The sequence below is a fragment of the Canis lupus genome, chromosome 35, assembly GCF_011100685.1.
Source record: "Canis lupus familiaris isolate Mischka breed German Shepherd chromosome 35, alternate assembly UU_Cfam_GSD_1.0, whole genome shotgun sequence".
NCBI classification, from domain to species: Eukaryota; Metazoa; Chordata; class Mammalia; order Carnivora; family Canidae; genus Canis; species Canis lupus.
Window position 1 is genome coordinate 26,391,873 of NC_049256.1, and position 132,315 is coordinate 26,524,187.

At 43.8% G+C, this 132,315-nt stretch overlaps 10 protein-coding genes, 3 long non-coding RNA genes and 10 other non-coding genes across 39 annotated transcripts; 10 read left to right on the plus strand and 13 right to left on the minus strand.

Moving 5' to 3' along the window:
* The first annotated feature begins 11,600 nt into the window (after window positions 1-11,600).
* TRNAI-UAU lies at window positions 11,601-11,694 on the plus strand. The gene is made up of 2 exons: window positions 11,601-11,638; window positions 11,659-11,694. It is a non-coding gene; the product is annotated as a tRNA-Ile (tRNA).
* An 11,554-nt stretch (window positions 11,695-23,248) lies between these two features.
* Window positions 23,249-23,322, plus strand: TRNAI-AAU. The gene has a single exon. It is a non-coding gene; the product is annotated as a tRNA-Ile (tRNA).
* A 1,373-nt stretch (window positions 23,323-24,695) lies between these two features.
* TRNAR-ACG lies at window positions 24,696-24,768 on the minus strand. Its single transcript has one exon. It is a non-coding gene; the product is annotated as a tRNA-Arg (tRNA).
* Window positions 24,769-25,941: 1,173 nt separating this feature from the next.
* Window positions 25,942-26,023, minus strand: TRNAS-CGA. Its single transcript has one exon. It is a non-coding gene; the product is annotated as a tRNA-Ser (tRNA).
* Window positions 26,024-26,511: 488 nt separating this feature from the next.
* LOC111094061 lies at window positions 26,512-32,725 on the minus strand. 2 transcript variants are annotated; one of them, XR_005384436.1, is made up of 3 exons: window positions 32,627-32,725; window positions 31,869-31,970; window positions 26,512-30,077 (listed from the first exon to the last, which is right to left on the minus strand). It is a non-coding gene; the product is annotated as an uncharacterized LOC111094061 (long non-coding RNA). The 2 variants fall into 2 exon arrangements; XR_005384437.1 differs by lacking the exon at window positions 32,627-32,725 and adding an exon at window positions 32,103-32,608.
* On the minus strand, window positions 27,569-27,641 carry TRNAV-AAC. Its single transcript has one exon. It is a non-coding gene; the product is annotated as a tRNA-Val (tRNA).
* Window positions 30,961-31,034, minus strand: TRNAT-AGU. Its single transcript has one exon. It is a non-coding gene; the product is annotated as a tRNA-Thr (tRNA).
* Window positions 32,726-50,715: 17,990 nt separating the features above from the next.
* On the minus strand, window positions 50,716-74,727 carry LOC119867711. 4 transcript variants are annotated; one of them, XR_005384430.1, is made up of 4 exons: window positions 74,613-74,727; window positions 73,567-73,762; window positions 60,256-60,406; window positions 50,716-51,116 (listed from the first exon to the last, which is right to left on the minus strand). It is a non-coding gene; the product is annotated as an uncharacterized LOC119867711 (long non-coding RNA). The 4 variants fall into 4 exon arrangements; XR_005384429.1 differs by lacking the exons at window positions 73,567-73,762; window positions 74,613-74,727 and adding an exon at window positions 73,229-73,352 and having other exon boundaries at window positions 50,718-51,116; XR_005384431.1 differs by lacking the exons at window positions 73,567-73,762; window positions 74,613-74,727 and adding an exon at window positions 72,765-72,956 and having other exon boundaries at window positions 50,718-51,116.
* On the minus strand, window positions 56,303-56,385 carry TRNAL-UAA. Its single transcript has one exon. It is a non-coding gene; the product is annotated as a tRNA-Leu (tRNA).
* On the plus strand, window positions 56,739-61,072 carry LOC111094057. The gene is made up of 2 exons (XR_005384428.1): window positions 56,739-59,807; window positions 60,871-61,072. It is a non-coding gene; the product is annotated as an uncharacterized LOC111094057 (long non-coding RNA).
* Window positions 60,467-60,540, plus strand: TRNAI-AAU. The gene has a single exon. It is a non-coding gene; the product is annotated as a tRNA-Ile (tRNA).
* Window positions 66,881-66,952, plus strand: TRNAM-CAU. The gene has a single exon. It is a non-coding gene; the product is annotated as a tRNA-Met (tRNA).
* Window positions 74,728-75,966: 1,239 nt separating the features above from the next.
* Window positions 75,967-76,038, minus strand: TRNAQ-UUG. The gene has a single exon. It is a non-coding gene; the product is annotated as a tRNA-Gln (tRNA).
* A 3,333-nt stretch (window positions 76,039-79,371) lies between these two features.
* LOC111094054 lies at window positions 79,372-88,501 on the minus strand. 10 transcript variants are annotated; one of them, XR_005384423.1, is made up of 4 exons: window positions 88,208-88,501; window positions 86,688-87,015; window positions 85,608-86,369; window positions 79,389-85,224 (listed from the first exon to the last, which is right to left on the minus strand). XR_005384423.1 is itself a non-coding variant. In XM_038584404.1 (4 exons), exons 1-4 carry the CDS (start codon window positions 88,312-88,314, stop codon window positions 84,843-84,845), a joined length of 588 nt encoding a protein of 195 aa, XP_038440332.1. In that variant the 5' UTR covers window positions 88,315-88,501; the 3' UTR covers window positions 79,390-84,842. The 10 variants fall into 10 exon arrangements, 2 of the variants coding, with proteins under 2 accessions (XP_038440332.1, XP_038440331.1); XR_005384422.1 differs by having other exon boundaries at window positions 79,389-85,269; XR_005384419.1 differs by having other exon boundaries at window positions 79,389-85,364.
* Window positions 88,502-89,095: 594 nt separating this feature from the next.
* Window positions 89,096-89,525, minus strand: H2BC13 (H2B clustered histone 13). Its single transcript, XM_038584405.1, has one exon. It carries the CDS (start codon window positions 89,496-89,498, stop codon window positions 89,118-89,120), a length of 381 nt encoding a protein of 126 aa, XP_038440333.1. The 5' UTR covers window positions 89,499-89,525; the 3' UTR covers window positions 89,096-89,117.
* A 280-nt stretch (window positions 89,526-89,805) lies between these two features.
* H2AC13 (H2A clustered histone 13) lies at window positions 89,806-91,173 on the plus strand. The gene has a single exon (XM_038584412.1). It carries the CDS (start codon window positions 89,827-89,829, stop codon window positions 90,217-90,219), a length of 393 nt encoding a protein of 130 aa, XP_038440340.1. The 5' UTR covers window positions 89,806-89,826; the 3' UTR covers window positions 90,220-91,173.
* A 671-nt stretch (window positions 91,174-91,844) lies between these two features.
* Window positions 91,845-95,874, plus strand: LOC119877879 (histone H3.1). Its single transcript, XM_038584410.1, has 2 exons — window positions 91,845-92,400; window positions 95,770-95,874. The coding sequence occupies exon 1, from the start codon at window positions 91,875-91,877 to the stop codon at window positions 92,283-92,285; it is 411 nt and encodes a 136-aa protein (XP_038440338.1). The 5' UTR covers window positions 91,845-91,874; the 3' UTR covers window positions 92,286-92,400; window positions 95,770-95,874.
* H2AC14 (H2A clustered histone 14) lies at window positions 94,602-95,719 on the minus strand. The gene has a single exon (XM_038584408.1). It carries the CDS (start codon window positions 95,702-95,704, stop codon window positions 95,255-95,257), a length of 450 nt encoding a protein of 149 aa, XP_038440336.1. The 5' UTR covers window positions 95,705-95,719; the 3' UTR covers window positions 94,602-95,254.
* Window positions 95,875-95,916: 42 nt separating the features above from the next.
* H2BC14 (H2B clustered histone 14) lies at window positions 95,917-96,396 on the plus strand. Its single transcript, XM_038584426.1, has one exon. It carries the CDS (start codon window positions 95,942-95,944, stop codon window positions 96,320-96,322), a length of 381 nt encoding a protein of 126 aa, XP_038440354.1. The 5' UTR covers window positions 95,917-95,941; the 3' UTR covers window positions 96,323-96,396.
* H4C11 (H4 clustered histone 11) lies at window positions 96,366-101,441 on the plus strand. Its single transcript, XM_038583979.1, has 3 exons — window positions 96,366-96,438; window positions 99,381-99,430; window positions 101,098-101,441. Exons 1-3 carry the CDS (start codon window positions 96,366-96,368, stop codon window positions 101,416-101,418), a joined length of 444 nt encoding a protein of 147 aa, XP_038439907.1. The 3' UTR covers window positions 101,419-101,441.
* Window positions 101,442-104,534: 3,093 nt separating this feature from the next.
* Window positions 104,535-105,008, minus strand: H4C12 (H4 clustered histone 12). The gene is given in 1 exon segment (NM_001374591.1): window positions 104,535-105,008. A coding segment is annotated over 1 exon segment (312 nt). The 5' UTR covers window positions 104,985-105,008; the 3' UTR covers window positions 104,535-104,672.
* A 14,954-nt stretch (window positions 105,009-119,962) lies between these two features.
* H2AC15 (H2A clustered histone 15) lies at window positions 119,963-120,622 on the minus strand. The gene has a single exon (XM_038584433.1). The coding sequence runs from the start codon at window positions 120,589-120,591 to the stop codon at window positions 120,199-120,201; it is 393 nt and encodes a 130-aa protein (XP_038440361.1). The 5' UTR covers window positions 120,592-120,622; the 3' UTR covers window positions 119,963-120,198.
* A 200-nt stretch (window positions 120,623-120,822) lies between these two features.
* On the plus strand, window positions 120,823-129,425 carry H2BC15 (H2B clustered histone 15). 4 transcript variants are annotated; one of them, XR_005384441.1, is made up of 3 exons: window positions 120,823-121,319; window positions 122,696-122,787; window positions 124,684-124,986. XR_005384441.1 is itself a non-coding variant. In XM_038584436.1 (2 exons), the coding sequence occupies exon 1, from the start codon at window positions 120,916-120,918 to the stop codon at window positions 121,294-121,296; it is 381 nt and encodes a 126-aa protein (XP_038440364.1). In that variant the 5' UTR covers window positions 120,823-120,915; the 3' UTR covers window positions 121,297-121,319; window positions 122,325-122,629. The 4 variants fall into 4 exon arrangements, 2 of the variants coding, with proteins under 2 accessions (XP_038440364.1, XP_038440363.1); XR_005384442.1 differs by lacking the exons at window positions 120,823-121,319; window positions 122,696-122,787 and adding exons at window positions 122,820-123,408; window positions 128,960-129,425 and having other exon boundaries at window positions 124,684-127,103; XM_038584436.1 differs by lacking the exons at window positions 122,696-122,787; window positions 124,684-124,986 and adding an exon at window positions 122,325-122,629.
* Window positions 129,426-132,315: the final 2,890 nt, after the last annotated feature.

Sequence of the window (132,315 nt, forward strand, 5' to 3'; positions counted from 1 at the left end):
AAATAGAAGATCAAGTAAATTCAAATCCCTTACCCTCACAAACAAACAAACAAAAACAAACAAACAAACCATACCAGTGAAGTTGAACGTTAAAATGTAGAGAAAGGTTTTGGATATCTTCTTTGATTTTGGTGTTTCAGTCTGTAAGACATCAGGATGGAGAGAGATGCTACCCTAAATAGGAAAGCTTGTGGGCATCAGAGTAGCTGAGCTAAACCATTCATGATGTCTTTAGACATGCACAAAACCATGGCATCCAAGGACTGTCCCACATGAGTCAGCCAGGACTGTCCCACATAAGTCAGCCAGAAAAGTCAATACTTATTGTGCAAGAGGGCATGATGGTGGTCCACCAAGTACTGAGTGAAGGGGCCCAGGGGTCCTAGGCTGTCCAATAAGGGATACAGAGGCCAGAAGATAACCCACCATCCCCATCCCTGCAGCGCATCCCCCAGAACACAAAACAGGGCACTCCACTGTGCACCTACATGACATTTTAATCATATATCTGTTGGGAAATAAGAATTTCCTGGAATTTCAAGGTCCTTCCAACTGGAGTAAGAATCAAATTGACATGAAACAGATTAACAGGAGAAAATCAAATGTAATAACATATGTACAGGGAATTCACACAAACATGGAAATTCTAAAAACAGGCGAAGTGAGGCTTATCTGTCATCCTCAACCAGGGAGTAGGGGTCAGGGACTCAAAGGGAAGAAATGCAAGTCATAGGAAGATGAAAAAGAGTCAATGTTTATTTATGTAAACAAATAAATGTTTGCTAGGCCACTTAGAAACAATAGACATAGAGGACCTTGCTAGGTGGCTCCCTGTCCACTATACCTAGTTCATACCATAACGTAGTTATCCCTGGTGACAGATCTCTTCCCAGAGCAGGACCTCTACCTATATTCTTTTTAGCCAGTTGAGAGGATGGTAAAGAGCTTTTCCTAAATCTGTAGGGTATTGATGTCTTTTAACTCAAAATAATCTTTATGCCAAAGTGGCCCACTTGGAGCAGCCTGCCCTAGGCCCTACATATCCATCCAGAGTTATTTTTTTTTCTTTTTTTTTTTCTCTTTTTTTTTCCAGAGTTATTTTTAAGAGCTTGTTTTTATTCAAAAAAGTATGCTGAATTTACCTACTCCATATTTGGCGTACACCCTCAAGACCATGTAACTTTTTTCATTTGACCTATAGTTGGCAAATTGCATTAATGAATAATGTAGTATTAAATCAATTTTACTTTCTTTTAAAAATATTTTATTTCATTATTTGAGAGAGAGATTGAGAGAGAGAGAGAGATCAAGAGTGAGAAAGCATGAGCAGGGGTAGCGGCAGAGGGAGAAGCGAAGTCTCTGCTGAGAGACTCCATCCCAAGACCCTGAGATATTGACCTGAGCCAAAGGCAGACACTCAACCGACTGAGCCACCCAGGTGCCCTAGTACTGGACTAATTTTAATATTGAAATGATCACCTTGGTTTTTTTGCAAGTACACTTAGAAAGTGTACTGTTAGATTTGTTTGTGAATACCTATTGCAATGGTATTTAGTAAACTGAAGGGTAGCAGAATGTTCCACACCAGAATATGCCTCTTTGGCATTAGGATTATTTTGAGCTGGTTATTTTTGATAAAAAGCGGACACAGAAGAAGCTCTAAAAACAGAGTAGAAGTTACCCTTTTTTAAGGGTAATTTATAAAGGAAATCTCCATTTGTGTCTCTTTTTTTGTACTGGACAGAGAAGGATGACTTTAAATCATGAGAAAATCTATTTCTGACAGCCCTACAACTGATCTTAAGGGTTTGCTAGCTTCAAGTCAACTCACTTTTTTTTTTTTTAAGATTTTATTTATTTATTCATGAGAGACACAGAGGAGAGAGAGAGAGAGAGAGGGCAGGCAGAAGGAGAAGCAGGCTTCACACAGCCCAACGATTCCCCATCTCCAGGATCACACCTGGGCTGAAGGTGGCACTAAACCGCTGAGCCATCCAGGCTGCCCTAACACTCTTTACTCGCTGACCAGGGGCCTTGGATCTATAACAAAACTAATTTTCTCTCTTTGAGATCTGTAGACTGCTGGCCTTGAGGAGAGAAGGACCAGAACTTTCCCAGGCCGCAGAGGCCAGCCAGGCTGTCTGAAGTAGTCCCAGCTATTGGAATAGCCTAGCAAGTTTTTAGCAGAACATTTTTCTTTTTCAGGTCACACAGATGATTTTACTAATCTCCTTTTGTGTTTCTGTAGATCTTGTCCACCAAACGGGAACCCAGGAACCGAACTCCTTCCCTGAAATGATGTCTGTGGCATCATGGAGTGTGCACAGAAATGAGAAATGTTGTGGGCCTCTGCACTCCATCGTTGATGTACTATCCTAAATCCTTTAAAAACCCCTAGGCCAGGCAGAAACGCAGGAGTGGGCTTTTGGACAAGCGTTTGCCTCCTCCCCAGTTGGCTGGCTTCCTGAATAAAGCTCCAAGTCCTTTCCAAGCAAAATTCCTCTCTTGCTTAATGATCTTCCAGGGATAGGCAGCCAACCTTGGGCTCCATATAACATTATCAAACGAGAAGGCACGACTTTACTTGACATGACAACCATGATCCATGTTTATCTAGCTTTTCCTGATAACTTCTTCAAAACTAGCCTCCCGGCACCTTTCTCTTTTTCATCTTTAACTACAGATGGTGTTTAGGCTGGAGTTGGAAGTGACCAGGTGATACAGCTGTATCTGTTGTACATATAGGAGCTTCTATTGTCTTTCTTTTGCTAATTGTTTACAATTAGGGATCTCTGGTCGAGCACTCAGAGTCAGAGGGGAAATCATTTTCCTTACTTTACAAAGCAAACTTAATTTGTGTTTTTTTTTTAATTAACAAACTTTATTTTTTAGACTAGCTTTAGATTTTTCAGAAAAATGAGCAGAAAGTGATGTGGTAAACAAAGGCAGAAGAAAAATTATTAAATTTCCAAACTACCTACAGCCCATTGACAAGTCCTTGAAACAGGCAGAAGGACATTCCTCTAGGAGCTCAGCTGCCTCCATGTTAATGCTTCGCTAAAAGCAAAAGGCTATCTTAGCCCAACCCCCAGGATCCTGTAAGTCTACTTTAACTTATAAAAAATTTTCTGGAAACTTCCATTATCTCTAAACCCCCAAGATATGTGTTGGAAATCATCCCCCAAGCACATGACACACCGACACCAATATATGTCTGAAGGGTCTCATGACTCAGGTTTTATTAGATAATAATAAATGACTTCTTCCCAACAATAGGCAGCCCCCTCAAGGTCATGGAAAGCTTGTTTCCAAAATTCTTGAGATTTACACTCTCCCTGACCCCCTCCCAATTTGAAAGTATATCTTGGGCCACTGTTCATCACCCCGGTGCAGTTCTTCCTGCCCACTGAGTCCTGTCCTGCTTTAATAAAACCACCTTTTTGCACCAAAGACGTCTCAAGGATTTTTTCTTGGCCACCGGCTTCAAACCCTAAGTCTTTCATACATCAGAAAGTACAGAGGATTCCTGTACTGATGCTCTTTTATTATGTTACTTTTATCTGTTGCTGATATCAGAGTACTACTGGTGTTAATAAAATAAAAAAACAAAGGGACTTCTTCCTGTAGGATGCTATGATTTACATATTTGAATATTAAAAGGATTCAAAACATTACACCCCCAAATATGCCACTTTGCATATGCATTATTTTTAATGAACAGGAGAACCAGTAGAGGCAGGAAAAGCTCTTCACTGACCACCCCCCACCATGCCCCTAACTGCCTAAAATACAGAATAAACATCCCCCTTTGTAAAGGAAACTTACACCTCCAGGGGAAACCTGCTGTTAGGAAAAGTATCTGTACCAAGAAGAGAGCTATCCCCAGGGACAAATTTATCCTGGGAGACACTCTTCCTCGGCACAAGGTGACATTAACTCACATGCATTTCTTCCTGTATCTTCCCAGAATTTGTCTCCCAGACTCAGAAACTCCAAATCCCTATTTCTCTGTTACCCCAGGATGGTATGGAAGTCTCAAATATCTGTGAACTCCCATGCATACATACATAACTAAGACTCCATTTTTCTCCCCTCCATGTTTTATGTCAATTTCCTCCTCATGCTGTCGCAGGACCTAGACAGGTTTTCCTCTCCTGCAGTATCATTACACACGTGTGATCTGTGAGGATGTGAAAGGCTTTCTCCTGTGAAACCATCCGGGCCTGGGGCAGCTGAGGCCTGACTCTGACAAGTCTAACTGCCCCCGGGGGCATGAACCTCCGTGGCTTCTGGCTTCCGCTGAATCAGCCTTAGTAATGATGAAGTTTTGGAATATCGGTGAGGTTTGGTGGGGTGAAGTCCAGAGCCCACGACCAAGAAAAAATTCTTGAGACATCTTTGGAGCAAAATGGTGGTTTTATTAAAGCACGGGGACGAGACCAGGGGACAGGACCCGTGGGCAGGAAGAGCTGAGGGGAGGCTGATTATATACGTGGGAGTTGGGAGGGGTTTGAGGAGAGCTTGTTCTCTAAGGAATTTTGGAAGCAAGGTTCCCAGGACCTTGAGGGGGGCAGCCTGTTGTTGGGAAAGGTCACTTATTACCTTCTGATAAAACCTGAGTCATGAGACCCTTCAGATGGATACTGGTTGGCCATGTGCTTGGGGGATGATCGCCAGAACGTATCTTGGAGGTTTAGAGATAAAGGACATTTCTAAAGGAATTTTTATATGTTCAAGTAGACTTACAGGCTCCTGAGGTCGGGCTAGGATTGCCTTCTGCCCTTAGCAAAGTATGAACATTGAGGCAGATGAGTCTGTAGAGGAATGTCCCTCTGCCTGTTTCAAGGGCTTGTCACTTTGCTGCCACTGGCTCGTGCCTTGTCCTCAGCTAGCCCTCATCGATAATGCCTGTTGTCCTCGAAAACTACCAGTTTTGTCCAAGTTCTCAATTTTGGTGTTAAATTAGATAAAGAACTCTTTGATGATTTTTAAAAATTTCTTCTACGAAATTTTGCATGTTGTAATTCCCAGTTTTACGTTCTTATTTTTAATAACTGAATTATCTATTTTTTAAATACATATTTTATCTTTTTATATGTTATCTATGTATTTTTCTCTTCTTTTCTTTTTCCTAAAAATAATCTTTGGGATCACATTTTATCCTTTTTAAATTTTGTTTTCAACTATTTTAATTCCATTCTGATGCCTGCCTCAGTTCTTTCATTGTTCTTTTCCCAAAATTGTGTCTCAAACACTTAATTATTTTATTTCTTCTTGTTTCATGATGTGAAATTTCTAGGTTCTGAGCCTACATTTACCTGTAACTAAAAGTGACCAAAACACACCTGCAGGATGTCTAGAATAATGTCTCTCTTATCTCAAAATCAATTTTATTTCATCTATATAGTACCATCCATGAAAACATGCTGAACAACGAGACAGATCTCACCTAGTTATAATTTATTTATTCTGGGATGGTCATCTCCCTACGTGGTCCAACCATCCCCCCCACCCCCCCCCCCGCTCCTGGTTTGACCCTTTAGCCAGTTATTTGGCCCAAAGGGGATACTCAGTAGATTTACTGAGAAGGTACTAACTTTTCAAATGGTTGGATCTCTCACTTGCATTTCCAGATGCTGGGGACACTCACACAAGGTGTTCATAAGATTATATTTTAACTGCACTTAATGTCACTGGAGACACATGATCTGGTTTCTGCCCCCTTCCCCCACCTCAACCCCACCCTGTTGGTCATGTGCTTTCTTTCTGTATTTTGAAGTTTGGTAACTATGAGAATGTATCTCTGTTTTGGTGGATTTGATATCTGTTTTTCCCGGAAGATGGTTTTCTTTATGCACATTCACAAATATTTTTATTGAGATTTTATTTCTTGTTTCACTTAATTTTTTTTCTACTTCAGACACTGGTTGCTGACTTTCTTTAGATCTCCATTGCCTTTTATGTGTTTGTCTTTTTCCTTTGGAGTCTATGAAACTTTCACTCAGCTTGTTTTGTCATGGATTCGGTTTGGGGGAACAGGGGGTCAGACTCCTCTGCTTGTTGCTTCTCCTCTGTTAATGCTGTAAGATGATCTTTACAGCTCACTTTTTTGTCTTTGCACTACAATCATCACTGTCATTCAGTTCTGTTAAATTCATTTTGTTTCTGCAGCCAGAGCATAATAAGCATGTGACCCAGCTGCCACCCACCGGATTCACCCACTTCAGGCTTCCATCCAGGAGCTGTGGACAAAGAAAAGCACATTGTGCAAGACATCCGTGCTGCTGAGAGTGTCAGAAAATGGGTTTCTTTCTCAGAAAAACTTCATCCTGAAGTCCCACAGTAACGACTGGGGAGCTGTTCTCTAGGGTGATTTGGGGTGTTCGTGGTTATATAGCCTCTGTGCCGGGTCCTCTGACCTTCTCAGGCATTCTTGGATTCTTTGGTGAATTTCTTACCTACTTACTGCAGAGCTGGGTTTGGCCATATATGGCTAAGAACTCTGATAGATACAATGAGTCTTTGAAGTGTTGTTTAAAGTGCCCTAACAGGGGCAAACTAACTTGTCAGTTTTAGGCTGTTTTTCTGATAGGGGTGAAATTGGTTAGTTTGAGGTTGTCAGAGAGAATTAGTTTTAGGACCATATTTCTCCACCAGTCCTGCCTCTCCCTACTTCCACCCTCATCATCCTTATGAGGAAGGAGAGAGAGGAGGAAGGAGAAGGAGGTGAGCAGAGAGAGACTGAGAGAGGGAGGAGAGAACAGAGTGACCGAGAAAGAAAGAGACACACACACACACACACACACACACACAGAGACAATCTTAGGGTTCTCTTGGTCTTGTACATGCCGCTGCTCTCTCCCCAGTGCTGGAGGGGGCTATAGACATTCTGGGCATCTTTTTTGGTAACTGACCCACATTTCTGTGTTATTTTCCATCGTTCTTTGTGACCTGCCAAGGTATTCTAGGGGGTTATTCATTCTGGATAATTCTACCTCAAAGATTCTCTTAACTTTATCCTGCAGAGAGGATGGGAAAAGAGTGAGGTTTGGCAGTTCTTTCATCTTGTGGAAGTACACCTTATTGGTGATGGGGGAGATGGGTTTGCAGTCTAGAAGGATATTGTATAAGTTTTTCCTGGGCTGCAGCCCCCATGTGCCCCTGCCAATCTACCTGTTTCCAAAGGAGAATACTAATGACTGTTTTCAGGTTTTGCCTAATAAACCCATTCTATGAAGTACCCTGGGGGTGTGTACAGAGAGAACCTGGCCATTGGCTTTAATTCTTGAACTTGTCTTTTGCATTGGTGCTCTAAAATTATTCATTCTTTGGGTGACCCTTTTAAAATGGATGTATAACTTTAGCCTTTTTTCCAGTTGAGCACGAGAAATCCATATTTTTTTCCTTATTTTTATTTGTTTCCTTAGATTAAGAGACAGGAAGCATCTATGATTATTATAACCAACTAGGAATTTTTTGTTGTTGTTGTTGCTGTTGTTTTTTAATATGGGTTTCTGGGATCTATCCCAAACCAATAAACTCAATCTCTGGGGGTGGGAACTATTCATGGGTATGGTTTTAGGCAATTTTCCAGTTCTTCCGAGGTTGAGAAGTTAGGCTGGTTCTAAAAAATACGGAGGTTCTAAAAAATACGGAGTGAAAGGTGTTGGAGAGTTTTATGCTCCAGAAGCACATAGCAGCCAGTTCCTGAGATGTTTAAAATGCTATTTCAGGGGCACCTGGGTTGCTCAGTCAGTTGAGCCACTGACTTTTTTTTTTTTTTTTAATAATTTATTTGACAGAGGGAGAGAGAGAGAGAGAAAGAATACAAGCAGGGGACCACAGAGGGAGAAGAAGCAGACTCTACTGAGCAGAAAGTGTGACATGGGGCTCAATCCTAGGGCCTCGGGATCATAACCCAAGCCAAAGGCAGATGCCTAACCAACTGAGCCACCTAGGCACTCCAAGCCACTACCTCTTGATTTAAGCTCACATCATGATCTCGGGGTCCTGAGATTGAGCCCCAACTTTGGGCTCCATGCTCAACAAGGAGTTTGCTTTGAGGATTTCTCTCCTTTTCCCTCTACCCCTACCCCCCTCATGCTTGTTCTCTCTCTAAAACGAATAAATAGATCTTTAAAATGCTATTTCAGCATTTTCATGTTATTAGTATGGTTTTAGAGATCTGTGGAGAGAAAATACACTAAGGTAAATGGCATTTTCCTCAGGTTATAAAGAGACATCATTTTTCTCAAGTGGCACATGGAGCCCAGCCATATCAGATTCTTTCCAGAGCAGAATGATGAGAGCCTGGAATCATAGATTCTTCAGAATCATCTTTTTGAGACAGAATTTGAGCATTCTCTATAGTTCTGTCTGAGATGACTTTAATAGGACATTTCAGTCATTACCAAAACTCCACCGTTTTCTTGAAAATTAGGTTAAAGATCCAGTGGTTTCCCTGTATTTGGATCACTATCACATAGGAAAGGGAAAAAGTTTTCCCTGACTGTCTTAGGGTCCCTGACTGGGTCTGAAAATTAAAGTCACAAAGACAGATTATCAAGAGGAAAGCATAAATGTTTACTCGATAAAAGGTTTAAGTGAGATGGGAGCCTTCATAAGGAAATGAAACCCTGAGGGAGTGGTTAAAGCTGAGTATTTTCATGCTCAGTTTGACGAAGATTGGATGGTTGTGGAGAAATATGATACAAAGGGTACAAGGTAAGTTCTAGTAAACCAGGAGGAACTGTTTGTTTGGATTCTTCTTGGAGTCCCTTTGTCTTTGGACATAAGGATACTCCTTTTCTCAGGGTACCTCTCACACAAGTTTTATGACCTGCTTGGGCGGAGAAGGGCAGGGGGTGAGTCACAGTGATCTTCCTGCTTCTCACATTTTCTCAAACTCTTTCAGCTTAAAATATTTAATTTGCCCAGGTGCCATATTTTGGAGTAGCATGTTCTGAATCCCATCAATTACAAAAATATGTTTATTTCTATATTATTGCCCCTCCCATTCAAAACATAATATTATATACTATCTCCCAAACTCCTGCCAGTCATTCATAATTGTCAATTCCATCATAGTTTCTAGCAATCAGGAAATCAAGAGGGTACAGAAGATGCCTTCACAATGGGATATTTTTTGGAGGATTTCAGAAAGGGGCTATTTAATAAAGGTGTGGGCAGGCTGGGGAAGGATGGAGTAGAAGGCTACTGGTATCAGCTGCTTAGCACCCCGAGGGCCTGAAGGAGGGAGGAAAGGAGCTGCTATTGGACTATGGAAAGGTCCACTCTGATGAACTAGACAGAGTTGACCCCCAGAAAAGAACGCAGAAAAAATGAACCCTCCAACCTCTGTGTGCTCTCTCATTCTGGTCTCCTTCTAGTGCTCGCATAATTAAATTCCAGCTGAAGTCAGAGGGCAGGGAGCCCATGATGTAGTCCAAACAGACCAGGCTTCCATGGAAGTGCAGACAGAGGTCAGAAGATGGTTATTATTTTTTAACATGAATTATTCCAAGTTTTTAGCTTTCTCCTTTTTCCTCCATGAACATGATTTCATGCTTTAATGCCTATAGTATGTCACAGACTTGTCTTCTCTGATGAAAGGCAGTTTAATAGCCAGTTATACTGGGAGTGACGTCAAGTTTTCATCCCTTAAGAACAAGCATTCCCTAGATATTGATTCTTCTCTAGCTCCAGACTTCAAACACCCACCATGAGTGTTGTTATGAGATTTGCATAAATCACTTAGAACAGTGCCTGGCCACTGGTAAGCTCTAGACCAGGGGCCATTGCTATGGCTGTTAATTAGATGGGATGACCTCTAGAAGTTCAGGCCAACTTGGTCTCTCTCCCTAGGACTGCATGCTGAGGATGTTGGAGGGAATTCTCTCTCTTTTTTTTTTATAATAAATTTATTTTTATTGGTGTTCAGTTTACCAACATACAGAATAACACCCAGTGCTCATCCCGTCAAGTGCCCCCCTCAGTGCCTGTCACCCATTCACCCCCACCCCCCCACCCTCCTCCCCTTCCACTACCCCTAGTTTGTTTCCCAGAGTTAGGAGTCTTTATGTTCTGTCTCCCTTTCTGATATTTTCCCACACACTTCTTCTCCCTTCCTTATATTCCCTTTCACTATTATTTATATTCCCCAAATGAATGAGAACATACACTGTCCTCGGATTGACTTACTTCACTCAGCATAATACCCTCCAGTTCCATCCAGATCGAAGCAAATGGTGGGTATTTGTCGTTTCTAATGGCTGAGGAATATTCCATTGTATACATAAACCACATCTTCTTTATCCATTCATCTTCCGATGGACACCGAGGCTCCTTCCACAGTTTGGCTATTGTGGACATTGCTGCTATGAACATCGGGGTGCAGGTGTCCCGGCGTTTTCACTGCATCTGTATCTTTGGGGTAAATCCCCAACAGTGCAATTGCTGGGTCTGGAGGGAATTCTCTGCTGAGGTGGTCATCTGCCAAGAAGCTTATGGTGCTTCTCCCTGCTCCTCATGTTCAGGTGTTAATACACAGGGAATGATAGGCGTACAGCAGTGCAACAGACACCGAGGCACCTTCTCTCTCCTCGCTGACTTTTTCGTATGTCTGGAAGGAGAAGCCTGGACGCTGCTCTATTACCTGCAGTCCTGTGTGTGAGGCATTATGTGGTCAAGAATAGGCAGGCTATTCCCCTCTTTAGACAATTTTCCTTCTACTTCATGAGAATTATTCCATAAAAGCCCAGATGTGCGTGTATGTGCGCGTGTGGGTATGTGTACTCTGAAAGCTGCAATTTCCCCAGGCAAAATCAAATACTCAAGCAAACAAAAAAGCGCACACAACTGGCCTTTCTAATGAGAGGCCCCAGGAGGGGAAGAGGGTCACGGGTGGGCACGGCGTCGCAGAGGTACACTATCTGCATGGAACCTGCAGGATCGAAACAGGTGGAGGAGCGGAGGTGGGGGTAGGGCTCACGGCCTTGGCCGCCGTAGCAGGCCGCACAATTGATGGGTCATTACGACTCTAGCAGGTTTCCTGCAAGAGACGCCGGGGCAGAGGGCTCCGACCTGGGACGCGGTTTTCGGGCGGCCTCGGGAGGCCCTGGGGAAGGGGGTGCGCAGCCTGCGGGTTGCGCGGCCTGGGGACGCGCGGGGCCAGGGCTGGCGGATTGGGCTGCTCGGGGTCCCGGGTGCAGTGGGAGCATCCGCGAGCAGCCGGCTGGGCGCCGGGAGGCCGCGCCTCGGCCAAATGGCTCGGGTCTTCCACGGGCATCGTTCCCTTCTCGCAGGGAAGGCGGGAAGGAGCGGGAGTCCGCGCGCCCTCCCTCCTCGGCGGCAGCTCGGGGCTCCCCAAGGGGGCGCGGGCCTGGGTCCCCGGAGGCGTAGAGGACGAGGCGCCTCCCTCTTCCAGGAGGGAGCGAGGCGCCCGGACCGCGCGGGCTAGCTGGGAGCGCTCGCGGCCGCGCGGGCGAGCGGCAGGGGCGGGGGGCGGCCTCGGGGCTCGGCGCGCTCCCGGAGGCGGCGCGCGGACGGCGCGGCCAGCCTGAGGCTCTGTAGAGCGCGCGCCGGCCCTCCGGAGAAAGCATGCTCCAGTGGCGCAATCGGTTAGCGCGCGGTACTTATACAGCAGTATATGTGCGGGTGATGCCGAGGTTGTGAGTTCGAGCCTCACCTGGAGCATGTTTTCTTCCCTTCGCGATTTCAGATTCCTTTTCTACGAATGCATTTTGCCCTCCCCTCCAGAGAAAAAGGATTTTTTTTATTTTCCACGCTGAGCCCGCGGATGTTCCCACGATGAAGGAGGACATTTGAGAGTTTTCGAACGGGAAGAAACCACAGACCAGAAGGAAGCAAATGGAATTACCCAAGCAGGTTCTCCTTCTCCTCCTCCGACCTTACAGCCGTGCACAGCTTCCAAGGAAGCCCCCCTCATCCTTTCCCCTCTCCTTTCTTCAAGAAATCCTGAGCTCTCTGGGAACTGAGCCGGCGAGCGGAGAGCCTGGGTCCTGCGCTCTGCGGCTTCGTGCGCTCCCGGGGCGCAGCTTTGTAGGGGAGCCCCCCTCCCCGCGCTCACCCCCCACCTCCCTCCCCCCACCCCCACCCCTACCCCCGCAGCACCACCACCTCGGCCGGGAAGGAGAAGCTTTGCTCTGATGCCACAAGCCGCGTTGAGGTTGCTGAATTCCACCTGTGAAGTCTTATGTGATTTGAGCCACATAATCCAGCCTCCAGCAGTGAACATCGGCCCAGGAGGGGGGTGGGTGCTGGGTTTGTATCTTTCTTCGTCAGAAAATAAACAACATTCATTCTGACGCTACCTCCGAAATAAATGACTCAAGGTTATTCTGCTTCCTTCCATTCTCTCACTGGATTTATTTTATTTTTTATTTTTTATTTTTATTTTTTTTCTCACTGGATTTATTCTGTCTCTGGGGCCCTCCTCTGTTCCTTAAATATGATATTCCCGACAGTTCCGTGTCCAGCTTTCCTCTTGGCTAATGATCTACGTATTCTTTGTATTCCATGCGTGCCCCTAATTACAGCCCCTCTGCAAATACTGATGACTGAATTATTTCTCTCCCACCCCGTTCTCCCATTTGAACCCAGAGCCAGGCATCCTGCTGACCAGCTGCGCTTTTCTGACCGAAATCCCCGCGGGGCTGTCCCATCAACATGTGAGAAAATCATCTAGCCTAAATCCACTCCCTCTCCTGTGCTCTTTCTCACAAATGCAGTTACCTAGCAAATATGCAGCGCCTACTTTTCTTGCCAGGTCCATCCTAGATGTCGAGACTGCATAAAAAGATGAAGCCTCTGTGCTCTGGATGCTAAGTTCTAGTAGGGAGAAATCCACAGTGACCAATAAAAAGTGAATATACAAGTAGATGAAGTTTTATAGAGAAAAATAAAACGGGATGGGAGGCAGAGGAGATACCAGGATATGTGATGGGAGTGCAGTTACATGCAGGGTTGTTTGGATGGCCTCTCCGGGCAAGTGGCATTAGGCAAAGGCGGGGAGGTCAGAAGAAAGTCTTGGATACACACAGTGATGGGGTTCCTCAGGGTCAGGCAGAGGGAGGAACAAACACAAAGGCTTAGCTGGGGGTGTGGCCCCAGAAGCAGAGTCAGAGAAGAATGAAGAAAAGAGCTCACGCCAGCATATTTTTCAACAGAAGAGACTCTTCCATAATTTTTAAAAAGCTAATACCTGATGCAATGACCACACAATGTTTGAGGAAACAGTGTGAAAGTAGAACAGCCAGGGGATGGAAGTGTCCCCGGGGGTTACAGCTGTTTGCTCTCCCGGTCTCCAGCCTATCAAAGGCTGGGCTGTCTCTTGATTTTACGACTCTGATCACACCAACTTCTGTGGAGTTGTTCAAAACAGAAAACAATGAGGGAGTTTTCTTTCTAATGTCTCCTTTTTAGTAAGATTTTCACCAAGTTAGTGGCTTAAAATAGCACAAAATTGTTGTCTTGCAGTTCTACAGGCCAGAAGTCTAAAGGGGCTTTCACTGCACTGAAATCAGGCTGCTGGCTGGGCTGTGGTCTTCTGGAAGCTCTGGGGGAGAGCTTTCCTTGCCTGTTCCACCTGCTACAGCCTGCCCACATTCCTTGGCTCTTAGCCACCTTCCATCTCCAAAGCCAGCAAGTGAATGACTTTGATCTTTGCTTCTGTTGTCACATCTTTTCTGACTCTAATACCTCTTTTCCACCTTTTAAGGACTCTATGGTTATATCGGACCCTCTGGATAACCAAGAATGATCTCCATATTTTAAGATCCTGAACTTTTTATTTATTTATTTTAATTTAAATATTTTATTTACTTATTTGAGAGAGAGTGAGATACAGCATGAGCAGAGTGAGGGAGCAGATTCCTTGTTGAGCAGGGATTCCCCCCTGCCCCCCCGCAATGACTCAGATGCTCGATCCCAGGACTCCAGGATCATGATCTGGACAGAAGGCAGACACTTAACCCATGGAGCCACCCAGATGCCTAAACTTAAGCACATCTGCAGAATCCCTTTTGTCATGTGAAGCAGCACATTCCCAGGTTTGGGGCTTGTCATGTGGACATCCTTGAGGATCCCCTACTTTGCCAGAGTATTCACAAAGCATGTGTTTACTCCACCAGGTTCAAGATGAGAACAAGACAGTCCTCCTAGAGTTTCCTCCTTCCCTCTGTAGTCCATCCTTTCTTGCACACCTGTTCCTGGCCACCATTGATCTGCTGTCCATTGCTATCATGTTGCCTTTTCTAGAATTTTGTGTACATGGGACTATACAGTTTGTGGGCCTTTTTGTGTGTTAGACTTCTTTTACTTAGTATAATGCTGTGCCAATCTGTGGCAGAGATTCATTTTGGATTCTTGGCTTCTTCTCTCTGCTCCCCATATTTACCTGTTACTGAGTTTTCTTGATCCTCTCTTACCTCCTAATGTCTCGCAAGATTTCCTTGCTCACAGTCCATATCCCTAAAGGCCTCTATGCCTTGAGAAATACCCTCATTTGCCCTGGCTCATTTCTCTCTCTTTGCATACACTTCTCCACTGGTGACCATGCAGCTGCACCTCCCGGCTTCTCCTGTGAGCTTTGCCTGCTCTGCCAGGTCCATGATGTGTTAGCTTGGGCCTCTCTTAGCTTCACTCCCTCCCTTATGGGATCTTCTGCTCCTGGGGGGGACAGGGGGAACAAGGACTGTATTTTAAGTGCTTTTGTTTCTTTTTTACCCCACTCAATTCCTGATTCTGAGTAGATTGTACCTCTCAGTGAACTGTCCACTGTCATGGAGCTCTCTGCTCCTTTGCTCCCTCTGTCTCCCCCACAACCCCTTAGGATGAGAGTTTCTTTTGATTTATTGGCTTAATTCATTTATTTTAGCAAAATGAAGGTTAAACGTAGATACTAAGAGATAAACAATATTAACAAGAGTGTTTTGTTTTGTCTTGCAGTTTCTTTCACTAAAGAATATGAAGATGAAGTCACAGGTTAGAGAAGGGATTTGGCAGGGTGGAAAAAAAAGAGCATGAGTAGCTGTGGCCAATTTGATTCCTTTCTCTACCTACAAGGCTCTTATCATCTGGTCTACACAACAGATTCCTGCTCATTCATCACAGCTCAGAAAAAAAATCTGATGGTTTTTTCTTTCTTACTAATAGAGAATTTGCAACACTAAATTCACATTTATCTCATTGTAAAAAAGATGTATTTATATACACAACCATCTTTCCTACTAGTTCACTTATCAAGGACAAGTTTTTAAACTTTTAATTATGTGGTCCATTATGAAAATTCTCAGAAATATTCATAGAGTCTCAAAACAGTATAGTAGCGTCAACTCAGAATTTTGGGGAGAGAAGAGGAAGATAACAAAGGAAGGAGGAAAAATTGAAGTGGTTTGGATGGGAATGATGAGGAGGAAAAAAGGTGTTTCTTTTGGTTGTTCCAGGTGAAAATACTGAATATTTCAAACACTACAACTCAGGGCTTTTCTAGAGTTGACATATACTTCTGCCAAATGAAGATTCATATACATGATCAGCTGATAAGTAGAATTGGTAATGAGTCTGTCTTAGAGTCCGCGTAGAGTCCTCTCCCCAAGAACTCACACTGCCATCAGAAGGGGCCAGAGATTCTACTTTTTTTTTTCCAGAAATTCTACTTTAAAGATTTCCCTCTTCATATGTGTCCAATAAATTTTTTAAAAATATTTTATTTACTTTAAAGATTTTATTTATTTATTCATGAGAGACACACAGACAGAGGCAGAGACACAGGCAGAGGGAGAAGCAGGCTCCACGCAGGGATCACCATATGGGACTTGATCCCAGGACCAGGATCATGCCCTGAGCTGAAGGCAGACACTCAACTACTGAGCCACCCTAGGTGTCCCAAAAATATTTTATTTATTAGAGAGAGAGACAGAGAACAGGGAGGCAGAAGGAGAAAGAGAGAGAGAATTCCAAGCAGACTCCACGCTGAGCAGAGCTAGACATGGGGCTCGATCCTAGGACCCTGAGATCAGGACCTAAGGAAAACCAAGAGTCCAGCACTTAACCAATGCTTAACCAACACATCAGCCTGTGTCTAATCATTTTTTAAAACTATTTATGGAATGGCAGAATTTTAAATTGTTGAATAAGAAACTTTTCTAACAATTTTGACCTTTTGGGTCTAACAATTTTGACTATTTGTTTATTTGTCCCCAGTTTCCATTTCTATTTCTGGTGCAAACTGAAAAGATCCATGTCCTTATAAAGCTCTGAAGTGATTTTATCCATTACATAAATATGGCCTTACTTTTGTGTCTTTCATCACATCCAAATTATATTTCATATAATAATTTTGCTAATTTTAACTTTTTGTTTTTTGCCTAGATAATCTATTCCTCTGGTTCCAAATATTTGTAGATATAAAGGTCCTCCCTAGTCCTATCTCCGTGCCACTCAATTCCCCCCTGAATGGGTCATTGCTTTGTATTGTCCTCTCAAATTTAACAAGCTTTTTAAAACATTTTAAAGAGAAAGAAAAGAGTTTAATTTAAGCCCAAGTTAGGTGAGCCACACAGGATACACAATCTTCACAAAGAAGAGAGTGTTCCAGGGAGGGAACATTTGGTACAGGGTTATATATGTTTTCTACATTTTAAAAAATTACAGAATCATCATGGTGAAGAGCATTCCAGAAAGTTACAGACTTCATCTCATGTTTTTAGTATGTGTGAGGCTGTATGGCTTTAATGGGAACCAGGGAGGTTTTTAAATTTTTCTTATCTTTATGCTTGGAAAGCTCTTCTTTGGTTATTATTTTTAATGAAGCAGGTATACAATATGTGGTCAGGGCAGAAATAGAGGTTTTGCTGAGTCATTTTAACCTTGGTAAATGTTAGAGTATAGCTTCCCCGGGAGCCCAGGAGAATGGTCCACAAATATGAAAAGTTGAAAATTTCCTTTGTTTTATCAATGTTGTTAGTTTCTTCCAAAAATAGAATTATTGGGATGCCTGGGTGGCTCAGTGGGTGAGCGTCCGCCTTCTGCTCAGAGTGTAGCCCTGGGGCCCTGGGATCAAGTCCCACATTAGGCTCCCTGCATGGAGCCTGCTTCTCCCTCTGCCTATGTCTCTGCCTCTTTCTCTGTGTCTCTCGTGAATAAATAAATAAAATTTTAAAAAATAGAATTATCTATATTCTCTTCTTTGCCAGACACCATTCTGGGTGAGTGTATGGAGAGGAACCCATCCCAATTCATGTGGTGAAAAATTGGACTGTGCCCAAAGTGAGGTTTGGCCTTTGCTTCAGCTCCTGGGAAATGATTTATGTCATACCTAATAGTAGGATATATTTTTGGTGTGGGTCTGGCCACATATTGTAGTCGTGTTGGAGATACCAACCATGTGATTACAGGTGAGGGCTTTGTGACTCTACCAGTCAGCCTGGCACATGGGTGATCGATTGCTTATGATAATGAAGCCCCCAATAAAAACTCTGGACATGGAAGCTTAGGTGAAGTTCCTGAGCTGACAATACCCTGTATTGTCATACATCGATGCCAGGAGGGTAGCTTAACTAGAGGACAACAGAAGGTTTCATTTTGAATCTGCCCTATGTGTATTTTCTTTTGGCTGATTTAAGTCTGTGTCTTTTCCCTGTAGTAAGCTGTACCCAGTGAGTAGAATAGCTTTGATGAGCTCTGTGACTACTTCTAGCAAATTATCAAACCCAAAGGCATTTTGGGGAATCCTCAAAACTTGCAAATAGTGCCAGAAGGGAGGGAAGTCTAGGGGACTGTGCCCTCATACTTTGCTGTTTGACTAACTCCAGGTAGAGGGCTAAACATCTTTTCTTTTCCTTTTTTTTAAAAATATTTTATTTATTTATTCATGGGAGACACAAAGAAAGAGGCACAGACATAGAGGGAAAAGCAGGTTCCCCACAGAGAGCCTGATGCCAGACTCTATGCAGGACTCCATGCAGGACTCGATCCCCGAACCTGCCCCCTCTCCCCCAGGATCACGACCTGAGTGGAAGGCAGACACTCAACTGCTGAGCCACCCAGGTGTCCCCTAAACATTCTGATTTGACAATGTTTCTCATGAAACTGATCAATATAGCAAATAAATTTAATTATTTCTAACACCTCTCCTTTTATAATATTAAAGAGCAAGTCTTTGCTGATTTCCTAGAAGCTCCCTGGGAAATCCCAGCTGCTTTTAGGTATGAATGACATTAGGATTTGATTTGAGGAGGAAATCCTTACCAAGCTACCACAGATGAATGTCAGGAGCATCTGGATCAGGCACTGGGCTCACTGTAGGATCCCACCAGAAAAGGAGCACAGGAGGCTTGGGAGGACTCAGTGTCTGGGTGGATGAGACAGTGTTCCAGCTGGACTTTTACTTCTGTATGACTCAGGACACCAAATTGTCAAAGACAAAACCAGATAGATGAGAACATAAACTTTATTTAGGCTCTTGCAAAGGGGAGAGCACTCCAGATCGAAGGATCAGTGTCCTCTGCTGGGTAGTTTGCCTTAGACTTTTACAGGAAATAGAACACAACTTCCAGATGAAGTATTTGGAATTGTTTTGCACTGGAGAAACTTTGATCAGATGAATGGGAAGTGTCCATTTGTATATCTAGCCACTTTCAAGGGGGTTGCTACAGAAAGAGTTAACATCGCAGCCCTGAGACTGTTCTCCTTAGAAAGGCCTACTTGCAAGGTTGGCCCTTCGTTGGCACCTGGGAACTAAGAACTTTTTTTTTTTTTAAGATTTTATTTATTTATTAGAGAGAGCACAAAGAGGGGGAAGAGGGCGAAAGAAGCAGGCTCCCCATGAACAGGGAGTCCAATGCCTGGCTCAGTCCCAGGATTCCTGGGATCATGATTGAGCTGAAAGCAGATGCTTAGCCCACTGAGCCACCCAGGCACCCCTGGGAATTAAGATTTTAAGAAGAGAGTTCCAAGATGACAGGAATGGCTTGCTGTGCCTAAGCTGTTCACGGAAACCATATAGTTCGTGCTGAACATCTGTTTTCTTTCTGCATCTGGAGTTTTGATATATGCTAGGCAGCCTCCCCTAAATATCTTGGGAAGCAAGTCTTTAGTCAACTTCCCTGGTGGACATTGTTCATGTGTTGTCACAATTCTTGGTTGAAGGAATTAAGCCCCTCCTGTGTGACCTGTACCTACTTTCCGCCAGACTTTCCCCTATGACCCTTTTCCCTTTGCTGACTCTGTTCTGTATTCTTTTGCTATAATAAAGAATAGCTGTGAAGACAACTATATGCTAAGTCCACTGAGTCCTTCTGGAATCATTGAACCAGGGGAAACAGAGACAAACAGGTTTCATCTTAGCTAATCACTAATGTGACAAAGACCAAGAACTCAGCTGGGAGTGACAGTGTTTGGCCTTATCTGCAGGTTTGAGCAAAGAAGGAATGATTTGTGTTTGACCTTGTCCATACCTAAATACTATAACATTTTGCATTATACAGGAGGAATATACTGCGAATAGCTCATATAATTTTTGATATAGGATATGCTAAATTATTAATTTTTTCGATTATCCAAATAATAGCCCCATAATGTAAAATATCTTTAAAAATACAGAGAAACACAAAAAATATCTTTTCTCCTCCCTTTGATAATAAAATAATATCATTGTCATAAAAAAATACAAGTTAAAAATCACAAAGAACCTCCACTACATCATGGCCTGAATAACCAAAATTAAAATGGCTGATGATATCCTGTGTTGGCTAGTCTGTGAAGTGACCAGAAGCCTCATACATCGATGTTAATAGTGTACATTAATATGTTCATTTTGGAAAATGGTTTAGCAACCTCTAATAAAGTCAAACATACATATATCCTATGCCCCAGCAATTTCATTCATTTATCTCTGTATCTCTGTATCTACCTATGTATGTATCTATTTATCTGATAGTTGAGCACTTATGTTCACCTAAAACTATGCACAAGAAGGTTCCACAATTTTTGTAACCTAGAACTGGAAATCAAATTCCCATCAGCATTAGAATGAACAAGTACATTGTGGTATTACCAAATGGAAGTTGATGAAAGGAAGAAACTGTTTTCACAGATTAAAAACACAGATGAATCTCAAAGACAATATTGAGCTACAGAAGTCAGATAGAAGAATGCAGATTCAAGTTGATTTAATGTATATGAAGCTACAAAATAAATGACAGCACATATAATGAGAATTCAGATCAGTGGCTAACTTTGGGAGTATAGCAAAGGAGAGGGATCCTAAGGAAACTGACATGGTCACACAGCGATGTAAACTTGTAGAAATCATCAAGCTGTGCACTTAAGACTTGCGTACTTTACTGTATGTAATTTATACCTCAATAGAACGACAGGGAAAAGGAATAAAAATAACTTTTAAAAGAATAAAAATTTGAGGTCCAAACTAGAATTTATTCCAAATGACGTTGTCTTGAATTCTTCTAGCAGGAAGCTCTGAATCACCACAGCCCTATGGCAGTCTAATTCATATCCTAAGAAACCATATATAAAATTTTCTTTAACCTGTTTGTTACTGTTGTTGTTGTTCTTCCTATAATACTCAGGAAACTTCGAATATGTTTCCCGTTGTCTAATTTTTATGTTGGTACAATTATTTTTGAAATGGGCAAAATGTTACATTTGCAGAAAACAAGACTTTATTTATTTTTCCTGAAATGTAGCATACAAAAAAGAAAATAGGCTGTTCAGAGGAAGTTATTTCAAGAGTAATTGACAAGAAATGTTCCCCAGGGTTAGCTGAGATAGCTCAGTTGAGAGAGCGTTAGCCTGAAGATCTAAAGGTCCCCCCCTCCCCCGCCTCAGCGGGTGCCCACAATCCTTTTGCAAACGTAGTTTACCTTCCGGTTTACTGACTGGCTGCGTAAACCGTGAAGACCCACCCATACCAAATGTCAATCCCCTTCAAAAAAGTTGAGGCCACAGTGCTATTTATGTAGAAAGGAGCTACAGACTTTTAACCGCATCATGGAAAGAAAGGGCTTTTGTAAATTCTTTGGCAAAATGCAATTCTACTGCTTCCAGCAATTCCTTGAGATAAAGAAAGTAAACTTCTCCAGTGCCTTTTTCAGAGCACTTAGGTGTTATTAAATGCATTTATAAGTATCACACATGGGCATTTTCAATTCTTCACTTAATTACCTCTCTTTCTTCACTTAGTGTTCAGCCTTACAGATCCTTACATTATTGTCAGCACTTTGAATCCTGTAAAGTCTTGCTTATATACAGCATTTTGGTGATTTTCAGCTGTGGGGAAAGGCCTAGTGTGTCATTCTACTGTGATGAAAGGCAAGAATGATAGCATAAACATAAACTGAATTTTAGTAGCATTTATTAAGATATGTGATGATGTATATATACATATGTATATGCTATAAAATGTAATAAGAATTGTTAATATTGAATTATTATTTTTCCTGAAACAGTGTTGGATAATTAATAGACTCTAATCTGGATTATACCATACATAATTTGAAATTCTCTTACAAGACATTTGCGGCGGATGTTCCCTTGTGTATTGCCAATGATGGCAGGTGGAGATATTAAAGGTATGCTTGACTATGTATAGAATATTTGGGGGAGGATAAACAAGAAACCAGGTGCTCCGGTGGCCTCCGAGGAGGATTTGGGGGTAGCTGGAGTCTAAAATCAATGAAGATTCACTCTGTACTATTGTATAATGTTAAAGGTCAAATCTTTTAATGAGCCCCTCTTTTGATCAAGAATCACTACAAGTAATGTTCATGCACAATATTTCTTTCGAAAGCAGCCTACAGAAAAATACAGTTATTGGATCTCGGTCCCTCAGTCTGAAGGCGGGGGTGGAGTGAGGACAACAGAGCTACATCGTAGGTTCTGGCAACCGGCAAGTTGCTGGTTTTTCAGGACAGCGAGGCCCGGGAGCTCATGGTCCTACCTGAAACCGTAGGGCGAAGTCGTTAAAGTCAGGGAGGTCGGCCACGCGGGAACTCCGCTGGTCCGGAGGAGGAGGGAGTCCGAGCAATCCTTTTGGGGTTGAGAGGTACAGAAAGCAAGCGAAGTGCGCCGCAGTGGCTTTGCCTGCGGACCTCGGGGTCGGTGACACGGTTGGGGATGAGCTGAGCGCGACCGGCTCCGAGAGCGCCCTTTCCTGGGGTGGCCCTGCACCTGGGACCGGAACCTCGGAGGACCGGGGGAATGTTAAGGGGGAAACCTCGCTGGCCTCGCGCCTTGGATCTTGAACATTCCGGAGTGGACACTGGAGGCTCAAGCTTCTCTCCTGCGCCGTCGTCGGCTTCTAAACCAACAAAAGTCATTACTTGCTGATTCCCTTAGCTCCAAAGATTCGCTGAAAATTTTACTAGGCTTGAGTCAGCAAGAAAGTTGGAAAGATGAACCACGCCAGGAACGCGTGGAGGGGCGCGTCCTGAAGCGCCGCAGGTGCCGCCCCCCCTGCCGTCGGTGGTGCAGCTGGTAAGCTTCCTGCGCAGCGCAGAGCGCACCTGCCCGACTCGGGCCTCCCCGCCCAGGGCCGGGGTCCCTCCGCTCGCACCCCGCAACCTGAGTGACGCATAGAACTTGCAGTTGGGTGAGAACTTTACCACTCGGCCGGCGCCGCCGCCACCTGGTCCTCTGCAAACCTCCGCGACCCTTTTCTGCCACCCCCAAACAGAACTACGAGTTACCCCAACTTAGAGTGTGGCTGGTGCTGCGGAGGTGTGTGTGGGGGGGTGTGGGGGGGGCGGTACAGCGCGGGACCGCAATGCTGATGACGTCATGCAGGTGTCTGCGAGTCTTCCGCCACGCGAGTCACCCCGTCCTTTCCTGCACCGCTCCTCTTCGTTTCCTCGCCTTGAACGTACCGACTTTAATGGGTCATCACGTTAGGAGTCCAGGAAGAGACGTGTGCCATATGTGATCCAGTGCTGCAGACATGCTTCTAAAAAGGGAGACCCCCTTCACCAACAACTGGAAATCCGACCGCAGGGCACTCTTCGCCAATAGACTAGACTCAGCCCCTGCACAAAAGTTCCTTCGTGGGTTTTTTGCTCCATATCCGAAGAACTGAATGAATGTAGACTCATTACAGTCTGTGAATATGGTTTGAAGTTCTCCTTAGAAGGAAGAAGAGAAGAAATTCTCCCTTAGTTTTAGACAAACAAAAATGTAGAGGAACATTAGTTTTTTAAAGGGCTGGTTTGCAGGTGGCCGGTTAGCTCAGTTGGTGAGAGCGTGGTGCTAATAACGCCAAGGTCGCGGGTTCGATCCCCGTACGGGCCACATGAAGTGCTGTTTTGGCCTCCTGCCTGCCCAACCCAGACTACCTATGACCCCAAATCACACCGCTCAGAATGGAGAATTCAGACATTCTCCTTCTCAATGAAAAGGGGATGTATTTTCTTCTCGCTTTGCTTGTTTTTAATACAAAGTAACACACCTGCGAGGAAGTCTTTACCGAAGAAACGAGGGAGTAACGTGGAAGCCAGGCGGTCGTATTTTAGCAAAGAGGGCATTGAGAAGAGTTTTCGAAATATGCCTGCTTAGTTTATAGTGAAAGTCAGGAGACAGTATTATTGGGGCGCGTCAAAGAAGTTCCAGTAGAGAAAGAAAAGGAGGCATACGCTGCCAGTGAGGGGTAGGCCGGAGCAGCGGGGCACGGGCTGTGTTCCCGTCTGGTCTGTGCTCGGTTCCTCCCTCCCATCGCGAACCCTCCCTCCCCGTTACCTGTGCTGACACCGCACCGAGTGCGCCGCGCAAGGCTGCGCACCTTTTTCTGGTTTGGTCTCCGTACCCGAAGGGCGCACGCGATGACTGCAGTTCACCTGCGATGCACGCCGACTAGACAAGCTACACATTCGGAGGCCGGGCCACATAGGAACACGATCTTTTGGGTTGGTTTGAGGAATATTCCCCACTTGGCAGTCTCTACGCACGCCCTCGACGCACTAGAGGAGGCAGGTCTGTTCCGAGAGGCATCCCTAAAACTGCCACCTCCCAGATCTTCCTTACACTCCCGTCTTTTCCCTGGCTGTTTACCTTTGCAAAACAAGGGATCCCTGTGGGTTCTCTGTCCCCCGAGGGCCTCTGCCCCGATGGAAGCTCGGCCGGGCACGTGGGGGACACGTAGGGGAGGAGTGGCCACCGCGGCCTTCAGGATCAAGCTGGCCGCTCGCTCCAATGTTTCCCGCAGCTGGACTTTCCTTGGCTGCACATTTCCCCGGGGGATGTCTGTCATCTTTCTCTTTGCTGGTGGCGAGGGAGGAGCTACGCAGGAGAGACCTCTGCAGTGAGGACTCTCTGCAACAGGAAAAAAATATCTACGGAGAAGATACTGGAAGAAAAGTTTTTGGTAATTTTTCTTAAGAGCTTCTTTGATTTTCAAACCTTCCTTCAAATGGTCATTGTCAGCCAATCTCCTATCCCTACTTCAAGAAGAGATAAAAGAAGAAAATCTTAGAGGATCGTTGCTTTGACGCTTCTGACGTCTCTTTTGGACTCGACTGACAGCTGATGTAGGAGAGCATCCCTGAAAGTGAAAGATCAGGCCCAGGAAACTGTGTTCGAAGGACTTTAATGATTGCTTCAATGGTTTGTTAAAAAAAAAAAAAAAAAAAAAAAGTACCTAGAAAGTGGGAAAAGAAAAACAAGGTCAGCGAGCCAGCCAGGAGTCGAACCTAGAATCTTCTGATCCGTAGTCAGATGCGTTATCCATTGCGCCACTGGCCCACACCCGCTGTGATGCTATCAATACTAGTATTTTCCATTAGTATACACAATTCATAACAAATTAGTGGTTGTGTGTTTTGTTTTTGTTTTTTTTTTTTTAATTTAGACAGGGATTAGGAACAAAAACTGTGCCAATTCTGGGAAATAATAATTTATTCTGAGACTTGCTTGCATGATGTATATTTACATAAAATGTTCTCATTGAAAACAGGTCAATCTTCACTTATTTTCTGACTGTATGCATTGGAAATTTGTTTGGGGCTTAGTAGCTGTTTTGCTGTTTTGCTTGAACAAATCTCCATGGACTCAGTTTTCACTTCTCTCTTCACTCCTTATATATCTGTGCCTAGTTTTTAGCTCTTTATTACCGCCCTCCCCCACCCATAATATTCATCTGCCCACAACATTGCAATAAACATGTAATGCAACGAGGAGGGAAGAATTCAATAGAAGTATGCATTTTAAGAATCGCATTTGACAAAGAAACTTGGAGACCAGGAACTCATTTAAAAACAAATACAAAATTGGCTTAAATTCTACTTAGCTCTTCAAAGGAGACAAAATAGCTGAAAATGAAGAAGTGCTTATAAAAAGAGGTTTAGTCCGCTGAGGAGAGGAGGTTTCACATGGGCTTGAAAAGGCAAAGTCAAAAGTCAAAATATATCCTCTCTGTGCCTCAACTTCCTCCTTTGTAAAAAGTGCTTTCAAGAGTGTGTGGCAAATATGATGGAGTATTGTCCTAAATTTTTTATGGCTTTCCACCAGCCTTTGATGTCAGTACAAACACTAAAGATTGCTTCCTGAGAATGTCTTTCAGGAGCTGCTGGCTCTCTATAATCGGAAAGGGCATCTATTCCCCCAAATTTCCTGTGCTCTTTGCTGCTGGGATCAGGCACTTTCCAGACTTAACAACTTCACCTCTTCGCAGCCAGTGTTTTCAAGTTGCTCCAGTCCGCAGCTCGTGGACAGTGAGAGATGGAGTTTTGGCAGTTCACAGATGCCCAGACAGTGGAAGAAATTGATGGAGCTCATAACCAGTTTGCGCCCGCCCTCCTAAAAGATTTGAGTTATAAACTAGAATTTCCGCCTAAGAGCTTTTTCTGCAATGTTGGGCGGGGAGCCATCCAATTTTGCAGAAGCCTCAAGATGTGGTCACCACACTAAAAAGAGCAACGCTGTGAGCAGGATTTGAACCTGCGCGGGGAGACCCCATTGGATTTCGAGTCCAACGCCTTAACCACTCGGCCATCACAGCCCCTCTCTTACAGCCTTTACTTGTGACATAGAAGGCAAGTATGTGTCATTATTCACACTGTTAGGATAACTGATGCCTCAGTGTCCCCTCAAAACCTTCTCCAACCCCAGCTTTACATATTTCATTTAATGGCATTTTCCACTTTTCAGATATTTGGGCAAAAATCTTGGCAATACCTTTTGACTTCTATTATTATTTCATTCCACCTATGTGAAGGAATTCATGAATTCTCTCCACTCAAAATGCATCTAGATCCAAAAAAACTTCTCACCACCCAACTACTATCACCCTGGACCATGACACCTTCATCTCTAACATGGGCTGTTGCAAAAATCTCCTAATAGGTTCTCCTTCTTCCACCCTTTCCAGGCTTATTCAGTGATGAGCAACCAGAGAGATCTTTTTGAACCCAACACACTTGGAGCACAACTTTGCTTAAAACTCAACAACGTCTCTTCATTTCATCAGAGTAAATGCCAAAGGCCCCACTTAGGCTGCTGAGCTGCCCAAGATCTCTTTTCTCCCACTGTGCCCCTTGCTTACTCTGCTGCACTTGCTGTTGGCCTTCTTGTTCTTCATGGCATATATCAGGCACATTACTGTTTCAGGGACTTTGCACTGACTGTTCCCTCTGCTGGGATATTCTTGCTTAGATATATGTATGACCCAGCCCCTTACCTACTTCAGGTGTTTTCTCAAATATCAACATATCAGGAAACCCAGTCTGAACATTATATCTAAGTCATACACTTCCCTCATTCCAGTGCTTCTCCTCATTCTTTGCTTTATTTTTCTCCGTACTGCTCATGATCCTTTAACACACCATGTAACTTATTTATTTTGTGTGAAACCATGTGAATTATGGTTCAAATGCAAGTACTCCTGGCTCCACATTACATGCTATTCCTTAACATCTTTTTGGATATGTGTGTATTTTATTCAAATTACCCAAAGCCCTGATCCTTCTCACAATTTCCATATGTAAGGAGGAAGAATTCTTCCTCTATTCTGGGGAATATGAGTTCAACTAACAAAGGACAGTGTAGCAGGAGAAAAAGTTTACAAATATTGTCAATGTGTATATTTTTTATTTTAATTTTACATGCATGAAGGCTTCACAGAAAAGAGAAGAGAACCCAAAGAAGTTAGAATTGAAAGCTTTTAAATCATTTTAGTAAAGGGTGATACAAAGGGAAGTGGGTAGACAAAGAAAAGGAGAGTTTGGACTTGTAGGGGGAACATTTTATGGGAAGGTAAATATATGGGGAAACTAGTGGAAGCTGGGTTATTTTAGCAGGATTTGTTTCTCTGGTAGGAGAGCTGGGAGGCAACACCTTCACAACCAGACAGGGATGCCCTGCTTTTCCTCAGAGAGCCCTTCCTGCTTGCTCTTCCTCAAATGCTCTCAGCTCAACATCATTCTTAAGCTAACGTGGCATATTTCAGGGCGGCAAATATTTGTGTTTGTTTTTATGTGTGAGACCCCAAAAGAAAGGACCAGTTCATGTCCTAAAGGAAACAAATACAGAAGCAAGAAGGACAATGTGTTTCTGCCTGGTTTCAAACCAGGAACCTTTTGCATGTTAGGCAAATGGGATAGCCACTACACTACAGAAACCAGATGTAAGATGAGCATTTAGATAAAAGTAAATATGTCTTGATGCCCCATGTCTTTTTCCTGGAAGGATTTCTTTTGATGAAGTTAACACTATCTTACCAGTAGAAATGCATTCGCCAAATATATCTACCATAATGTTCAGAGAAGCCTGTTTAGGACAACCGGAAAATTGGAGGCTACCCCAGTGCCCTTGAAGGCCCTCTAGAGAAAATGACACCAGATCTAAGACTTCGAAGATTAATAGAGAACAATGGAAGTATGATGCAGAGAGTTAGAAAGGGGGCTTTGTCATTGGGAACTGAATGGAGTGGGCATGATGTTGGTAACAGCAGGATATCCAAGGATTTGAAGCAGGGCATGGAAATAAATGAGATTAAATGAGAATATGTGGGCCAGGTCAGAGAAAACATGGGATGTACCTTCCAAAGAAGGGAAGGTATATTTTAACCTGAATATGAGGAGAGGAGTTGGAGCCTAACCATTAATTTTGGAGTGTAGATGTCATCAGTGAAGGATTTCTTTTTTTTTAAAATCAAAGTGTAATTTACATAATTAAAATGTACTAATCTTAAGGACACAGATCAATGAAAAAAAAGTCACATCAACTCATTGATTCAATAAACTCAGCAAATGGCAGCCAGGATAACCTATGAAGAAAATCATAACTACCCAAATTATATTGAAATGATTGAAAACCAAAGATTAAAAAAATCTTAACAGCAGCTGGAGGGAAAAGATAATGCATTTTAGGCCAAACAAAGGTTAAATGGAATAATAAATATTAATTCAAAGAAAAGCAGAAAAAAAGGAACAAAAAAGTGGGATAAATGGAAAACAAGTAACTTGATGATGAACTTAAATCCAAATATCAATAATTGCATTAATGTAAATGAGATATATACATAATTAAAAGGCAGAGATTGGCAGGCTAAATAGTAAAATAAAACAAAGAAAAACAGGAGTCAATGGTACCCTGCTTACAGGAGACACATAACAGGATTAAAGATGACAGGTTGTAAGTAGTATGGTGAGGGAAGATATACCTTGAAAACACCAACCATTAGAAAGCTGGTGTGGATATATCAATATCAGACAGAATAGACCCCAAGGTAAAAAGACCAAAGATAAAGAAAAACATTCAATAACTATAAAATGATTAATTCACCAAGAATTATTAATTTTTATGAAACAAAACTGAGAAAATCAAACAAGAAATAGAACAACCACAACTATGGTTGGTGATTTTAAAGGCCCGTTTGAGTAGGTGATGAGAAGCTGAAAGAAAAGGGGAAATAAGTTGGATACAGAAGATTTGAACCATAGCTAGTAATTAATCAACTTAACCTAGTTAGCACTTATACGACACTACGTAACTAATGCAGAATACACATTATTTTCAAGTTCACATGAAAAATTCACCAAAACAGAACCATCAAGCAAGTCTCAAAACTTTTTAAAGGATTAAAATAATTAAAAAAATATTTTCTGATAACAGAATTAAACTAGAAGTCAATAACAAAAAGATAAATAGAAAATTCTCAGATATAGGGAAACTTCAGCATCATACTTCTAACTAACCCACAAATCAAAGTAAAAGTATAATCAAAACTAGAAAATATTCTAACTAAAAGAATGAAAGGACAACATGCAACTAGAACAGTGCTTAGAGGGAAATATGTATGGTTAGACATATATGTTAGGAAAAGAAAGAGAAGGTTAAAAACTGGGAAATTTTAAGGAGGAAAAGATGTTTTATATTTTAAGCCATAAACTTCGCTGTATTGAGAATGCTTTGATGGCCAATTTTGAAGACAAGGGAACTAGAGGAGGCTCTTATAGGTTACGGACAAGAAGAGATATTGAAGATCCAACTAGGGACCAATAGAAGGATAGAAGGGAAAGACATCTTACACATGTTGAAGGCAAAGTCAACAAGGCTTCCCAAGGTGGGAAGAATCAAGGTTAACCACAGGTTTCCAACGGGACTGATGTCAGTTGAATTTTTGGTGCATTGTGTTGGTGGTGTCTCTATGAAATCCAAGTGGAAATGGAAATATGAGTTTGAAGCTATGGAGAGATCTGTCTTACATGTGGATATTTGGGGAGATCAGCTCCAGCCAGGCAGCCAAGATGTTTAGGGTTGAAGAAATTCTGAAGGATGAAGGATTAATTCCAGAGACTCTACAATGACTCAAGATGTGAACATCAGCCCTAGAAAGCCAAGACACTTGAGATTCTTTCAGTTGCAATCATGGTGTAGGTATAAGACTCAAGAACTTAAAACTGAACCATCTGAGAGTGTTCGATACTCCTGAGTTTGGTGCACTCTTCATGTGGAATTGTAGACACAGACTCAGCACTAAGCAATCCCAATACAGAGGAGAAGTGTGGCAACAGGTAACAGGGACAGATGAATCCAGATGATCTCAGCTGCGTCTGCAAAGTAATGATTTCTGGAAGTAGTTATCCACAGTGTGGTCATCACCAAATTCATTTCATACCTAAAGTTTCCTGGTTAGACACTAAGTGGATATATTTCCTAACCACTTTTCTTTCCCTGACATTTCTCATCCTCACCATACTTTACCTTTCACTTTTTAATGCACATTTCATTCAAATGAATTCACCAAACTACCCAGGGCCCAACTTAACCAATGAATAGCTGGATGTGAAGAAGAAAGAACCACATAGCTGGCCTAAAGGGGAGGCAATTTGAATAAAAAATAACTTATGTCTAGAAAGAAATAGTATTTCAATTAGAGAACTCCCTTCAGCAAAGGCAAAACTGAATGTCCAGGACATGGTTAAAATTGTCTTACAGAGTAGTCACTTTTTGTCATTTAGTACTGTTAACTACGCAACTCTTCCTAAGTTACATGATGTCATCCATTAGATTCAAAGCCACTTTAAGGAGTTTTTAAAAATATTAGTCTTCTAACACTTCTGCATTCTCAGATGCTCAACAATTGACAAAGTTATTAATCCCTTCTTAGTAATCAGTAATTTCTTGGTAATGCAAAAAATATCTGAAAGGGCATGTTATCAAAGTGGTTGAATCTCTATGTTACCTGATCTCAAAAGCTAGGGCTAAGGGGCAAACCTCAGCTGGGTTGGCTATAGCCTCACCCACTGCAAATATCATGTTTAGGACAAATACCCTGAGTCCTTAAATCACTCTTGGTATAGGTATTGGGAATGCTTCTCCAAAGGCCCTGAATATCACAAGATTCATCCTATCTAAGTTCAAGTTGGTTCCTATTCACCCAGAGAAAGTACAGGGGTTAAAAAAAAATCACAAAAGCTAGGAAGAAAGCAGAACAGGCCCCACTGGGATTCGAACCCAGGATCTCCTGTTTACTAGACAGGCGCTTTAACCAGCTAAGCCACGGAGCCAGACACAATAACTCTCTTACTTGTATCTTCTTTGAGTATGATTTCATACCCATCAAGTATAATGACTTTAGTAACTAATTCACTAGATGCTTCAAAACAAAAAAGAATAGACATGCTTTGATCAAAACCAAAGAAGAATGTTCTTTTGGGAGGATGAAAATAGGGACTGGATTGAGATGACTGTCCCTTCTTGGGTCAGTGTTTCAATGTGAAACCACTAAACTCAAGGCTATAAACTCTGGTGGCAGGGACAGAGACCTTTTTCGAACCCAAAAGGACAAATGAATTGACTTTCTTCTAACCATCATTTTGTTTTAATGACAACCTGTTCTCTCTGCTATTAGTGTGGAAAAGGATACGTTACTGGTCAAAGATGAGCACATGTCTGATACATGATTGCCAAAAGAACTGTGAGGGACATGTTTGCAACTGTCATATGGTGCTCCTGATGCTGTCGCTCATTTTTCAACCTCAGAAATGTTGACTGCCAATGGCTCACAACTGGGTTGGTGTCTGGAAACTGTCCTCAACAGAAGAGGCACCTTGTTCAAATTTAAACCCACTACTGGGGGTGCTCAATTTCAAGACTGGTTGATGGAAGAAAATAAAGGCCTCCCTCTCCTATTTGTTTCAACGCAGGACATTTCTGAAGGGCCATTCCAGGCTCAAATATCCCTGAGATCAGCTTGAGGCTTCTGTTAAACCCCATCAACCTCAACTTCTGCCTCCTTCTAAGGTGGCTTCCCTTACTTACCCTTTCCTATTTGTTGATTCTAAGAGCATTCCCAATAAAACTGCACACAAGATCATCTCCCTGTTTCCCAGGGAACTGACCTGTGACAAAAGGCAAGTGACTGATGCTCACTTCCATCTCCAAGGGTCAAGGTAAGTCTGAATGTGGCCCAGACTCCCAAATCACTTACCATAGCTGGTGCCCTGGTAAAACAAGAGCGATAGTAACTTTAATATTCTACCTTATGAACTTACAGAATTTTCACCACAGAACCATCAAAACAAAAACAAAAACAACAGAAAACCCGCAAGCCCCAAAAGCATGAAGATACTTACTGGTTGGTTCAATCCATGTGTAAAGTTAGTTAAAACGTGCTAACGGACCAGAAGAATAATTCATGGTATTAAAAGCAAATGCCTGAAATGGGAGGTCAGAAACTAAATGGCAGTTTTAGCTAGTCAAAGAACATGTTTTTCTAGGGAATAAACAATGTGCATATCAAGTACTAAACATCTTAGGGACTCTAGTGCGCATCCCAAGAAGACAGGATAATACGCAGATGCATGTGCACGCCTGTACTTGCACAGGGAGGGAAAAGGCTTTTAGAGTGTGCACAGACCGATCATTTCCTGAGCATACTAGCAGCCCTACCTGAGGAAGAGGCGTGGTGGGACGCGAGGAGAGGCAGAAGCTGGCAAGGAGAGGCGAGCCGAGCCCACTTGGCCGCGGGCCCGTCACCTGCTGCAGAGCGCGCGCGTCCCGCCGGGTATCCTGCCCGCCCCGGGCCTCGCCTCCTCCTCTCTCAGTCCCCGCGATTCTCCGAGGCCAGACCACGTCATACTCCCTGCCTCCCACATACCTCGTCACGGTTCTGGGTGGCAGGGGGCTCCCGACCCGGTCAGCGGCTCCTCCGACGCGGCCCGGCGGTCCTGGTGTCCCCGCCGGCGCCGGCTCCGCGCTCGGGCGCCACCACGCGTCCGGTGAGCTGCACTGCAGCTCCAGGCCTGCGGCTCTCCGCGGCGGCCTCCTGGGGTGGGGGGCGTGGGGGACGTGGGGGACATGGGGGCTGGCTGCAGGGTCCCGGGTTCCCAGCGTCCGGGCAGAGCTGACTGCCGCAAGCCGTCCCCAGGAGCAGGACTGGATCTTCTTAGGTTTTCCCGGAAAAAGCATGACACCTTGAGGCAGAGTGTGGAATGCTTCCGTCCTCTTCTTCCCCACCTAACCCCCAGAGGGGAAGGACGCGGAGAGTACACTCTTCCCTTTTTCTCAAGAGAAACGTCAAGAAAGCAATGCTCTTTCAGTGCCATTAACAAAATTCCTCCCGTGTCCTAGCCGGTTCGCTCAGTTGGTTAGAGCATGTTGCCACTAGCTCCAGGATTGTGGGTTCAATTCCCCGAGCCAAGCTACTCTTGATTTTGCCCTATTCCAGGACGGGAATGGTAAGTGTGGGGTTGGGGGTGTACAAGGACCCACACACCTGTCTGTTGTGGGTCCTGCCCCTCAGGTGGACTCCCGGTGTGTACATACGTATATATGTATATTGATTATTATTCTTTTTCACACAAAAGATGCATAAGTATTTACTCATTGTTTTGCACTTGCACTTTCTCTTAGTATATCTTGAGTATTTCTGATTGCAATTTCTACTTTGTATACCGTTAAAATTAAAGCTTATTTTCAAATGAGTTGGTCCTGCCAGCCAGGAGTTGAACCTGGAAATTTCTCAACATCGTACAAAGTGCAGGCTTTTCCAACTCAGGAAAGAAGGTAGTGGAAATAATATCCTTAATTTTCTCTAATGTGAACAAAGCACTTTTTTTCTTGAGCCATATCACATTTAGAGGCCTGAATATGGACTCCCAAACTGCTCATGATTAAAGGAAATTATGTACAATTTTAACAAAGATTTCTTTCTTTGTGGAAAAAGCTTTTAATTCTGTTCATTACTGGGTCCCTATGTGTACCTAGTTAAATGTTGGGGTTTTTCCTCCTGTGGATCTGTCTCGTGTAAATTTGATTCTTAGACCAGCTAGAAGAAACTTGAAGGGTAAAGGAAATTCTTCCTCTCCACCATTAGAGCAACTGCAAAGGCCTAAAACCAAGTGAACTTGCAATACTGTGAAGATAAATGACCAGTGTGGCTGGAGGAAGCTGTCAAGGAAAAGTTGTTGTGCTCTGGCCTCCCCTGGCCATTCCAGTCTATGAACAATCTCTAGCTTCTAGTGGTCCAGCTGAAAATTCTGCTTCTGTTAGGTAGGTTGGCTGATCTGTGGGCTTTGCCATTAAGAAATAAGGAAGAAGATGGTGAAGAGTTGCAGAATGTGCCAGCCCCAAATATGCCACTTTGGCACAATGATCATTTTGAGCTCAAGGCTTTGGAAAAGCAGTAGAGAGAAGAAAAACACTCCTGCCTTTCTTCTTATTTTTAAAAGTAGGAGATAGAATTCCCATGTGAAAGAAGTCTTCCTTATACTAGGAGAAAAGTCACCTTCTTATTCTCAAGGATAGGAAGTTGAGGATCAGAAAAATCTGTACAAACAAACCTAATTAACGCTTATCTTCCTAGTAACTTCACCAGATTAACTACCCTACCCCCAGCCCCATCGCTTCATCCCATTTTCCTGATTTTACTGCTCTTTGTCCAGTTTAGTTGCATGTGCAACTCTGCTTCTTTGGGTCATTTACTTATGTGGGCTCCTGTGTTACATCAAACATGGTAAATAAAATTGCATGTTTTGCTTTTAATTCGTCTTATGTTACAGGGGCCCACCTCGAGAACTCAGAAAGGTAGAAGGAAAAATTATTTTTGCTCCTCTTCGCTGGTGTGAGAGACTGGGGTTTTCTGATGTGTGCATTCTTGAAATTCCCTGGGAAGCACAATTCAGACTGTGGAAAACCTCAAGTTTCTTCTACAAATAAAAGGACAGAGAAACTATAGATTCAAAGAACTTAAGAGACATATATGTCCAAAGACTTGTTTTTTAAAAAGTGTATGTGTAATTTATATATATGTGTTTATAATATATTCTATCGTATACAGATTATAATATTTATATATAATTATAGAACACATTTATAAAATATATAAAACAAGGGGCAAAATTTGAACAGTAATTGAATACCTGACCTTATTTTTCAGATGTGATCATTGTATTGTGATTATGTTTTTTTAAGAGTCCTTATCTTTTATTTTTATTTATTTTATTTTAATTTTTTCCTTATCTTTTAAAGATACATACTTAAGCATTAGCCTTGCGCCAGTTCTATGGAGCCTGAGGCAAAAGGAAAAATCAGTAATACTGATTCCCTGTGAAAGACTTTGATACTGTATTCATCACGGATCTTTTGCATTGATTTTTATGTTTAAAAAATATCGTTTTAAAAAAATATATATATATATATTTTTTCGTTTTAAAATATTATCTCGTTTGCTAAGCTTTTTGGTAACGCTTCTAAGTTTTGTGCCTGAGCAAGTGCTCACTTGCCTTACCCCAGCACTGGCCGTGCTAAAGTCATGGATGATTCACGACTGAGACTTCAATGAATGAGGGGAAGGAGGGCTAGGGCTATAGATGAATAAAGCTGCTGAGAGTTGGTAATTATTCAAACTGTTGGATGTGGTTATCGGATTCCTCCTGCTATGGTGTATTTGTACTGCAAGCATCTCCGTCCAATCCGAACCCCTCCCAGCTCGTCTCCAGGGCAGGTGGAGGGCGCCGGTGGAGGGCGCCGTGGAGCGGTCACCTCGAGAACCAATCCGAGGCTCAGAAACCTCCCGAGTTTCCGGGGCGGACCGGAAGTGACGCCCCCGAGGGGGACTCCGCCCCCTCCGCCCCCTCCCCCCGCGCGGGCCCGGGCCGGCTTCCTGCGGCCGGAGCTCCCGTGGGGTGGGACGTCGTGTCCCGCTGTCCGGAGGCCCAGCCCCCGGCTGCAGGCGAGGAGGCGGCTCGGCGCGGCCAGACTTCGGAGCCTGCAGCCCGACGGAGGCGGGACGTGGGAGACGTGTCCGGAAACGTACGTCTGCTTCGGGAGGGAACCGGGTGGACGCGAGGGCGGGAAGACGCCCCGGGCCCGGGCGCGTTAGGCACGGCCTGGCCTTGCGGGCGGTGGGCGGTCCCTGGCGGTGCCTCTGCTGGCTGAGGGGAGGGGGACGACGGGCGGAGGGGTTCGCGTGCCAGAGTCCACCGCTCAGGAGAGCCGCAGCTTCTGGAGCCCCTTCCCGGGGAGGCACACCCGTCGGGGCCCTGTGCGGTGCGCCGGCAATGCTGGGCAGCAGGTAGGTAGGAGAGGGGTCATGTCGCGGGCCGGGGTAGGGAGGGGGCAGGCGGTCTTCAGACGGGCTTCACACCGGAGCAGCGCGTGTCCCTCAGCAGGCTGCCTCTCCCTCAGAACCACGTGGACACTGCAGAGGTTCGGCGGAGTTGGTGTGCAGGTGACGCCAGATCCCAGACGTGCGGTTCCTTCTCCCCCCCTCCCCGTTCTCCTCCTCGCCCTCCTCTCTTCCCCCTCCTCTCCCTCTTTGTTCTGTCTGTTGCAATAGAACAACACACGGGGAGGAATCCTGTGCCAGCTACTACTACGCAGCTTTACAGATGTTTTGTTGCATTGTGTAAACCTGGGGCTCAGAGAGTTTAACTTGGTAAATAGTCCAGGGTCACATAGCCAGTAAGTAGCAGCACCAAGGGCTTGAATTCGCATTTGATTGACATCAGAGGTAAATAGTCCAGGGTCATATAGCCAGTAAGTAGCAGCACCAAGGGCTTGAATTCGCATTTGATTGACATCAGAGCCTGTATCTTTTTTTTTTTTTTTTTTTTTTTTTTGAGCCAGTAGGGGTGCTTCTTCTGTAGTCTCTCATTTTTTGAAATGCCTTTATTTACTTATATATTTACCTTTTAAAAAACATATTCATGTGGTTCAAAATCAAAATACTAAGGAAGGTACCCAGTAATGTCTCACTCCTACCTGACCTCCTACTCTCGCTGTTCCCTTCCCACCACAGCACACAGGTAACCATTTTTGATAGTGTGTTTAGCAGGGTTTCCAGAATTTCTTGGTGAAAATACAAGCAAATACAAATCTATGTTCTGATTTTCACTCTTTTTTTTTTTTTTTTAACTATTTATGATAGTCAGAGAGAGAGAGAGAGAGGGGCAGAGACATAGGCAGAGGGAGAAGCAGGCTCCATGCACCGGGAGCCTGATGTGGGATTTGATCCTGGGTCTCCAGGATCGCGCCCTGGGCCAAAGGCAGGCGCCAAACCGCTGCGCCACCCAGGGATCCCTGATTTTCACTCTTTCTTATATGTTACCTTTTTACACTTTATTCTGTATCATAAGAAATTTCCATCTTGGTATAATAGCTTGTGTATTTATGAATAAACTTTATTATGATAATAAAATAAGTATGTATTTTGATCTTTATGCATGGTTCTTGGCTCATAGCTCCCAAAATCTTTATAATTTCCTAAGAGACTAGAGTAAGAGGGGCATCTTTTGTTGTAATATTTGCCGTTTACGTTTTGGTTCCTGGAGTAACTTTAGAGTGATAAATGTGAAAAGAGTATCTCTTGTTATTCATTACAAACCCCTTTCAACCACATCTGAGTTTATGTTAATAAAGTGATTTTGGGGGGGAAAGCTCTAAAAAATATAGTTAGGAACCAATTTTGAGATTAGAGGATTGGAACTTACAGCTTTACCCCTGACCTCCAACAAGGGGAGAGGGGCTGGACGTTGAATTAATCACCAGTGCAATGTCTACAGGCTGATGCTGTATATTTTCTATCCAAATCCCTTTCTTCTTTGGTGTCTTTCACCATAATAGCTAGAGAGCCAAAAATTCTTCCTTTCCCTGACTCCCTTATAGTTGGAGTGGCTGGCATGTGACCTGGGTCTGACGAGATTCAAGTGAAAATCACTTGTGAGGGGCTTCTAGAAACCTGTTTCTAAAGGAAGTGACTTCTCTAAAAATAATAAATTATTAAATAAAGCCTTTATAAAAAGTCCAGGGTGTCTTGGCTAGCATGCTCCGTCAGCTCCTTACCCTGAACTTTCTTCTCTCCTAGCTGGAACGCAGACAAGATTCCTGTTATGCGCCTGTTATGCGTCTGTGGTGATGAAAGCTGCAGGACAAAGACAGTTAAGCAGGAAGACAGGAGGTGCCTGGGAGCTTCATGACATTCTTGAACAGCGGGGCAGCCCTGGATGCTTTACCTCAGGACCTCTTCTTAAGTGACATGCTCACTCCTTTCTGTGTAACCCACTGGAGTAGACTTTTCTGTTGCAATAAGTCCAATCCTGACTGATGATATCTGCTGGTAAACATCAGCGTCTGTTCTGTGCCAGTGCAGTTCTAACCACTTGATGTATTAACTCTTAACACCTCATAATGACCTTATGAGATAGACCAAAAGTTCTTAAAATTGTGGTCCCTGAGCCAACAGCATGAGCATTACCTGGAATCTTCTTGGAAGTGCAAATTTGGGTTCCTGGCCTCAGACCTGAATCAGAAACTCTGGCAGTAGGGACCCAGCAGTCTGTTTTAAGAACCCTTCCAGGTGATTTTGATGTATACTGAAGTTTGATAGGTTGATCTCTGTAGACTGGGTACTGTCCCCATTTTACAGGTAAGTAGACTGAATTTAAGTCATCCAAAGTCCTACAATCAGTAAGATGAACTACTGATTCTGTGTCTATAACGACTGCATTGCATCAATGCATCAATAGTTGAGAACTACGCTAGAGAAGTGGTCTCCAGAATTTGAAGGCATTATTTTTGAAAAATAATGTATCCCTCTGCATGTTTCTAGATTAGCATATAAAATCTTACATCATAAGTTTAAACAATGGTACAGAATGTGATTTCCTATATGTTGCAAATTGTGACAGTTAAAAATATGTTCTATCCCTTCTCTATCCAGTGGAATCTTAAGTACCATACTGATTAGTATTTTAAAAAACATAATTTTCCTCCAACATTTGAAATTTTACATCCTCTTTTCTACCTGAACTTGCATTTTCATTCCCCTACCCCACAAAAATAAATTCTCTTTAACATGGCTGTTTTTGGTCTATTCTGTCATATTTTTCTGCAACAAAAAAGTCTAAACATTGAATTTCATTTTTTTTTAAGTTTCAGGGACTGAAACCGGTTTCAGAGTGAATTTGTTTTCTGTATTAAGTTATTATAATTTGTATTAGTTAAAATCAAATCATTGTGAATGTATTATGTATTTTGATAAGTTAGCAGATAAACTAATATCGAATTACAAATGTATCTCTTAATGGGATGGATGTGACTAAGATTTTCTAATTCACGTATCGGTGGATAAATATTCCTTATTGCAAGAAAGAGACAAGTTCAACATCAATATTATGTGTATTTTCATTATAGATATGAGAGATTATATTAGTTTACAGAGGTAGATAGGAGTTCAAGGATTTTTGAAATAAGAATGCAATTCTAATTTTTCAGACTCCTGTATTACATGCCAAAATCACAAGTATGTATTACAAAATTTGTTAATCTCTTGTTGACAACTGAGTTAGGCATTCTTTTTGTTGAAAGTAAATGTAATAGAAAGCCCCTGAGGTGCAGAAGGCCATTCACTTGCTCACTGACATTATTTTAGATCCCTTTTATCAGATGCTTTGAGGAGGCTTTTTGTCTTGGGGCAATACAAAGGGTGTGACTTGGGATAGTTGAGAGTTAACTCCTCTTTCCTTAGTCGGGGAGAGGGATTATGACAAAAGGGTAAGTGGGAAAGCAGACAGTTTGAGGCAGATCAGTCATAACTAATGAGTCTACGTGGAAGCTCAAGATCAGCAAGTGGATTCCTTTAAAAGTGTATCCATGTATTTCCAGGAATGCACATACCTCATTTTGAAAACTAAATGATATTAGGAGATATCCCTTAGAATCATCATCATGTTCTACAAAATTCAAATGAATAGATTACTTCAGTTTAAGTTTCTTACTTGAAAAGTGGGTATATCTGCAAAGAATGTGGAGCTAAGCTGCAGGTTGCCAGTTGTACTCACAGTGTCAATATATACTTCTGAGAAGGGATTATTTGAGTATCTTGGGTCAACTTCAACTTTTCTTCATGTATTTTTAGGTAAATATTCAAGTACTCTGAATATGTCCTAAATTCAGTAGATACCTTGTCCTGGTAGCAATAGTCACAGCCAAGTTCTTGAGTTCCAAGAGATTAGCCTTCGTGCTACTTTAAGACTCTCTCTCTCTCTTTTTTTTTTTTTTTTAAGATTCTATTTATTTATTCGTGAGAGACACACAGAGAGAAGCAGAGAAACAAGCAGAGGGAGAAGCAGACTCCATGCAGGGAGCCCAATGTGGGTCCCAGGATCACGCCCTGAGCCAAAGGCAGACGCCCAACCGCTGAGCCACCCAGGCATCCCTACTTTAGAACTCTGGGGCTCATTCTCAGAAGGGAGCTTCTGTGTACTCCATACCAGGGAAGAATGAGTTTAGAATCACAGGTATTCAGCCTGTTTTTTCATTCTTTGCTGGCTCCATATCCTGTAATTTCTCCTGTGTCTGCATTAAATTGCTTTTCTTCTCTTACCTATAACTTCACTGATTAGTTTTTCTCTTTTTTTTTTTTTTTTTTGTTGTTGTGAGATCTACCCTTTTAACAAATTTTTAAATGTACAGTAGATTATCAGTGACTTAGGTAGAGTGTTGTTCAGCAGATCTCCAGAGCTTATTCATCCTCCTTGACTGAAACTGTGCCTGTTGATTAGTAACTCCATATGTTGTCCCCAGCCCCTGGCAACCCCCATTCCATTCTTTGCTTCTGTGAATTTGACTGTGTTAGATATCTCAAAGAAGTGGAATCATACAGTATTTGTCCTTCTGTAGTGACCTGACTCAGTGTTATATCATCAAGGTTCATCCATGTTGTTGAATATTGCTGAATTCCATTCTTTGTTTAAGGCTGAATAATATTGCGTTGTATGTATAAAACCATGTTTTCTTTATCCAGTTGAACATCTAGGTTGTGTTCACATCATGGCTATTCTGAACATTGTTGCAGTGAACGTGGAAATGCTAAGATCTCTTCCAGATCCTGACTTCATTTCTTTTGGATAAATACCCAAAGGGGGAAGGCTGGAGCATAATAGTTCTGTTTCTGATGTTTTGAAGAAACTCTATACTGTTTTCATAAGTGCTGCACCACTTCATTCCTGCCAACAGGATGGATGCAAAGCTGTTTTCTCTACATCTTTACCAACACTGTTGTCTTTTTTTTGTCTTTTTTTTTTTTTTTAATAATAACCATCATCACAGGTATGAGGTGGCATCTCATTGTGGTTTTGATGTGTATTCCCCTGATGATTAATGACACTTTTTATGTACCTGTGGGCCATTTACATACATATCTTCTTTGGAGAAATGTCTGTTCAAGTCTTACTCCAATTTTTTATTGAACTGTTAGTTTTTTGGTTTTGTTTATTGCTATTGAGTTATACAGTTCCCTGTATAGAAGATTATCCCTTATCAGACACCTGGTTTGCAAATATCTTCTCCCATTCTGTAGGTTTCCTCTTCACTCTGTTGATGGTTTCCTTTGCTGTGCAGAAGGTTTTTAATATGATGTCATCCCACTTGACAGTTTCAGCTTTTGCTGCCTGTGTTCTTGGTGTGTTATCCATGAAATCATTGCCAGGACCAGTATCATGAAGCATGATTTATCTTTCCTGCTATGTTTTCTTGTAGCAGTTCTGCAATTTCAGACCTTACATACAAGTCTTTAATATATTTTGTTTGTTTACATATGGTATAGAATAAGGGTCCAGTTTCATTCTTTTGTGTGTCAGTATTCAGTTTTCCATCACCATGTGTGGAATACACTATCCTTTCTCCATCTTGTGTTCTTTTTGAAGATCAGTTGACCATAAATGCATGGATTTATTTCTGGGTTCTCCACTCTGTTCTTTGGTCACGTGTATTTTTTATGCCATTACTATACTCTTAATTACTGTATCTGTAATATTTTTGAAATCAGGAAGTGTGATGCCTCTGGCTTTGTTCTTAAGATCGATCTGACCATTCAGGGTCCTTTGTGCTTCTGTATGAATTATAGAATTGTTTTTTCTATTTCTGTAAAAAATGCCTTTGAGATTTTGATAGGAACTGTATTGGCTCTGTAGATCTCTTTGGGTGGTGTGGATAGATTAAGGTTTCCACCCAATGGGAAGTCTGTTTGTGACTTCTTTGCTTCATCAGTGTTTTGTAGTTTTCAGTGTACAAGTGTTTTATTTCCTTAGTTAAGTTCATTCCTAAGTATTTTATTCTTTTTTGTAGTATTATATAAGTGGGATTGTTTTCCTAATTTCCTTTTTGAATAGTTTGTTGTTAGTGTATAGAAGTGCAAATGATTTTGGGGGGCTGATTTCATATCCTGTAATTTTACTGGATTCCTTTATTCTAAGTTTTTAAAATGGAGTCTTTAAGATTTTTCTCTCTATAAGGTCATGTCAGCTGTAAACAGGGATGATTTTACTTCTTCATTTCTGATTTGCCCACTCTTTCTTGCCTAATTGCTCTGACTGGGGCTTCTAGTACTACGATGAATGAAAGTGGCAAGAGTGGGCATCTTTGCCTTGTTTCTGATCTTAAAGGAAAAGCTTTCACTTATTCACCTTTGAGAGTGATGTTAGCTGTGGGCTCATATTTGGCCTTAAATTATGTTTAGGTACATCCTTCTATACTTAGTTTGTTGACAGTTTTTTATTGTGAGAGGTTGCCAAATCTTGTCAAATGCTTTTTCTGCACCTAGTGAGATGATCTTGTGATTTTTATCCTTTATTCAGCTAATGTGGTATATCCCATTAATCGAGGTGTGTTGATGATGATGAATATCCATGCAGAATCAGCAAGAGTGTGACCCAAATCTACCAGTTTGGGCAAGTCAAATTTTGTGTTTACCTGGGATGCAGAGGCCTTTTAGTTTTTGATTTCTCAGAAAGGGAGTTTGTCCATGAATTGTTGCTAAATTGGTGTCTTTGTGGAAATAAGGAGATCCAGGGCTTCCTACATCACATCTTGCTCCAGAGATATCACTGATCTATTTTTCTCAGTGTACCTTGACCAATCAACCAGCTCTTAGAGTACGGCCCAAGTGTTCTTGGTGAACTTTTATCCCTGCCAGCACCATAATTCCAGTGACTACTTCCTGAAAGTGCTGTGACAGTCCTGCAAGTTTAGCTAGTTCTGTGATAAAGGAGCTCTAGCACTTGACCATTCCAAATTTGAATATTCCACTCATGACTTATCATTTACTGAGCACTGGTGCCATTTTTCTGTGATGGGCTCATCATTCAACAAATATTACAGGTGACTACATGCCAGACTGTTGTAGGCAATGGGACAACAGATAAGGTCTCTGCAAGGGACCTTATGGGCTAGTGGGAGGAAACAAAGAATAGTATCTCTGATAGATAAGAGCTATGAAGAAAAATAAAGCCAAATACACAGAGAAAGGATTGCTCTCTCATATGGGGTGGAGAGTAGAGGTGGCCCTTGAGCAAAGAACTGAATATTAGTTGTAAGTTACTCTTGCACAGAACTGCTAACATGGTAGGATGGACACTTAAGAGATACTGTTGTTTCCTCAGCCTTGTATTTTTTGGAGGCCTGAATCTCATTTGCCTAGTGGGGAGAGAGAGAAGCTGGCAAAGTGAATGGCCTGTCATGCTATCCACCCGCCCACAGTTCAGGGGCTCTAGAAGTCTTCCCCACACCCTAATGTTATTACACCACTCCCCTCCCCCAGCCCAGAATTGTTCAGCTGCTTGCCACTCACTCAGCGACACTGACCTCTCTCTTAGGCGCCTCTGGACTTTGTTCCTGAGCATAGGGGTTCTTCCTTCTACAGCAAAAATAAAAGGTGGGTGGGGGAAAGACACAAAGGATGGCTTTGTGTTGAGCACTAAAAGGAAGCAAGCTGAAAACATTTGCTGTGTGAGCAAAGGCAGATTGAATCATACCTTTGGTGCATAAGAATTTTCCCACTTTTATGATGTCACTAAGTGGTCCCACCAATGAGCAGGCAGGATAAATTGCCTGTATTCTCAGTCTCTGACTGTTATTTCATATTCTTAGTCTAACTGAAATCTGGTTCTCCTGTTGACCCTGCTGGCCTTGTCATCCTCCTGACTAGTGGCTGCTTTTTCTTCCCTACCCTTTGTTACCACTGGGCCTGGAGATGGGTAGGTTTCCCTCGTATTTCTCATTGCCTCTTCTGGACTCCTTTGTCCTCCCTCCTCCATGAAACTGCCTAGCCTTGAAGCTTTTCTCCTAGACTTGACCACTCTCCCTTATTTTTGTTGCCATCTACAGACTGCTGGAATGATTCCCCTCATTCCTTGGAAATTTAAGCCCTCAGAGCACTCTCACTCTCTGGGACTACTCCTATCATAATTCTTGGTAATGTTAGTATCCAGGAAGGTGATTTTTCCAGTACCCTTGACCTCCCAATTCCCTAATCCCTCATGCAGGTATCTTGTTTCCAGTCTCCTTTCAACCCCTTCATGTGGCCCAAACTTAGACCAGTGCTTTCCAAGTTCTTTTACGTCAGCTCGCAGTAATAAATACATCTTATATTTAGATTGTACATGTTTGTGAATATTTTTAACTGGAAGTTTTTCAATCCATTACTTTCTTTTTCTAATACTACAAGCAAAAAGTATAAAATTAGTACCAAATATGTGTCCAATGTCCCTACAGTCTTGGCCATCCCCCTTCACACCCTCATTTCCCTCCTGACCAAACAAGATTCCATGGCTCACCATTGCAGCCACTCTCTTGCCCATGCCCTCAACCTGTTTCCTTCCTCAGTACTTGTATAAAATGCTAACCCTTCTAAAAGTCTGCATACTTATTTATTCATTGCCTACACCCATACAGGTGAATAAAACTGTTAAAAAAAAAGGCAGACTAACTCATCCAGCTGTAAATTCATGACATAAAGTTTGAGTGAGCTTTTCGTGCTGCCATGTGATCCCAGCATTCCCCAGCCCATTCTAGGTAACTTTTCACCTCTCCACAGATCTCCAGTACCTCCTATCCCATGCTCACCTCAGCTATGACTTTGCCTTTTATTCCTTTGAGAAAATAGAAGCAATCAGAAGACATCTCCCACACATTCTCATTACCTCATCTATCAGCTTACTGGTATATATTCTACCACTCTTCCTAATTACTCTGCAGAATTTGCTTATTCTTTCCTCTGTGGCCAGCTGTAGGAATGTTGACCTCTCAATTATCAGTATCTCTCCTGCATGTTAAAAACAAAAGAGCTTCTGATCTCATATTTTCCTCTAGCTACAGCCTCTTTGCTTTTTCTGCAAACTCTTCAAAGAGAACATCCCCATCATTGTTACTACACCCACCTCTCCTCTGTCTGTTCTTCCTTGGGACATCCTCTTCTTTTTGATAGGCTCTACCTATGTTCCACTAAAAGAGCTTTTGTCAAGGTTGCAGTGGCCTTCTCATTGATGAACTGGTGATCAGTTTTCATTCCTCACCTGATGGCTTTTGGATGGATGACATTTGACACAGACATTTCCTCCTTGAAACATTTTCTTCTCTTGGATTCTGGGACTTCTTCCCAGTCCTCTTTGTGGGATGCTTATCATCTCTGGGTCTCTAAATCCTGGAAAGCCTTAGAGATCAGTCCTAGAACCACTTCTTTCTTTGGGCCACACTGAAACTCATTTACTCTCAGTAGTAATTCTCATGTATTGTGAATCTTTCTCAAATTGAAATCCTGTATCTTTAGCCTGGACCTCTTTCCTAATCCCCATGCTAGTATATACAATTACCTAACATCTTCTTTGGATATCTGAAAGGCATATCAAATGTAACATGTCTAAAATCAAACTGCTGCTCACTCCTCACTGCCTCCAGCTTGGTTTTAGCCATATCAGTAAAGATCAACTCAAACTTTACAGATCTGACTCCAAAAACCTTGAGGCTGTTCCTGACTCCTGTTTATCTCCTACCACATGTAGAATCCATCATTCAATGGTTCTATCTGCAAAGTAAGCCCAGTGTGAGACTTCTAATGTCCTCTTCAACTAAGAACATGCTCCAAACCACCATCATCTCATATAGCATCACTACTATGGTCACTACTGAGTTCCTTGCCTAAACCTGTGCCCTATAGTCTAATCGTAATATAGCAACTGAGTGAATCCATAGAAATATGAGTCTGATCTTATTTCTCTGCTCCAATGGCTTCTCAGAATAAACAACAAATTCTTTGCTGTTACCTGAGGGATCTTAATCTGATTTCCATCTCCTTTCTGACCTCTGTACTCTCCCCTCACACTCCACTCCAGCCATTGTGCCAGCCTCCTTGCTTGAAGTGATACATGACTGAATATGAAATGGGGCAGTTAGTCATTGTCCCCTCTATCCACACAGGGTGAACACAGTTTTGACATTGTGGTTGGGTAAGCTTCCAACCCAAGCTTGGGCCTTGAAAGATAGATTTATACTGGCTGATGAGAAGAGGGAAGCAGGAGAACTTAGTAGATGGTGATGAGCAGGGCAAAGGTTTGTACCACTCTAGGAACAACTCCATATGGTAACCCTATTTGTTTGCAAACCAGCATCAGGCACCTAGAACAGTATAGGCATCACAGTAGGTGGTTGAGACATTTATCTATTGAATGAATAAGAGATATTTGGATAGTACTTAGTGGACAATGAGATAGAGTTTTAAATGGAGCCCATTCAAGGAACTCTTGTTTATACAGAATTCGGGAAACAGTGTAGCGAACTTTTTTGGCAGAGAGGTTGAGTCTTTGGAGGGAAATAAAGCTGGAAAGATAGGTTGAAGCTAGATTAAGGAAGGGCTTGGATGTCACTCAAAGGATTACGTTAGATGTGCTCAGGGAGATGTTAGGGAGCTTCCAAGCAGGGGGAGAACCTGACAGAGTTATTGGGGGTAGAGGCTATTAGTATGGAGTCTGGAATGGAGTGGGGGATAATCGCTGGAGCCTGGGAGAGACATTAGAAGGCAATATTACAGAACTTCAGGTGTGACACACTGTGGGCATCCAGTACTTGTTAAGGAGTTAAACTGTAGAGAGGATATTGACACTAGAATGGGAGATTTAAGAAAGTTAGGAATGAAGCATCATTAGGATTTGTCTTGAAGGATGAGGAGTAAATTTGGAGGGTCTGGGGACACTCCTCCCTACCTCTTCCTTTTCTTAGGTTGATGCCTTTCCTTGGTGCTTTAGGATGAAGAAACAGAACAGACATGATCCTCACTTGTCATTTCCTGGCTACCACCCTGGTGAGCTGGTATTTCTTTGTCTCCTCCTGGGTGGAAATAGAACTGCCTGGGGGTCTCAAAGTCCTCGTCAATGCGCTCCTCGCAGACTGCGGTAGGAAAATGTGCAAGGAGCCCAAACACAAGTGCAGTGAGTCCTGGTTTACGCAGCCTCACGCTTTTACCTCTCCTCAACCCACTTCTTCCTAGTGATACCCACCAGCATGTGCTGTGCTCCCTGCATACCTGGGGACTTCGAAAACTGGGGAGTGGACCCTAAAAAAGGAAGAACTTCTCAGACTCTCTCCTATTATTTTTCCCTGGTTCTAGCCTACTCCATACAAGGTGATATTTCCATGATTGGGGCCCTTCTCTAATTCTGCTTTGACTTTTTGTTGCTGACCTTCCCTCAGTTATTTGCAGAGACCTGGAAACAGTAGGTTCCCTGTGCTTTTATCTTCATTATCACAGGTAAGAAGAGGCAGGAATGACCTCGGAATGTCTTGGCTTTGGGTGGGGTGGAATTTTCACTTGACTGGCTTTTAAAAAACTGTCCAGGAGAGTGCAAAGGAAAAGAACAATCTAGGAGAAACACATAGTCTCAAAGGAGGCAGAACAACAATGAGGGGCAGTCACAATGACATGATTTTGGTTCATCGATCATGGCCCTATACTCAAACCTTAGAGTACTGGCATAGGCTAATCAGGAGGCCTGTCTCTCCCCTTTCTTGGGTCAACAGGTACTTTGTGTTCCTCTCATTATTTATTCACTACATGCAAGTTTTGGAAGTGTCTTAGGGACCTGATTCACAAAAACTCATCTGTAAGTTTCCTTGACTTCATAAACGTGTCCAGCTCTGCCATGTTTCTACTGTCTGGTGCGTGATCACTAGATTCTGACTGACGAATATGAAGTGGATCAAGCTCATTTCTTTAATCTCCCCTTTCTTTTGTCTTATAGTCTCAAACATGTGGAAGTATATCAACAACCAATTATCTTTCTCCTTTTCCTCTTTGGTTTCTGGGCATGGGTGTCTCTTATGATGCTTGTCCGTGACTTCTTCCTACTGTCCAGTAACCTATATTAAAAATTTTGTTCTTGGGGCAGCTGGTGGCTCAGGTTGAGCGTCTGCCTTTGGCTCAGGTCGTGATCCTGGGGTCTTGGGATTGAGTCCCACATCGGGCTCCCCACAGGGATCCTGCTTCTCCTTCTGCCTATGTCTCTGCCTCTCTCTCTATTTCTCATGAATAGATAAATAAAATCTTTAAAAAAATTGTTTTTGTTCTTTCTTGATTTCTTTCTGTAATTCAGTTTTGCAATATAAACCCCAAAATTGAGATTGAGAAGCCATCTCTCTGCACCAAACATACCTTGAACAAGGGGCAGAATACAGTATATCAGAAAGAATCATTTCCTTTTCTTGACAATGGAAAATAGAAGACAACATGTAGGACCAGTTACATAATTGTGAGGCCCAGTGCAAAATGAAGATGTAGAGTGTCTTGTTTAAAAATTAGCAATTTCAGGACAATGACGCCAGAGCATTAAAACAAGTCTGAGGCTCTTTTGAGTACAGGGCCCCGTGTCTCTGCCCAGGTCACATGTCCAGGAAGTCAGCTGGGACCATGTGTTATGAGGTGATAACAAAAATGTGTATGGGTAACCCACACTTTAGCCTCTGGGCCTGTTATGCTCTCTGAAAATGAGAGATTGTCCTCACCAGAATCATCAGTATAGTTCTTTTCTTAGGAGCTCTCTGCCTTCACAATTCCCAGTGTTTGGGAGCTGTTGGAGTTTTAAAATCTCGACCACACTACATGGAAACCATCTTACCAGAGGACACAAAACTGAGCCTAAAACCAAGCAGAAGGTGTAAAAATAAGAAGACTCTCCACCCTCCACACAGGGATTTTTCAGCCACTCACCCTAAAGGCAGTGTCAATGATTCTGGAAAGGATAGACTTCTTCCCCTTGTTTTATTCATTTATCTTTCTGGATCCCAGGACCACAGGTATGTTTCATGGCAGAGGAAGTGAAGGGGGTAGAATTGTGTGTGCAGAGGAAGCAGAAGGGTGGTCTTGTGTTTCAGCCCTAGATTACATAGGTGCCTGTTTTATGGGCGTATTTCATTGTCCTTAACAAAGCCCTTTCCCCATCTGTGAAGTTTAAGTTTTGACAAAACCCTCTTCCCTCTGGAAGTGTTGCAGCCAGTCATTTTCTCCCACGGTGTTATTTCAGTAAATGTTGCTGGTCTGCAGAGTTTCTATATTTGGGGGTGAGGTTTTCTTCCTCACTCTGGTAGCTAGTCATCTGATGTCACTAGAAGGGCAGTAACCATTTAGCCCCACCACATACAGAGCCATTGCTGAGGAAAAGTACAGCAGAGGGGTCCTAGGGACCAAGGTCAGACTGCCAAGCTGGAGGCAGTCTACGGTGACATGTTGCCTGTTCCACAGAGAATATCTAACACAGGTGTTTGACTGATAGAGGTTGACGATACAGGTTTAGAGAAGTGAGAAATTCTAGACAATTTTAAAAGCTACAGAAATTAACCAGGAACATTTTCATTAAGGACAGTTTATAAAGGAAGATAATGCTTTTCTTTTAAGGGGCAAAGGAACGGATATATACTGAGCACTTACTACTTACGAGGCACTGCACTATATACAGTGTGTGTGTGTGTGTGTGTGTGAGAGAGAGAGAGAGAGAGAGAGAGAGTCTCCTCACAATTCAGTGGAATAGGGGCTATTATCTCTAAATAATGAAGACACTGTGTCTCAGGGGAGAATATGTGGCAAAGCCAGAACTGTGAGACAAGATTTTTGGGCTGCCATGTCCATGTGTCCATGAACTTTTCCCGTATGAAGGTCTCAGATAAAGGGCAGACTTAACTAGATTTAGGAAATCTGTTCCAAAGACCTTGTTCTGAACTATTATACTCCATAGCCCCTGAAGAACAAACTTATCTTTTCACCAGGGAGTGACCACTTTTGTAGGTATCCTCCTGTCTAGGCTATTGAATTCATAGAATTCTTAGATGATAAACCAGAATATTAATTGTACGTTTCTATCATTTTGACACTCCTCATCACTAATACCATATATGGACTGTAGGCCAGCCTATTCCTATCCTATGTAAGGAACCCTGAGCGTCAACCCTACGAAGTCAAGGCAAGAGATTCTTTATCAAGGTTTAAAGTATTTCATCTTTTCTCCATTGTGCTGGGTATATCTTTGGTATAAAGAGCCAAAGGATTGAAAGCTAAACATTTGCAACAGCGTGGATAGAACTAGAGGGTATAATGCTAGAAAGACAATTATCATCTGATCTCAGTCATATGTGGAATTTAAGAAACAAAACAGGATTCTAGGGGAAGGGAAGGAAAAATAAGATGAAATCAGAGAGGGAGACAAACTGCAAGAGACTCTTAATGTAGGAAATAAACTGAAGGTCGCTGGAGGGGATGAGGTGGAGGGATGGGGTACTTGGTGATGGGCATGAAGGAGGACATGTGATGTGATGAGCACTGGGTGTTATATGAGTAATGAGCCACTGAATTCTGCCCCTGAAACTAATTTTTAAAAAAAGATCCAAAGGATTGATTTTTTTCATTACTTCTTTATTTTTCTCCTCTTTTTAATTATATAAGTGTTATATAAGTGTTAAAACACACAAAAATATGGCTAAGAAAAATAAATACATATTCCCACATTCCAAAGTCAACACTGTTAAGCACATTTTATTATATATATATATTTATATACATATGTGTATACATTTTTAAAAAGGATTATCATCCTGGGAAAACATTTTTGTGCCCCATTTTTCTTTACTGAATTCTATACCTCTTTTTTACTGAATTCTATGTCTTGAATATCTTTACTAAAAATAACTAATTATTACATTCTGAAGAATGTATTTGTTCATTTCAAGTATTTGTTGGGTGAATATATAGTTTTTCTTGATCACCAGCTCCTTCCAAACTACTTCAAGTATCTTTGGGCACTGTATCGCTTCAGGCAGAAAATATTTTGTCCCTAAGAGAAAAGAAAAAAAAAAAGAAAGGATGTCATATCCTCCTTTTCCCTCTATCCCAATAAACCTGCACTTTGTTCTCATCCCCTTCTCTAGAGGGCAGTGGGAAAGTTTCAGATCCAACTCCTTCCTGGTTGGATATACTCATTTGAAAATAAGCCACACTTGTGCAGTATGCAAAGCTATTTGCAGGCTAAGTACTGATAAAATAGAGATCTCCAAAATCTATTTTTAAAATTATTTATTTATTTATTCATGAAAGACAGAGAGAGAGGCAGAGACATAGGCAGAGGGAGAAGCAGGCTCCCCGCAGGAGCCTGATGTGGGACTCAATCCCGAAATCCTGGGATCACGCCCTGAGCCAAAGGCAGACCCTCAACCACTGAACCACCCAGGCGTCCCTCCAAAATCTATTAAATGAAAAACAGAGCTCAGAACAATGGGTAAATATTTTACCTTTTATGTAAAAAGGTAGGTAAACTAAGACTATGTTCATATTTGCAAATATTTTAAAAAGTCAGGAAGGCTGCATAAGAAACTAAGGGAAAGGTGCTGGTGAAAACTGGAGAGATGCGGGGAGGGAGACCCCAGTCTTCTCAGTTTACCTTCTAATACTTTCTCATTTTGGAGCCATGTGAATATACTACTCCTGCAAAAATATACATATTGCATTGTTTTTTCATTCTTCCTGTGCTAAGAGTGGTGAAGACTATTATTCCTTATGTTTAGAGCATATTTTCTCTTACACATATGATGGTTAATTTTATGTGTCAACTTGACTGAGCCATGGGGTTCCTGGATATTTGGTTAAATACGATTCTGGGTGTTTCTGTCAAGGTGTTTTGGGGTGTTTAACATTTAAATCAGTAGACTGAGTAAACCATCTTCCTCTCTAATGTGGGTAGGCCTCATCCAATCAGTTGAAGATCTGAATAGAAAAACTGGCTGGCCATCCCCTGAAGAGGGAACTTGTCCTACCTGACTGCCTTTGAGCTGTGACATCACTTTATTCCTGCCTTCAGCCTCAGTCTGAAACACTGGCTCTTCCTGAGTCTCAAGCCAGCTGGTCTTCCGACTGGAAGTACACCATCGGTCTCCTGGCTCTCCTGGTTGTTGCCTGCAGATCTGAAAACTATCAGCCTCTCTAATCACAGGAGCCAAGATATATATTCCATCCTATTGGTTCTTCTTCTCTGGGAAGGCTGACTAATACAAACCAGTAAAAACAGGACGGCCCAGAGTGAAGGTGGTAGGAGTGTGGCGGGCTTTACAATTTCGGTATGAAGACAAAACCATCCAAGTAGTCTCATTTTTCCCCCTTGAGTTGAAAATAACAGATACCTGTGAGTCTCTTCCTCTACCCAGAAAGCCTGGGAGGGAAGAGAAAAACTTCGTTTTTTACCCCCTCAGTGTTGCATTCCCAATATCAAAATGGATGTTGAGAAAAATTAGTTTAAGGGATGAATTGGTAGCTATTGCTAATTATGTATTAGATGAAAATTACTACCTATACAGGATTTTACAGGGCTTATACAGCAAGGGAGGGCACCTTGGGAGCCGTCATAAAATTCTGCCTGTCTCAAGAAACAACAGAGGTTAGAGTTGAGTAGAAATTGCCAGTATCACTGACGATTGGAGGAATTTAATAAAATCAGACACTTGATACAACAGGTACAGAACTTCCCAGTGGCAGAGATAGGTGTGGAATGGTAGTTTCAGATTAGTTGACTCTGGTGAGGAAATATGACTTGGGATAACTTCTATATGGATAGAATCTGGACATTAGTGCCATTGGCATGGCAGTCTGAACATCTCCTACTGACCACTCAGAGACTTCTGCATTTTTTCTCTTTAGCAAGTTTCAATTTGGGTAAAATCTTTACCATCTGAAGTCTCATTCCAGAAAAAAATAAACCCTCTACTTCCACTCATCCTCTCTCTCTTCCCCTGATCCACAGGAAAGAAAAAGATGATAAAACCCACCTTGGTAGGGATGAGTCTTGCCTCGCCATGGGAATTGAGTCTTGTCAAACCAACTTCTTTCTTTTTTTCTTTTAAGATTTTATTTCTTTATTAACGAGAGACACACAGAGAGAGGCAGAGACTTAGGCAAAGGGAGAGGCAGGCTTCCTGCAGGGAACTGGATGTGGGACTCAATCCCAGGACCCCGGGATCACACTCTGAGCCAAAAGCAGACGCTCAACCACTGAGCAACCCAGCTGTCCCTCAAACCAACTTATTTCTGATTGTGAAGAGACAGATGAACTCTTGGAGGAACTTCCTTCCTTCTGCCCAGAAAGGCCAGGAGCAAACATGAAGCTCAAGGCTCAGACTTGAAATCCAAGGCCGCTCATGTAAATGATCCATTGAGCTGTCCCCAGGATCAGAGATTCAATGTGGAATCACTGAGATTCAAATGTGGAATCTCAGTGTTTGACCTCAAAACATAGAAGCAATTTAACTATCAGGACAAATTTTTATCTGATTTTTAATCTGATTTCAAGGTTTCTGTTAAGGACTGCTATAAAAGAAGAGTGTGAGTTTCTTCTAAGGGGCAAAGGGACTAACCTACATAGTGGCAAAGAGACTTCTAAATTTACCAGGTACTTAATCCTTACAACTGTGTTTCATGAAGTAAGGATTATTACCTCCATCTGACAAAGAAAAAAATCAAGATTCAGAGTCAGTGGGAAAGTCAGAATTAGAACACTGGTTGTCGAGTTCCAAAGTTCAGTCTTTCAAATTATCTGGTCCTATACATGTTAGAGAGAACCAGAATTTAGTGGTCTGGCATTTCAATCAATGGGGGTCTCCCCATGCTAACACAGCATTAGTATGCAAAACGATGAAACTGGACCACTCTCTAGAACCATACACAAAAATGAACTCAAAATGGATGAAAGACCTAAATGTGAGACAGGAATTCATCAAAATCCTAGAGGAGAACCTCTTTGACCTCGGCCACAGCAACTTCTTGCTAGACATGTTTTTGAAAGCAAGGGAAACAAAAGCATAATGAACTATTCAGACTTCAAGATAAAAAGCTTCTGCACAGCAAAGGAAAAGACAACCTACAGAATGGGAGATGTGTGCAAATGACATACCAGATAAAGGGCTAGTATCCAAACTATAAACAACTTATCAAACTCAACATGCAAAAATCAAAAAGTCCAATCAAGAATTGAGCAGAAGACATGAACAGACATTTCTCCAAAGGAGACACACAAACGGCCAACAGACACAAAAAAATGTTCAACATCACTCATCATCAGGGAAATGCAAATCAAAACCCGAATGAGATACAGCTTCACACCACTCAGAATAGCTATTATTAACAAGTCAGGAAACAACAGATGTTGGAGAGGATTTGGAAAAAGGGGAATCTTGTTGCACTGTTGGTGGGAATGCAAGCTAGTACAGCCACTGTGGAAAACAGTATGGAGGTTTCAGAAAGTTAAAATAGATCTACCCTATTACCCAGCAATTAATTGCACTACTCACTATTTATTCAAAGAATACAAACATAGTGATCCAAAGGGGCACATGCATCCTAATGTTCATAGCAGTAATGTCTGTAATAGTCGAACTATGAAAAGAGCCCAGATGCCCATCAACAGATGCATGGATCAAGATATATATATATATATATATATATATATATATATATATATATATATATAACTCAGCCATCAAAAGAATGAAATCTTACCATTTGCAATGACCTGAATGGAAGTAGATGATATAAGCGAAATAAGTCAGTTAGAGATAGACAAATACCATATGATTTCACTCATATGTTGAATTTAAGAAACAAAACAGATGAACATAGGAGAAGGGAAGGAAAAATAAAATAAGATGAAATCAGAGAGGGAGGCAAATCATAAGAGACACTGAACTCTAGGAAACAAACAGGGTTGGTGGAGAGGAGACAGGTGGGGGATTGGGTAACTGGGTGATGAGCATGAAGGAGGGCATGTGATATGATGAACACACACATGTTCTATGCAACTGATGAACCACTGACCTCTGCCTCTGAAACTAATAATACACTCTAAGCTAATTAGGTTGAATTTAAATTAAAAATATGGTGTTGGGGGGGATCCCTGTGTGGCTCGGCGATGTAGCGCCTGCCTTTGGCCCAGGGCGCGATCCTGGAGTCCCGGGATCGAGTCCCGCGTCGGGCTCCCGGCATGGAGCCTGCTTGTCCCTCCTCCTGTGTTTCTGACCCTCTCTCTCTATGTCTATCATAAATAAATAAATCTTTAAAAAAATATGGTGTTGGGATTACTGGCAGTCTTCTGGAAATAAGGTAGAGTTAGATATATATCTCACATATTAAAACACAGGAAAAATCAGATAAATCAAAGATCTAAATACAAAAAAGAAATCATGGACATTCTAGAAGAAAGCATGGCATTCCTCTGTCAACACTTGTTGACCTTGTAGTGGGGAAGGTATGTGTAAGTCAGAATAGAACCAAGAGAATGACCACTCAAGCTGCATAGTCCCAAATTGTTGCCAAGATCTAAGGCAAATAACAAAGTGGACATATCATATATGTCATATATCTGTGACATATCAGAATAAGGCTTCATTGATTCATATTTCAAGAGCTCCTACAAATCATAAGAGAAAGACCTAACAGCTAATAGAAAAAAATGAGTACACAGAATAGGAAATACTGGTAGCTCATAAACAGAAAGATGCTCAACAACATTCACTGGAGAAAGGCAAAAGGAAACTGCACCGAGGGAGCATTTTTATATTTCAAAACACTCATGTTGTGCTGGTGCAGGTTCAATTCTGCTTTCCGGAGCCAGCTGGAGGGGCAGCCCCAGCATCGTTCTGAGAACCACCTTTGGAAGCAGTAAGAATCCCCTGGCAGGTAGTTCTCGCTTCACAGGGGCCACGGAGGAGGGCTCCTTTCCTGTGGCCTCAAGGCCAAAGCCTCCAAGGTTCCATTCCCCTGGAACCCAAGGGCTGGAGTATCAATCTCATTAGGAAGACTGTCGACTTGTCTTCCTTATGTTGGCAATTTGATGGGGTTGGGGCAAAAAAGAGCTCACGCAGGTACTACTGCCTGAAGGCAAGAAAGGATAATGTTTTTGCGGAGGGCCAGAAAAGCGGGACGCGCGTCCCAGGAGGCCAGCCTCCCCCCAGGAAGGGCTGCCGAGACGAAAACTTGCTCTACCGGGAGTGGGGTTCGAACCCACGCGGGCACATGCCCATTGGATCTTAAGTCCAACGCCTTAACCACTCGGCCATCCCGGTGGCTGGGCACAGACTCTTTGCAATTATTTTTTTATCGGAACTAGTGTATTTGTGCCGTGCACGAAATACCGAAGGACTTGTTTCTGTGGAATTGCACGAGGAGGGTTTTGAAAGAGGAAACACAGCACATTTTTTGTGCTTTCAGAAAACGCCCAGGCTTCCCGAGCTCCCCGGGCTAGGTCACCGCCCGTGCTTCAGAGAAATCGCTGTTTTTATTTGATACAGAAAGAAAAATGCGTGGAGGAGGGACAAAGAGTAGCAGAAAGCCCCGCAGGGGTGCACCTGCTTCCTCTGCTCCCTGCAGGCGCCGCCCCAATCCTCCCGGAAGAGGCCCTGCTTTTCCCCGCTCTCGTCCAGCCGGGTCTCCCGACCGCCCAGCGCTGGAGGCAGCAGGGCCGGGCCCCAAGGGACACGCGGGAAACCAGCCTGCCCTGCGGGGACATTTGGAAGTCCGCAGTGGACACAAAAGCAGTTCAAATTCGTGACTTGGATTGTAATGACCGGACGCTGACCCTGGCAGCCCAGGAGTTCCCAGAGGAGCACAGCGAGCTGGGTGTGGGCCGCAGACAGTAAGAGCCCCCGCCCCCCCCAACTCCGACGTGGGGGGTCCCTAGAACCTGAATTCTGCCAGGCACTCTCAGGGGACTCACCTCAACTGTGCTGACTACATTCAGTCAAGTGTGCTAAAAGTTGTCATGGGGGAATTTACGAATCCATGAAAGAAGCTCCCTATGGGACATTCAGGGTCTCTGGAGGACACGGAGCTGAAATAAAATCCTGGAGCACAGGCTGGAACGTAATGAATTTATACAACGACATTGAACACCGAGTGTGTGACATGTCCCCCAGGTAGTGGAGGGAAAGCAGGGCAACATGAGACATGTCTGCTGGAACAGGACAAGCAAACAGGGTCTGATGATGACTCTTCCCAGAATCAGTCGATGAAGGAGCCCAGCCCTTATTTTGAATGTTCCGACTGGCTGGGTTCACATCCAGATCTTTCTCTTTGCTTGATAAATTCATGTACAAGCAATGGCCTCCTCCAGTCCTTGTTGTGGGCAGCTCTGGGTTCTGTCTCTTGCCAGAGCTAGGGTCAACTCCTTGAAAGCAGCTACAGCCTAGGAGAGTCCTGCACCTTCCAAGCTCTGAAAGAAACCCAGATCTCTCAGAGCTGGGGTGAGAACTGGGCAGGCACTGGGGTTGGACATGACTCCAGGCTTCTACAACAAAACAGATCCGAGACAGAAGCCATCAAGTATAAACAGACACAGATGATTCCAAAAATATTCCATTACCGTTGTTCTTCATGTGGGCTACATAGTAGAATCAGCTAATAAGTTTCTTAAATGTGAAAGCAAAAAATAAAGCTACTAGAAGTATATGAAGGAGAATATCCTCATGTGCCAGTGAGCGGAGAACTTTTAAAAACTTCAAAAGCACGACTGACAAAGAAATACAATTCTAGTATTTGCTTCCACTAAAATGAAGAATATGTTAAACAAATGACATAACAGAAATATAATAGATAAATGTGATCATGGGAGAGTATATTTAAATTGTCCCCAAATAGCAGGGGCCAAATAGATAGATGGTATAATAGGAGGCCACCAAAAGCAGCAAGATCAAAATGAAATGGACAAAGGATAGGACAAGCAATTTAGGAGAGAGATGAATGGAGGCTGACAAATATTGTGCAAAAATTTCCAAAATCATTAAGCACAGAAATAAAAAGTAAAAAGAGACAGTACTCTACCGCCATTAGTAAAAAGTAAAAAACTGAGAAAAATCAATTATTGGAGGACTGGGAATTAAAGAACCCTCCTATCCTGCTGGTGGGATGTGGCATTGAGGATGTCCTTCTGGAGCACTTTGTATCCAAGTGCAGAATGTTCCCATTCTACACAAGCTCAGAGTTCACACGAAGGGAAATTAGTCACAATAGTTGTATGAGGACTTTTGAAATTGGAAAAAACTTTGCTTTTTCACTCTTAGGCAGTGTAAATGCAAACTTCAGCTTGGTGCCTGGAGGCAGTTTCTGAGGCATACCTAGGGGGAATTCCGAGCCAGGCAGTGTCACTGAATTGGGGGACACAAAGATAGCATTTCAGGGAAGCCAATGCAGTAAGCAAAAATGAAAGCAATACCAGAGAGGAGACAGCTGCAGAGAGAGCCTCTGGTGTTGGCAGAGGGGCTTTCTTGTACCTTCAGGAATACTGATTCATGATCAAGTGGGGTTACAATTCCATGATTCTGGAAAAAGAGCCCTTGGTAAAAAGGTGAGCTGCTTGTAAAGTGCTGGAAATAGCGCTCAGCAGCTGTCCCAAGAGACATCATAATTTATGGGGTAGTGGGGGAGTCCGTAAAAAGGTCTAAGCTTAGGTGTGAACACATCCCAACAAGGTTTATGGGTCAGTCACTGATGGGACATGTGGACCCCAGGGAAAATGTTATCTGAACTTGGAAGAAAAGGGGTTCTTAATGAATCAGTAGAGAATTTACAAACACTATGCCTGCAATATTCTGGAATGCAGAAAACAAACCTATGAGCTGGCTGATTTAACTAAAGAGACTTCTGGACCAAACTGTGACAGCTTGCTTAGCCTTTCTTGCTGTTTGTGGGAAAATGTGAGATGGAAGATTTAAGGTAAGGGAATATCTGTTACATACAAATGAGCCAAAACAGGGTTTGAAAGAAAAGCTGTTTATTATTTCCAGCCGTTCCAGATGAAAATAAAGGCTAAAATTAAGAAATGACTTTCAGGCAAGGATTAAGTCCAGAGCAGTGTCAGAAAATGTGGCCTAAAGATGAAGCCAAAGGTGTGATGGTAAGACCTTTGTTGGCATTCCCCAGTGAGTTAAGGTGATCTCTAAACGGAAAAACAAACCTCTAAGGCTCTTCAGGACATGCCCTACATATCCTCTGCCACAAAACCACAAGTCCTAAGTCTGTGGTCTGCCAGCAGCCTCATAGGAAGCCAAGGTAGACATGGGCTTCTGTTCATCAGGTTTGCGAGTGCAGCTTTGATTTCATACAGACGTTGGAAAGCTTTTTCTTGAAGGGGCCTAACAGTAAATATTTTAGGCTTTGTGCACCACACGGTCGCTGTCAGAACTAGTCAGATCTGTGGTTGTAGCAAGAAAGCAGCCACAGATAATATGAAAAAAGTAAGTGTGGCTGCAGTCCAGTAAAGCTTTATAAAGACAGGTAGATGGCCAGATTTGGCCTGTAGGTCATAGTTTGCTGACTCCAAATCTAAAGGAATAAGCTCCAATGGCCTTTATGAAGTCACGGGGGTGTAAAGAGCACAGTTGTCAGATACTGAAAGCTTGAACTGAAAGGGATAGAGGACAGCGTGAAATGGAAAGAGGACCTTGAACCTCCCAGACTCTATGGGAAGGAAGTAGGCCAGGAGGATGACTCAGTGAGTAAGAGAAATTTCGTATCCACAGGATGGTTGATCCTCAGGGTGAAGCCAAGAGTCCAGGAAAACATGTCTGAGAACTACTGAGCCCTAATCAAGGAGCATCATGCACCCACTGGATTCTAGAATTGCTATGCATCAGCGTGTCCCCTGTTTTTGTTCTTTATGAATGGGAGCATGTACAGTTTACCCTATGCCTCCTGTGCTTGTCTGTTGGAAGACATATGACTTATACCTTAATACACAGGTACTCAAGTTATGAAGAATCCTACTTGAGCATTCTCATGCAAGGAACTTCATCTGAGCCTTTACCTGGTTTAGATGATGCCATCCTAGCATTGATATTATAAATAAATCAGATTTGGAGAGAGGGAGTACATTTTGGCATGTGGGAGAGACAAAATCATTGGAGGTCAAAAGCCTGGGTCTGGTTTCCAATAGCACTCACCCACAGAGTTGGAAAGGCAGGCTTCCTGTGGGTCTGAGGGGATGCGATGGGTCTCAGAACCAAGCAAGATGGGCTTCTCCGCAGAGTTCTCATTCCACACAGAGTGTTCTTTGGTTCTGACTGTGGTCCAGGTTCACCTTCTTGTTAAATCCTCAAGAAATGACAGAAATAAAACACAGATTAAGGCATGATAAAATAGGATGGATTATAAGGCTCTGTGGCTTAGTTGGTTAAAGCACCTGCCTAATAAATAGGAGATTCTGGGTTCAAACCCCAGTGGGGCCTTTCTCTTAGAGGTTTTATGGAAATGTGGATTTAAATCTGATAGAAACACAGACAACCAGTCTACCTGCCTGGGGCACTTTGTAGAAGAGTTAGAGACATATTCAGCACGAATTAGCAGTCTATGCTGTGAGCTAGACTTGAGCTACACTTTTCTAATTTTAAACTTTTGTAGCTACTCTCCAGATTTCCTAAGAAACTTGCATTTTTTCACTTAACATTTGACTTTTAATATAATTCAGAAGAATTAGGCAAGAAAGAAAGATAAAATGTGCATATTGTAAAAACTGAGTGCTATGCTATTCCTCCTCCTTCCATGATTCTGCATTCTAGGCCATCACTGAATATCTTGAAAAGTAGAGCTACACGATGGAATCTTGAAAGAGTAAAAAGCATGATTAGTGATGAAACGTACCAAAACAAAACACAACAGAAAACAAGAAGCCTGACAAGAAACTGGAGGCCAACAAGGCCTGAAGTACTCAGATTAAATAAAAGGCTGGAAAACATTCATTAAACCCTAGAATAAAGTTTTCATGGTTTAGTGGGTCTTTTTCTTTTGATATCCTAGGGCGTGTCTTAAAGTATTCCATTCTAGCGGTGCATCCCCTCACTCTCAGTAACGGGCACACTTGTTGTCAAGTAGAGGGTGGCCTTGTGCTCACCTTCTTGCTCCTCCCTGTAAGGAGCAGGGGAATCGGATGATTGCTCCTTTTGTGAGCTTTTGTGAGAAGAATTTGCTACATAACCTGTGGGCCTAGTGCAAAATGAAAACACAGGGCTTTTTGTTTAAAGATTACTAAGATTTTCCAACCAGCAACGGCAGAGCATTAAGTCAAGTGTCTGGCCTGGTGCAAATGCACAGCTTGCCCGCCACGAAGCCAACCCTCTCTGGGAGTGCAACTTTTCTTGCCCAAAGACTGGATTTTAAAGGACACCTAAAAGTGGAATGGAATCCAAAGTGATGGTCGATGATACCAGGTACTCTTAGAAGAGAACTTGAAGACACCAATGAGGGAATGTTACACTATACAAACAAGATCTGTGGGAACCAATTTGGTTCAAAAGTCCTCTCCAACTGAAAAAATTTTCTGGCTCATGTTCTTTTCTTAAACAACTCCTCCTTCCAGGTGCCATTAAATATGTCACCTGGCCTTGGTGGCAGGGCACACAGACAACTTGTCCTGGCGCCTCACCAGAACTTTGTCACTTGGGTGAGGGAGGGACAGGACTGTGTGCTGGATACCACTGATGTGAACAGGATGCTGGGTCAGAAAGGGTGAGAGGTGTTGCTGTGAAACTGTACCACCTCCACATGGGAGAGAAAGAAAAGCTAACTGGCTGCAGGGCACGTGTGTTTCCACCAACCTAGTCGCCGGGCAGCTCCCCCTTAGGCTCCTGTACTCATGGGTGTTGGTTCCTGAAGCCCTGGGGTCTTCTCTCTACTTGGAGTTGTTATGGGGTCATTGTCTGCAACTACATTTTAAAAATGGATCTGAAACAACCGCCACACCAAGGTTAGGTGGTATCCACCTCCTAGATAATTTTAAGCATTTTAGTTCTATGAGCCTTATGCTAATAGCATGACCAGCATCACAATAATCTCAGACATACTGGCACTGACCAAACCTGCACCTTACTTCGTGAAGGCCCTATGGAGGTGCTGGAACTTGTCCTTGGGCCTCCCTCAGAATTCCTTTCCCCCCTCTCCCCCAGCATGGAAATGATTGCCAGACTCTGCTGAATTTACCTCCAAAGTCTATGAATGGCTGCCCTCTCTATGCTTTATGAGTTCCCAATTGGGGCTCCTGCTAGCTCTTCCCTGCTTTCCACACCACTCCAAGACATGGCCCTCAGTCTATCCTCTGCAAAGCTTGAAATTCAAGACTTCACTTTCTTTCATAAAATTCCACAAACAGAAATCATTCTCTTTTCTAATATATGTATTATTTTTTATTAGAGTTGTGGGTTTTTTGTTTGTTTTTTTAAAGAGATGTTTGAGGTTCACAGCAAAATGGAGTAGAAGGCACAGACATTTACTGAGAGTTCTTATCATGAAAGGGAGCTGGATTTTGTTCAATGCTTTTTCTACATCTTTTGATCTGATCATGTTCTTTTTCTCAATCAGCCTGTTGGTGTGATGGATTACATTAAGTGATTGTGAATGTTGAACCAGCCTGGCACACCTGGAATATTTCTATATGCCATTGGATTAAATTTGCTATTATTTTGCTGAGGAGTTTTGCATCTGTCAATGATGGTGGTCTGTAGCCCTCTTTTCCTGTAAAGTCTTTGTTTGATGTTGGTATTAGGGTAATGCTGACCTTATAGAATACATTTTTTTTAAGATTATTTATTTATTTATTAGAGACACACAGAAAGGAGAGAGAGACAGGCAGAGGAAGAAGTAGGCTCCATGCTGGGAGCCTGACTTGGGACTTGATCCTCGGCCTCCAGGATCACACCCTGGGCTGAAAGGGGGCGCTAAACCGCTAAGCCACCAGGGCTATCTTAGAATACATTTTTCAGTCCTCTTTTAAGGAGAGAATCATAGAGATTCTCTATGATTGGTATAATAGAGATCATAGAGAATTGGTATAATTTCTTCCTTAAATGTTTGGAAGAATTCACCATGAACTTATCTGGCCTGAAATTCCTGTTTGGAATGTTAATAATTATCAAATTTTTAAAATATATATATAGGCCTATTCAGATTACTTCTTTCTTCTTGTGTATGGTTTGGCAAATTTGTCTTCACAATTTCAATTGGTCCATTTCATCTAGGTTATCCAAACTGTGGGCATAAAGATTGTTCATAACAATCCTTTATTACCTTCTTAATATGCATGGCATCTGTAGTGATGTCCCATCTTTCAATTCTGATAGCACTAATTTGTGTCCTCTCCCTTCTCCCTTGTGAGAGAGGCTGATTGATTTTATTGACTTTATTGATCTTTTCAAAGAACAGGCTTTGGTTTCATCGATTTCCTGTTTCTAATTTCTGCCCTAATTTTTTCTTTTTTTTTTTTTGTTTTTTTCTGCTTACTTTGGATAATTAGGTCCTCTTTTTCTACTTTCCTAGGATGGAAGCTTAGATGATTCATTTCAGATCTTTCACTTTTCAAATATATGCATTCAATGCTATAAATTTCCCTATAAGCATTTCTTTCACTGTATCAAAATTTTTTGATGTTATATTTTCATTGTTATTTAATTCAAAATATTTAAAAATTTCTCCTGAGAATTTTTCTTTGACCCATGTGTTATTTAGGAGTGTGTGGTTTAGTCTCCATATATTTGGGGATTTTCCAGCCATCTCTCCGTTATTATGTCTACTTTAATTCCACTGTGGTCTGAGAGCAGACATTGTATGATTTCAATCCTGTTAAATGTGCTAAAGAGTGTTTTACTGCCCAGAATGTGGTCTACCTTGGTGAATGTTCCATGTGAGTTTAAGAATGCGTGTTTTGTTGTTGTTGAATAAGCTGGAGATGCTGATTTTGTAAGAGAGAATAGAACCCTTTATTATTCTATAATGCTCCATTCTAGCCCTCATAATTTTCCTTGGTCTGAAGTTGGCTCTGCTGAAATTAATATAGTTACTCCTGCTTTCATTTTACTTCGTTGTGTTAACATGGTATACCTTTCTCCATTCATTTGCCTTCAGTCTATATATGTCCTTGTATTTAAAGTGAGTTTCTTGTAGACAACATATATTTTAGTCTTGTTTCTCGTCCACTCTGACAATTTCTGTCTTTTAATTGGTGTATTTCGGCCATTGACATTTAAAGTGATTCCTGATAGAGCTGGATTACTATTAACCATAGTTGTTACAATTTTCTATTTGTTGCCTTTGTTTTTCATTCTTTTTTGTCTTCTACTCTTTTTCTGTCTTTTGTGGCTTTAACCTGAGCATTTTTTATTATTTCACTTTCTCTCCTTTCTTAGCATATCAGTCATACTTCTTTTTTTACTTTTTTTAGTGGTAGTACTAGAATTTGCAATATACATTTAGAACTAACCCAAGCCTACTTTCAAATAACCTTGTGGCATTTCTAAGGTAGTATGAGTATCTTATAATAGCAAAATGATTCTAATTCCTCCATCCTCTTCCCTGTATCATTGTTGCCATTCATTTCATTGATACATAAACAAATATATGCATACATACACACATAGACAAAAGGAAATATGTTGTAGGGATTACTATTTTTTACCACCTGTTACCAGTCAGATCAATTTAGAATAAAAAATATAAAGTTTTTATTTTACCTTCATTTATGCCTTCTCTGATGCTCATTCACACAGATCCACAATTTTGATCTATATCATTTCCTTCTAAAGAATTTCTTTTAATATTTCTTGCAAGACAGGTCCACTGGCAACAAATTGTCTCAATATTTTGTCTAGGTAAGTCTTTCTTCTTCACTTTTTAGGGATAATTTCATAGGGTGCAGAAGTCTAGATTGGTGAGTTTTTCAACACTAACGATTTCACTCCACTTTCCTTGCTTGCATAATTTCTGAGTTTTCTCTTTGCTCCTCTGTAGGTAATTTTTTCCCCCTCTAGCAGCTCTCAGGAATGTTTTTCTTTATTTTTGTTTTCTGTAGTTTGAAAATGATGCATCTAGGTATAATTTTTTTTGGCATTTATCCTGTTTGGTGCTCTCTGGGCTTCCTGGATCTGTAATTTGGTATCTGACATTAATCTGGGAAATTATTCAGTCATTATTTCAAATATTTTTTCTGTTCTTTTCTGCTCAAATATCTTTTCTGTTCCATTATGCCTATTATGGTTCTGGGATATTATGTTCTCTTTTCTTTGGTCTTTTTTCCCCCCTTTGCTTTTCAGTTTTCTATTGAGATATTCTCATGCTCAGAGATTCTTTGCTCAGCAGTGTCCAGTTTGCTGATAAGCCCATTAGAGATGTTCTTCATTTCCACTACAGTGCCTTTAACATCTAGCATCCTTTTTGGTCCTTTCATACACTTTCCCTCTCTCTCTCTCCTAACATTGCCATATCTGTTCTTGCATATTATCCATGAACGCTCTTAGCAGATTTATCATAGTTGTTCTAAATTCTGGGTCTGATAATTCCAACATCTCTGTCTTATTTGAGTATGGTTCTGATGCTTACCCTGCCTCTTCAAACTGTGTTCACTTTCTCTGGCTCATGTTTGATTTCTATCTTGCATGAAGCAAAGGACTCTCTTGGCTGGTTCTGTGGGACCCCAATCTGGGTCCGTGGGAGCAGTCTGCCTGCATTGGTACCAGGAGGCCCAAAGTCTGCTCCCGATGAAGCGGTCTTACAAACTCTCATAGGCACAGTCTAGTTACTTGACCAGTCTTGACCATTAACACTCCTTCCATGCCCTTTGCCTGAAAATCCAGATGGAAATAATAAATTTTTACTACTAAACAGTATAGATGGGCAGATACATACTGCTCAGAAACCACTCAGGGTCTCATGGTAATTCATCCATTTAGTTAATTCATTCCACAGTGTTGCCAGGGGTCATTAATTTAGAGGAAGGAATGGCCAAGAAGCACTCAAGCTACACACATGTCTTTGATAAGACAGAAGTATTTTAAAGCCAATTGGAGGACTTCTTGTTTCCCATCCAGCATATGAGTTGTTTAGAAATTGTCACTCCAGTCCTCATAATGAGAAAAAGGCTAAACAAACTAAAAATTAATACATTTTCTTAGATCCATCAAAGAACTGAGGTCAACAGGGCTTTCGACCCTTCGGAGGGAGAAGGCACCAGCTTGCATCTGTGTGACCTGCGTCCTCCTGCTTCCGGGCCTGGCCTCCCCTGCGCGGCCGTGGTCTGGAGGCGGAACTGTCCCCCGCGCACCTCAGGCCCTCGGTGGGTGCAGGAGGTGCAGGATGTGTACACCTTCATAAACTTTTCTCGTCACAGAGTTCCCAGCCAAGGACTTCCGAGGGTACAGAGAAGATGGTTTCCCCTCCCCTTCCAGAGTACCCGCCACCCACACCCCCTGCGCGCGGGGACCGGTCAAGTGCTCGCGGAGGGCCGGGAGCACCAGGAGCTGATGACAGAGCAGAGGAAGGCCGTGCGGGGGGGCGGGGGGGGGCGGGGGACTGCAGGAGTGGGGGTCTGGGGGCGCAGGGCGCAGAAGGGGCGGGGCGCCGGAGGGCTCCTGTTGGGACTGGCGCAGAGCGGCTCCGGGAAGCACGGCTGATTTCCTGGAGGGGGCGGCCCTGCGGAGGCCGAGGCCCGGGGCCAGCGCAGAAGGGAAAATCGGGAGGGTGTGAAACTCGGGTGGAGGGGCCGATCCTTCATATGGTAAATAGTAAGAGCCTACATCCTCCCCAAGGAGCAGAGTGGCGCAGCGGGAGCGTGCTGGGCCCATAACCCAGAGGTCGATGGATCGAAACCATCCTCTGCTAAATGTTTTTGATCCCCGAGTCTGGAGGGGGAGGGCCTCAGAAAGTAAGGGCTTGCCGCTTACTAGAATTCAGCTCTGACGTTGTACCTGATTTCTAGAAATGTGCGGTATCTACCTCCTTTCTCCCTAATTCTCGCTCATTTCAAAGTAGAAGCAAATCTTACCTCAAGAAGACATAAAGGGAAGGTGACAAACTATGTTTGCTTCCAACAGGTTAATTAACCTTCCAATAAATAGAATATATTTTGAGGTGACATGACTATATTTCCTTGCACAGTTTCTTACACTTAAAGGAAAAACCTTACTTTTGCCTGAGACCATTGGTTACTGTACATTTATACTGCCTTTTTGCTTGGGTGGGGGTTTCTTTCACTCTTTTGTCTATGTCTTTGCATGATTTTATTATATTCATTTCAAGTTGATGGTGACGGGCTGCAAATTCTTCTCCAAAGCAATTTATGTACACTAACTGGGAAGTATCTTTTGGAGTCCATACCCTCAGGAACTGGATTCTTGGAATGTTATGAGAAAAACAAGAAGCAAAGAAGCTAAAATGTGAAATGGTAGAAAACATTGGAATACATTAAAGTGAAACATTTTGTGCATTAAATTCCATGGACAAATAAAGAAGAAAAATAGTAGTCTTCCTGATACATTTGCAGAAGAAGTTGAGAGAAAATTAGCAGTCAAAATACTTTAAATGAGTGCCTAGAGTGTGACAAGAAAATAGAAATTCTTCTATACAATGGGAATTCACAGAGCAAGATGTCAAAAGCAAAAATATTAATCCAAATGTGCATGTGGTAGACCTGGTTTGTTCACTCAGTTTAGTGGTGAAGATGTTCCTGTTTGGCAAGACCAACAATCTCCAGTTTATTTTGCTTGCTTACCCCCTAAAAGCATGTTAACTAGCTTTCAATGTCCAGTCTCAGAAGATGGGTTGAATGACCAGTGACATATGGACCCAAAGGAAAAGTGCTAGGCAGCTACATAAAAGACATAGAGTGACTTCCAGGAGATGTTGTTAAGTGTGTGTGTGTGGGAGGGTGTGTGCAGATGAACATTACACTATGCTACAATTTTTTTTAAGAAAGAAGGGGAGTTAGGAAAACCAGAGGGTAGTAATAGTTGTGGGGGATTGAGTTTAAAGGAATATGGGGAGAACATTTCTCTGAGTATACTTTTTGGCAAACTTTTACTTTTTGAAAGCATGTCAATGTTCCATATTTTCAAAAATTAATATAAAATCAACAAGGATGGGAAGTGGAAGAAAGAAAAGCAAAACTGAAAGCAGGTGAACTGAACTCTATTCCATCATCATAATGACACAGAAAGGAAAAGAATGTAATTTATGAGCATGGCTTCTGAGGGTTCACTTTTACTCTTAGCCAGGGAGGTGGGGGTGGGAGGTGTGGGGAACTTCAAACAACTCTTCAACTCTCTTTAGTAGAGGGGTTTTGGAAAAAAAAAAAAGTAGAGGGGTTTTTGTAGTGGATGGCCAAAGGCATTCTGAAACTACCCTAGGACTCCAGAAAACAGGTGGGTCAGCATGCCGATGTTGCTGGAGTTAGGGGTCGCAGGGTGGGAGAGGGGACATATACAAATATGGAATAAGGGAATGCAAGAAAGAATACTGCAGAGACAGATTGGAGTTGGAGGTTATCGGCGTGAGCTCATGATTCCTAACACAGGTACATATATGGATATGTGCATACATATGCATGTGCATAAGAACATAGAAAGATATGAATGTACATGCACATGAATGCACATGCATTTCCTAGATCTTTCCATCAAAAGGACTAAGAGACAGACATCATAGACGCAATTAGTATACTAAGCTCCCAAATGTTGGTCTCTAGTCCCTTTCCCTGCTGAAAGACACCTGGGTATCTCTGAGAAACAGCTGACTTCAGGGCTAGGACGGGGTAGACAGGAGTCAAGTCTGCAATGATTGGTTAAGCCAGAAAGTATGACGATGGTATGTCCCAAGGACACAGAAGCCAGCTTGAAGGCTGGCTAAATATGGGTAAATCTCAATACCAATGTAGTTAAGGGCAATAATGAAGCATAAACCATTGGTGGAGGGGGAAGATTCTGTGAATTCACATTGATGATTGATAGTAGAGAAAAAGGAGGACTCTTGCTTAAACTAGAATATGGACTGCAGACTGGTAAGCAAGGAGAGAATTCTCTGAGGAGCCTTTTACACCTGGATGCTGCTGCCCCAACCTCTGCTTCTCCTTCCACAATGGCACTGGTCTTCCAGGCACCAGCTATGGTGAAATTCTTTCCTCCTCAAGCTGCACACTTTCATTTTTACCCGCCACACTCTTGAGCTCTCCTCACCCTGCCCTCACTTCACCTGCCTTAGTTCTCTGCCTGCAAGCTCCCCTGTGCAGGGACCAGTCCTGAGGCCTCGTTATCTGCAGAGTGCCCACGGACTAGCACAGCGCCTGGGGCAGCAGGTGAGTTCATAACCACGTGCCAGCCACAGGACCTGGAGTCTACCCTGACTTGATCCTCACTGGAACCCAACATGGCTCACTTTCTCTGCTGGTCCCTAATCTGCTCTGCCTGTTCTGAAATATCCATTGAGTCTTTCTCCTTCATTGACCCCAAAGAAGAAGTGGCCACTGAAAGGGGGAAACTGGACCATTGTTTGCATGGTAGTGGCTGAATTCACCTGGAGGACAAGCTTCCAGTCCATGCTCCTCTGGGCCATCAGCCTAAAGAGGAAGAACCACACTTGTCCTTCTGCACTTGGTGATGTACACTCAGCTCATAGCTGCAGGGGTCTATATACTGCTGCAGTGCCTGTACTTTGAAGGAGTTCCTGTCTGTGGAAATGAGTGGAACATTTTGAGAGCTCACCCAGAGAAAGCAAGGATCATGCTGGACTTGCTCATCATTCTCCAGCTGTGTCATTCCTAAAGCTCTGTGTCAGATGTATCTGGCTTGGAATGAAGCCTCTTGAGTTTCCCACATGGAGCAGATATATGCTTTGATTCACACATATTATAAAAATTTAATTTTTTATAAAATTAAAATTAATTTAATTAGTGTGTGATTTCAGGATTTGACGCCGCCACCCAATTTGTACATCTCTAGCTGCACCCAGGTGCAGAGAAGCTTGAGGCTGTTCATGTGCTTAGGACAGTTTCAGATCTTAAATGCAGTCCTTCAGTGTAGCTCAGAAAGAGCAAGGGTCAGTACCTCAGTTTACTTCAAGGTAGGCAGGGAAGATAATCAGGAAAAAAATGGAGGCTTGTCACAGAAATAGACAAGGAACAGGGAATCATGGAAGAGAGAAAATAAGAGGGTCACAGACTGTCCTGGAGGCATGGATCATGAAAATAAAAAATGTCCTTCGGACCCTTGGCTTGATTTGTGCAGACAATGAGCTTTATCATATTCCAAACATCCTCAAACAAACACCGAAGCCCTTCTATGACTTGTGGATCTCTTCAAAGCCTGCCAGGTTCACCAAGGAAACTACCGTGTTCAGTGGCACCAGTGTCTTTATGAAACTAAGAGATCCAAAGCACTGGAATCCAGCCCCTCCAATTCTCTGCCCCAGAGCTAGTCCATTCATATGCTCACCAGCACCCTACTTGTCCTCAGTTCTTTACCAGAAGCTGAATCTCCAGCCTCCCCCTCTTTGTCTTATTCCCCTGTACCTGAAAATTTCAAATACTCTAAAGGGAAAAATGCTCCAAGGGAATTTAAGTGGATTAAAAGAACATCAGAACATTTTAGCATTGTCAGAAGTATACATGGGGGGGGGGATAGATATATTAAAAAATGGATACAAGGATACATGGCAATTAACATACGACAAAGTATATCAATTCAGCAGGCAAAGATGATTTTAAAATAAATTCTGATGGTGCAATTAACTTTGCCTATAGAAGAACACTAACGTGGACATTTACCTCTCAACCATGGAAAAAATTAGGTTCCACATAGATTTGTGACTTAAATACAAAATATGAATTAACCAAACACACTGTTTAAGTCAGAAAAACTTACTTGGAAATTATTGCATCTTTGAGCAACAGAAGCTTAATAAAAATACTCTTCAATGAAAGCTTACAAAATCATAATAAACCATCTTACATCCCCTTAAATCAAAGTACACAAACAAGGAAAACATCCACCTGAAAATTAGAAATGAACCAGTCTGACAGAGATGATGGAGGGAGCTGGCCCATTATTTCATTGTTTTAACCAAGAACTGTGTCTTCAAGCAATTTTAATTCCTTGGAGTCTTTATGAATTGCCACAGTATTTTTGTGCTTTCACACATTGCTTTCCAGTGATGTCCTAAAATGTTTCCTCATAAATTCAAATCACTCCAAAGAATGTAACTGCTAGCATATGGTAAAATTTGTATATTAAGAAAGACTCATCAATGACTGGATTTTGTCCATTGGAAACTAGAAGCTCTAACAATTTGATATGCACTAGCATTCTCTAAAAATATACTTAGTGAAACAAGCAGGACAGAGAAAGACAAATACCATATGATCTCATTTGTATGTGGAATCAAAAACAAAAACAGACAAAAGAGCTCATAGGTACAGAGAACAAATTGGTGGCTGTGGAGGCAGAAGGTGGCAAAATGGATGAACAGGGTCAAACGGTACAAACTTCCCATTACAATAGAAATAAGTCTGGGGATGTAATGTACATCAGGTGACTATCATAAATAACACTGTATTGCGTATTTGAAAGTTGCTAAGAGAGGAGATCTGAAAAGTTCTCATCACAAGTAAATAAAATGATTGTAACTATGTATGGTAATGGACATTAACTAGATTTACTGTGGTGATCATTTCACAATATGTATGAATATCAAATCTTTATGTTGTACACCTGAAAGGAATGTTATATATTAATTATACCTCAATTTAAAAAAATATGGCATGCTTTAACAGTTGAAAAACATTCATGAATTCTTCTTCCTCTTTTGAAAGTATTTCTATTCTATAACTGTCACAGAATTATATCCCCAAATATTGCATTTTTATGCCTAAAGGATGTGACTAATTACCCTATCATACTAGTCTAAAACAGAAAAACATAAAAATTGAGATACGATTTTTAGTAATTTCAAGTGTTTGTCTCTCTATTTTAAGTGTTTTCTTCTGGTTTGATTTGTTTTTAAATTTGATAGCATGCAATCAATAAAAAGTAAATATATAATTTTTCATAAGCATACCATATATGAAAGAGAAAATTGTATTGGAAGTTAGTGAAAGAGACAGGACTCCCCCCCACCCCCTTCTATTTAGGTCTTGCGTCTGTAGATGGAAATTTATAGGGGCTGGAATGGAAAGGGTTTGGTAAAGGTGGAAAATGATCAGTTTCCCCAAAGGAGCTAGGAATGGAATTTTAAAAGATCACAGTAAGGCCCTACAGAAATCTGAACTTAGATCACTGGGTTCAGAGTCCAAAGTGCTGACCATTACACCATAGGGCTAACCTGCCCACAACACTTACTAATTCCTACATGACATAGTTTTTCTACCTCGAGTCCCCTGGCCTTTTTGCCCAAAAGGTACACACAAGCACCCTTCGCGTTTCCTCCTCTAGGATTAAGTCATGGGCGGTTACCTGTCGCACACCCTCTGCCCCAGAGTCTTACTGCAGCGCCCTGACCCCCAAACGTCAGGAATCCTCCCTCCACCCACCCCCGAATCCCAAGCGGTTCCCGAACTGGGTGCCCGGTAAAACAGGTGAGGCCGCGACGGAGAGGAGCCCTGAGCCAGGTGCAGGCCTTGGGGCAGGTGCTTCTGTGGTTCCCTGACCTCAGGCCCAGGGCCGCCCTGCGAGATGGGGGCCCCCGGAGACACCGGGGGCAGATCCTTCACTGTTGCATCAGCTGCTGTTCCTCGCGCGCACAACCGTCTTAACTAAGGAGGTAGAGGTCCCTGCGGACGCCGCACCGAACGGTTTCACCGAGGCCGCGACGCACGCTGGTGTCCCGCAAGTACGAGTGCTCCGACCGCGGGGCGGCAGGAGCATCCCCGAGGCCCTGGGGCACCTGTTGGGGGGCGCCAGGTGGAGTAGGTCCCCGTGGCCCTGGGCCCCCTCGGGTCGGGGTGGGGGCGCTCTGAGCGCTCCCGCGCCAGCCCCGCGACCGGCGTCCTCCTGCCTGACGGACGGGGGGGCAGGGGAGGCCCCGGAACCCCCCTGTGTGCAGGGGAGAAGAGCGGGGGCAAGTCCGGCAGGATGCGGAGCGGCGTCCTGACCCGGCGCCCGGGCTCGCTACCTGGGGGCCTCCCGGGCCGTCCGCGGCGCGACTGCACCCGGCGTAGGAGCTAGGGCCGCGGCCACTTGGGCAGCGTGGGCGCTCCGGGTGCCCTCGCAGGATTAGCAGCCCGCGGAGGCGGGACCGCGAGGAGGAATGGGCAGGTTCCCGCCTGCGGGGTTCGCGGGCACGGGGCGGGGCGTCTGCCTCCGGGGATTCCCGGTCCCCGCGGCCTTGCGGGACGAGGACTGCGCGCGCTCTGGCGGACACGGACCGCAAAACGCTGCGAAACGGAACAGCCCCAACACCCCGAACCCGGGCGACCAAAGTCCGCAACACGCAGCTCTCCCTGCACACACCTGGCTTCTGACGGGATTCTCCTGCCAAGGGAGTTCTGCAGAGCGGCCCTTACTGGACAGTCGGGTCTTTTCTGGAACGCTGGGCTGGGCATTGCCCTCAAGCTAGAACAGGTGTAGGATGTTTGCGCACAGGCGGTAGGGGATCCTCAGGAGAGACGGTAAAAATCCTCTACGGCTTATTCCAAACTGTCAAAACCTGGCAGAGATAAGGAAAAGGAAATACTTTTAAACCTGCGCTGGGAAAGCTCCGTGGATTTTTCGTTCCTTGACAAAACTAGTCAGAGATGAGTACACTGGGTGGATCACCAAAGGGAAAAACTGTTCCAATGGCCTTGACCCTGTGAGGTTCTGAAGGTGCCCTGACCTGCGCAGCAGCCGACCTGTGCTCCTCTGGGGCAACCTCCTGAGGGCCTCCTTCCTACCCTCTGATGAGCTGGGACCAGAGTCAAGGCTGAGCATGAGGACGAGCCCAGGAAGCCACAGTTCACAAGCCAATGTCTCCTTCCTGAGCTCTCAGAAAGGAAATAGGGGCATCTTCAGCCCCAAATCTTGTGTCGTGTGCAGCACTCAAATATCTTCAACTAAATCACAAATGTGCAGTTAGTGCTTTCCAGAAGCTAGACCCTGGACAGGCAATGGGCTCCTTACACCAACAGGTTATCAAAACCAGCATGTGCAGACCTCGGGATGACTGGGCAGGTATGCAGTGAAAGGAGCCTTTCTTCCTGAGGTGAATTATCAGCCCAAATGTGCAAAATTCAGTGATGCATCCTCCCACCCAGCATCTCTTTAGCTACTGAGTGGCATTAAGACGAGTCATGGTTGGGATGCTTGGGTGGCTCCCACAGATGGGCATCAGACTCTTGGTTTTGGATCAGATCATGACGTCTGGGTCAGGGGAATGAGCCCCTGGTCTGGGCTCGCTGCTCAGCAGGGAGTCTGCTTCCCCTCTGCTCCTCCACCCTCCTCACCCCCACCCCCGGCTTACAGACTCTCTTTCTCAAATAAATAAATTCTTTTTAAAAAAGGTCATGTTTGACATTCACCTCCAAGGAGACTTGTGCTGCAGTCTTGGGCAAAGCTCGTTTTTCACGTGGGTGTTGATTTAGGGTCATTGAAGCAAAAGGAGTCAGAAGAAATCTGGGAAGCAGAGCAGAACGGTTTGGAACCAAGCATGCACAAGAGCTACTCTGGGCTCTGGGTTGATCAGAGCAGATTAGGTGAAAAGGCTGTGCACTCAGCAAGGCTTTATGAACTCCTGACCTGAGCCAGGGACCGTGGGGCTAAGAAGCAACAGATGAACAGGCCACAGGAGTGATCCCTCCCTAGGAGAGAGGGGGATCTTGAACAGGAGGGAGGGCTTATTAAACAAGCTATTAGGACAGGTATGAGAAGGGGATTTTCGAGTCTTGAGGAAACGTGGAGGAGGACACTTAAGCCCAGATAAAGGGAGCCTACGATGATCTCAGCGAGAAGGGCTGGAAGGTCTAAGTCAATATTCGAGCAATGGATAGAGAATTAGACCTCATAACGTGAGGGCAGAGAGGAGGGCAAAAACAGATAAAAAATGAGAAGAGAAGGGGAAATGGAGAAATAAGTTTACCCTGGGTGGTGACTAGAAGCTAATGAGAAGGGAGGGTATGTTAGGGTAGGAACAGAGACGAATGAGGCTGGAGATGTGGCCAGGGCAAGGCAGCAGTCACCGAAGTGTAGTAGGGCACCCCGGCAAAGTGGAAAGGCTTGTCCCGTCGGAGAATCTCTAAGGTGACACTGTGGGCAGCTAGGCCACGGGTGGCACCCTGCTGTTGGTGCCAACTCAAGGGCAGAGGCATTTCAAGATGGAGAAAGAAGCTCGGGAATTTGCAGCTAGGTGGTACTGGGGTGGTCATTTGCTCTGCCCGCGGGGCTTGAATCCATCCTCTGAGAGTGTTCCCCGCAGAAGGCAGCGCCGTGAGGGCGAGCAGAACCCCTCCGTGCTCATCGTGCTGGAATCAGGTACTTACAACTTCTTAGACTTCCTATTCCAGCCTTATAGCAACGTGGCCATTCTTTTTAAAACAGAAGTTCTTTTTTGTGCACACACACAAATTCCTTTCTAGGAACCAAGCCAAGGGCAGATGTGGGAGACACAAGTCTCCACTCCCCCCCTTCCCCCCTACCCCTTTCCTCCTCCCCCCACCCCCAACCCAGATCTGGGCACAGCTTACAGGAGTGGCGGCTGCCTCTCCATGTGCTGGTTTCTGCATTCAGGTCTTGCTCCAGCAGGTGGGCTCAGATTTTGGTAATATTATTGCTTGTTAGGGCTGCCAGATTAGCTGGATTACAGGGGAAAAAATGCTAGTTTGAAGAGATGAGATTGCAGGAAATAAAATGAAAAAAAATTGCTAAGAAAACTCATGAAGGTCCCACCGAGATTTGAACTCGGATCGCTGGATTCAAAGTCCAGAGTGCTAACCATTACACCATGGGGCCAGTAGCTGTGGTGGCTTGGCAGGTAACCCTTCTGATAAAAATTCATCACTGAGGCACTACACCCCCAAACACTACCCTTAAAAAAAATTTTTTTCTCTTTTTTCCGTTAAAATTGTACCACCCCTTGCAGGGTATTTTGAAAATGTGTGAGTGTTTCAGTCGTCTTAGTGGATGGAGGCTTTTACCTAGAGGCTGGAAGCCAAATGGCTTTTACCCAGAGGCTGGAAGTCCTAAGACACCCAGGACAGCCTGAGACAAAGTTATCCTTCCAATTGCACAGCTTTTGTAAAATGACCTTGTATGTTTCATCTGGTTTTCAGGGGCCTTTGTACCCTTCTATGGGTACGGAATCATCACATACACAGCGGACAGGGCACTGTAGGCCCTTGTTAGGATTTTAACTTTTATTCAGCTGTGGGAGGTCCCAGCTTCTGGGTGGGTGTTCTGGGAGACTCACCTCTGGGAATCCTAAGCTACCACCTGAGCAGTCTGAGCCCTCTTTTGCCACCACACTGGTAAGAAGCCCATACCACATGGTAATGCTCCTGCTGGCAGTCCAAGCAGACAGTATTAATTGACAGACATGTGAGTGAAAATGCCTACAGATGGTTCTAGCCCTCAGTAGCCATCCCCAAGAGTCACCTCACATCAGGAAACTCCCATTTCAGGCTCCAGACATCCTGGAGGGCATTCTGACCACGGAGCCCATGAATATAGCACAATGTTTGTTTTATGGCACCAAATTTTGGGCTGGCTTATTATGCAGTAACAGTAACCAAAAAACAACAAAACAAAACAAAATAACCCTCTAGAAACAAGAATTATCCCTCTCTACTCCCTCAGCATTTCTCAATAATATGACTCCTCAATGTTTTTGTCACCATAAGTAATACATTAATGAACATCGGTGTTCATGCCTTTGTAGGGGCCTATTTAAGATCTTGTTATATAGGGACACCTGGGTGGCTCAGCGGTTGAGGGTCTGCCTTTGGCTCAGGGCATGATCCCCGGTCCCGGGATCAAGTTACACAGTTGACTCCCAATATGGATCCTGCTTACTTACTCCCTGTCTGTGTCTCTCGTGAATAAATAAATTAATAAAATCTTTTAAAAAAATCTTGTTACATATTTCCAGAAATGATGATTTGTTTACAAAATTGTTAGCCTTGGAGTCTGCAAGAGTGAGATGAAATGTAAAAAGTTAAACATATGAAGTAGATGACTAAGGACATCCTCTAAGCACAATGTATTGTTACTGCATTAAGAAGATATCTGTTGGGGCGTCAATCCCTCAGTGTCGTTCCAGACTCTGTCTTGGGATCGGGGGTATGGCTGGGAACAAGAGTACTCTTCTAGGGCTCACCTCTTTAGGGAGAGTTTTACAAGAATGTCATTCGTTTTCCTAGATCTAGGTCCTGGGGGTGGGCATCTTCTCTGACTTTGCGGGCTTATCTTCAGCGCTTTAGAGAACCTACAGGATTCTGAGGCCCAAATCAAGAATTAAATTGGACTCAGAAAGAGGCAGATGCGAGAAGCTCAAAACCTCTCCCCTCATTGCTCCCTTTGCACAACCACACCAGGCTCTCTTGCAGTTCGCAGAACGTGCTAAGCAGGGAGCTGAGCAGGGTCCTTCCATCAGAGCAGCTTCCCCCAGCTGGTGATTCTCTCAGCACCTGATGCCCCTGATGCCACGGCAGGGCCCTGTCTTCGGTCCTTCCTTCAAGTTGCGATTCCCAACTCCTTATCCACCCCCTTGCTTTGTTTTACACAAAATGCTTCATCAAGGAGCTGATATTTTATAGGTTTTATTAATTTATTTTTTATTGTCTGGCTTATTTCTCCCTTCAGCGTGCCACAGGAACTTTCACAGGCTTTTATCACTGTGATAAAAGGAGGAGGCGGAGACATACCCTGTCTCCTCCATGCTAGGCTAGTACCTGCCATATAATAGATGGTCCTATTTTATGATTAAGTAAATTAATTTCCCTTACATAGAGGTAAAATTACTGACTCTCCAGTGAGTTGCGTGACTTATAGCTGGAATTTGCAAGAATGTCTGTATTCTTCTTCCCTAAATGCATCAGGCTTAATTATTTTCCTGTTATACACATGGTCTCAAGCTCTATGGATTATTCAGACTTTTGTTACAGTTCTTAGCCTATCAACATGTTCTGAGACAGACTGAAGTTCATAGAGGAAAATGTGAGATTAAAGGAAAGCAATTTAGGGGAAAAAAAAACTTGCACGAAAGAAGATGCAGATTTTTCTATACTAAACATATAGAAAGAAAAACCAAACAATATCTTTATTACTGACAATAAGCCAATAAGTACATTCTAAAGAAGGACCTCCAGGATGGTAGAAGACAAATTCCTGTCAAAGGGTACTACATGCCCCAATTCTCTTGTATGAAATAAAATCCTCTTCAACCTCTTTTCTATTTCTTTGTGTAAAATATAAACTCAAGCCTGTACTGTGGGGCCCTGTCTGCGTACCACGTTGTCTGTCCAATATGGAGTTCTGTGCCAGTGTTCAAAGCTGCCACGCAGTCGTTTTTTCCCAGTTTAAAAAGCAGAGGAGTGTCATTTGATTGGTAAGAGGTCTCCTAGGACTTCCAAAGGCTAGATTTTGTTGCACAGATCTTAGACAGGTAGCCCTGCAGTGTGTATCTCCGATCCACTGGCTTGTTTGATCATATGCTACAAAGGTTAACAATGTTGTATATCAAGTCTTTCAACTGATTAAAAAAAAAAAAAAAAAACTTGTAAGATTCTTCTACTAGTTCCAAAATAGACCAGTGATCTTTTGTTTGTTTCCTTCATGCTCATGAAGCAAAGAAATCCTTTGAATGCTGGATTAATTTAATAAATAATTTGAGAGTCTGCTTCACTTAAATAACCCCACACTGTTATAGTGGTCTCTAGAATTTTGCATATTCTATAATCTGACTTGATAAGCTCTTCACAATTCATACCTAGTTATTTAATCGTGAGATCCTGTCATCATTTTATGAAGGCTGCCCCAAGTACAGAATGCAGCCCCAGGTAAAACATTCTATGAGACTCACTGCTCAGCTCCTTGGGCTGCTCCATTCTGCCTATCCTTGTAGACTTTAACCCCACCAACTATTACTGATTCCTTGAATGTCATACCCACTTTCTTACTTCACCTGCCTAGAATACTGTTTTGTACTACCTCCACCCCTACTGGGAATATTATCTATCCTGTGCTCCTGGGGCTTTCCATACACATCTTTATTGAGTTATTTATTATGTGTGTTTTATCAATATTTGAGCAAGGAGATTCTTAGATTTGTTTATTTGTTCATTCATTTATTGTCAATGCATACATGATTTAAAATTCAAAGAGCATAAAAGTTACTTGAAAAGATCCTCCCTTCATCCATGGCAGTTTATCTAGTATCCTTCAAGAGATATTTTACAATTGCATAAACATACATGTACAAAGGTTTCTTGCACAATATCCTGAACCTTAGTTTTTGCATTTGCCAATAGATCTTGGAAATCATCACATAGCTATACCTGGAGAGGCCTGATAATACACAGTGATTACAAAAATAGATTCTGAAGCTAGATTTTTTTTTAAAAAATTATATTTTCACTACTTATTAGCTGTGCAACCTCAGGCAATGTACTCAACCTCTCTGAATCCCTGTTTTATAATCTATAAAACAGGCCTTATAGTAATTTAACTCATTGTTATAAAGATTAAATAACTGGATGTATCTAAGGAATCTGTTAGGACATTACCTGGCTATAACTTGGATGTTACCCAGTAAGCAAGAAATACTAGCTACTGTTATTATGAAAAAGAGCATTTTCATTTGGTTTTACCATCAGATAGAATAATGCACTGTAATTCATTCCTGGTGTTGATCACTCAGATTGCTCCTAGTCTTTTGTACTACAAACTGGCTGCTGCAAATCCCTGTCATATGCCATTTTGTACATATTCAAGAATGGTACAATCCCAGAGGTATGGTTTTTGGGTGAAAAAATATATGCATCATTTTGAGAGACATTGCCAGATTTTCCTCCATGGAGGTTTTACCTATTTTCAGGGCCAGCAGTGGTGACTGGAAATTAAGATCACAGAGTCTTATCAAGAATTTCCATTCCTAACCCAACATACAGGGGCTGCCCTATAGTGAATAGTAAATGCTAAATAAAATGCTAGTTAACTGGATGGAAGAACAGTTTAGTAAATACAGTTGGGTTTGGGGGGTGTTGTGCCCAAGATCGCGAATCCAAGAAACCACCAAGGAGCCGACACTGATGCAAGCACACGAGGGTTTATTAGCAAGCTCGAGCTTTGGTCCAAGTATACCCATCACAGCAGAGCAGGGACTTGGACCCTGAGGTGGGTTACAGGTGGATTTTTAGGGGCTGGTCTAGGGGATTTCCAGTAAGGGTGGGGGAGTTTCTCAAGCTCTTAGTTCCTCATTCAGATATGGGGCATGCTCTGCAGTTTTTCTTGGAACTGACTTGGGCTACAGGCTGCAGGGCGTGCTTATCTAGGGGCCAGGGGTGGGGGACATTTTTTGAATTTCTTGGGTCCCACATTCCCCCCTTTTTCAGAGGAACCCAATGCAGGACCCAATCATGGGTCCTGAAAGTTCAGTGGTTGGTATTGTTGCCTTAGCACCAGGGGTTGAACGGTGTTAACCCGGTCCCTGACAAAAGCCACTAGTCTATTAATGAGGCAGGGTCCAAAGGTCAGAAGGAGGAGGAGGAGGATGAGGGGGCCGGCTAGGGAGGACAATAGGGTAGTTAGCCAGGGGGAATGATCGAACCAGGATTTGAACCACCCCTGTTGCTGCTCTCGCTCTCGTTTTCACCTGCCAGTCCTTCCCTGACCGTTGCCATCGATTCTCGGACTATCCCTGAGTGGTCAGTGTAGAAACAGCATTCTTGGTTCAGGGCAGCACAGATTCCCCCTTGCTGTAGAAAAATTAGGTCTAACCCCCTCCTGTTTTGGAGCACCACTTCAGATAAAGATGTTAAAGATCCTTGGAGGTGGGAAATGGAGGTCTCTATGTGCTCTACGTCTACATCAATGGCAGCCCTAAGGCTACTGTAGTGGGAAGCCTGAGTGGCCAGTGAGGCAATACCTGTTCCTGCACCAGCCAAACCAATTCCTAGTAGGGTGGCGATGGTGACAGCAGAGATGGGCTCTCATTTATTTTACCCGTGGGTACCCAGGTCCATCCATTGAAGTACCTGCTCATCTGAATGGTAGACGATTCTAGGGAGTAGTTGAACCAGCACACAGAAGCCCCCAGTTCTGTTTATAACCTGTCCGTGAGCGCAGGGAGTTAATCCCTTGGAACAGGCCCACCAACTGTCTTGGGGCGGTAGATGATACCCGGTACTGTTTATAGGCTGTGTAACATTGCACAGAATCTGGTAGTGGCGTGGAGGAGTGCCTATGCAGAGCTCCTGGCTTGACATGGATTGTAAGGTGAGGCCTTTACTACCAACCAGGCTTTTGGTTCCACATGCAAGCATTAGGGTCCGTGGTTGTGTTATGTTGACCCATTATTGCAATTCCTTCATAGAAGGGGGGCCGGATGTCATAGCACAGCCAGCAGGATTGGGTTAGATTGGGTTTAGTTGTGTTGAGGAATTTGTAAGTCTGGGACACCAGGGCCCAAAGAGGGTGTTGAGAGGGGTTGAGGGGCAGGGGAGTGGGGTGCACGGGAAGGCGAGCCGGGACTGGGGTGCCTCAACTGGAGGGGTTGTGGGATGAATTCAAAGGGGTGCTGTAGATATTGCCTGAGGAGGCACTAGCAAATTGTTTGGACCTAAGGCAATTGGGTTAGTCGGGGGTCTAACCCCGAGCAGTGGGTCGCTGCTCAAGTCTGATTCCAAATATCGCCCCGAGATCTCTGGGGAAGATTCTGGTTTTTTCATAAAGTCTTATTCCTCAAAAGCATCCAGTATTCCAACTTGTCTCTGCCTGTCCTTTAGGAGTGAAGGTAATGTTTACCAGATTGCAGGTATCCTTGCTGTGTTTAGAGCCTATTTTAGAGCATTGGCCTATAGGGCCAATTAGTTTGACTGATATCAGGTCATCCCTTATTGGGGGATCCCACCAGGTGTGGCCAGTGGAGATGCAGTTCCATGAGGAGCAATAGTAACTGCTGGCGCCCCCACATTGTTGGGCCTTTTTCCTGGTGTGTCCCAGGCAGCCATAAAAATGGTGCTGACTAATGAAAGCCCTGTCCCAGGTCAGTTGAAGGAGTTTAACTAAGTCAAAAATTAAAGAGGGAAACCAAGTCCCGGGTGGATGCAACCCGATCTTGACATTTAAAATTTCTCCCGTGGCTGTGTTATGAACTATCCATGTCAGATTTTATGGTGAGTGGGGGTTAGTTTCAGCCGTGAGGGGATACAGTGCAAGTAATATTAGCAGGGTAAGTGGGAACGACTCAGTCTTAGCTTTAGGGGATTGTCCTTGTCAGGCTGACTCTTCCATTCTGGAACAAAGTCCTTAAGGACAGCATGTGGATCAGCTGGCTGGACGTGGGTGTAGTGGACCCAGGGAGTTATTCCGTGGACCTTGAGAGCGGTGGGAGTGGTCATGATCACAATGTAGGGTCCTTTCCAGCGAGGTTGGAGTGTCTGCTGTTGATCCCGCAAGTATACCCAATTGCCTGGTCGATACTGATGGGGGTCAGGGGGTGGCCCAGTCTCGTAGAGGGCCCTCAACTTAGTCCATAGCTGCTCATGGGCTCTTTGTAACATTTGGAGGGAGAAAAGAAGTTTTTGGTCATTGAACTCAGCAAGCACTTTGGGTTTCAGGGTAGGAATGATAAGTGGGGGTATACCAAACATGATTTCATAGGGAGTCAGTCCCATCTTATATGGTGAGTTCCTCACCCTATATAGGGCAAAGGGGAGGAGATTCACCCAGACCCCGCCGGTCTCCAAGGCTAATTTAGTTAAGGTCTCTTTTAATGTCCTATTCATCCTTTCTACTTGACCAGAGCTCTGGGGTCTGTAACCACAATGTAATTTCCAATCTGCCCCCAGTATTTGTGCTACTCTCTGTGTTACCTTAAAAATGAACCCTGGTCCATTGTTGGATCTGATCCTGGAAGGAAATCCATACCGTGGCAGAATGTCCTCCAGCAGCTTTTTGGTCACGATATGTGCTGTTTCGTGTTTGGTGAGGAACGCCTCTGTCCACCCTGAAGAGGTATCTATAAAAACTAGCAAGTACTTGTATCCATACCTTCCAGGCCTTACCTCAGTGAAATCTACTCCCCAGTATGCTCCTGTGCGGTCTCCCCTGAGTCAGGTTCCGGGGTTAGACCCATGGGCGGTAGCGTTGGTTAGCTGGCATGCATGGCAGCTTGCCACAATCTGCTCTATCTTTGCTCGAGAGTCTGTAATAGTGATCTTTGCATGTCGTATGAGGTCTTCCATCTTCCTTGTTCCCATATGAGTACTCCGATGCATCTTGGATAGGACTCGCCGTCCTAGTTCCTCTGGCAGGATGATGCTGGAGTCTGTGGCCCTTCACCAGCCACGCAAGCACTGGGTCATAGGCAAGCGTTTGATCCAGTGTAAGTCAGCATCAGTATAGTTGGGGGTGTCCAGCAGGGTCAGTGCCCCCGGATCAGGTAGCGTGGTTGTTAAGATCTGAGTCACCGAAAAAGGGCCACCTCCTTTGCTTTTGAATCGGCTAGCTGGTTTCCCCCGGCTACTGGTGTGTCTGCTCTCTGGTGTCCTGGACAATGGATGATAGCTAGTGCCTTGGCAGCCAGAGGGCCCTCAGGAGTTCAAGAATCTCTGTTTTATTTTTAATAGTCTCTCCCTCTGCTGTCAGAAGCCCTTTCTCTCTGTAAAGGGCTCCGTGGATGTGAGCGGTGGCGAAGGCGTACCTGCTGTCGGTGTAGATGTTGATTCATTTACCTTCTCCCATGGTCAGCGCCTTGGCCAGTGTGGTCAGTTCTGCCCGTTGAGCCGATGTTCCGGCTGCCAATGGCTCTGCCCAGACGGTCTCTGTTTCCGTGGTTACGGCTGCCCCCACGTATCTGATTCCTTCTCCGCAACTGCTGCCGTCCATGTACCAGGTGGCATCCGCATTCGGCAGTGGCTGGTCCTGGAGATCAGCTCTGATTCCGTGCACCTGTGCCAAAATTTCTTCACAGTCATGCAGAGGGGGGGTCCCAGTCTGGGTTAGGGAGTAGCGTTGCCGGATTCAGGGTTGTCGGTGGCTTGAATAAAATTCTGGTGAGGTTTAGCAGTAGGGTCTGATAATGGGTCAGATGGGCATTGCTGATCCAGCTGTCTGGGGGCTGTTTGAGTACCCCTTCAATAGCATGTGGGGTGGTAACATGTAGTTCTTGCCCCATGGCCAGTTTGTCTGTGTCCTTGACCATAGTGGCCACCGCGGCAATAATTTTTAAGCATGGGGGCCATCTAGTGGCCACCGTGTCCAGCTTTTTGGAGAGATAGTCTATGGGTCTCTTCCAGGGACCTATGTACTGGACAAGGACCCCTTTTGCAACCCGTATTTCTCATCCACATACAGGTAGAAGGGCTTGGTTAGGTTGGGCAACCCAGAGCTGGGGCAGACAGCAAGGCCTGTTTAAGGTCATTAAAGACTTTGTTCATGGCCTCTGTCCATTCAAAATTTTGCTGGTGCTTGGTGGCCTCATAGAGGGGTCTGGCCATCTCGGCAAAACCCAGAATCCATAATCGACAGAACCCTGCTGACCCCAGGAATTCACATACCTGGCGGATGGGTTGCAGCTGTGGGATCCTTAGGACGGTTTACTTCCATGCATCTGTCAACCATCTTTGTCCATCCTTTAATTTGTACCCTAGGTAGCTCACCTCTGCTCTGCAGATCTGGGCTTTTTTAGCTGAGGCCTGGTATCCCAGAGCTGCTATTGTCTGGAGCAAGTCCTTGGTGCCTCGCAGGCATGTGTCCCGGTCCTCTGTCACCAACAGGATATCATCTACATAATGCAATAAGGTCAAATGAGGGTGTTCGGAACGGAACTCACCCAAGTCTTCGTGTAAAGCCTCATCGAAGATGGTCGGTGAATTTTTGAATCCTTGTGGTAGTCCAGGTGAGCTGGCCATTGATGCCTTTCTGGGGTCCGTCCATTCAAAGGTGAAAAGGTCTTGGCTCTTGGGTGCTAAAGTCAGGCTGAAAAAGGCGTCTTTTAAATCTAATACCGTATACCAATTTTTCCTGGAGGCAAGGTGGAAAGGAGGGTGTATGGGTTTGGGACCGTAGGGTGCATATCCTCTACTCGCTGGTTGACCTCCCTTAAGTCCTGGACTGGCCTGTAATTGTTAGAGCGGCCTGGTTAACAAAAGCCATGATAATTGTGGCCTTTGTTTCTGGGGCTTATGGGTTCATAGGGTTGTACTGCCTAAAAGCCTCTATGATTCTCTCTAAGAGGGCTGCTGAACTCTCATCCTTACCCTGTCTTACATCATAGACCTTGGCCAGATTGGTAGGTTTGCACGCGGCAGGCTGGAGACCTGCCATTAGAGTCTGGCGGTGGACCCGGAGTCTCTCCTTACCTTCAGCTGAGTTGTAGTCCCAGGTAGGGCAGGATAAGGGGAAGGCAGCGTTTATAAGGTCTGGGTTTTGAGTTGGCTGTCTGTCCTCTCCCAGGACAGACTTCTGGGCTTCCGCCTGAGTTCGTTCTCTCTCTTCGGTGGTGAAGAGAACCTGCAAGAGCTGTTGGCAGTCCTCCCAAGTAGGCTGGGTAAAGAGAACAGTATTTAAAAGGCCGATTAGATCTTTCGGGTCATCAGAGAACTTTGCATTTTGGGTTCTCCAATTAGATAAATCACTGATGGAGAACGGCCAATATAGCATTGGTTGTTCTCCAGTCTCGGGAGGCCCCATGGCGCAGAGGGGAAGGGAGGTGGAGTCGGCTGGCCCCACATTTGGAGGTGGGCCTGCCGGTGGGTCCATCAGCATGTCCCTGCGGCTAGCGTGCACAGGGACTCCCTCGTCAGGGAGGGGTGGCGCCCCTTCTGCAGCCCCCGGTGCCTCCAATGGAGGGGCGGAAGGGGGAGGGGGTGCCCAGTAGGACAGCGGGAGGATCAGGTCCTCCGGAGAGGAATCCTGCAAGACCCAATAAAGGGGCGTTTTGATCTTAGAGTCAGTCTCCTTCTCCGCTTTCCGCAGGGCTAGAATCTTGGTAGGTCCTGCTTTGGGAGGTAAAAATGGTTTTAGCCAAGGAGGGGGTTCTCGATCATGTCCTGCCAGATCAGGATGTAGGGCACCTGGTCAGAGTGGCCATCCGGTTTGTCCCTGAAGATCAAGGCCTTAACCTGTAAGATAATAGGTAGGTAAAGTTCCTTCTTGGGGCCATCCCACGTCAAAGGTTGGCCATTCTGACATGCAAGAAGTTTGAAATTTCCCTCTCCGTATGTCTGTGCTCAGATTATGAGCTTTTCTCCTAACCTCCAAGAAGTGGGAGAGCCTAAGAGACGGGGGTTGGGGGTGGGGGTGGGGGTGGGGGGGTGGTTTGGTCTGCCACATTATGTCCCCAGTCCACACCAAGGCACAGAGAGTTATGACGATTAACAAGGACACAGTAACACAGACAAACGTTCCAATGCGGCCACGGAGACAAAACAGAAAGTAACCTGAAGGGCTGGCTGTCCGTAATGGCAGTTGGCCCTCCTCACAGATGAGGATTTCGTCCTTCTGGCAGGGGCAAGGGACGTCTCCCAAGACCCCCGTCGACCAGCGCGTCTGCCTAAGCCAATGTCGACCTAATTGTCTGGAATTCCTACAGGTAGAAATACAGCATGGAGCTCTCAGAAAATATGCGTGCAAAAGGTAGAAAAGTTGAGTGCACTTACCAGGTGTGGGACCCTCTGGGTGAGGTCCTGGGGGTCTCTCGGATCCCGGACAAGCCCCCAAATGTTGTGCTCAAGATTGCGAATCCGAGAAACCACCAAGGAGCCGACACTGATGCAAGCACACGAGGGTTTATTAGCAAGCTCGAGCTTTGGTCCAAGTATACCCGTCACAGCGGAGCAGGGACTTGGACCCTGAGGTGGGTTACAGGTGGATTTTTAGGGGCTGGTCTAGGGGATTTCCAGTAAGGGTGGGGGAGTTTCTCAAGCTCTTAGTTCCTCATTCAGATATGGGGCATGCTCTGCAGTTTTTCCTGGAACTGACTTGGGCTACAGGCTGCAGGGTGTGCTTATCTAGGGGCCAGGGGTGGAGGACATTTTCTGAATTTCTTGGGTCCCACAGAGGGCAGCAAGATAAACATTTTAAAACCCACTTTGGCATCTTATTTTCTAGTAAAGTCACTGAAGATTATTGGAAGGCAAAGTAGACATAGTTAACTTTTATTGATCACTTTGACTTGATCTACTATTACAGAGATTTCTTCTGGAAATCGGAGAGTAACATAAATATTATTGCAGTTTTGTTAATACCTTTAATGCAACAGGTTAGCAGAGGATCATAAATAGGGTTTTGTCCAGAGTACAACTGATTTACTGGCTTTCCTGTAGCAAAATGCTTTCTTATTCTAATAATAGGTCTTCACATTTATTATTTCATGTGATTCTAAAACATATGAAAAGATGTGAGGGGAAAAAGACAAATAAACATTGAGACACTAAGCTATAAACTCGCTTTAAATTTACCGTTGTAATCTTTAAGTTATTCCCATTTTATGGAGGAAAGATATGGAGACCCATGCCTTATGTAGTTTGCTGCAAGACCCAGAGCCAAGAAGTGGCCTAGTTGGGCTGAGACCTTAGCAGGGCCCTAGGAACTTATTTAATGACCAATCAACTTGAATAAATAGTAGTTACCATGTAAGAGTGACTTTGATAAAAGCAAAGGTCTGTTTTCGGGCTTCATTTGCACTTTCTATTCTCACATAGGTGGGCAATATGACCTAAAACAGGCAGTAGATCCTATACTAGGGGGATGGATTCAGATTTGGCAGCCGAAATCCCATTCACTCTAGTTTCTTGCTGTGTGACCTTGGGTAAGTTCCTTCTGTTTACCTTACTTGAGAGACGGAGATGACTGTACCTACTTCATAAAACTGTTCTAAGAAGTTAACATGCCCTAAGCACCGTAACATGCCACATGGTACACCGTGAGTTTGCTATATTCTACAGATCAATCAACATACCTCTGGTCACACAGCAAGTGGTGGAGCTGAAACCAGAGGCCGATCTTCCCATTCCAGTACCTTGTTTCGCATCTGCAGTTTGGCAAGCAGCAAGCGGAGACGCACATGCACCAACATATTTGTCTTGCCTAAAACATTCATACCTGAATCCACGTCACCCTTTTCCCTTTCCCTTTGTGTGTGCAAGGGCAGCACAAAGACTGCGTCACCTTCACACTGCCTCAGCGACTCCCGAGAAGCTTCCGCTCGAACCTCCCTCCCTCCCGCCGCCTTTGTTTGCAAGCAGGAAGGAGGTAGGACAAGAGGGCGGAGGCAAAAAAAAAAAAAGGGGGGGGGGGGGTGGGCAGGCGGGTGGCTCAGCGGTTTAGCGCCACCCTGGGTCCAGGGCGTGATCCTGGAGTCCCAGAATCCAGTCCCGTCGGGCTCCTTGCATGGAGCCTGCTTCTTCCTCTGTGTGTCTCTGCCTCTGTGTCTCTCATGAATAATTTTTTTTTTTTAAACAAAAAAGGGCTGAGGCTTTCCCGCCTGCGCTGCTCTAGTTTACAATTTGTTCCGAAAGGGTCAAGGAAAACACTGGTCTCCCCGCTCTCTTGAGCGCCCCGGCTTTTTTGTCCTTAGGATTTGTCTACACCGTCAACATCAGGTTCAGCTGTGGCACTTAGTGAAGGGACCGGGAAGGGTGGTACCAAGTGCCAAGATCAGCCCGAGCCCTCCATTCAGCCGGGCGGCGTCAAGCGCACATCCCGGCCTCAGACCCGTGGGGTCTCAGGATGTTCCTGCAGGACGGGGCACGGGACGCCGTAACCTACTCTTCTATACTTTTGTAAGGGCAAAGCGAAACACCTCTTTCTTAACGAAATTAAGTGGCTCTGAAAAGAGCCTTTGGGTTGGATGGTGCCTCGGAGCGCGCTCACTTGGAGCTGGTGTACTTGGTGACGGCCTTGGTGCCCTCGGACACGGCGTGCTTGGCCAGCTCCCCGGGCAGCAGCAGGCGCACGGCCGTCTGGATCTCCCTGGACGTGATGGTCGAGCGCTTGTTGTAATGCGCCAGGCGCGACGCCTCGCCCGCGATGCGCTCGAAGATGTCGTTGACGAACGAGTTCATGATGCCCATGGCCTTGGACGAGATGCCCGTGTCGGGGTGCACCTGCTTCAGCACCTTGTACACGTACACCGAGTAGCTCTCCTTGCGGCTGCGCTTGCGCTTCTTGCCGTCCTTCTTCTGCGCCTTGGTCACCGCCTTCTTGGAGCCCTTCTTCGGGGCCGGCGCGGACTTGGCGGGCTCGGGCATGATGGAGACAACACAGACCTTCCTCAAAAAAGACAAAAACAAGTGTCGTGGGAGCAAAGTGCCGCTGGTCCCTTTCATATAGAACCTCTCATGCAAATAAGGTGTCAGCTAAAGTCCTGTGTCTGATTGGTGACTATTCAAACTAACGTCAGAAACTAGTTCTGCCCAATCAAAACGCGAGAATCCGAAAGTTGCGTTTCCATTGGTTAAGATAAAGCCGCAACCGTAACCAATGCAAAACCTTCTTTTTCGCGCCCAACAGGGGCTATAAAAGGTGCTGGACTCGGCTTTCGCTTTTGCAACCACTTGCAGTGTACTTAGGTGCCTGATGTCGGGACGCGGGAAGCAGGGCGGCAAGGCTCGCGCCAAGGCCAAGACGCGCTCGTCGCGCGCCGGGCTCCAGTTCCCGGTGGGCCGCGTCCACCGCCTGCTCCGCAAGGGCAACTACGCGGAGCGGGTCGGGGCGGGCGCGCCGGTGTACCTGGCGGCCGTGCTGGAGTACCTGACGGCCGAGATCCTGGAGCTGGCGGGCAACGCGGCCCGCGACAACAAGAAGACGCGCATCATCCCGCGCCACCTGCAGCTGGCCATCCGCAACGACGAGGAGCTCAACAAGCTGCTGGGCAAAGTCACCATCGCGCAGGGCGGCGTCTTGCCCAACATCCAGGCCGTGCTGCTGCCCAAGAAGACCGAGAGCCACCACAAGGCCAAGGGGAAGTAGATCTCTGGATTGATTTGCCCTGTAGAACTTCTAGTCAAACCAAAGGCTCTTTTAAGAGCCACCTAAGGCTTTCTGTAAAGAGCTGAACACTTGAGAGATTCCTAAGAATCAAACAGCGCTTTTCGTCAATCTCCCAACTTGGATTAGGGGAGGGCAATTTGATGAAACTTCTATTGTAAGGGCTAAAGTTTCCAAAATCCTTTCTTGAGGGTCATTAAACTTCGTGTATGGAGTATTCCAAAAACCTGTCTTGGTTCGTCAGAACTAGGTAAACGGATTATATGCAGGAGCTTGTGAACTCTTCGATACTGGTGTGCTTTTTCAGCTTCACAAAGAAGTTCTGGTGATGGAGTTCTTTTGAGGGCAAACAGCAGTTTCAAAACCTTGTTTTCTAGTTCTAGTTCTAATTGAAGACCTGAACGTACAGAGATTAACCCAAAACCTCCATTCCAAGCCAAAGCTATTTTTAGAGACTTTAGTGATTTCTGAGACCTAATCTGGCCTGTTTTCACATTGCTAAATTGAAATTTTAATCATCCTTAAAGATTTGAGATGTCAACAGGTACCTGATGAACCAATGATCATTCTTCCTTTAAAAGTGTCTTTCTTGGTCTTTTTATTGTGACTTAAAGGTTTTGATGATACATGAATGGATTTAGATTCTCTAATTGCCTGCCGTGGTGACTTCTAGTTCAGAGGCATCAGATACGTCATGCCATGCAAGGAACCTACAGTTTTGGCAGTTGCTAATGAGAAGTATTGGAGTGCCTTAGTTTAGCCCTATATAGATTCCTGGTGGTACGCAATTAGATTCTTCAAGACAAAGGGATTACAAGTAATTCTGTTAAATTACAGATATATAATGCTTTGTACCTATGGCAGAGCCAGTCCCTCCGTTCCCAAATTAATAAAAAAAAAAAAAGACAGTAGGTTTCTATTAGCATTCTGAATTTCCAGGAGAGCAGAAAATTAAAGTCTACTACAATAGGATTGGTTTACATCACCTGAAAAAAAAATAAGTTCATGTAAGTATGTTTCTCTGAAGTTACTAGCCTTTGATTGTTCACATACAAATTAGATTTTTCTTACGGAAAAATAAAAACAAATCTTTAAGTGTTCAAAGGATAACAAATTGGGGGAAGAGGGTATAGAGTTGAGCTGTCCTGTGTGGTAGCCACTAGCCAATTGTGGCTAGTAATCACTGTGCGTGGGACTAGTTTGATTCAAGAAGCGCAAAACACGTTAAAATACGCGCTGGATTCCGCAGAGTTCGTATAAAATAAAAAGGAATGTAAAATATCTAACAACTGTTGACCACATGTCAAAATGAGTGTTTTGGCTGTATTGGGTTAAAGCATTACTTAAAATAATTTCTCCTCGTTTTACTTTGTTCTAATGTGGATCCTAAAAAATTTATTCTTAGGTAGCTCGAATTGATTTCTACTGGAAATCTCCTAATATAAAGCAGACAGGAAAAATATATTGAGGTCACGGGCGAGTGTTATCAGGGCATTTGAGGCACCCTAAAAATTTCGAGCCCTTAACCAATCCGGTTACTGGTTTTATAGCCGGTTCCCTTTTGTCCAATCAGCGTCTGACTCTCACTATAAATACCATGACTGGCTCCCTCCTAACCTGCACGGAGTATCCAAGCCATGGCTCGCACGAAGCAGACGGCGCGCAAGTCGACGGGCGGCAAGGCCCCGCGCAAGCAGCTGGCCACCAAGGCGGCCCGCAAGAGCGCGCCGGCCACCGGCGGCGTCAAGAAGCCGCACCGCTACCGGCCCGGCACGGTGGCCCTGCGCGAGATCCGGCGCTACCAGAAGTCCACGGAGCTGCTGATCCGCAAGCTGCCGTTCCAGCGCCTGGTGCGCGAGATCGCGCAGGACTTCAAGACCGACCTGCGCTTCCAGAGCTCGGCCGTCATGGCGCTGCAGGAGGCGTGCGAGGCCTACCTGGTGGGGCTCTTCGAGGACACCAACCTCTGCGCCATCCACGCCAAGCGCGTCACCATCATGCCCAAGGACATCCAGCTGGCGCGCCGCATCCGCGGGGAGAGGGCCTGAGCCGTGAGCTCGCCCACTCCTTTTCAAAGGCTCTTTTCAGAGCCGCCACATGCACGATGAAAAGGCCTGTTTCCCTGTGATCCGTGGTGCAGCAATTTCCTCTGACAAGTCCCAGGTTGGCATTTTAGTCTTGTCTGATTAGTGTTGTAAAATTACTTCTAAGGGTTTTCCTTTGTCTTAGCAGGTTCCTGCTCCAGTTTTATAATCTTAGTCAACTTTACCTGTCACCTGTCTTGTCCTGTTTGCTCTACTCTATCCCACAGAACGGTAGAGAAGACCACCTGTAAATCCTGTCTCCCTCTTAGGAGGTAGGTGGGAATTTCGAGATTACATTGTACTTTAGATATAGAAAAGAAAGATCACAGCTGCTGTTAAACCATTGACCATGACACTAGTTGCCTTTATGTAAGTGACTTCATGGTAAATAGGACCTGTGATTGCCACATCCGAAAGTTAGGATGATGCTAATATTTTGCAGATTAAAAATGTCCTATAGCCTACCAGCAAAAAGTATCATGTCCTCTGTAATCTGCCTTAATCTCGAGCGGGTGGAATAAATTTGGATGGAAGCAGTGCCCTCCACTCCCTAGCGCACACTTGGCGGCTGTGGTGATCCAATCCAAGGCCAATTTCTAAGCAGCTTGGTATTGAGAATAAGCAATCTTCCTTCTGAGCTGATAAAGCTAAAGTCCCACAAAAGAAGTCCCAGTTCCACTGATCAATAAAGTCTTGCTGGCTGGGCAGAGGCCCATCTAGAGGTTTGCAGTAAACATAATTCTCCAAATTAGTCTTTCAATTTTAAATATATGAAGATTTATTTAGGAGCAGTGAGTAGTTCTAGTTAATGTGATTTTGGATGCTCCATGTCTCTCAAAACAATATGCTAAACTGACATCTTGTGGCCTTCAACCTAAACTCTGGCCTTTCAAGTTGCTTTCATCACACAGTACCAGGACTTGTTTTGCTATAGGGATGGCACAGATAATTTTGGCTTGTGCTAATGTATAGATGGTGGGGCCATCTGCTAATGTAAGGCTCACTGAAGTAGTGATGGCATTGATCAGTCTGAGATAGGCATTTAGAGTTTCCTGATGATATACAAGAATATCATGAATATGCACACTGAGTGCAGGAGATAAGTCTGGGATGACCATAAAGATTTGGGAGTCATTAGTATATGAATAATATTTAAAACCAAGGGACAGGCCTACAGATCCCTTCTGGCTCCCCATCCTGTCTTGCAATCTCTGCATCTCCACTTTATTGCCAGTATTAAACTGTGTCATTTGCTTGAACATATAAGCCATGAGACTGATGATGCTCATTCTCTGCTAACATTACCATCCTTCTAATTCCCAATTCCCTTGAACCCTCAGATCAGATGTTTCTGCTCACAGATCTCACTCCTCCTCTATGCCCTCCTAATATCCTCTGCTTACTTCTCTTGCTACATTATGTTTTAATTATTTGCTTTTGTGTGATTCTTCCCATTAGATTGTTTTTCTTTTGGCTAAGCAATGTCTTACTGCCATGTCCTTAATGCATTGTACTTGAATATGAAATAAAAAATTGTAGAAATAGAAATATATTACGATTTAATGAAAGAGGAAACAAGAAATAGTCTTTGTCCCTCCATTTCTTGAGATGGCAGTACTAGTAAGTGGAAGAAATATTCTTTCTGAGGAGCCCTAGAATAAAAGGATCTTGCTTGGCCCATAAAGAAATGTGGACAACTATCAGGATCTTTTACCTCACTATTCTCAAAGCAGCTTTTGACTTTTCAAAGGTGTTCTTATTTTTGTTGTTGTTGTTTGTTTCAAACTGTGCGTCTCCATAATCAAAATTTGGAATCAAGTTAATGGCATTCAGTATCATCCTTGTTACAGCCAAGCTTGTACTGCGATATTGGACATCTCATTTGGCAATGTGATGTCAGGCAGTAATGTGGATAATTAGATACTATAAATTATATTTGAACACTTTAGTAAGCATGTCATTTCAAACAAATTATTCTTTAAAGGCAATTTTTAAAGATACATTTACTATCTTCCTGCTGACAACCCTAATGGGTTTCTGGGTACCATTTATGGAAACCACTCCTGCATCCTCCCAAAGTTGCTTTGAGAGTAAAACTGGTCACCCATAAGCAATCTACAACTAATTTCCAGATATGGACTTAGGTTAATTTATTGTTGTTGCATATTCAATATAAATGACTTTGAAATTATAGTCTATTTAGTTCACAAATGTCAATTTGCTGGCAAAGTATTCTAAATACTGTAGGGAAGGAAAACATGTTTTTCTTCTGCCCTTCTGGTACTCTTCTACCCTACCTGGTTTAAGGAATTGACATGAGACAGATTTAACAGGAGGAAATGCACATTTTATCACATGGATAGGCCCACTGAAAATTTCAACCCCAAAGAAACGACTGAGGGAGTTTTTGTACCTTAGACAAATTTGTGAGGACTTGACAAAATAAGGAAAACAGGTACTTACAAGCCCTGACTGATAAGGAAATATAAGCAGAATTTGAGCTGAGACAGATTAGGTTAAAAATTAACAAGGTTTGTTTCTAGAACTCCCTAGCCTTTAGAGACCATTTCGCTCTGGTGACAAGGATGTCTTTTTACCTTTTAGTATAGGAAGGGTATTTTTCATGTGGGCTTATTACTTCCGGCTTTCAGGGAAAGTGGTAAGGTCGGAGGGTCTTTACCCTGTTTCGCAAGTAGGCTCACCTGCCAATAATCACGCTGCCATTGTAGGAAACTAAAAGCAAAGGGAGACGGACCTTGGCTACAATAACTGAAGCGTGACCAAGGGTTAAAGATGACCTAGGCCTGGAACCTCTGCCCCAAATCATCCTTATCGGTACAATATAGTCCAGATAAAGCAAGTGTCATCTTTTTAGGACTATAGAAATGGCTCTGAAAAGAGCCTTTGTTTTGCGACATTCCCTACTTTGCCCCTCATTTGGCCTTGTGGTGGCTCTCGGTCTTCTTGGGCAGCAGCACGGCCTGGATGTTGGGCAAGACGCCGCCCTGCGCGATGGTGACTTTGCCCAGCAGCTTGTTGAGCTCCTCGTCGTTGCGGATGGCCAGCTGCAGGTGGCGCGGGATGATGCGCGTCTTCTTGTTGTCGCGGGCCGCGTTGCCCGCCAGCTCCAGGATCTCGGCCGTCAGGTACTCCAGCACGGCCGCCAGGTACACCGGCGCGCCCGCCCCGACCCGCTCCGCGTAGTTGCCCTTGCGGAGCAGGCGGTGGACGCGGCCCACCGGGAACTGGAGCCCGGCCCGCGACGAGCGCGTCTTGGCCTTGGCGCGAGCCTTGCCGCCCTGCTTCCCGCGACCTGACATCTCCAACTGCCAATAGCGTTTGTCAAGTGTGGCTACGGTGCAAGTAAGTTCAGAAAAGCGCATTTTATAGCTCCTCCTGGGCGCGAAAAGGACGCTATGCAATTGGCTAACATTTCATTTCAATTTAGACCAATGGAAACGCAACTCCGTAGAGTGACCATCTTGATTGGGTCAAACTGTGACGTGATGTCACCCAAGGTAATCTCCAATCACCAGCGACCCTCCCCGTCTCCTTTGCATAAGTCATTATAATTGAAGAGGTGCGTTGCCCTGGTTCACTTTGCTTTCCTGCGGGTCACCATGCCCGAGCCCGCCAAGTCCGCGCCGGCCCCGAAGAAGGGCTCCAAGAAGGCGGTGACCAAGGCGCAGAAGAAGGACGGCAAGAAGCGCAAGCGCAGCCGCAAGGAGAGCTACTCGGTGTACGTGTACAAGGTGCTGAAGCAGGTGCACCCCGACACGGGCATCTCGTCCAAGGCCATGGGCATCATGAACTCGTTCGTCAACGACATCTTCGAGCGCATCGCGGGCGAGGCGTCGCGCCTGGCGCATTACAACAAGCGCTCGACCATCACGTCCAGGGAGATCCAGACGGCCGTGCGCCTGCTGCTGCCCGGGGAGCTGGCCAAGCACGCCGTGTCCGAGGGCACCAAGGCCGTCACCAAGTACACCAGCTCCAAGTGAGTCTGCCAGCTGCTGAAAGAACGGTCCTGACAGACATAGACCTATGGCCAACCGGCTCTTTTTAGAGCCGTCCACACTTACTAAGAAAGCTGTTCCGCTGCTCGGATTCGGCCACAGTAGGAATGCACATCAATCATTTGGATGTCCTTAGCTATAGGTAAAGTGTAGAGTTCTAGTTAGCTTTGTGTATTTCAGTCTAATTTCCATTTGCGGGGGTCCCTGGGTGGCTCAGCAGTTTAGCGCCTGTCTTCTGTCCAGGACGTGATCTGGGGTTCTGGGATTGAGTTCTGCATCAGGCTCACTGCATGGAGCCTGCTTCTCCCTCTCCCTGTGTCTCTGCTTCTCTCATGAATATAAATCTTACAAGTGATTTCCAGTTGGTTTTTAATACTATTCCACGTATTCATATCCAAGCTAACAACTCCCCGGATCTTTGGGCTGCAGAAATATTTGCAAGTCCTGAACCACCGTGTTAACGGAGGAAGTCCTAGGCATCCTAGCTCTCCGCTTATCTCTGGGTGGGGTATTCACACGGGGCCCACCATCTCCCATTACGATTCTAAGCATTGTGAAAGGGGTATTAGCGATGTGACCAGTAAGATTTGAAAATTAAACCGGAGTTCTTTCTCATGGGCTGAGTGAAGAGGTGAAAATATTTCTTTTACTTCTCTGTCTCTTCAGTTCTCTTTAAAATCCTATTCCCAATAATGCACCATATCTTCATTGGCCGGCAAGTCTGCTGCCTCTGACAGGGAAAGCCAAAATTAAAGGCAGGTCTGGTATGGGTGCTGTGTTGCACTAGCTGCTGGAAATCCAGGAAGATCTACCATTATTACCTTTGCTTAAGAGTAAGGACTTGCAGAGAGGATTGCAAGAACAAAATACATGTAGCCAGTGTACTTAAGGCTAACTTTGACATTTGCTTACGCAGTGCATCCACTATTCTTCAATCTTACATTTATTCTGCCAACTGGCCTTGAGTGCCTCTGCTAAGGAATGTATCTGCAATGGGAAAGTCCTAGCATTTTCAGAAGAAACAGTTAAGAAAATACGGACTCTAAAAAGAAACTGGGAAGTGAATGAAATGGAGCCTACTGACTGAATAAGGTCTTGTAGCTGGGAGGGGAAGTCTGCTCCAGGCAGAGTGCCCTGGACTTAGAAATTCTTCAGCATGGCTAGAGGCTGGAATGGCTGGGGATGAATGTGGAAAGCTCAGTAGAAGGGGGGTAGCAAACCTTGCTATATTGAGGAGCTTTGTACACTTTGAAAAGATTTAGAAAGTTTATCTACGAGACCACAGAATTTTAAAATCTTGTAAAATGTCTGATTCAGAATCCTTATTCTGGTGGCCCAGTTGAGAGCAGCTTGAAAGGAGGTGAGATCCAGGTGAAAAGGTTGGAAAGAGCAGCCAGGGGTGAGGGTCTGAACTAGGTGAGGCAGAGATCAGGAAGAGGAAGAGGGGAGGAGGGGATGTGAAGGGAGTTAAGGGGAAAGGGAGCAGAAGGGTTAGGCCTTGCTGCAGACTGACTCACAGGGGTGAAGGAGGCCAGGCTAGAGTGTCTGGCTTTCAGCTGTGCCAAGTCACTATTCAACAAAGTGGTTTCAGAAGGTGGGCGTGGGAGGAAAAGTGATTTGCCAGGTTCATTCTGACTTGTTGCCCCCATAATACAGCAGCTAGGCATATACTGAATATCTAAAGCTTAAAAGAGTTTGAGAAAACTGCAGAAGTGGGAAGGTCACAGGAACCTCCCCCACCCTGCTCAGCCCTTCCCTGAAAGCTGGAGATAAACCTATCCTGGGGAAGGGGCCAGCCCTGTACCCTGAGGAGGGGAAGCCTTCTTATAACCAGAGACCAGGTATTTAGATGCAGGGTCACAGGAAAAAAAAAAAAAACAAAAAACCTTGCTGTTTCTTCGGTTTACTACCCCAAGCTCAAACCACTTTGTCTTGTCACATCTTCACAAATGCATCTTTGTCTAAAAGACATGAAATTCCCCCTGATTAGTTGCTTTGGGACTTCCTTCTCTCCTGAAGGCATCCATGTAACATGCAAAACTTTGATAAAATGTGTATGCTTTTTTTCCTATTACGGATATTAATAATTAATATCTTCTGTCAGTTTAACTCGTAGGCAGAGCCAAAGAAGGCAGAGAATGTTCCATTCCCCTACAGTTCATCCAACAAATACTTATTGCCCCTCTGCTGCGAGCCAGGCCCAAGTTCAAACCCAGTGGATAGGACAGTGAAGAGTTTCAGAACAGAGCTCCCCAATCCTTGGGTGGCTCCGCAGGAGATCCGGGATCTTGTCCCACATCAGGCTCCCTACATGGGGTCTGCTTCTCCCTCTGCCTGTGTCTCTGCCTCTGTCTCTCTCTCTGTCTCAAATAAACAAATAAACAAGGCTCCCCCAAATGCCACTGACACGTGGACAATTTTGAATTAATGTCACCTGAAAATACCATAGGTCAGAAGGAAATTCTGCCCTTCCCCTAACTGCTTGAAAGAATTTAGGTGACGGGTTGATAACAGAGAGGGAATTCTTATAAGATGGAACTTTTTCATGTGAGATCTCAGCTCCTCAGGGCACATGTGCAATTGCTAAACATCTCTTCTCTCGCTATGAATTTCGCTTCTCTTTGTAGTCCCCTCTCCCATTCCTTAGCCGGAGATAGCATAGAAACCTTCATTCTTTGACTGCCTTTAAGTATTATTTTTTACAGGGCTTCTGAACTGACAAAATTAAATGTTTTTCTTCTATGAATTTGTCTCCTGTCACTTTAAGTAGTAGATCAGCCAGAGAATCTAGAAGGAAATGAAGGAAAATTTTCTAGCTCCTACAATATACAAAGATGTAGAACTCATTCTTTTAAATATGTCCATTTTCCTGCACTTAAAAAGTGCAATGCAATTGTGAAAAAAATTCCAAAGGGGGTGCATTCTTTCTTTAAACCTAAAAGAAGAAGAAAAATAAATAAATAAACCTGAAAGAAGTTACAATATTTTGAAAGGGAGCAGAATAGAGCATTTCAACATATGCCTCTTTTTGGTGTTGTATCAGTGACAGTGAATGTATATGCACAACAGTTATTGCTGGCACAGGCGAATGTGGTAAGAATTTGGTGGAAAATGTAGTAATATTAATTAAATACCACAAAATCTACATCCTCTCTGACAAGGCATTTCAATTCTAGGTTATCCTCAGGAAATAACTTATGTACAGAACGCTCTTTTAAAATAGAAAACAATAGAAAGCACGTTTTGTTAAATACTAGAGATTTTGTTTAAAATGTATCATAGAAACTATTTACGATGGAGTATTACACAGGCATAAACAATCACCTTTTTTTTTTTTTCATGTTTTCTAATGTAAATTTTCCAAAGATTCAACGGAGAATAGATTTCCTTTGGTAAAGGAAGCTGATTAAACTATAGAAGAGAATAGAATTTTTAGGAATAGTTCTGTCAGGGAGCATAGATATCCTGTCCCTTTCTAAGTCTTTGTAACCAGGCCAAGAATCACATTGGCATGAGACAGATTAACAGGAGAAAATCAAATTCAGTTGTACAGGCAATCCGTACAGACATGAAATTTCAAAGACTGTCAAGCAAAATGTGAAGTATGTATGTCTTTCTGAGCTAAGGAGAAAGAGTCTGGGGCCTGGGACTTCAAAGGGAAGCAATGTAATTCACAGGAAGAGTAATTGTCTGGTACACAAATATTTGCAGGCACTCAGACAAACAGGCCTTGGTCCTCCCCATGGTCTGCACCTAGCTCATAGCATAATACAATTATCTGCTGTGATGACTCTCTTCCTGGACCAGGTGTTCTATCTAATTACCTTTTAGGCAGTTGTGGAGGGGGTAAAAAATTTTCCAGAATTTGCTGGATTTTAATACCTTCATGTCAAAGCGACCACTCTTAGGATGGCCTGCCCTCACCCCCTACAGTTCCAATATTGTGTTAAAAGTGGTACATCTGGGCAGCCCAGATGGCTCAGTGGTTTCATGCCGCCTTCATCCCAGGGCGTTATCCTGGAGACCCGGGACAGGCTCCCTGCATAGAATCTGCCTGCTTCTCCCTCTGCCTGAGTCTCTGCCTCTCTCTCTCTCTCTCTCTCTCTCTCTCTCTTTCTCTCTGTGTGTGTCTCTAATGAATAAATAAATAAAAATCTTTAAAAAAAAGTGATACATCTGTACGTCCGTACTTCAGTACAGAAAAGAATTATTTTACATATGTGGCTTGTTAAGGAATTGCTAGGTAATTGGTTAAGGTATACCGTAGGGAATTCTTAAGAAGGACTAACAGGTATTAAGAGCAACTTTTTTGTGTCCTTAGAGAAGGGGAATTGATTAAAATATAGCGTAAAGAAGTTCCGAGACACCATACATAGCATTGTGTGAATTTTCTTTGAAAAAATATGTGCATTTATCTGTTCACCAAAATATCAAATTAGCTAGCAGTAGTAACTGTTCTTTGTGTGGTGGGAGAAAAGGTTATTTTATTGCTTGTCCTTTTTTGGTATTTCTAACAACATTCGCGTTTGGCATTAGCATTCAAAAGCAATTTTTAAAGCTTTAACAGGGTAACAGAATAGTTAGGAGGTACAAAACAAACCCAGTACAAGGAAACCTAAGCCTGTTTTGTTTTTTGTTTGGTTTGGTTTGCCTTCCCTCTCCCACGCAGTGGCACTTTCATCTTAGCTTCTCAGTTCGGTCCCCTAGCAGAGGTAGAAAAGCCTGCAGCGCTGGAGAAGGGACGGGACGTTGTGCACTAGTCTCTCAGCTCGTTGGGTCGCGGCAAGGGCGGGAAGGGGCTGGGCAAGGGCGGCGCCAAGCGCCACCGCAAGGTGCTGCGCGACAACATCCAGGGCATCACCAAGCCCGCCATCCGGCGGCTGGCCCGGCGCGGCGGCGTCAAGCGCATCTCGGGCCTCATCTACGAGGAGACCCGCGGGGTGCTCAAGGTGTTCCTGGAGAACGTGATCCGGGACGCCGTCACCTACACGGAGCACGCCAAGCGCAAGACGGTCACGGCCATGGACGTGGTCTACGCGCTCAAGCGCCAGGGCCGCACCCTCTACGGCTTCGGCGGCTGAGCTCCGGACCGTTGTCCTCCCTAAACACAAAGGCCCTTTTCCCGCCCCCCCCCCCCTTGGGTGACACCCCCCTGTCACCCAAGGAGCCGTGACACTGGCTTGTAGTGCTTGCATTGCGCACACGCCCTGCGGTGCAGAGCTTGCTGGTCTGTGTGGCCACAGCGCTGTGGGCCATGTCACTGTCACTTGCACAGGTTGCTAGTCCTGTCAACCAACCCTATAGCCAAAAGTTTCCCCTGAGTTGGTTCGGTATCTTTAAGTTCGTGCAAGAATTTGCTCAAGGAGGTAGGTCCTGTGAAAGGGCTTTTAGAGCTTGTTGGCGTTCAGCATAGGTTCCTTTGTAAAACTGGACACTGGAGAAACGTTTCTACCTCTGCTAATCTTGCAAGAGATGTCTTAATGGGGAGTCTGCCTGATGCAGTTGGAAAAATGTTCAGACAATAATTCAGAAAGAATTGTCATAGGAAAAATGACAATTTTTAACTTTAATTATAATCTTCTCCATGAGCAAAATGAGACCTGGCTTGTCAAGTCAAGGAGGTCACTGGTCTATTAGCTCAGAGGGACAATTAATGGCCTATTACTTGTCTCCATCACTTACCCCAAAGAATAGAGAACTTTTAAAATTTAAAGTGAATAAAGATGTTTTGGTCTTTTAAGGATGATGATCACAGTTGGCATTCATTAGGTGTTTATAATGGACAAATCATGAATGTGTCATTGGTGATTGCCAATAAAAACTCAGTTACAGGGACGCCTGGGTGGGTCAGCAGTTGAGCACCTGCCTTCAACCCAGGGCATGATCCTGGAGTCTCAGGATGGAGTCCCACATTGGGCTCCCTGCATGGAGCCTGCCTATGTCTAAGCCTCTCTCTGTGTCTCTCATGAATAAAAATAAAATCTTAAAAAAAAAAAAACAAACAACTCAGTTACAGTTACAGTAACATTGTTCTGTTTAAGCAAATATAAGTATGTTTTATCCAACTTAAATAGTATGATTGTTACACATTTATATTAGAAGCATTTTATCTGATTGCAACAGGGATGAATATTTTTTATTTACTCTTTTTTCCTATTGTGAGATATATAACACAACAGTTCTACAATTGTATATGGCTAATCACAAATACAAAGTATGTCTTTTCTCATGAAATGAGAAAGTATGAGTGGCCCAGTGGTCACTTGGGAAACTACAAAAGTAGTTCAGATGTAATACATTAAAGGTTTCGTTATTCAAAATTTAGGACCTGGATTTAGGAAAGATATTATCAAGAAGTTTTCAAAGTTTCATTAAATCAGGCTATGAATATAAGTCATAAATGTCTAAAGACAAGTACTAGAATATTAGCTATAAAAATTGCTATTTTTATAGCAATTTATAAATAATGTACAGAATACCTAGAGCTTTTTTAAATTTTTTTTCTAAGAATTGACTTTTATCAAAATTATTCAAGAAATTAATGGAAAGCTACAAATGCCTAATTGACCCTCAGAACGTGTTGGGGAAATATAATTTTAAAAAAAGATCTCCCATCTCAGAAAATTGCTCCACAAAGGTACTAGAAATAGAAAAGTTTCATTATTGAATAAGCATTAAATCAGAATGTGATACATATCATGCAGTCTGCTACAGGAATAGCAGACAAAAAAGAAATCTCACTCTGTCGGAGAGCTAAGTGAACACAAAGCATTCAAAATACTGCAGGTTTTGCAATTTGGAGTTCTATGTTAGCTGAAGTTAGGCCCGGGTCTTCTCAGGAAAACAGGAGATTACCATCATTAAGAAAGGCACCACTGTATTTCAGAGATGCCTCTAGGGTCCTTGAGGACCCTACCAGCTCTGGTAGACGGGCTAGATGCACATTTAACATCTGACCTTACAAGGGTTAAATCTTGGTGAGGCAAGAAGGTGTTGAGTTTTTAACTTCAGCTTTAAAATGTATATATGTCATCATTGCTTATTCTCTTTATATGCATGTGGGCAATGACTACTTCAATCTATGTATCTGCATTAGCAAAGCTTCCTACCAACACCCAAGTCTTCACCTTTGATTTTGGGATCTTTCTCTAGTTTTTAAGATCTTCTCTGGGAGAATCCTAAAACGACTTTAAGAATCGGTCTGGATTTACGTCCTAATCTCGAGTTTGACTCCTTTTGTACTTTGCACTAAGGATCTCTTTTTAGTAGCTCTCCTGGGTTAGGAGCTGCCTTCATTCATGGTAACATTTGCGTTGCAACCGTTTCCCTTATTTAGCTGAAATGCCTTTTTTTTTTTTTTTTTTTTTTAATTTATTTGTTCAGAGAGAGAGAGAGAGAGACTGAGAGGCAGAGACGCAGGCAGAGGGAGAAGCAGGCTCCATACAGGGAGCCTGACGCAGGACCGGATCCCGGGTCCCCAGGATCAGACCCCGGGCTGCAGGCGGAGCTAAACCGCTGCGCCACCGGGGGTGCCCTGAAATGCCTTTTTATTGCATCCCACCCTCACCAGCTGTTCTGTAGGTATTGACCAGCATCAAGTCTTCTACAGGCTTCCAGTCTCTGCTCCCAGTGGAAACCAGGTCTGAAGCCCGGGGCTAATCACATGCTTGGTCTCTTAGAAGGGAGACAAGCAAAGTATGGCTTGTCATGACTTGCTCTCCAGTTAAGCTCATTTAAGCAGAGGACAGATGGCACCAGAATAGAGGTCACTAAATTGTGATTAAGCTTTAAGGCCTCGTATACACTGAAATGTGCCTTCTCGCAAACTCCAGCTGAGGTGCCAGGTGCCTTTCCTCCTTCCAATGTCAGGCAAGACTAGTATTGTATTAAAATTCCGCTTAAAGACCTATTTTTTAAGATTTTACTTATTCATTCATGAGACACAGAGGTAGAGACACAGGCAGAGAGAAGCAGGCTCCAGGCAGGGAACCCAACATGGGACTCGATCGTGTATCTTCAGGATCATGCCCTGGGCTGAGGGCGGCGTTAAACCGCTGAGCCACCCGGGCTGCCCCCGCTTAAAAGATTTAAACGTCAAATGTTAAATACAGAAAACCTAATACAACTTCAACAACAAACCCGGGGGAAACCATGTAAAATTTAGGACTAGCGCTTTCTCCAAGAACTAAGGATCGGTAAACACAAGGACGGAAACAGATACTTCAAGGCCAAACTCCTTTTTCCACAAGCTAGAACTAAACCAGCATCGCAACTCCTCAGATGAAAGGATGGAGGCCCTGAAAAGGGCCTTTGGTTTAGGCAACGGATGCGGAGCTCAGCCGCCGAAGCCGTAGAGGGTGCGGCCCTGGCGCTTGAGCGCGTAGACCACGTCCATGGCCGTGACCGTCTTGCGCTTGGCGTGCTCCGTGTAGGTGACGGCGTCCCGGATCACGTTCTCCAGGAACACCTTGAGCACCCCGCGGGTCTCCTCGTAGATGAGGCCCGAGATGCGCTTGACGCCGCCGCGCCGGGCCAGCCGCCGGATGGCGGGCTTGGTGATGCCCTGGATGTTGTCGCGCAGCACCTTGCGGTGGCGCTTGGCGCCGCCCTTGCCCAGCCCCTTCCCGCCCTTGCCGCGACCAGACATGGCACAAGCGCTCTGTGCGACGACCTCCCGGCGCTGGGCCTGCGCCTCCGCCGGGAGTAATTATAAGCAGGCGTCGGACCTCGTTGAGAACTGAGGGCGCGGGCGGGAAGCGGGGCTTCGGCCCCTCCTCGGGCTCCGCCCCCTCGGGCCGCGCTCCCGGGACCGTCCCGTGAGAGACGGAGCCGGGCGCTCGCCGCCGAGCTCGGCGGGTTCCGCAGCCCAGGGCTGTTCGCTTCTGCAGCCTCCCCTCCTTACTCAGCGGAATGCGATTAGGGGCTTCCCGTGTCCAACAGTCCTGCACGTCCTCGTCTCCATCGGAGTAATTGTTAGCTGGGAAGGGTACCCCCAGATGCCACCCCAAGATAAGACCTGCCGCCGCAAAATGGGCCACTTTGGTAGGAAGGGGAGCAGAGTATGGCACCCCAAAATGGGATCTTTGGCATAGACTGTTTTCGAGCAGATTTTTTTTTTTTTAAGATTTTATTTATTTATTAAAGACACAGGGAATAAGAGAGAGACAGAGACACAGGCAGAGGGAGAAGCAGGCTCCATGCAGGGAGCCGGACGCGGGACCCGATCCCAGGTCTCCAGGACCACACCCCGGGCTGCAGGCGGCGCTAAACCGCTGAGCCACCGGGGCTGCCCTGAGCGGATTATTTTTAAGAAATGCCGTACACAGGAGAGTCTCTGAAACCAGAGTAGAAGTCACTCTTAGGGACATTTTCCATGTAGGAAGGAGACCTCAGTGGGGAAGTGTGTCCCTCTCTGCACCAGAAGAAGAAAGTCGGTCATCGGAGTCTTGTCCGTGGGAGAAGGCCCAGACTTCATTCTGCGTGACAACCTGTTCCCCACCCGTTTCCTGGTGGCCCATACGTGCCCCCCTCCCTGCTCACTCCCCTCCTACACCATCTTGGAGCTGAAGACAGTGTTCAAGGTGGTGGCTTCGGCTTTTTCAGGGAGTTTTACTCAGTTCTTCAGAGTATCTCCCACGTGTACAGGAGGTGTACATGTTATTAAACTGCAGTTTGTTTTTCTCATTAGTTTTTTTTTTTTTTTACGGTGGGGGGAATCACAGCACCTAGAAGGGTAGAGGGGAATTTATCCCCCCCCCCAACTATTCTTTTTACTACATCTTTTTTTTTTTTTTTTTTTTTTTTTACATCAGTATTTTAAGTTGTAGTTGTATTACAGGTCATAGTTTGGTACTGCATTATTTATTATTTGTTTTCAAAAGTTTCTGATGTAGTTTCACAAGATTTCTTTGGGGGGGTAAATTTAGAATCATTGTAGTAGTTTGGGAAAAAAGCCCTTTGAACGTTTGATCGTAATTGCATTAACTATAAATTAATTAGAATACAATACAAACCCTGCAAAAGTCAAGTACTTAAATCTAAAAATTTGGTACTTTGGGTTGCTTTTAAGCATTTTAATTTTTAATGACTAAAATAAAAATTTGGTTTTCATACAATATTTAACATGGAATGATATTTTTGGCATACATTGAATTTTATTTTTAAAGAACAGATATGGGATCATACTCTGAAATTTTTGACACTGATACAATTTTGTAAACTCCTGTAATAATGTGAGTCATTCAGTTGCGTGTTTTAGAAACAATAGCTGAAACAAGAGTTAGAAAAATTTGGTTTTAAATTGTATCTCCTCTATCAATCAGATTTTGGGCACTTGCTTATATCTTCTAAATCTTTACTAATCTAGAGTGGAATTAGTAACAATACTTACCTCATAGCATTATTGTAAGAACTAATGAAGGGCACCTGGCTGGCTCAATCCATAGCATCTGACAGCTCAGCTCATGATCTCAGGATTGTGAGATCAAGCCATGTGTTCGACTCTGAGCTGAGTGTGGAGCCTACTTGTGATTCTCTGTCTCCCTCTGCCCCTTCCCTGCCTATCACTCTTTCAAAAAAAAAAAAAATTAATGGAGATAATTTACATAAAATATTGAGTATACAGAATATGTTTCTGTATACTATAAAAAGAAATTAAAAAAAAAGATTTTATTTATTTATTCATGAGAGAAACAGAGAGAGAGAGAGAGAGAGAGGCAGAGACATAGGCAGAGAGAAGCAGGCTCCATGCAGGAAGCCCAACGTGGGACTCAATTCCAGGACCCCGGGATCATGCCCTGGGCCAAAGACAGATGCCCAACCGCTGAGCCACACAGGCATCCCTAATTTATTTTTAGTACTAAATTTAAAATATTTTGTAGTTATATAATACTTTAAAATATTTTACTTTAATAAACATGGATTTAAAACATGCTACATTATATATAAAATGTTACATAACTAATATTTATTTTTGCTACATGTTATTAAAGGATTAACAGAATCCATATTTATCTTAAGTATGTATTTATAGTATGTGGGGAGGAATATTTCCCTTCTTCCCTTCTAAGTTCTTTGGCTGATCTAACAATTATATTGATATGAGACAGACTAACAGGAATAAAACAAACTTCATATGTATGGAAGCCTCATAAAAGTCTAAGTCTGTTAATTGAGTCTTATATACCATCCTAAACTAGGGAAAAGTGAAAGGGTCTGGTAGTACAAAGAGAAGGAAGAGCTTTCACAGGCAGGAGAGAGATGTTTGGAAAATAAAAGTTTGCTCGATTATGTGGATACGTTTCTTAGGTTAAAAGGTATGTCTGATAATAGCTCTTTTCCTGGTTCAGGCCCCCTTTCCAATGTAAATTTAAGCAGTTGAGGGTGAAATTAAAGGGGGTTTCCTGAATCTGCTAAGTTTTGACTGCTTTTTTTTTTTTATTATTTTTACTTATTTATGATAGTCACACACACAGAGAGAGAGAGAGAGAGGCAGAGACATAGGCAGAGGGAGAAGCAGGATCCATGCACCAGGAGCCTGATGTGGGACTCAATCCCGGGTGTCCAGGATCGCGCCCTGGGCCAAAGGCAGGCGCTAAACCGCTGCGCCACCCAGGGTTCCCGTTTTGACTTCTTTTAACTCAAAATAATCCTTATGCTAGGGGCTCCTAGGTAGTTTAGTCGGTTAAGTGTCTGCCTTAGCCTCAGGTCATGATCTTAGGGTCCTGGAATCAAGCCCCACATTGGGGTCCCTGCTCAGTGGGAGTCTGCTTTTCCCTCTGTGATCTCTCTCTTAAATAAATAAAATCTTTTTTTTTTAATTTTTATTTATTTATGATAGTCACAGAGAGAGAGAGAGAGAGAGAGAGAGAGAGAGAGAGGCAGAGACACAGGCAGAGGGAGAAGCAGGCTCCATGCACCGGGAGCCTGATGTGGGATTCGATCCCGGGTCTCCAGGATCGCGCCCTGGGCCAAAGGCAGGCGCCAAACCGCTGTGCCACCCAGGGATCCCCTAAATAAAATCTTAAAAATAAAAAAGATCCTTATGCCAAAGAGGATATTTTGGGGTGGCAAAATCTGTTCTCCTTCAATAGATTTTTATGGACATTCATTTTTGGTTAAAATGTATTTTTAATATTTATTACCCTGAACAAAATAAACATTTGTTACTTTATTCTTCTGTTCCAATTTCTTAGATATGTATGTACATCTTTATCATGTATTGTGTTTTGAAATAACTTCCAATTAGTATCCTCACAGCTAAAAATATAAGTGAAGGATAATCACAGCAAAGGACTCATTGCTATTCCCTCTTTACCAAAACCCCCTCCTGAAACACTACCACTACCCCCGGAAAACTAGTATTTTCATAGAAACAATTTAAATAGTAAGCATATATAAAAGTCTGTAAGTTGAGAGATTTATAAAAAAACAGAAAAAAAAATTAGAGGAAAGTTAGTTTGAGAGCCTCAGAAATTTGTCATGGTTGGGTGATCCGTGATTCTCTGCTCTTGTAGTTAGCCCCTTGCCCAGAGTCCCCACCTTCCAAACCACTGCTGCCACAAGTCGCTGAGGCTGTCTCATTATTCCACCAGGTAACTAACACTCTTTGACATCAGTGTTTATTTAAATGTGAGGTTGTTGATAGACTGGGTAATAGTTGATAGACAAAGTAATAATGTCATCCAGAACAGCCTTTTTCCAGATAAATTAATATCATGAACTGAAAAGGTGACTTAAGCCTTTCAAGCTGATCATTGCTCCTTGGACTCTGCTCTTCTTTATGCTGCTTCCACTAGGTTGACTGCTTTGAAGTTGCTCACTTAACAATCCCTGTTTTCCACCATGTGATCTCATCCTTGTTTAACTTTCAACATCTTTTTTCTTTTTATTTTATTATTTTTTAAAAAAGATTTTATTTATTAAGGGCACACAACCATGGGGAGAAGCAGAAGCAGACTCCTCACTGAGAAGGAATCCTGATGTGGGGCTCAATCCCATGATCATGACCGGAGGCATGAAGGCAAATGCTTCACCAACTGAGCTACACCCCTTCTCATTTTTATTTTACACCACTTACCTATGTTATATGGTTTTTATTATTATAAAATTAACACAATATATTGACCATATTTTATGATGTTTTCATTGAACTAATGTTGAGGAAGATGCAAATAAGAATCAAACCCACTCTCTAAGGGACTTTATCAACTACTGGATAAGATACTCAAGATACCTAATTTGGGAAGACACTTTTAAGTGCTTTCATAGAGTCTGCAGAGAGAGAAATTAACAGAAGACCAACTCCAGAAAGAAAGGTTACATACACTTTCCCTCTGTCAATCACTTCAGTTTAAAAAAACTTTTTTTCCCATTAATCTTCTACCACTAAAATGGAACTTTATCTCCTATGAAAATAACTTCAGAGTGTAAACTATCAAGTTCTAATTTGTTCTTCTGGATCTAATTGCAATTACAAATATCTGAATTTTTTAAATCAAAACTTGTTGAAACGTTATCTCCATTTTAAAAAGTTTAAATTATTTTTCTAATTATGTAAGTCATAATAGTACACTCTTTGTCCAGTGACTTTGGAGCTATAATTGATCAACAAAAAAATTCAATTAACAGGGAATTATTAGCAATGATGTATCATATCTGGATATTTTACTCAAAACAAAAATGTATATCTATTTGTCAGTCATTTGATTATGGGTTCATTGATTTGATTAATCAAAACCACACCAATAATATAATTTGAATAACAATTTAACAATGTGGTAGTTCTTGTGAGGAATACAAACAATGCAGTAAAGCAAGTACTGGTAATTTCATCTGTTGGGGCAAAAAAAACTTGTCCTCTCTTCCCTTCTAGGTTCTTTGGATGGTCTATTAATTAAGTTGACATAGGACAGATTAACAAGAGAAAAATGTTCAATTTCATTCATGCAGGAGACCCACAAAGACAGGAGAGGCTCCCCAACACTCAGTTGAGGCCTCTATGCTACAGAGCTAAGAAGGGAGTAAGGCCTGGGACTTCAAAAGGAAGGAAGACAGTTCATAGGAAGATGGAAAAGCAAATGTTTAGCAAAAGAAGGTTTGCCAGGCCTTGCAGAGACACAGACATGGGAGAAATTGGAAGGAACAGGTCCTACTGAGCTCCCTTCATCTTACCACACTTGGCTCATACTTTGTAGTTATCTCTGGTGATCATCTCTTAAATTCTTTTAGGCAGTTGAGAGTGGAGGTAAAAATCTCTTCCTGAGTATTTTGAGCCTAATTGTCTTCATCTCAAAATAATCCACATGTCAAAGTGGCTCATTCTAGATTTGTTCTGAACCATGTCACATCATCAACATCAATAATAAAAAGCACCTATTTTATTATTAAAAATAGGAAGAACTCATAGGCTTTCCTTGGAGCTGTATTACTCTACATGACATTTATATTTCTAAGAGAAATTGCTATTCAAAATTTACAAACTCAGATAATGCAGGTGACATTTTAAGAGGAGACAACTGAATGGTCAGATTTACTGAAATCAGAATTTGGGTCCTCTGACATCAAATAATAAAATACATTAAAAAGAAATGCTTTTCAAGGTAACAGTTACTTCCTATTTGTGATTGTTGTGGTCACTTATTCTGTCTTTGCACGTGATTGCAGTTCAGATTTACCTAGAAGACACACAGATATTTCAAGACTCAGAAAATAAATTTATTACAACAGAGTAGAAATGCCACAGAATCTGATTTTAATTAAGAAATTCATGGGTAAGAAGTAAACATTAACTGATGTGTGCATGGGTGGAGAGGAATGAAGGCCCTCTCTAGTGACTTGATGATGAGCGGGGTGTGATGGTGGGGAGACCAGTGGCAGAAGTTGGCAGCATCATAACTGATTGGGTCCCCATATAATTAAGTTAAAAATGTGATGTCCTATTCAGTAAGATTCAGTTGAATTAGGAGAAAAGGGAAAGGAGGTCAGTCATAGTGATGCAGGAAAAAAGGCAAAAGAAAAATTATGCAATTTCCTTGCTACCTACTGTCCACTGACAAGTCCTTGAAACAGGACTTGTCATATTTCTAGGAATTCAGCTGCCTCGATGTTAATACTTTGCTAAGGTCATAAGGCAATCTTTTTTAAAAAGATTTTATTTATTTATTCATGAGAGACACAGAAGGAGAGAGAGGGGGCAGAGACACAGGCAGAGGGAGAAGCAGGCTCCATGCAGGGAGCCCAACATGGGACTTGATCCCTGGTCTCCAGGATCTTCAGCCGTGGGCTGAAGGCGGCACTAACCGCTGAGCCACCCGGGCTGCCCCTCATAAGGCAATCTTAGCCCGACCCCCAGGATCCTGTAAGTCTGCTTTAATCTATACAAATTCCTTTAGAAATCTGCTTTATCTCTATAAATCCCCCAAGATACATATTAGCAGTCATCCCCCTTGTGTATGACCCACTGATGCACATCTGAAAGGTCTCATGACTCAGGTTTTATTAGATGGTAATAAATGATCCTTTCCTAACAACAGCTAGCCCCCTCAACGTCCTGGGAACCTTGCTTCCAAAATTCCTGAAAGACTTGTGCTCTCCCTGACCCCCTCCCAACTTGAAAGTATACCATGGGCCACTGTTCATGACCCCAGGGGAGTTCATTCTGCCCATGGGTCCTGTCCCCGTGCTTTCATAAAACCGCCTTTTTTGCACCAAAGACATCTCAAGAATTCTTTCTGGGCCGTTGGCTTGAACCTTAACATCTTTTCCTACATTAATAGTGTTTCAGGATTTTTTCTGATCTCAGCTGTCTGGTGTCTGCAGACCCCGGTCATGTGTCTTGAAGGAATGAAGAGGGAGACCAGACACAGTGGGAAGCAGCAAAGCAAAGTTTTATTAAGAGGCTAGAATCAACTCTCCACACAGAGGGTGGATCCAAGAAGAATACCGACACACACACACACACACACACACACACACACACACAAACCTCACCCCCAGCAATGAGAGGAGATTGCTTTTTGTGCAGCTTAACAGGGATTCTTTCAGTGGGGACCCTGAAGGATTTCTGTGTCTTTGATAGGGACAGTATTCCAGTGAGGCTACCTCCCCAAGCCCAGCCCTCTTGGGTTTTTTTTCTCTGTGGTTTTTCCAGGAGGCCAAGCAGCTGCGATATAGATCTTACCCTTGGGGCCGCTGGTCCTTACTGTAGTCCTCTCTGCCTGCCCCTGCCCTGTTCCCACTCCCATCAGGTAGCTCCCCACTGCCCTTCCAGGGATCCATGACTGCTTCCTGCTGGGGAGGCACAGCGCTTCCTCAGCACTCTGTCCAGAGGTCCCTATCATAGGTAGGGGCTGTCTCCATCTGTGGCTGCATAGACAGTACTGTCTGTTGCCTGATGGACTCTAAATGAGAAAAGAGAAATAAATCAGATATGGGGATTTAGAACATAAGATCCAAAAAGCAGGAGGAAGATGACTAAGGTGAAATGGCCATCACCAGAATCAGAGTTGGCACTAACGGGCGCCCACCACGAGGAGAGATCCTCTATTTGGGTCACCAGGTTATCTGAGGACTCTAAATGAGTGACCATCTAACCTGTGTTGTTAATATAAAAGCAGCATTCTTCCCAGGAGGAAGGTACAGGTGACCCCTGCCTGGGAGGTCAGGAGGTCAGGAGGTCCAGGGCTCAGTGGTTTTGGAAGGTCATGCCTGCCAAGCAGTTTACTTGCTGCCTGAGTACTGGGGCTCCCTACACCCACGTTTTGGATTATTTTATGACATGTGGCCCGAGGTGGGAGCAGGGGCATAGTCTTGACTGGAGCTAAGTAGGCCCCTGGGATGAAAGAGGGAAAGTTGGTTGTCTTGGAGCTGGGGGCAAAGCCCCCGAAGAGCTTCACTGAGACTTTGCCAGAGAGATGACACAATTTACCAAATCAAAGACTCCCTTATCTACCAGCAGCTCATTTAATTACAAGGATGGGTCTCCCATAAGAGACCTCAGAGGGGCTGGAGCCCCTTTCTGCAAGAGTGTTTCTAATCTGGAGTGAGGCAATAGGGAGAGAGACACCCAATTCTGACTTGTTTCTTGTGCTAGGTGTCTTTCTTTCTTTCTTTCTTTCTTTCTTTCTTTCTTTCTTTCTTTCTTTCTTTCTTTCTTTCAAGATTTTATTTATTTATTCATGAGAGACACACAGAGGCAGAGACACAGGCAGAGGGAGAAGCAGGCTCCATGCAGGGAGCCCGATGCAGGACTCGATCCCTGGACCCCGGGATCACGACCTGAGTCAATGGCAGAACCTCAACCGAGCCACCCAGGTGCCCCTCTTGTGCTGGCTTTCTGAGGTGTTGTTTAATAACCTCATTAGTGCTTTCTACATTTTCCAAGGATCGGGGTATCCACCATAGTATGAGTGACAGTGAATTCCCAAAGCCTTGGATACTCTACTACCTGGGACTTAAAGGAGGAGTCCTTATCACTTTGACCAAGGAAGTCCAAAGGGGGGATGATTTCATTCGTCAGAGTCTTTACCACCTGAGGTCTCTGTGGTTCTGCGGGGAAGGCCTCCATCCAGTGTGTGACGGCATCTACCCAAACCAGGAGGCATTTGTATCCTTGGGCTCCAAGGCACATGTGTGAAATCCGTTCACCAATCTCCCTCAGAGTAGCTCCCCACTCACTGTATGCCTTGGGATTTGTGGATGACAGAACGGGTTATTTATTTAGTTAGTTAGTTAGTTTTGGCAGACTTCACAAATCTTTAAAATGTGTTTAATGGTTTTATTCAGGTTTTCTCCTGTAAAAAACTTGTGGTCTCTGCAAGGTTTTATCCTGTCCCAGATGGAAGGTTTGATATAGGGTTTTTCCAAAGCTTTCCATTGGTTAGCGGTGGGTAGCTGAGCCTACCATCCTCTGCTGGAGCAGCCTGTAGGCCAAGGGGTACCATCTCCTTCTGAGGCCCGTTGCTTTTTCTCCATGGAGTAGCAAGGTTTTTCCTGGGTTCTGAAGCCATGCAAAATTAGCGAGGCAACAACAGGGGCAGCTGAGGACCTGGAGACAGATTTTGCTGCAGCATCAGACAACCTATTCCCTTCCAATACCTCACCTGTTCCTCTTTGGTGCCCCTTGCAGTGTCTCACTGCTACCTCTCCTGGTGAGGTACGGCCTGTAAGAACCAGCTGATTTCTTGATTTTATTTAAGGGGGGAACCAGAGGCAGCTAAGAAATGCCTCTCTTTCCAGATAGTGTCATGGCATGCAAAACCAGGAAGGAGTATTTGGAGTCAGTTTAGATGTTTACCCTTGTGTTTCTACTGCACTCCAAAGCTGTGTTGAGGGCTGTTAGTTTAGTCAGTTGGGCATTTGATCCAGATAGGAAGGGATTGCTTTGTATTGTTTTGAGTAAAGTGGCAAAGCAACCATGGAGTACCTAGCCTTTCAGGTGCCGTGCTCAACAAATTAGCTTCTGTTGGTGAATAGGGTCCACTCTGGAAAGGGTCTACAGTGGGATTTCCTGGAGGTTCTCCCGAGCAGCATAGGTTGGAGCTACAATTTGTTGAGTCGTGTGCTGGCTCTGTACCCTCCTCCCGATGGTGGAGTTTGAAGTGGAGCAAGTTTTTATTTGCATGAGTGAACCTTCCAGTAAGAGTGCCTGTACTGCAGAAGGCGGCTCTCCGTGAGCCAGTGGTCACTATCAGTTAATAGGACACCTTGTGGGAATCCCTGGGTGGCACAGGGGTTTGGTGCCTGCCTTTGGCCCAGGGCGCGATCCTGGTGACCCGGGATCGAATCCCACGTTGGACTCACAGTGCACGGAGCCTGCTTCTCCCTCTGCCTGTGTCTCTGCCTCTCTCTCTGTGACTATCATAAAAAAAAAAAAAAAAAAAAAAAAAAGCAGTTAATTAAAAAAAAATAGGACACCTTGAATATTATGGGGGATGTATACAGTAAGATCCTGTCCCAAAGTTAATTTTGTAGCCTTGGGATTAAAAGAGCAGGGGTGGCCACAAGCCACCAGGTCGAGCTTTTTGCTGGCTGTGCAGTTAGCTCCTAGCCTGGGTTAGAATGACAAGACCATTCCCTTCTTTTCAGTCACATCTAAATTGTAAGATCTCTCTGTAGGAAGGCTCGGGGACACTGAGCAATGCATCTATGAGTTTTTTTCCAAAGCCCTTTCTGACTCTGGGCTCCATATTAATAAGCAGGTTCCAGCTGCCTGCATGTCCTTGATCAACTGGTAAAGAGGTCATGCTATTTCCCCATATCCTGGTATCCATAAGTGACAATACCCAGTTATGCCCCCAAAACCTTTCAACTGCTTAAGGGTTTGGGGAGAGGCAATGAGCCATATCCTATCCTCTCCTGGTCTCCTTGTTCCCTCCGAAGGAACTAGACCCAGATATTAGACAGATGTCTCACATAATTGATCCTCAGGTTGAGAGACCTTATACCCCCTTGTATCCAGAAAATGTAGAGTTTTTGGGTGTCAGCTTGTATGATCAGCTCAGAAGGGAGCACATAGCAGGAGACTACCCCCATATTGTCTGCAGCTGAAAATTCTGAGATGTCAGGACAGGGCCTGTCCACATAAATGCAGACTATCCTGGAATCCTTGAAGTAAAACTGTCCATGTTAACTGGGTGGATGGATTCATGGAGTCCTCAAATGTAAACAGAAACAGAATCCACATAAAGGGGAATACAAAAGAAGGCATATTTTAAGCCTAGGACTACAAGCCAGCTTTTACCTGAGGGAATTTGAGCCGAGGGTGCAAGGGTTGGGGACTGCACGATGAATGGGGATCACAGCCTCATTAATAATGCAGAGCTCTTGTACCAATCTCGCTCCCTATTGCATTTTTGTACCCCCCCCAAAGTTGGGGTGTTACATGGGCTGCTGCATTCTTTTAAGAGGCCCTGCTGCTTTAGATTATTTTTAATTTTTATCAGGCCCTCCTTTGCTTCTGGTCTTAGTGGGTAGTGTTTCTGACAGGGGAAGATTGTCGGGTCTTTAGGGTGTATGTGAACAGGCACCTCAGTTAAGGCTGGACCCAATTCTCCCTGAATTGCCCACACCTGGAGATTAACATCAGTCTATGTTAAGGGGAGGCAGTGGCTAGTCTGTCCAGGGGCCATTAATATGGGAGTTCCCAATATCTCTTACTAAGAGGTGTGAAGCTCTCAGGCATTATTCAGAAGGAGTGAGAGAAAATTAGCTCTCCTCAGGTGCATCCCAGCAGGAGAGAAAAAAAAATCTGGTTATGGGCTGTCCAGTGATGCCCTTACCAACAATGCTGAGAGGAGAGTTGTCCCAGGGCAGAGAGTAGGACAGAAAAGGTGAAACAAAATTAACTGGCTTTTCCTCTATCTCTAGAATTACCTGAGGCTCTGGGTTCATAATGGCAAGTTATTCTGGGGGAGCCACCGGGAAGAGCCCTGGGTTCCATCAGACCCTGTCAGGGTGCTGGTTGTCTGAACCTCATAGATTGAGATCCTCGAGGGTATTCAGATTTCCAGGGCCCTGGATGGCCACAGAGGTGGCATCCGGTACCAGTGTCTCCGGGGACTGTGTTGGTAATGGCTCATAAGGGTGCAATGAGGGCCTGTACTACTTTCTTAGCCTCTTTCTTGTTCCTTACTCCCCTCTGGGCCCTAGTTGTTAGACACCCGGTTAGCAGCTCAAAAAGCTCTTCGAGGTCCCCTCAGGGCCACAGCCAACTTTTGCAGCTTTTTCTGAAGATCTGGGGCTGATTGGGTCACAAATTTGTCTTTGAAAAAAATCTTAGCTTCAGAAGAATGGGGGGAGATAGATTCTATCAACCTCCTTAAGAAGGCTGTCAGGTTTTTCTCTTGAGTTTGGGTAACAATAGACAGCTTGGCATAATTTAGAGGTTTAACCTTTGACCTCTTAAATTTGTCTAGGCCACAGGCCTGGAAGTGACCAAGGTACCAATTTCTGAGGGGATCGTCAGAGTCCCAACTGGGTTCTTAGGCAGGGACAACTTGGGCTCCAGGGTAACTGGAAGTCCCTCAGGGGCCCACCTGTGTCCTGATGATTAATTAGCTGTTCGTCCCCAAATCTGTCAGCAGTGGCCAGGACTCTATGCCTCTCTGCCTCAGAGAGAGCTTGATTTCACAGGAGCATTACATCCTTCCAGGTTAATTCAAACACATAAGTGAGATTTTGGAAGGCTTCTATAAATTTATCTGGGTTTTTGGAAAATTTCCCAAGTCCCCCTTTGTCTCTGGGCTTGGAACAAAAAGGACACCTGCTCCTGGGGCAGAGCAGCACCTCCCCTTGGTCCTCTTCCAGGTACTACATTTTCTTGCAAGAGAGAGAGCCCCCAAGCATCAGTACGGGGTTCAGGATAGGTCAGGGGACCTGATCTTAAATCTGGATCAAGTGATTGAGACCTTAGGGAAGACTGAGCTGGGGTGGAAAATCCTCTGCAGACTCCATATGCTTGTCTCCCTTTGGAGTGGGGGTGGTATCCTCTGTTCCTTTACCCCCAGGGTCCAGCCATAAGAGAGAGCAGCCAGCAGGCTTCGCCAATACTGCTTTGCTGACACATGCCCTTATTTTCCTTTAAGGCCCAGAAATATTGTCCAGAGGGCACTTCTCCCCATTTTCCCTCATGTTTGCCAAACAAGTGCAATTGTAGAAGGGTATTATAATCGATACTTCCCTCAGTCCGCCATGTCCCCTCCTCCAATTTCTATTGTGCCATGCCTTGGAACGAAAGAGAATAAGTCACCTTTTGTTTCAGGTTTGCAGGTCAAACTGTTCCAGTTATTCAGGAAGCATCCCAAGGAGTACTGGTTTTGGTCAGGGACTTGCAAATGCCCATCTACAACAGAGAGGAGAAGGCATCCCTTGCCTCAGCTCCTCATGGCTAATCAGGAGGACTTCTTCCTGATGCAATGTCCTGGCTGTCCATGCAACTAGCAGCCCGGGCTGCGGTTGCTTCTGCCCAGGCTTGACCCTACTCCAGGAAGTGACCCCACTTTTCCTGACTCTTATTACCTCTGGGTTTCCCAGCCACAGGATTCAAAGGATACTGGCTGTGACCCAGGAAGACTCCATTAGTGGTGGATGGATGTGCCAGACTTCTGGCCCGTTAAGAGTTGGCATGACGGGCATAAGACCATTGTTCTGTTTGACAAACCCATTTTAAGAGGTTAACAAAGGCCAATTTCTGGAAGGACAGAGCAGGCCACCAGGGAAGGGATAAACTGCCAGGGTGGATGCCTGTTGCCCTTCCCTTCTCAGCAATACCTACCCCGATGCATTCCAGCCAGACCGGGGTCCGTTTTAGGATGGTCATAGTTGAGCAAAGGGGCATGCCCCTTGCCAAGTGTAACAAAATGGTCCCATGTATTCTGACGGTAGTCCCTCATGGATGTCAAGCAAGCTTGATCCATAAGGTGCAGGGATATAGCATTCTGTCACACAAAAAGAGCAAACATGTTTAGTGGCTGGAAGGCAGCAGGTCAACACTGCCAGTGTGACCCCAATGAGGGGATTAAGGGTGTGTGTGTGGGCGGGGGTGCTATTTCTAACATGTTCTGGGCCTGATCCCTGGGGGACGCCACCTGCCCTGCGCTCCTAGTCAGCCTAGATGCTCTCTCTACCTGATCGGGTAACAGGTGAAGGAGTAGGACTCAGATGCCACCAGACAGGAAGGCAGAGGCAGAAAGCCATTCCTCACCATATCAGGGTACTGGGAGTGAACTGGGAATACGATCCCTTGGGGGCCTTTCCTAGCTTTGTGTATCCCTTCCCTTAGAGAAGGGGTCAGTGGGAACCTATCACCAAAGACTTGAGAGCAGCAGCCCCGCGATTCCGGAGTGCCCATCATGTTGAGGACTGTAACAGAGGGAGGGACTTGCTGCCCACTACTCAGATGCCCATGGTGACCACCAGAGATCCCAGAGGAGCCCCCAAGAAAATGGTTCAGAATTTTTTTATCTCAGTTTTCTGGTGCCCGCCATCTGTGGTCACACCGCTAGGAGGAATGAAGAGGCAGACCAGACAAAGACTGGAGGGCAGCAAAGCAAACTTTTAAGAGGATAGAATCAGCTCTCCCTCCACACGGAGAGGCGGATGCGAGAATACCCTCCCACCACTCAGCAATGAGATTCCCTTTTGTGCAGTTTAGGCTGTGGCTGTTGCAGCACAGATCCTACAGGATTTCTTCCTATCTGTCTGAAAGGCTGGAAGTTCCCAGCCCAGCTTCCTTGGGCTGTTTTTCGGAGGCCGCCAAGTGCTAGGGATCTAACTAACCCTGAGGCCTCCGGTCTTGCTGTAGCCCAGTAACAGGACGCCAAGTTTATGTCGCAGACGGACATTTGATCCTGCAGAGAAATCAAGAATAAGGGGATCCCTGGGTGGCTCAGCGGTTTAGTGCCTGCCTTTGGCCCAGGGCGCAATCCTGGAGTCCCTGGAATCGAGTCCCACGTCGGGCTGCCAGTATGGAGCCTGCTTCTCCCTCTGCCTGTGTCTCTCTGCCTCTCTCTCGAAGTCTATCATGAATAAATAAATAAAATCTTTAAAAAAGAAATTAAGAAACACTTGCAAAGAACTGAAATACAAAAAAAATGTTTAAAAAAAAAGAAATCAAGAATACCCAAATTTTGCTCACGTGGGTTCATTAAAGCAAGTCTTTTTTCTTCAAAAGACTTCAGTTTAGGGACTCTCCGGTCAAGTGACAGATTCACAAATACCTTAGGCAACCTCTTTCCTTTTTTGCAGGTCAGTATTTAAACCTTGCTATGCCAACAATGGCTTAAAGGCACAGCTCCTTTGGTTCATTAAGTGGGTGGCTCTGAAAAGAGCCTTTTGGCTTGGGCAGGTGGAAACTGCCAGATCTACTTGCCCTTGGCCTTGTGGTGGCTCTCGGTCTTCTTGGGCAGCAGCACGGCCTGGATGTTGGGCAGGACGCCGCCCTGCGCGATGGTCACGCGGCCCAGCAGCTTGTTGAGCTCCTCGTCGTTGCGGATGGCCAGCTGCAGGTGGCGCGGGATGATGCGCGTCTTCTTGTTGTCGCGGGCCGCGTTGCCCGCCAGCTCCAGGATCTCGGCCGTCAGGTACTCCAGCACGGCCGCCAGGTACACCGGCGCGCCCGCCCCGACCCGCTCCGCGTAGTTGCCCTTGCGGAGCAGGCGGTGGACGCGGCCCACCGGGAACTGGAGCCCGGCGCGCGACGAGCGCGTCTTGGCCTTGGCGCGAGCCTTGCCGCCCTGCTTCCCGCGTCCCGACATGACGGAGAAAAAGGGGCAAACCAGAATAGGGTGAGAGTTGAAGCAACCAGAGGTGCCCTACTTATAGTCTCTATTGGGCACAAAAATGAAGCTGTGCCATTGGCTAAAATTACAGTTTCACCCTAAACCAATGCAATTCTGGTTTTCAACTACACTTTTTTTGATTGAACAGAATTAGTACATGACGTTTACAGAATTCACCAATGAGGTACAGGGTTTGACTCACTGCCTCCTCTGTTTAAGAAGCTGTGAATAAAGAGGACGCTTAGAGCCTCACACTCTTCTTCCTGGTATTTTCAAGTCCATTATCGGCTGCTCTCGGCCATGCCCGAGCCCGCCAAGTCCGCGCCGGCCCCGAAGAAGGGCTCCAAGAAGGCGGTGACCAAGGCGCAGAAGAAGGACGGCAAGAAGCGCAAGCGCAGCCGCAAGGAGAGCTACTCGGTGTACGTGTACAAGGTGCTGAAGCAGGTGCACCCCGACACGGGCATCTCGTCCAAGGCCATGGGCATCATGAACTCGTTCGTCAACGACATCTTCGAGCGCATCGCGGGCGAGGCGTCGCGCCTGGCGCATTACAACAAGCGCTCGACCATCACGTCCAGGGAGATCCAGACGGCCGTGCGCCTGCTGCTGCCCGGGGAGCTGGCCAAGCACGCCGTGTCCGAGGGCACCAAGGCCGTCACCAAGTACACCAGCGCCAAGTGAGTCCGCCTGCGGCAGAGCAATCGGTAAGACTCCGCACACACCCAAAAGGCTCTTTTCAGAGCCACTCTGTGATCTAAAGAGAACTGGCACTTCTTTACTCCGGGTGTTCCTTCGCTGTGAAGAAACAGTATGTGAATTCCACGTTTTCACTCGACTGGAAATTAATTACAATGTATGATAAGCTTAAGGAACGCTGGAGATGTATTTATATGGGTTTCGCTCAGGGAGGATCACGTTCATTAACACAAATCGAGTAAGAAAGTATTTCTTGTCTCCACAGTAAAAGCTGGTCACCTTTGACAATGTCAACCTGGCAAAAAGTTATAATAATGCCTCCAGCGCTCTGTCCCTAAATGTAAGGTGTGTTTTAGGAAGCACTGAGCACAGGCTAAGGACTGCACAAATCGTTTGTATTCACTTATGTTTCTTTGGGGAAGGGGGATGGTGCTGGCTGTCCCCTTGAGTTTGTATTTGCCACATACTAGGTTAGAAAGACAGCAGGGGGGGGGGGGGGGGGAAATGGAGAAACTCCCAATTCAAAATGTCCTCAGGCTTCAGTCATATGCCACGTTGGTTGGGGATGTCCAATCCAGACGCTGCGCGGCAGTTTCAAAGGCACCGGCTTCCCTTCCCGCGTCTGTCCTAATGGGGTAAGGGTGGGCAGCGTGGCTATGCGGGAGGCGGTGCCACTGCACCACTGCTTCTTTTCTCTGAGTGAAATTCCTCTTCGTGGGAAGGATTGCACTCTCCTACCTTTCCTGGTCAGAAGCCCTTCTGTATTTTCTTTCCGTGTCACTTGCATTTCGTGTTGCTATTGGGAAACATTTAAAAAGAAAACTAGAAGGGCAAGGGAAGCGCTGTTCCTTCTCCCCCAACTCAGGAGGTCAAAATCCCTCTCTCCATTTTAAGCTCTCAGGACCCGCACATTTGAAAGTATTTTGGTCCTTGCCGGGAATCGGGGTGGAAACACTTCTACACTGAATTGTATTTGCTGAAGTTTTTAAATAATACCCTTTATCCAATTCCAGTGCTCCCATGACAGCATTCTACTCCGAGGTGTTTACCTGAGAGTATTCTGCAGGCACTGAACAGGACACAGAAGGATGGACCAGCACTCTGCTAAGTAGCAAAATAGGAAAGGCAACCGCATATTCATGGCCAAAAGAATCAACAAATCTATTGAGATACGTTTACTCAGTAGGAGTCCATATAGCAAGAAAAAAAAGATTAAAATACACAGTTGTAAGAAAAAAATAAAAAAAAAATACACAGTTGTAGTTGGATGAATTTCAGAAACCTAAGTCTCAGAAGGTTCATAGATGATGCCACTTTATACAGCTCTAAAATATATTTCATTTAAGTATATAGAGAAGCACATGTAAGTGTATTATTCAAACAGCTTCTTTAAGAGCTTCATGAATGAGTTTTTGAGAATTAGGAAGTGGATGCCTCAGCGACAGTCACAGCAAGAGGATGTAGACAAGACCAGAGGTAAATACAAATTGTTGCCAACATTCTAGATTTAGTGCTAGAAGTTCTATTGTGGGTGTTTGATGCAATTTGTTTTATACTTAAGTTGTATGTTACATATATTCACTTTCTGTATCAAATGTGCTGAAAAATATAGTAGGGAGAGAACCCTTGCATGAAAACAAGTTCCAAGGGGGAATCCCCGGGTGGCTCAGCGGTTTAGCGCCTGCCTTCCTCCCAGGGTGTGTGGTCCTGGGGACCAGGAATCGAGTCCCACGTCGGGCTCCCTGCATGGACCCTGCTTCTCCCTCTGCCTGTGTCTCTGCCTCTATTTCTCTCTCTGTCTTAAAAAAATCTTAAAAAAAAAAAAAAAAAGTTCCAAGCATCATCTACTTTGTCATAAAGGAAATCTTATAAAGGAGAATTCCAAATCTTACAGTGTTTCTATAGACAGAATTTCTTTCAAAGAGCTGGAGAAAAAAGACTGACAGGCCATTAAAAAGGCCTGTGAATTTAGAAAATTCAAGATTTGGGCTACAATTAAGTCAGCAACCCACCTTCTCCAGCTCTTGGTGAACTTTCTGTCTACTCAGCTTTTCACTATCTTTGTGACAGTGTGTTTGAGGAGATACACACACGAGTGTGCGTATTTTGTGTTTTCTGTATTCATGTATATGTATGTGTGTACATCCCTCCCTCAATTTTATTAGAAAAGTTATACTGTTTAAATATATATATCTTCTCTCCTTCCATCATTTCTTAAGATGATAGTAAATTCACTATATATTTGGTTCTTTACTTTTCTGAGCATATAAGCCTTTGATCTTGTCCACTAAACCATTAATGCAGAGAATCAACAGGAAATTCTGATATTTCTTTGTTTTACAAAGTGAGGGAGTTGGCAGATAAAAAGCCCAGGGGAGGGATTGGAAGATAGGATTGAGAAGGATTAAATTAGCTAACCACATATCTATCTTGGGCCTGGAGAACATATGTGTGTGTGGATACAGGTATAGATAACATTACAGATACAGATAAAGGTATAGGTAGAGGCATGTTTTGGCTATTAGGGAACCGCCTGAATGACTCACAGTTTTCAGCGGGAAAGATGTCTGGAAAGATATGGGGAGGGAGTGGCTGAAATCTGTGCAGAATAGACAAATATTTGCATATCAATCCATTATACTACAGTATTTAGAAACTGAAAATTCCTAAGAGAAAAAGTAAAAAAGAAACCAAAGCTAGATTTTATGGGTTATTTGTGCTTTGGTGATCTGGGCATCTAACTTTTTGTTGTTCAAAGTATCTTGGTTTATGTCATTGCTGAACAGCCTTGGGAAATTGACTTGAGCTCAGCCAAACCTGGATGTCACTTTACTATGATACACTTTACTATTTGATACTGGAATAGCTGGTAGTTTCAATAAGTCACACGATTGGCACCAGATATTTTTTGTCATTTTTTTCCCTAAAGAACAGTTTTGAGAACACAAAAGGAACAGATTGGAACATCAAAATAGATGAGAGAGTCTTGTTGTAAAGGAGAGATTTTTTTCCCAAAGTCAGTTACTTGAACACGGCCTTTGTCCAGCCTAGAGAAATTCATCTTTTCTTCATTGAAAATTCCCTTCCGTGGAGGTTGAACAATAAATAGGTACTGACAAAGCTTAACTCTGTTTTCACTCCTTTCCAGATTCCATACACTTTGCCATCCTTGAGTTAGGAAGCTGCATTGGACACATGAAATTAATTTGACCACAACTTATCTTAGTTACATTTTAGTTTCTTTGATGTGGAAAACACATCTCATCTCGTCATCCATAACTGTCCAAACCATCTCAACTGTGTATAATTTCTGTAGTGACTAGTTTAACCACTTCCTGATACCTCTTCACTTCTATTTAACTTCTATTTCAGAGGCTTGCCTTTTCTGATGTTGTCACCATATCAGCCTCTTGGGAGGCTTCACGAGTAAAGCAGATGTGTGGTATTAAAATCAACAACAACAACAACAACCCACAATTAAAATGCACAAGGAAAATTTTTGTCCAGATTTGAATAAGGATAAAAAATTTCTATCAACTCCTGCAGAGTTGAACATAAATGTAAGTATTCCTAGGGGGCAATGAAGAGGACTGCTTCAGCTTAACTTGAGTTTATTGAGGGCCTTTTCAGTGCAAAGAACAAGGCTAGGACCTGGGCACGGTAGACAAGATGGATCAAGACCCCGCCCCCTGCAGACTTGTCAGGTGTGCCAGAATTCCTACTGAAGGAAGAATAAAACAAGTGCCTCAACCAAAGGTCTGCATCTACATCGAAAATAAGCAACTCTTGGGACACCTGTGGCTCAGCTGTTAAGCATCTGTCTTGGACTCACAGCATGATCCTGGAGTTCTGGGATAGAGTCCCACACTGGGCTCCTGCAGGGAGCCTGCTTCTCCCTCTGCCTCTGTCTCTGCCTCTCTCTCTCTCTCTCTGTCTCCATAAATAAAAAAATAAATAAAGCAATTCTTTTTGATGGAGAAATTATGAAAACCTATAAGGGAATGCTAGAATTCCAAGGATATTAATTTTGGGAAGACCTTCACATTTCAAGGCACAAGGGCAGAGGCTTAGTCCAGGGCCTGCTGCCACCACTGAGAGTAGCAGAGGGGTTGTAACCTGTGTTTATTGACATGCTATGATGTCTGTGCTTGTGTCGCTTAATAAACAAACAAGTTACATTTGGGGGGTCTAATTTATGAAAAGCAGGAGTTCCCATACCTATCATCTCCAACATTCCCAAGTCAAATGTTTCTAGTGCCCCTTTTCCAGACCACTAAGAAGTTACATTTTTAAACACTCATTAATACTTAAATGCATACAAAATTTTTTTATAGTCAGTAAACACCATAACTGTTGTGTAAACACAAAATAAGAGATAATTGGGCAGCCTGAGTGGCTCAGGGGTTTAGTGCAGCCTTCAGCCCAGGGCGTGTTCCTGGAGACCCAGGATCGAGTCCCACGTCAGGCTACCTGCATGGAGCCTACTTCTCCCTCTGCCTGTGTCTCTGCCTCTGTGTGTGTCTGTGTGTGTGTGTGTGTGTCTCATGAATAAATAAACTAAAAAATAAATAAATAAGAGACAATTGTTCTAACAATAAAGGAGATAATTTCAACATATACATTCTTGGGTCCTACACTCAAAAACATAAATTAGAAGTTGGGTATTTGCCTGTATTAGTGAGAAATAAAACCAATAGGGTAGATGTGCATATATATATATTGAGAGATTTCTTATAAGGAACCAGTTCATGTGATTAGGAGACTGACAAGGCCAAGATCTATAGGGTGAGTTGGCAAATGAGAGATCTTGGCAAATGAAAGATCCAGGGCAGCCAATGGCATAGTTTCTGTCTGGATGCCAGCAGCTTTGAGACCCAGGCAGGCTCATGTCTCAGTCTAAATTCAAAGGCAGGAAAAAGCCAACATCTCAGTTCAAAATCAGCCAGACATGAGTAGTTCTTATTAGGGGGAAAGACAGCCTTTTCATTTCATTCCTGATTTCAACTGATAGAATAAGGCCCACCCACATTCGGGGCAAAAATCTGCTTTACAATTAAGTCTACCAATTTAAATGTTTTGATGTCATCCAACCCCCACCCCCACCCCCCCTTTACAGAAACACCCAGAATGATGTTTGACTAAGTATCTGGGTAACCCAGGCCTGGTCAAGTTGATGCACAAAATCAGTCATTACAGAACCTACATATAGAATCATCCTGAAAGCAACAAGGATTGACTCAGATGATCAGACACCATTAATAGACTTACTCTCAATGATGTGACTTTCTTTTCTTTTTTCAGAAAATGCCAATAATTCTTGGGGGACATATGAAAAGAGCAAACTACAACCTCAATTTATAAAATGCATTCTGGGAAACCTCAGTGCCTATTGAACTACACACAAACACACACATGCTTCTTTTTAAAGGAGTCAGGTTCTAGGATTGATTAACAGGTTCTTTTGCCTTCAGATTTACTGAGACACTTGAACCAGTTCTTTGTGGGACATCTAGCATCCCTGGTCTTTTCCTAAATGTCAGCAATGCACCTTCCCCCAGCACTGGGACAGCCTAGAAACAGGTTGCCTGTTTTCTAGAATGTTCTCTAAGGGCCACTATTGTTCTGTGACAATGCAGACACTGATCATTTTCATTACAGAAGCTACATAATGGAAATGTTAAAGGTGAGAGCAGCTGGAAGGCATCCAAGAATGCTGGAATGTGCTCAGAAATAGTCTGCAATGCTGATGTGTCCATTGCAGAAGAAAAGACCTAGCAAGGTATCAGCCCTGGGTAAGCCAATTGGTCCATGTGTCTAGTTGAACAGTTCCTAAGTCCTTGTGTTGCCAGCATCTGACCTGTGGATGTGTGAACAAGCAGGGAGCCTTAGTGCTGAGATGAGGGGGAGAGCTTCCCTAACCCAGAAGTTCTCTCCATTTGCTGACAGTCTGACCAGCTTTGTATCTGTAGGCACACCAGTCCACTGGCTTTGAACTAAGGCAGAAGCCATGAGACTTAGACTCAGCTTTATCCCAATGAACAGAAAAGGCACAGCAGGACATTGAAATATGAGTATTAGTCCACCTCTCTGGAATCCACTGACACTGGCTATATGACCTTAGACCTTGAGAACACATGGAAACTTAACTCTCCTCAAAATATGACACAGAGATATGATGATCCCAGAGAAAGAATGAACTCCCCACAGCCACCTCCTAGGGAGGCCTTTACAACAGTGATCTCATTGCAGAGACCTCTAGCCTCCCTCCCCTGGTTACCAACACTGCCTGATACACAGACATATCCTCTCTCTGTAAAATTGGTCAGTGATGGTGAAGAACTCCCCTTCCTGGAGTTAGATGTGGAGTGAGAACATGCTCTGGGAAAGACAAGGCACACGCTGCCCCTGCTTGTCCTGGGATAAGCTATCCCCAAACCTGTTTTTATTTCCTGTTTTCCTGTCCTTCTTACTGACATGTTGTACCAGCCTAGAAGGAAAGAAATGAAAATTAATGTGTCTTTGGGGAACAGGGGGTGGGATGGAAGAAGGGGATCAGTTGTCATTGAGTGTGTCCTTGGGGAAATACGCAATGCAAAAAAACATGGTCATTGTCCTAAAAGACATATGTCCTAATATACGACAACTGAAGGAGATTTAGACTTGATGCATCGTGATCATGATCTAGTGTGCTGTGTTCCAAGGGAGATGGGCAAATTCTTCATAGCAGACACCACCATTCAGAGCTCTAACCACACAGCACCAAGGGTAATGAGTCTGGATTCATTTGTGCAGAAAGAGAAGCACTGTTTGGAAAGGGTTTTTAATGAGGCTAGTGACATTTTAGATTTTTAATTTGGCAGAAGTGTGCAGAGTGATAAATTTGGGGAAGAAGTCACCTGTGGCAGTGACTGAGGGATAGATGGATGCAGACCCAGAGTCCCTCACACTCCCCCTGCCCCTGCCCCCACAACAGTCCTATTCCACACCCCACCTCCTTTCCCCTACTCATGGAAGCAGCTTCTAGCTGGGGTGTGTGCTCCCAGCCCTGTGCTCTGACTCTGCATCCCCTCTGCAGCCCAGGGATTCCTTTGAACCTTAGTCTCATCAGCTTCCAGACTTCAAAGCCCTTACCATGGTCTCCAAGGTGTTGTGTGCTTTGGCCCAGGGCTGTCCTAGGCCTGCCACCCCTGGGTCCCACGAAGCTTCCTCTGCTCCCACCACCCTCTGATCCCCTTGCTGTTCCTCCTCAGACACAATGAACCTGTGGGCCTAGGAGCTCTGGCACTTCCCTTCCCTCTGACTGTGATGCTCCCACAATCCTTTCTTGCCTCCTACATTTGCTGCCCACATGTACCTCTTCCGTGGTTTTGCTACCACATGGCATCCTTACTGACATCATGCAAGAAATTATGGAGGCTCTGGGAGCCTCTAAGCACAGCACCACGCAAGCTTTCCCAGTGGACACAGCATAGGAAGGCTCTTGGACTGCATTTAAAAATGCTCAGTTCACAGCTTATGAAATCAGACACGCAAGAAGCAAGGAGGAAAGAAAGGAGCAAGTTAATAGTTTAGTGGACAAGTGGGTTGAGAGCCATGCTATTGAATCCAGTGTGTATAAAACTCTTGTACCTCTCATCTCTCCTCTCAGTGCCATCAGCCTGCGTGACAGACGCAGGACAGATTCAGGACAGCCACAGGCTAGCGCACCTGGCCACACCTGAAGCTCGCCGCAGACTCTGCTACACAGACATAGGTTTTATGTTTGTTACTGAACTCCTGGTGTGCCCAAAGCCAGGCTGACTTAAGGCCGCCTATATACTGAATGAGGGCTTTATGTGACCCTTGTGTCAGTGAATGCCAAATATTTACCATCTCATATGTTATTTAGTGCCTCCAGAAGATCTCTGGACTCTTTCATCTCTACGATCTCTATTTAACAACATATGCTCTATTTACTATGTATCTATACTTGAAATATCTTATAGGTTTTAGACTTGATCTTACTAACTAAAAACATATTTGTCTTTTATAATAAAATTGTTAATCTACAAAAGTAAATATGTGTATAGTCCATGGCATTTGTGGGTCTATCCCTGGCAAAGAACAATAAATTTATACTGGATGGATAAATTATCCTCTCTTTCCTCTCCTGCTTTTCCTGAATTCTGTGTTTTACATGAGCACGCTTGTGCTTACACACACACACACACATGCAAGTACTGGAGAGGATCCTCAGGGACCTGGATTCTGGTGTGACAGTGGGCTTGCCATTTGACCTCTCTAGCTTCCAATTGCTCAACTGTAAATAAGATCAGGGTTTAACAAGATGATTTTTAAGTTTCCTTCTGGCATTTAGGATTTTGTCAGTTACTTATTTCTCTTCTGTAAGAGGTTTCTTTGTGCTGTGGCTTACCTTTCTTAGTCTATTAAACACATTTCAACAAAACTAAGTCTTCTCTCTTTGACTATCACTATTGCTAGGAGATTTACTGCTACAAGGCAAAAGCAGAGGAAATTTCTCCTTCATTGCCCAGCTGAATTTTGCACGAAGGAATCTAAGAGAGAAGAAATTAAAAGCCTTTGAAAGAGATATAAAGTCAAATAGTAACAGATTTACAGACAAGTCTGAAACTTTCCAGAGCTTTTTAAGAAATTATTTGAAAAATGATAATAAACGTCTCAAGGAAGGAATAAATAACAATGAAGTAACATTATAGATTGCCATCATCATTGACAAAAATAAAAATGAAAAGGTAAAGATCACACCACTACCCACCAATTAGAAAGGTCAAAATCTGGCACGCTCAAAACACCAAATGCTGGTGAGGATGTGGAGCAAGATGAGCCCTCACTCACTGCTGGTGGGAAAGCAAAATGGAAGTGTCTTACACCTTGGGAGACAGTTTGGCAATTCTTAGAAAACTATGCATACAATCCTGCAATTACATTCTTGGATATTCTACCCAAAGGAGTTGAAAACTTATGTACACACAAAACTTGCACTAGGACATATATATTAGCTTTATTTGGAATTATCAAAACTTGGCGGTGACCAAGGTGTCCTTCAGTAGGTGAATGGGTAAATAAACTGATACATCCCAGACAATGATAACATTCAGTGCTAAAAAGAAATGAGCTATCAAACCAGGAAAAGACATGGAGGAACATTAAATGCATATTACAAAGTGAAAGAAGCCAATCTGAAAAGGCTGCATACACTATTATTCACCTATGGGGAGGGGTCTCCTTCCTCTCTCTCCATCCTTCCCCTTGCTGTGCTCTCTCAAATAAATAAAATCTTAAAAAGAAAAAGAATAATTTTAATGTACTGTTATAACATAACAAAGAAAAAATCATTCCCAGATGATTTCCTCAGATGTTTAGAATGAAGAAAAATAATACACTAATTAATGAAAGTTTTGGGGTGTGTTTTAATTTTTCAAAAATGACTTTTTATATCACATCTACTTTCATTGTGAAAACAATATAGAGTATAAAAGTGAGAATATAGGCATGGACTATTCAAGCAAATATTCAGTTGTTGCATAAAGCTGTTCAATAATGATAATTTTCTAAGAAACAACTATGAAGGACACCCCAATTAATATTAGAAATATGTACATGTGATGTGACTATGGAGTTGCACTTAAAATGTCTTATAAACCAAACATACTAGTGGTTTTTGCTAGTTGGTCCTTGTGAAAGTGTTTTGAGAATATAGAACTATAAATTCTTCCACTCAAAGTTGAGGGGTACCATCGTATAAATATAACACTGGAATTTCAAAAAAGAATTCTTGATATTAATTAGATTGCACTGTAGCTTTATTTTAACTTAGTTTTATTCCCCCAAAATTTTAAACTCATATCTTGAAAATAAACTAATAGAACATTAATGTATTAGTAAATATTAAAGTATTTATATTTGGCCATATACAATTATTTATATTTACCTTCAAGTAACTGAAACTTAATACTGCTTTCAATTTAAACAATTATGTCATAAAATGAGTGTGTATATAGTATGTAAAAATGTATATATATATTTGTGCATGTTATATATACATATAAAATATGTGTTATTTATACACGTTTACAGTAAAATATATTCTATCTTAATGTTTCAAATACTTTTACTCCAAGGGGATGCCAAAAAATTCAAATGCATTGGCTGTTCAGTTTCTGATTATTTCACTCCTGATCTAAGAACAGCAGTGAGATGGAGAGTACAGATACATCCAATCCTTTGAGATTTTTAACATATATTCTATGAGCTCAAATACACTATATACATACATTAATACATACATACATATCCTAAAATAAATTATACATGTAATACACATTTTACATATATTTTAATTTATATTGTATTTAATGGAATTAATGGAATAATCAGAAACTGAACAATGACCTATTTTTTGGCACCCTCTTGAAGTGAGAATGTTAGAAAAAATAAAATTCCATATTCAGAAAAAATAAAATTCCATATTCTTTTCAAATAAGTGGTATACAGATGATAATGACCGGAGCACCATTTGGAACTATACACGCAAAAAGGGAGCACTCTCACAGCATCCTCATAATTATTCTGTGGACTATATATGATTCTTCCAAAAGTAGAATATTAAAATTAGTAAAGTATTATGAATGTTGTTTTAATACATACCTAGATAAGAGTCCACCGAGTGCTTCTAAATTTTTAATTATATTGTTTTGTAAAATACATTATTTAGATTGGGAACCTCAAATCTGGTAAATTAACCTTAGTAAGGCAATGTCTTTTGTTGGCAGAGAAGAATGAAGCTATTAGCTCAGGAAGAAAAGTGAGTTAGATTTAAAAAAAAAATTATTCTGAAAAAAAAAAATTATTCTGGTCCAAGATAAAGGACTTTCAGTGGAAAGGGTAACATGCACTTAGCCTTTGACACAGCATCTGCCATTAAAGTAGTCCTGAGGTCCCCAGAGTTAGGCAGGTGCAACAGTGCTCACAGAGAACTCCCTA

Coding starts and splice junctions, on each gene's coding strand:
- LOC111094054 (XM_038584403.1), bottom strand. CDS start 86,013: ATGCTGATGGACCCACCGGCAGGCCCACCTCCAAATGTGGGGCCAGCC. Junction 85,031..85,607: donor GGACTACAACTCAGCTGAAG/GTAAGGAGAGAC, acceptor TGCATTATGTAG/ATGATATCCTGTTGGTGACA.
- H2BC13 (XM_038584405.1), bottom strand. CDS start 89,498: ATGCCCGAGCCCGCCAAGTCCGCGCCGGCCCCGAAGAAGGGCTCCAAG.
- H2AC13 (XM_038584412.1), top strand. CDS start 89,827: ATGTCGGGACGCGGGAAGCAGGGCGGCAAGGCTCGCGCCAAGGCCAAG.
- LOC119877879 (XM_038584410.1), top strand. CDS start 91,875: ATGGCTCGCACGAAGCAGACGGCGCGCAAGTCGACGGGCGGCAAGGCC.
- H2AC14 (XM_038584408.1), bottom strand. CDS start 95,704: ATGCGCTTTTCTGAACTTACTTGCACCGTAGCCACACTTGACAAACGC.
- H2BC14 (XM_038584426.1), top strand. CDS start 95,942: ATGCCCGAGCCCGCCAAGTCCGCGCCGGCCCCGAAGAAGGGCTCCAAG.
- H4C11 (XM_038583979.1), top strand. CDS start 96,366: ATGGCCAACCGGCTCTTTTTAGAGCCGTCCACACTTACTAAGAAAGCT. Junction 96,439..99,380: donor GCTGCTCGGATTCGGCCACA/GTAGGAATGCAC, acceptor GTGTTGTATCAG/TGACAGTGAATGTATATGCA. Junction 99,431..101,097: donor TGCTGGCACAGGCGAATGTG/GTAAGAATTTGG, acceptor GTTGTGCACTAG/TCTCTCAGCTCGTTGGGTCG.
- H2AC15 (XM_038584433.1), bottom strand. CDS start 120,591: ATGTCGGGACGCGGGAAGCAGGGCGGCAAGGCTCGCGCCAAGGCCAAG.
- H2BC15 (XM_038584436.1), top strand. CDS start 120,916: ATGCCCGAGCCCGCCAAGTCCGCGCCGGCCCCGAAGAAGGGCTCCAAG.